The sequence below is a fragment of the Macadamia integrifolia genome, unplaced genomic scaffold (assembly GCF_013358625.1).
Source record: "Macadamia integrifolia cultivar HAES 741 unplaced genomic scaffold, SCU_Mint_v3 scaffold86, whole genome shotgun sequence".
NCBI lineage: Eukaryota > Viridiplantae > Streptophyta > Magnoliopsida > Proteales > Proteaceae > Macadamia > Macadamia integrifolia.
The window spans coordinates 576785-720963 of record NW_024870559.1 but is presented as its reverse complement, the minus strand read 5'-3'; the positions used below and the strand labels follow the sequence as shown (position 1 = coordinate 720963).

At 42.2% G+C, this 144179-nt stretch overlaps 3 protein-coding genes, 1 long non-coding RNA gene and 1 other non-coding gene across 6 annotated transcripts; 1 reads left to right on the top strand and 4 right to left on the bottom strand.

Moving 5' to 3' along the window:
• Nucleotides 1–8158: 8158 nt before the first annotated feature.
• Nucleotides 8159–8265, bottom strand: LOC122070238. The gene has a single exon (XR_006137707.1). It is a non-coding gene; the product is annotated as a small nucleolar RNA R71 (small nucleolar RNA).
• Nucleotides 8266–38919: 30654 nt separating this feature from the next.
• On the bottom strand, nt 38920–97349 carry LOC122070220 (protein FAM136A). 2 transcript variants are annotated; one of them, XM_042634347.1, is made up of 4 exons: nt 97070–97349; nt 96264–96401; nt 67578–67638; nt 39138–39263 (listed from the first exon to the last, which is right to left on the bottom strand). In XM_042634347.1, exons 1-4 carry the CDS (start codon nt 97286–97288, stop codon nt 39220–39222), a joined length of 462 nt encoding a protein of 153 aa, XP_042490281.1. In that variant the 5' UTR covers nt 97289–97349; the 3' UTR covers nt 39138–39219. The 2 variants fall into 2 exon arrangements, with proteins under 2 accessions (XP_042490280.1, XP_042490281.1); XM_042634346.1 differs by lacking the exon at nt 67578–67638 and having other exon boundaries at nt 38920–39263; nt 97070–97338.
• LOC122070221 lies at nt 72714–76178 on the bottom strand. The gene is made up of 4 exons (XM_042634348.1): nt 74422–76178; nt 74203–74333; nt 74048–74123; nt 72714–73970 (listed from the first exon to the last, which is right to left on the bottom strand). Exons 1-4 carry the CDS (start codon nt 74555–74557, stop codon nt 73834–73836), a joined length of 480 nt encoding a protein of 159 aa, XP_042490282.1. The 5' UTR covers nt 74558–76178; the 3' UTR covers nt 72714–73833.
• Nucleotides 97350–102749: 5400 nt separating the features above from the next.
• LOC122070231 lies at nt 102750–103244 on the top strand. The gene has a single exon (XM_042634357.1). The coding sequence runs from the start codon at nt 102750–102752 to the stop codon at nt 103242–103244; it is 495 nt and encodes a 164-aa protein (XP_042490291.1).
• A 2555-nt stretch (nt 103245–105799) lies between these two features.
• Nucleotides 105800–108098, bottom strand: LOC122070224. Its single transcript, XR_006137704.1, has 3 exons — nt 107999–108098; nt 107321–107404; nt 105800–105932 (listed from the first exon to the last, which is right to left on the bottom strand). It is a non-coding gene; the product is annotated as an uncharacterized LOC122070224 (long non-coding RNA).
• Nucleotides 108099–144179: the final 36081 nt, after the last annotated feature.

The following is a 144179-nucleotide window of genomic DNA, read 5'->3' as shown; positions in this document are numbered from 1 at the left end:
TACCACAAAAGTGAGAGAAATTGTTGTGTCAGAAAATTGGTCAGCAGGTATCTCCATCTTGCACAGGTAGAACAAGTCAAGAGTCTCGGAGCTTACTCTGGGGGGACTCCATGATTTGATGGGCTTTCCCTTCCTCTGATAGTTGTCTTGGGTAGTTTGTGTTCATTCCTTCATGCAACATGATGGACATCTAATGGTGTGATGTTTTTAGGTATATCATACGTGTCACACCTCACTTCCAACATCAGGATACCAATGGTTTGAATAAGATGCTTACTCATCTTATGTCTCTACCAGAATCTCTGATAGCAGTACCTTAATTGTCACAATCACACAATACCTAACCAACTAAACAATTGCAGCGGAATCAGAGTATATTATAGCGGAATCATATAATCAAGTTGGGGAAAAATCTAATGTTAATATATTACATAACAAAAGTTTATTCTCATCACATCTGTCAAAACATACATATAATAACCCAAAAAGTATACCATCCAAAAATACGGTATCAGGATGACTACAGATCACTACCCAACTCATGGTGCTGCATATGCACAAGTATCACAAGCATAGTCGGGATCGTGTTCCTCAGCTTCTGGTGTCCACCAGTCACTAGCTCTATTCTCGAGCACAGAGGAAGAAGTGTCACTACCCAGTGGCACTACAACACCTGCATCATCATCTAAAATGCAACAGGCACGTGGTGTGAGCTCCAACTAGCTCAGTGAGGGATGGGATTCACGCAAACATAACACATAGTCCATGATGCAAGAATGATGCAATTCATTTTACATTAAATCACCTAGCATACAACTAATTCGGGTACATGCTGCAACGACGCCTTAGGTTATATCACTGGTCCCATAGCTCGCACATCGATCACCCAACGATACAAACCCTAGTCGTGATTAGGAGTCTGTCGGTCCCGGAATGTGACTATCAATCACCCAGCAAACACCTGATAACCCCTCCTAGCAATCACGACACCAAAATTACCATCGACTATGCAAGAATAGTTTCTTCCTCCGGCAACAATCACATCGTACTGCGGAACTGGTATTCCAGAAGGGTTCATCGAACATACCACGATTGGGTTATCTAACACTTTACCCCCTATTGGCAAGGGGATGTAACATAGGGAATGCAACCAAACCACAATATACTACATGCCTTACATAAAGATATAGTTAGTATGGAATATGATACCAGAATCACCATCGGCCACATTACATCCATGTCCAAGCCTATTTAGCATACAAGCAGTTATGTATGGGATACACGATACTGAAATTACCATTAGCCACAAAGTGCACCCATAACCAAGTATAGCCATGGAGTACACAATACCTGAATTACCATCGACCATAAGTGCATCTACGACTATAGCTAACCCTAACGCTCACCCAATGCATGATGCAATCATCCACACGATGATCACGGTACCAGAACCACCTCAGCCACACCGGATCCCGTTACATAGTTCACAACATAGGTTAAATAAGTCACATATGTTATACAATTCATAAATAATTCAACATGTTATACAATTCATAAAATCATACGAGCAGTTGAAATTATCTAGGCATGATTGCTATGGCATGCACACAGTTTTATTGTCACACCCTACTCCCAGTGCTAGGATACCAGTGGTGTGAGTAAGACGCTTACCCATCTTACACCTCTATCAGGATTTCTAATAGCAATATTATCATGCCCCGTTCGCATAGAACCAAACCAGTGATCGGATTCCCTCCATGTAACCCAAAACGACCAGGATCATCTGATATAGTAACCACAACACAGCATGCCACATATAATCAGAAATATAATTATATAATTCAACGAAAGTCTTTTCATATATAAATACCTGTAGATCCCCATATACTCTTGATATCCAAATTGTTATACATAGTATATTTATATGTGGGCCCGTAGGCATGGTAATTACATAAGAAATAATAATTTAATTATTGAGAGCACAAAAAGGGGATATATATATATATATCGAAAGAATACAAAAAAAGAATTGTGTTTGGTGATAACTACTGTTGCCCCGAGACGCAACACTCGCACGGGCATCCAACTCTGTGATAAAATCCTACTGTCTCCCACTGGAACTTTACCAGTGGACCCCGGCTCCTGTTTCTCTACTGGGAATCCTGTAAAATCATCTAAAAAGTATGTGCACGAGGGGTGAGCTCACTAGCTCAGTAAATGGAAAGAAATACTCACACAAGCGATTGCAATTCAAATGATACTATATGCATGTGATTCATTTTAATCCTATTCACCTAAGCAACATTACTAAGTCATAAGTTGCGTGCTACTCACAACCATAGTGCACGTATGCCCAGGGTTTGAGATGCATTCCCCATCCCACGATATGCCCATAGGGTTGTCGGAGAAGGCCAGCCGTGAGCACTAAAAAAAGTAAATCGTTGTCAAACCACAGTAGAAAATAAAAACAGTATGATTGGCCCTCTGAATATATCACCAAGGTTGCCGACTGTCCTAATGATCAACCGAGGGTACTTCTAACCACCATGGCGGTCCGCGATCGGTACTTCCCCTCAGTGATAACCCAACACCTAAACCCCTGTTGGGAAGGGTCGTAGCATGAGGGAATGTCAAATCCTAACCACATGCTCCTATATGAGATAGTACGACTGCATAGTACTTTTGTGTCCTATTCCATGGTGTACTAATGCATTCGTTTCCAAGCCATCTACGACATCTAGTCTAGAAATCCCATACATTTCTAGCAAATCCTCAACATAATCCATCAATGAATAAATCCATGCTCAAGATTCACAACAAGTAATAAATAATTGGAAATTTGAAGATACAACATGTTCATTTCTAAAAGCATCCAACAGCAATCAAGCATATGCATGAGAATGGCTTTTGTAATGTCAAGATAATGTATGAATGAATAAGATGCCAAACAAAATAAAATCAATGTCCTCTCCCCACTTACCTATTCTTGTAGGAGAATAAGCACACACGGTATGGGTAAGATCCAACGTGCGAAAAGGAATGTCTCGAAACCTAACATAGATAGGGATCTTAGAATATGTCTGTTTCGGAACTATAAAATGATGTAAGATATGTCACGACGTGTTTAATAACGCGAAGAAGGTTGTCGATGAGTTTGAGCTCAAGCGGATCTCATTTGGACTACAAGTGGGTTATACATGTGGGTAGGAAGACCCACTTGTGCAAACTGCCTAGGCAGGTAGCACTCAGACACATACTGGCCGGTTCTACCGGTGGGTTGGTACTTGCCAATCCTACCCACCAGTAGGACCCTGGGGCAAACCCAAAATCGGTGGGTGCTATAGACGGGTCTGAGTACTCGTCGGTCCTACCCACCTATAGGCCCAAAAGTCCAGGCGAGACCGATGGGTTATAGCGGAGGGTCTAGGTACCTGCCAGTCTTACCCGCATGGGGGTCACACTGGTGGGTCTGACTATCTGTCGGTGCTACCCACCAGTGTTCAGTGGGTTTTGCTATACTTCTTACCTTCTTCATTCCTCCCCTTGGGAGTCCAAGGTGGTTATTTCAACCTCATTTCTCACACATTTTAGGCTTCATCCACTTGAACATATCATAGATCTAAGTTCATATCAAGGTTTTGAGGAGCAAAATCATATCTTGGCTCAAGAAACCCCAAAACTTAAGATCCTCTTTCCCAACTCAAAATGTCACCACAATACCTCCAAATCTTGATTTCTTTCTTCAAACCTTCAAAGAAATCACATAAGGCTCCTATTAACCCTTTGATTTGACCACACACAAGAGGGTTTCATCATATTCCAAGGGTTTATGGCGTTACTTACCTCATGACGTAGATCTCAAGGCACCGGTCACTCTTTCGACGATAAGAAGGCAAGATGCGACCTCGAAAATCAAGGGGCAACACTTCTTCCCTCTTCATTCCCTTCTCCTTCCTCTTTTCTCCCTCTTCTTTACTCCTCTCACCAAACTTTTGCTGAAATCATAAATGGGAGAGAGAAAGAGAAATAAATGTTATTTATACCTTGGATTGTAAATATCTACTAAGGCTTGTTTGGTTTTGCCCCCTTATGGATCAAAACACATTAAATCGTGATATCAGCCGAAATAGCGGCATTATCGGGCACACTTAACTTCATTACGATGAGGAACCCGAAATACACCTGCTCACCCAAGTTGGGCTTGCTAGGACCCATGTTTCCCTTATAGGTGGGTCACACTGATGGGTCTCGCACCTACCAATGACCACCCACCAGTTGGTTGAAACAAGGCCAACCTTGCTGCATTTTGATGGGAAATGGGTTCTTACGCATATCTCACTCCCACCACCTATCGTGGACCAAGTTTCATTATCCAATAAGATCTCATACCTTTCCTATTCGTACATGGCTTTGTGATACGTGCAAGGGCACGACTTTGGGGTGCGAATCATATCAGGTATCAGCTTAATCTTGTCCGATCACCTAGCATTTGATGTCACCCTTGCTGTCATGTATCATAGGGCACCCACATCAATCATTTTTGGTTTGGACCCTGCAAGACCAAATCGAACCAATCAGTCAATAAATCGGGTTTAGGGAGCAGGGCTCTACATCTACCCCCTCTTTAAAAATTTTGTCCTCAAAATTGAATTTACCTAGTAGTCCAAATAAATGAGGGTATTTAGCCTGGATTTCATCTTCTTTCTCCCAGGATGCCTCCTCAAGTGAGTGGTTGGCCCATCATACCTGTACAAAAGCAATGGATCAATTGCAAAGGGTCTTTATCTTTCGATCCAAGATTTCAGCAGGTTGTTCTTCATAAGTTATATTAGCCTCCAAGTTCTCTGGTTTCATAGCTAGCACATGCAATGGATCATGGGCATACTGCTTCAACGTTGAAAAGTGGAATACGTTGTGAACGTTGTTGAATGAATGCAGAAGGGCCAGCATATATGCTACAGAGCCAACCCATTGCAAGATCTCAAACTGGCCAACATATCTTGGACTCAACTTGCCTTTCCTGTAGAACCTGTGTAAACCCTTGGTAGGAGAGATTTTAAGAAATACCTTCTCCCCCACTTGGAATTCAATGTCTTTTTTGTGGTTGTCCGCATAGCTCTTTTGACGTGATTGGGCCGCCTTAAGCTTCTCCCGTATGATATCAACCTTATCACACGTCATCTGTATCATTTTTGGCCCAATTATGTGGCATTCCCCTACATCATCCCAATATAAGGGAGTCTTGCACCTTCTGCCATATAATTCCTGATGAGCACATTTATCTGTGAAATCTAAGGAAGTAAAACATGCATTTTACATATTTAGAATGGAGCTACCTTGGGTTTTACTCACTTTTTGCAAGTTTTAAGGCCTTAAGGAATATCGGGCATCGTATCTCTAATTTTACACATAAAGATGTCTTGTTTCTTTTCATGGTTGCGAAGAGGACGAAATTCTGAACAAGATTGATGTATTCAATTAAAATTACACATTCGTTTTGGCACCCGTACACGCAATTATTCTTTTCGGGCCAGAATAAGAATAATGGATCAAAACTAAACCGAGATGCAGAACCAGCCTCTCTGTAGTTGTCCTAGGGGTACAAGGAATATTCCAAATACCAACAAGGATCGATTGCTCACACCCTTAAGTGATTGAAGATTAGTTTTTGGTAACAACTACTTAGCGTAGTTGGTGAGCTGTGGTTTGCAAAAATCCCATGTTAACCAGGAGGTCTCAAGTTTGAACTTCTTGCTGTTTTTTTTTTTTTTTTTGCTCTCCTATTTTCCAACCACTTAAAGACCAAGGGCATGGAGGAGATTTCCCATTAAATTAGAAGAATGATCAAAGCAAAGCAAGAGAAATTTGGCCAGGGGGTTTCTTACGCAAGAAGAGAGAAATAAGGAAATAAAAGAGAAAAATAGGAAACAAAAAGGAAGAAAAATCATTAGAGATTCCCTACTTCCTATTGTCTCTCTTCTCTCTCCTCCACCTCATCAAAAGGGAATCTAAAAATATCCTACTTTTTAGAAACCAAAAACTTGGGGCTCTCACCCATTTTCTCCCTTTTCTCTCTTCTCTCCCATATTTTCTTTCCTTTTTCTATTTATTCTCCTATTTTCCACATCATCATTTTGGATTTAAAAAAAATCTCACCTACCAATTGAGATTCCACCAAACCCTTGGATGTCCTTCTCTCTCCCCTATTCCTTATAAAAAGGAGTCCACTAAACCCTAAAGGGTTGTCACTCTCTTCCTCTGTACTTCTCTTCTTATGGTTTTTTTAGTTGCTCTCTCTCTTCCTTCCCATTTAGTTCTAGTTCTAGTTTTTTTTTTTTTTTTTGCTATTAAACACTTTTGTAATCCTCTTTTATTTAATGAATGCAAGCACTTTTGTCTTTGATTTAGTCTTTTAATTTTATGTTTTATGCAATTGAAGTTGTAATTTTCAAGTTCTAGTTTTAGGTTTATTTCTAGGTGACAAGAACAAGTTGTGAAGCATCTCCTTTCAAGTTCAAGTTTCTCTTTCAGATTTATCTTCTCTAGTACTAGCAATTTCAGATTTGGTTTATTCCAGATATGGTTTTTAGTACTGGTAGTACTTCAAATCTCTTCAAGTATTGAAGTTCAAGTAAGTAGGCTTCTACAGTAGTCTTCTCACCACCTCTCATTCTCTCTTCTTGCTACCCATCATTCTTAATTTAGGATTTAAATTTCAGCTTTTACATTAGTGCTCTCCCTTTCCCCCAAGGTTCATGGCTAAATTATGCATTGGCTTTGTCCCTCTCTAGCCATGGAACCATCCTTTTATTTTGAATATTTATATTGCATCCATTCTCCTGCCAAGTAGAAAAACCCTTGTAAGAGTACTTTCTGGTCAAGTAGGGAAGCTCATATTATTTATGGTGCATCCCTCGGGCTAAGTAGAGATACCTACTTGTGTGGCTCTCTCTCTAGCTTTTCCCCCCTTTTATTTTATTTATTTACTTTCCAGCACTTTTTATTTTAACACTTTTACTTTCAGTTATTTTCTTTTTAATTGCATGGTTTAAGTATATAAATTCCTAGATGACGAATGGTTAAGGTTATTAAATGTGAAGGGTTAGGTCGTTCAATTTTTATTGTAATTTCAATTCCAATTTCCCTAGATGTGTTGGTTAGGACATTTTTAGATGCATGTGTTTTAGGGCGGTAGTTAGAATTAGATCACAATCATTAATCTATGCACTTTCGCATTACTAGAAGAAGCCTAAAATAAATTGGCTGCTCTCCTTATGTTCGACCCGTTAGCTACATTGATCCGTACGCTTGCAGTTACTTTTAAATCTCAAACAAGTTTTTGGCGTCGTTGCTGGGGAGATAGTTCCATGTTATTTTTCGCTTTCTTTTGGTAAATCAGAGTGTTATGTTTGCTTTGTTTTCTTTTTCCTTTTCTTCTATTGAATTCTTGAGAAGAAAAACTTACAATAATAGTTGTATCGGTGGAGGTCACCAAGCCTCATAGTATGATAAAGACAGGTTTCGCCCTATAGCAGTACCTCAGGAATTAAATTGAGTAACCCCGGATCCCTACCGGTAAGCTCACACAAAAAAAATCAATTTTTTTTTTCTTTTGTGTTTGTGGTTTGTCTTATTCTAGTTGTGGGTAGTTTTCGGTTGTATGAGTGCTAGGTGGATACGTAATACTAAGAATCGGTTAGAAAGAAGAGATCCAACAAGTAGTGACCCTATACCTATAATCTCACCAAAACCTTTCATTATGGGAGACCTAGACCAACAACAACAACAAAATCCTCCACCTAAATCTCTGAAAGATAGGTTCTACCCTACTAAAATAGCCCAACCTTACTGTATAGTTCTACCACAAGCCCAATGCAATAATTTTGAGCTCAAATCTAAGTACATCACTATGTTGCCCCACTTTCATGGGCTGACCGTTAAGGATGCATACCTATCTCTAAGGAAATTTGAAGAGGTATGTGTTTTAATTAAGATCCAACAGCTTTCTAATGATGCTATTAAGCTTAAGTTCATCACGTTTGCATTAAAAGACCAAGCTAAGAAGTGATTGTATGGGTTACCCACAAATTCCATAACCTTATGGGAACAGTTCACAGTTGTCTTCCTTAAGAATTTTTTCCCAACTCACAAAACCAATAAGCTTAGAAGTGATATCCTTCAGTTTAGGCAAAAGCCTAGTGAGTCCTTTTCCAAACTTATGGAGAGATTCAAGGATCTACTCCACTAATGCCCTCACCACGGCCTAGACTTATGGCATTTATATCAAATAATTTATGAAGGTATTGATTACCCAACTAAACAAATGATAGAGTCTATGTGCCCCGGGGGATTCACATCCTTTATAGATGAAAGAAAGGCATGGGAATTCGTACTTGACTCATCTGACAAAACCCGTGAGTGGGAGTCAACCCAAGAGAGTGAAAGAATCATAGGAGGAAAAGGATATTTTGTGGATGGATTAGTAGCCAAAGAAGCCCACCTGGATATCCTAATCAAAATGATTGAGGCTATTGTTCCTAGAGAGCCATCATCGGTCAATTTGGTTAAAATGTGCCATTGGTGCCAGTCCCTGGACATGTTATGGAAGAATGCCCCAACACCTCTGGGGCACTTCCAATGAAAGTGTGAATGCCTTATATAAGAATAATCCATAGATAAACACTTACAATCCAAGATGGAAAAATCACCCAAATTTCTCCTGGAACTAGGGCAACCAAGCAAGACCTTCCAATTTCCATAATCAAAGTCAACCTGGACCCCAAAGGCCTCCCTTTGCACAATAACCTTTTACCCCAAAATACTTTTCCTAGGCCAAATGTAGGACCTCAAGCTAGTTTCCCTAGGCCCCCTCTCCTATCATCTTATCAGTAACCTCCTAGGTTAGAGGCAAGTGGAGTAAGTGATTTGGAAAAGAATATGGCCCTCCTTATGACAAACCATCAAAATCTTTCGAGAGAACTCTCCCAAGTTGTCTCAATTCTGCTAAAGAGGGAGAAAGGAACATTGCCCAGTCAACTAGAGCCTAACCCTAGGCATCAACTTGTTAGTTCACAAGCACCCACTAATGCATCATTGAATATAGTACAAGGTCATACCCAACGATGGCCCTCCAACCAATGTACTTTTGTTTATGCCCTTAGAAGTGGTAGAGAGTACCAACAGAGTGTTCCTAAATCTTTCCCATCTATTACTCCTGTTAACTCTCCTTTTATTGAGGACACAAGTGTGCTTCTTGTTCCAAGTTCATCTGATGAACCTAAAGATTCTTCTGAAACTAAAGATGATTTGGTTGAGAAATATAAAAATGATTCTTCTGAAAAAGGGTAAATCCCTAACAGTTCTTATGTTCCCCTTGTCCCCTTTCCTAATCGCTTGGTAAATAAAAAGAAGACTGCTTCTATGGACAAGATTTTAGAAGTCTTTAAGAAAGTAGAAGTGAACATCCCTCTTTTGGATGTCATATCCCAGATTTCCGCCTATGCAAAGGTCCTAAAAGATTTGTGTACTCACAAACGTATCACTTGTGTGCCCAAAAAGGCATTCTTGGCAGGTAACATTAGTTCCATAATTACTCAGCCTATAACTGCCAAGTATAAGGATCTAGGGAGCCCTACCATAGCTTGTGTCATAGGCAATACCTACATTGAGCATGCCTTGCTTGACCTTGGCGCAAATGTGAATCTTTTACCTTACCGTGTGTATAAGTAACTAGGATTGGGAGAATTGAAAGCCACTAGAACCACTCTTCAGTTGGCAGATAGGTCTGTTAAGATTCCTAAAGGGATGGTTGAAGATGTCTTACTTAAGGTGGGGGAATTTATTTTCCCTCTTGATTTCATTGTGTTAGATACCAAGCCCTTCTCAACTAAGGATGAGATCCCAATAATTTTAGGAAGACCATTCTTAGCTACCAGTAATGCATTAATCAATTGCCATAATGGATTCCTAAGGTTATCTTTTGGCAACCAAACTGTTGAGTTTAACATGTTTAGGATAGGCAAGCAACCACATATGGAAGAAGAGATCAATATGCTTGAGGATTTTCTAGATTTTTCTGATGACTTAACTATCAACTTTGATATTGATTTTGAATCAGAATTCCAAGAGTGTATGGATGAGTTGGATGATGATAGTGAAAATTTCTTTTCTGAAGTCTTGAGTATTTACACACCTGTGGAGCCCTTAGGACCCCTTTCCAATTCCATTCCCAAACCTTCCATAGTTGAACCCCCGAAACTAGGTCTTAAGGAGTTGCCATCTAATTTGAGGTATACTTTTCTAGGGCCTGACCAGACTCTTCTAGTAATAATTTCTTCAGATTTGACTTCTAGCTAGGAAGAAGAATTGCTTAAAGTGTTAAAAGACAATAAGGAAGCCCTAGGTCGGACCATAGCTGACATCAAGGGTATAAGTGTCACACCCCGTTCACACAGAACCGGACAGGTGACAGGGTTAACTCCGGTTAACCCGAACCTGCCAGGATCATCTGATACAGTATCCAACCACAGCGTACACACAACTAAGAAAATGTTCAACAGTTTAGCGGAAGACTTAATTTACCTGTAAATATCCCCAATATACTTGATACCCAAATTGTAGTACATAGTTAAGTACATGTGGGCCCGCAGGCATGATATTTACACAAAAAGAATACAATTTATATATCAAGTACACAAAAGAGATCATCAAAAGAATCAAAAATTAATCATGTATGGACTCATTGCTGTGGTCCCACAGCACAACCCTCGCACGTGCAATTCGTGCCGTGCCCATAGTCCTCGGGGACCCACCAATCCTCCTCGGGGAATTCCACTGTGGGGCCCGACCCTTGATCCTCAAGCTGGTGACCTGTAAAATCATCTAAAAGAGGTGTACACATGGGATGAACTCACTAGCTCAGTAAGTGAAAAGGAGGACCACACAACAGTCCACACAACAATCACAACCATATGCACTATATGCTATGCAATTCATTTTTCATCACATCCACCTAAACAACATTACTAAGTCTTTGGTTTAGTGCTACTACAACCACAGTGCACGTATACTCCGAGTACGAGCTGCGAACTCCATCCCGCGATACGCCCATAGGGCTGTCGGAGAAGGCCCACCGTGAGTACTCAAAAAAGTAAAGCATGTCGACCACCGGCTCTCAACATAAAAGTAAATGATAGAAAATAAAGGTGTTGACTTCAGCAATTTAAAAGCAGTACGATCGGCCCTCTTGAATATACCACCGAGGTTGTTGACTCTCCTAATGACCAGCCGGGCGTATGTCTAACCGCCACAGTGATCCAAAAACCGCGACCACTGCTGTCACACCTCGTTCACACTGAACCGGGCCAGTGACCGAGTTAACACCGGTTAACCCAAACCTGCCAGGATCATCAGATACTGTATTCCACCACAGCATACACACAACTAATATAAACTCATCAGATTAGCGGAAGACAAAGTTTTACCTGTGAATAATCCCATAATACTTGATACCCGGATAGTGATACAATAATTATATACATTTGGGCCCAAAGGCATGATATATACACAAAAAGAATAAAATTCAAATATCAAGTACATAAGGAAATCCACCAAAACAATCAGAGTACACAGCTCGGCTCGGTATCAAGGCTAGAGCTCAGCTCGGCATCAAGGAGTGAGCCCAGCTCGGCATCACATAGAAGAGCTCAACTCGGCCTCAGAAGTGGAGCTCAGCACGGCCTCAAAGGTGGAGCTCAGCTCGGCCTCAGAACTGCTGTCCCGCAGCACAGCTCTCGCACGAGCAGTCAGCGCCGTGCTCTAACTCCTCAGGGGTCCACCAGTCCTCTTCAGGAAACTCGACTGTGGGACCCACCCCATGCTCCTCAGATGTATGACCTGTAAAATCATCTAAAAAGGGGTGTACACGTGGGATGAGCTCACTAGCTCAGTAAGTAGAAAGATGGACCACACAGCAGTCCACACATCACAACACATCATATGCACTACATGCCATGCTATACATTTTAAATCACATCCACCTAAGCAACATTACTAAGTCGTTGGTTTTAGTGCTACTACAACCACAGTGCGCGTATACTCCGGGTACGAGCCGCGAACTCCCTCCCGCGATACGCCCATAGGGCTGTCGGAGAAGGCCCACCGTGAGTACTCAGAAAAGTAAAGACAATGCCGTCCACCGGCTCTCAATAGAAATGTAAATGACTGAAAATAAAGGTGCTGACTCCAGCAATTTAAAAGCAGTACGATTGGCCCTCTTGAATGTACCACCGGGGTTACCGGCTATCCTACATGACCCGCCGGGCGTTATGTCTAACCGCCACAGTGACCCGACGACCGCGACCACTGCTTCCCCCCAAATGATAACCCAACACCTTAACCCCTATTGGGAAGGGTCGTAGCACGGGATGGTGAGAATCCTAATACCGCATGCTCCTATATGACAATAGTACGATTGCATAGTGCCTCCGTGTCCCATTCCACGGGCCACCAATGCATTCGTTTCCAAGCCGACTACGGCATCTAGTCTATCAATGTATCATGCACAATGATGTCCACATTCAACATATAAACATCTCATTCAATTGTCATTTAGAAAGTAAACATAGCACATATGCATAACAAGGTGAGAAATGACTAAACTACATAGCATATTCATGATGGCATGACTAGACTAGATATAATTAAATGAATGCCACACAAATGCCTTGAAACAAGGCCAAACATCCTCTCCCCACTTACCTGTAGCGTACGAGGATTCCCGTTCGGTACGGGTGAGATCCGGTGCGAATCGGGTAAGATTTGGTGAACCTAACATAATTGAGCGAGGTTAGTACTTCACCATTTTAGGATCAAAATTAACACGATCCGATGATAAAATCATGTTTAGAACGTTAAAAGAAGGTCACACGTCCGATTTGGGTTCGATCGGACATAAGGATCACCTTCGGGGCCACACGGGTGGGTCAGACAGGTGGGCAGTCTGGCCCACCGGTCCTACCCACCGGTTGGGACCGACGGGTAGGGGCCCGCCGGTATGGCCCGCCGGTTGTACCCGCCGGTTGGGCCAGGGGCCCCTGCTAGGACCGGCGGGTAGGGGCCCGTCGGTAGGGCTCGCCGGTTGGGCCCGAAGGCCCCCTGCCTTCTCAGGAGGGTACCCACAGGCGGGTAGGGGCCCACCGGTTGTACCCACCGGTCTTGGTGGGAAACCCCCTATTTCTTCCCAGCTTTCTCCATTCTTTAGGGATTCAAATGGGGTTTTTCCCCACCCATTCTTCACACCTTAAGGTCCTATAGGATGGTTCTAACCTAGATCTAGGTTAGATTCAAGTGATGGGAAACCATCTTACCTTCTTTGCTCAAGAACAACCTCAAACCCTCCAAATCACTTCAAACCCACAATGCTTCTTCCACCTTGTCAATATCTCTTCAAACCCTTCAAGATCAACACATAAATCATCTATTAAACCTTAGATTCATCATTTCAAAGGGGATTTACAAGATCTCAAGAAACCATACTCGAATCAAGGGTTTAAAGCTTGGGTATGGTGAATGTTCACAAAACCCAACTTTGCTTACCTCTAACTGTAGATCTAGAGTTGAAGATCACTCTCCCGGCGCCGGAATGGGAAGATCAAGCTTTGGCGCCGCTGAAATCCCTCTTTTCTTCCTCTTCCTTCTCTTCCCTTCTTCTTCCCTTTCTTTTCTCTCTCCTCTTTACTATTCTCACCAACGTACGGGTGACATAAATGGAAAGAAAAGAAAACATAAAGCTATATATATAATTCCTAATTAAGTGAATAGTGCACATGGATGGGTCACTCAGGTGGGTGGGTGCACCCACCTGTCCTACCCACCTGAGGGCCAAACTTAGGATTTTGACCGGGTTCGGCCTTGGCGCGAACCCCACCCCCGGCATACGATGTAGCATACGTATATACCTTAAAATACGGCTACAATACCTGCTTTATCCGTACATAGCCTTATGGTAGGTGCATGTACACGGCTTGGGCACTCCCGTCTCTTCTGGCACTGGCTCGAACTTGTTGGGTCAGCCGATGTTTAAGGTCACCCGAGCCATCATAGCCCATAAGGAACCCGCTCTAATTTCCTCTGGCTCAGTTCCTGCATGGTTAAACCGGTTCAACCGCGAAATCAGACCAGGTTTAAGAAGCGGGGTATTACAACTGCTTCCCCCCAAATGATAACCCAACACCTAAACCCCTGTTGTGAAGGGTCGTAGCATGGGAAGATGATAATCCTAAACCGCATGCTCTTATATGACATAGTACGATTGCATAGTGCCACCGCGTTCGATTCCACGGGCCACCAATGCACTCATTTTCAAGTTGACTACGGCATCTAGTCTATTAATGTATTATGCACAATGATGTTATCATTCATCATATAATCACATCATCATTTGACATTGAAAAAATAAACACAATACACATGTCATAATAATATGAGGATGGCTAAGCTACATATAATTTGCATGATGACATGGCTAGACTAAATACAATTTAATGAATGCCAAACAAGCCTTAAAATAAGGCCAAATGTCCTCTCCCCACTTACCTGTAGTGTACAAAGACACTCACGCCCGGTACGGGTGAGATCCGATGTGAGAAGCGTAAGTTTTGGTGAACCTATCATGAGTGAATGGGGTTAGCATTTCACCACTTTGGGGTCAAAACTAACAAGATTTGATGACCAAATCATGTTTAGAAGCCTAAAATAAGGTTGCACGTCCGTTTTGGGTCCATTCGGACGTAAAAATCACATTGGGAGCCTCTCGAGTGGGTCGAACAACCCACCTGTCACAGCCCACCGGTCTTCACAGGTGGGCGGGTCGACCCACCGGTCATGATAGGTGGGCAGGTCGGCCCACTGGTAGGGGCCAGCCGGTCGGCCCTGAGAGCCTGTCCTCTCAGGTGGATGCCCTCAGGCGAGCCATTTGGCCCACCGGTCTTGGCCCACCGGTCTTGGCGAAAAAATGCCATTTTCCCCGAAACCTTCCGCAACCTTTGGGGAATAAAATGGGGTTTTTGTAAATCCATTTTCCACACATTCAAGGTCTCATAAGATGATTCTAACCTAGATCTGGGTTAGATTTAAGGAATGGAAGCCATCTTACCTTCTTTGCTCAAGAACTCGTTCAAAAACCCCAAAATCACTTCAAATCACCAATGCTTCTCTAACCTTGTAACCACTTCTTCAAATCCTTCAAAATCAACACATAGACCATCTATTAAACCTTAGATTCATCATCTCAAGGGGGATTTACAAGACCTCAAGAAACACTACCCAAATCAAGGGTTTTACTTGGGTATGGTGAAAGTTTAGGGAATATAGCCTTCGCTCACCTCTAAACGTAGATCTCGTGTTGGGGATCACTCTTCTGGCATCGAAATGGGAAGATCAAGCCTTGGTGCCGCTTAAATCCATCCCTTCTTCCTCTTCCTCCCCTTTCTTCCTCTTCGTTCTCTTTTCTCCCTCCTTTTCTCTCTCCTTTTTACTCTTTTCACCAAACACCCGAATGTCATAAATGAGAAAATGGAAAACTCATAAATGCTATTTATACTTTCTACAACAACTAAGTAACCACATGGGTGGGTCACTCAGGTGGACGAATGCGCCCACCTAAGGGCCAAAAATTGGCCAACAAGTGGGATTTTGGTGGAATTTGACTCTCAGCATGAATCTCACTCTCGACACAAGATATATTATACGAATGCGCTTTAGGATACGGCTACATACCAGCTTTATCCGTACATAGCTTTATGATATGTGCATGTTCGGGTCCTGCATAGTTAAACCGAGTCAACCATGTAATTAGACCGGGTTTAAAAAGTAGGGTATCACATTTACCCCCCCTTTTTGAAAATTTCATCCTCGAAATTGGCGTATCTGGTTGTTCGAAAAGATGAGGGTACTTGGCTTGGATTTCATCCTCTTTCTCCCAAGAAGCTTCTTCAAGTGAATGATTAGCCCATCGCACCTTTACGAAGGAAATGGAGCGGTTGCGAAGGGTTTTCACCTTTCGGTCCAAGATTTCAGTTGGCTGCTCTGTATAGGTCATATCCGCTTCTAGATATTCTGGTTCCACGGGTAAAACATGAGATGGGTCATGAACGTATCGCTTTAACATGGATATATGAAATACGTTATGAACATTCCCTAGTGAAGGTGGCAGAGCAAGCATGTAGGCTACTGAGCCAACCCGAGCTAAGATCTCAAATGGGCCCATGTATCTCGGGCTCAACTTCCCCTTTCTATGAAATCTTTGCAACCCTTTAGTAGGAGAGATCTTGAGAAACACCTTTTCTCCTGGCTGAAATTCAATGCCTTTCCTGCGGTTGTCCGCATAGCTCTTTTGACGAGACTGAGCTGTTTTAATCCGCTTTCGAATAACATCGACCTTGTCACAAGTCATCTGTATCATTTCAAGTCCTAATATTCGGCGTTCGCCTACCTCATTCCAATACAGAGGAGTTCTACACTTCCTACCATATAATGCCTCATATGGAGCCATCCCAATTGTAGCTTGGTAACTGTTGTTATAAGCAAACTCCATAAGGGGTATATATTCTTCCCAACTACCACACATTTCCATTGCACATGCCCTGAGCATGTATTCTAATATCTGTATGGTTCGCTCCGACTGACCATCAGTCTGTGGGTGGAAGGCGGTACTCAGATTCAATTGTGATCCCAAGGCATGCTGGAAGCTTTTCCAAAATCTGGAAGTGAACCTTGGGTCCCTATCTGATACAATGCTCACTGGCACTCCATGCAAGCGCACTATGTTATCCATATAAAGTTGTGCTAATTTGGCCATAGAGAACTTGGTCTTGATGGGAATGAAATGAGCAGTCTTAGTAAGTCGATCAATGATCACCCATATCGCGTCCATCCCCTTAGGTGTACATGGTAGTCCGGTGACAAAGTCCATTGTAATCCTATCCCATTTCCAGTCTGGTACTGGGAGTGGTTGAAGAGTACCATAAGGTTGATGCCTCTCAGATTTTACTTTCTGGCATGTAAGACAAGTCGCCACATGCAGGGCTATCGTGATTCTCATGCTTGGCCACCAGTAATTTTGTTTAAGGTCTTTATACCTCTTTGTACTTCCTGGGTGGAGTGAGTACTCAGAGCTGTGTGCTTCCCGCATTATCTTGTCTTGTACATCCAAATCATCAGGCACACACAATCTGCCTCGAAACATCAATGCCCCATCACTGGCTAAAACAAAATCAGGGTCGTTCATTGTTTGATCTGGAATCTTAACTCTGATCCGCTGTAATTCAAGATCCAAAGGTTGTTTCATTATCACCTCTTGCCTAATAGACGGATGCACCTGTAGAGCCGCCAGTGATACAGTCAACCATTTAAGGTTTTCTAGTTGATGTTCAAGCTCCAAGGTTGCTCCTTCATATAAGAGGGTTTCATCCATTAGCGTCGCTTCTTGCACGAGTGGTGGGTTGACTGCTAAGTATGAGAGTGACACAGTCTATGCCTTCTGACTCAACGCATCTGCCACTACATTAGCCTTGCCAGGATGATACTGAATGTCACAGTCATAATCCTTCATAAGCTCAAGCCATCTCCTCTGCCTCATGTTCAAACCTTTCTGGGTGAAAAAGTACTTAAGGCTTTTGTGATCACTGTATATCTTGCACTTCTCCCCATACAAATAATGTCGCCAAATCTTTAGGGAAAAAATGACTGCGGCTAGTTCCAAGTCATGAGTGGGGTAGTTCTTCTCATATTCCTTTAGTTGTCGAGATGCATACGCTATCACCCTTCCGCGTTGCATGAGAACACAACCCAACCCCACCTTAGAAGCGTTAGTATAGACTGTCATTCCACCTGTGCCTTCGGGGATGGTCAGCATAGGGGCCGACACCAATCTTTTCTTCAATTCCTGAAAACTCTTCTCACATTCCTCTACCCAGTCAAATTTCACACTCTTTTTGGTTAACTTAGTCATTGGTGCTGAAATCCGAGCAAAATTCTCAATAAAGCGCCGGTATTATCCAGCCAAACCCAAGAAACTTCTAATTTCAGTAACGTTCTTAGGGCTTTCCCACTCTACTACTGCTTTCACCTTATCAGGATCCACCTCGATTCCGGCCTCAGACACTACGTGCCCCAGGAATCCAACTTGCTCAAGCCAAAATTCACATTTACTGTATTTGGTATACAATTGTTGTTCCCTCAACCTCTATAACACCATTCTCAAATGTTGAGTGTGCTCCTCTTCTGTCTTAGAGTAGATCAAGATATCATCAATAAAAATAATTACCCATTTGTCGAGGACATCGTGAAATACTCGATTCATTAAATCCATAAACGCTACCGGTGCGTTGGTTAACCCAAAAGATAACACAAGGAACTCATAGTGACCATACCAAGTCCTGAATGCTGTCTTGGGTATGTCGCTGCTCTTTATCTTGAGCTGATAATAGCCTGATCTAAGGTCTATCTTTGAAAATACCCTTGCACCCTGGAGTTGGTCAAACAAATCATCAATGCGTGGCAATGGGTATAGGTTCTTAATGGTTAGCTTATTCAATTCCCGGTAATCAATGCACATACGCAAGTTGCCATCCTTCTTCTTGACAAACAATACTGGGGCACCCCAAGGTGAAACACTTGGGCTAATAAAACCCCTTATCCAACAATTCTTGCAACTACATCTGCAACTCCTTCAGTTCGGCTAGTGCCATCCTGTATGGGGCTTTAGACACTGGAGCTGCTCTAGGAACCAAGTCTATGGCAAACTCCAACTCTCTATCAGGCGGTAAATGCATCAGATCATCTGGAAAGACGTCGGGAAACTCTTTAACCACCTTTACCTCTTCTAGAGGTGTAACCCTTGCATCAATATCAAGTACCGATGCTAAGTAGCCTTGACCTCCACTCTCCAACAACTTTACCGCTTGAAGGGCAGAGACGAGGACCTTTCTAGCCCGTTTCATTTTATCTGCTCGGTATACCAATTCCTTTCCTTCCTCATCTGTCACCCTGATTAATTTTTCAGCACACATCACATTAGCTCGATGGGTCGACAACCAATCCATGCCTAGTATAACATCAAAATTCTGCATGTTGAATTAATAAGTTGTGCATCCAATTTCTTCCCACTGGTTTCCACTGGGCACGACCCATACACCTCCTTCAACTGTGTAACTTTACCGGTAGGCATACTAACAATCATCCCATGATCTAGTGTCCTAGGTGAGATACCCAGTTTCTCAGTAAATCTCTTAGTTATGAATGAATGTGTAGCTCCTGAATCAAATAAGACATAGGTTGGTATGCCCGATATAGGTAGGACACCTAGTGTAACAATGCATATAAGTACAACAGGTCATCAATATTTAACATAAGGAAATTCTTAAATTTAAAATGTACCTGCTACCACCTCTGTGTTGGCCTCAGCTTCCTTAGCTGATAGGGCATACATTCTTCCCTGCGATTGATTTTCCCGAGTTAAGGGAGGTTGGTATGTAGAGGGCTGACTGGAGGGTAAGGCCGGTTTGACCCGACAATCTTTAGCATAGTGCCCATAGGAATGGCAATTAAAGCAACGGATCTATGATGCCGAAACTGGGGCGGGGCCCCTCTGCACTTGACCAGCTGTAGATGGAGGTCGGGGCAGCCTTAGGCCTGTAGGCACCGTACTAGTGTTCGGGCGAAAAGATGTAGAGCCCGAACCACCAACTGGTCGAGGAGGGTAGCCAGTTGGCCTATAGGGTTGTCTATATGTAGGCCCAGAACTATACGATCCATGATATACCTTGGAGGAGTTGCCCATGTCCGGAAATGGATTTCACCTCTTCCACAATCCAGGTGTGAAGGACTGTTCTCCCTTCTGCTTACCTTCCATGGTCTTGGCCTTCTGCACAATCTGGCCATAGTCTGTCAAGTCTAAGACCTCAAGTACAGACCCAATGGATGCCTTTAGGCCCTTCAGAAATCTTGAAGCCTTTTCTTCAACTGTCCTCATATGCCTAGGGGCAAAATGGAACAAGCTCTCAAACTTCTATTGATACTCAAGGATAGTCTTACTCCCTTAAGTTAAGGCCATAAATTCTGTCTCCTTACGCTCCCTGAAGCTACGTGGGTAATGATTGGCCAAGAACAACTCCTTGAACTGTTCCCAGGTGGGTTCCGGATGTGCGGCCAACAATATGGGCTTAGAGGCTTGCCACCAAGAGTTGGCCTCCTTCTTGAATTACAACCCCGCACAAATAAGTTTATGTGCCTCAGTGTACTCAATCACCTCAAATATCTTCTCCAGCTCTTGGATCCACTAGTCTGGCTCCAGAGGATCACTTCCCACCTTAGAGAATACAGGTGGCAAGTTCCTCTTGAATGACTCCACTACCCTTGACGTATTATTCATCGGCGGGTAATTGGGTGCATACGTCGAATAGTAAGGGTATGGAGGGGGCACCACATATGGAGGAACGTTGAAGGGTGGAATTGGAGGTGTACCTCCCACTTGTGGTTCCGTACCAGACCCTATAGGCTGGTCCTGTGGAGTAAGTATCCGGGGAGGTTGACCTATTTGAGAAAGGTCTAACTGTTGTTGTATAGCAGTCATAAATGCTTGCTGTTGCTGAAGCATTTGTTGCTGGAAAGCCTGTTGTGACTGCTGAATTATGGTAGCAACATCACCTGGAGTGATGACTGGTGGAGGATCCAGAAGTGTAGTCACAGGTGGGTCCCCTTATGCCACACCCTGACCAAAGGCTTCTGGAGGTTGTGGGAGTGGGGTTTGCCCCATAGAGTGGGACCTTCTAGGATTCGGTGGTCGACCGATCGGATGAGGACCACGTGAGGTACCTCGTGCATTGCTTCCAAATCTAGTACGTACCATCGTATCCTTGCACCTGGACCATACCATACACCACATTGGTTAAGCACCTTAGAATTTATATCGGCACATAATCATATGCCAACGCACAGGGTATTATAGTGGATGATGTTTTGCAACTAGCCATAACTTAATCCTGAAAATAGAGTGCTAGTGCTCCAACAAGTAGTACGATGGTCCCACTTGACAATATGGTGCTAGCCACACACACCTTTTTTTTTTCCAGGTATATTATTATTATAATAATAATAATAATAATACCCCACCTTCTTTTTTTTTTCAAGTTTTCTCCCAACCAGTGGGCTGCTACCGGCGGGCAGGTTGGCCAGCCGGTTGGCCCGTCAGTCCGACCCGAGCAGAAATACGAACAGGGCTTTTAAGCCCCTGTTCCTCTTTTTCTCTCATTCCTTCCCCCTTTCTCTCTCTCAGGCGATTTTTGAGGGTTCCTTGATGCTTCCACTCGTGATCTCACTCAACGATCCGACGGGTTTTGGGAAGATTCAACTCCTCTACTCCCAAGTAAGTCTCTTCCCCATTTTTTTTCTTCTTAGAACGTGTACTTTGGAGGTAGAAACCATGTGTAGTCCTCAATCTTGATTTTTTTTTTCCGTATTTCTTTCCATAGAACAATGTTTCCATGAAAATGTGATGTTTTCTTTGTAATTTATTTCTAGTTTTAGGATTTACCTCTCAATTTTTGAGAGAAAACCCAACCGTGCCCTAATTTTCTCTAATTTGGGGCTTTCTTCTATCTCTACCATTTTCTCCCCAACTAATGACTCAAATGAGTTTCCTTATGCTTGGTTTGCACTTAAAATGTTGGAGAGATCATGGAAGGTTGTGTATGCATGAAATCCCATCTCTTTCCATGAAAATTCATCTCTTTTGTGTTGGTTTCTTTGATTCTCCGTCCATCACTTCATATTTGCGGATTCCTTGCACCTCAATGTCATAATTAGAAGATGTCTTTGCACATTCTAGATTGTATAACGATGGCATTTCATTCATAGACATGTAAGCTTCAAGCTTTACTCTATTTTGAGACTTTTCATTTTTCTTAGATTGAACTTGCACATTGAGAATTGGGGTTTTTCTATCATTCCTCACTTGCCATGTTTTATATGCCTTTTGTCACATTTATGTCTTGCCATAATTGTTGTTTTGTCACTTACCATGTATTTCATCCATAGACTTTCTATCATTCCTCGCTTGTCACATTTTGTCACATTTCTATTTTTTTTACGAGAATAGGGTTTTGGGGCTTCCTCCTATTGCTCACCCATCTATTATTTCCTTTGTTATTACTTTTCCTTACTTATCATTCTTTCTCCTCTTTTCTTGCCAGGATGTCTTCTCGCAAAGGCAAGGAACCCGCATCCTCTTCCGCTCAGTGTAAGACCACCCCTTCCAAACTGAAAAGTGCAAGGACTAGTTCCCCAGCCCCTCGCACAAGACGACCCGGACCTGCCCCTATTGACCCTTCCGACTACGATGAGGGACTCTTCTGCTATTCAGAGGCAACAACCAACTGGCAGGCCTTCCTGAAGAGGTCTGTGATGATAGAGAAGACTGTGGTAGTTGGCGACTTCCACAAGGTTCAGCTTCAGGAGAGGTTCACCGCACTGGGTTGGCAGTCTATCCTCCACATAGACCATCCATGCTATAAGCAACTGGTTCGTAGATTCTACTGCAACTTGGAGGTCTCTTTCCAGTATGGAGAGTATGCGATAACCAGCATGGTGAAGGGGGTGGACATTCAGTTGACTGTGGACACCCTGGCTAGCATTTTGGGTATTTCTTCAGTTGGGTAGCATTTCTACAGTCCTCCAAGGAGTAAGCCCATGGGCCCGTCCTTGAGTTTGGAGACACAGGACCTTATCTATGAGACCATCTGTGGCAGCAGGGAGCGTCTGGATTCCGAGATGTCATTTTACCCAGAGGTTCGTGTGTTTGGCCATTTGGTCCAGTTCAATTTGCTCCCCAGAGGAGGTCATCGGAACCACGTAGGCTTCATGGCAGCCTACTTAGCCTTCTGCATTTATAAGGCCTTAGAGGGAGGTGCCGAGCACTTATGCTTGCCTTACGTCATCCTCAAGACTATGGAGCACCATACCTCACACCCCGAGGACAGAGGGTTTCCCTATGGTAGGATCCTCACCAGGATCTTTGAGTTCTTTGGGGTGGATCTGTGTGGTGAGGAGGGGAAGACTCCAGCAGATAAGTTTGATAGGGGAAACCTATTGAGGATGGATCTCCACACACTCATGGATGTACCTCAAAGAGCAGGGGCTCAGAGAGGCAGGGATAGGAGGAATTCCCATAGGGAGGATGTTCCCATGGAGGAGGAGTCTAGTGAGAAGGATGAGGATTATGTTCCTTAGTGCGAGAAGGAGGATTTTATGGATGAGGATATCCTCGAGGAGGAGCCTCTTGACTCGAGAGGTGCTGATCCTGGCTTCACGAGAGCTGCAGGCCCACAGCATAGAGCCCCACCTCCTGAGAGTGGTGCATATGATTTTGAGGGCATGATGTCTGCTATGAGGGTCTTAAAAGACGGGCAAGATCAGCTGCTAAGAAGACTGGATGAGAGTGCTTCGAGAGAGGAAAACATCTTAGAGAGGCAGGCTACCTTAGAGAGTTCCTTCCTCAGATTGGGCGAGGACTTGGATGCAACGGCCAATGCCATTTCAGTGGATTTTTCTCCACTTTGGAGGGATGTACAGCTGGTGAACTCGAGGTTTGACTACTACGACCGTCGACTCAACGTTAGCTCGAGACCTCGGAGGAACAGAGTAATAGTATTGGACGATGACGATCTTTGAGGACTTAGCTCGTCCGTCTACACCAACTTCTCACTTGTTTCCATGTTGCTGATCTTACTATATATTTCTTTCTTTTCTCATTCCTTGTACTTTATCTGTAATTGGACTTATTTGTGGGGTGATAAGTTTTGATGGTGGCTTGTGCGAGTTTTTTGTATGTTTGATAACTTATCGTAGTTTAGTTGTGGTGTCATTGGTTATTTATGCTCAGTGATATAGGTATATGTTGTCTATCAGGTGTTTGTGTGTGAAAATTTTTAGAAATCTTGTTTTGCGCCATTATGCTGCCGAAATTTTGTTAAATACATACCCGATGGGTTATGGAATCAAATAACTAATTTTTCATTTATTCCAAATAATCCTTCTCTAATGCATGCCATGAAATGCGTTAACTAAATGCAACCCTTATTATTACTTTCTTTCTTTGGCTTTTAACTCTTTAAAGCTTTTACATTTACCCAATCCCATTTCCTATTATAGATTCTATGGGGTCTAAATGGTATGATGTGAGTGAATAGAGCATCACGCTCTGATACCACCGTTGTCACACCACGTTCACACAGAATCGGACCGGTGACAGGGTTAACTCCGGTTAATCCGAACCTGCCAGGATCATCTGATACAGTATCCAACCACAGCATACACACACTAAGAAAATGTTCAACAGTTTAGCAGAAGACTTAATTTACCTGTAAATATCCCCAATATACTTGATACCCAAATTATAGTACATAGTTAAGTACATGTGGGTCTGCAGGCATGATATTTACACAAAAAGAATACAATTTACATGTCAAGTACACAAAAGAGATCATCAAAAGAATCAAAAAGTAATCCTGTATGGATTCATTGCTGTGATCCCACAGCACAACCCTTGCACGTGCAATCCGTGTCGTGCTCATAGTCCTCGGGGACCCACCAATCCTCCTCGGGGAATTCTACTGTGGGGTCCGACCCTTAATCCTCAGGCCGGTGACCTGTAAAATCATCTAAAAGAGGTGTACACGTGGGATGAGCTTACTAGCTCAGTAAGTGAAAAGGAGGATCACACAACAGTCCACACAACAATCACAATCATATGTACTATATGCTATGCAATTCATTTTTCATCACATCCACCTAAACAACATTACTAAGTCTTTAGTTTAGTGCTACTACAACCACAGTGCGCGTATACTCCAGGTACGAGCCGCCAACTCCATCCCACGATACGCCCATAGGGCTGTCGGAGAAGGCCCACCGTGAGTACTCGGAAACGTAAAGCATGCCGACCACCGGTTCTCAACATAAAAGTAAATGACAGAAAATAAAGGTGCGGACTCCAACAATTTAAAAGCAGTACGATTGGCCCTCTTGAATATACCACCGAGGTTACCGACTGTCCTAATGACCAGCCGGGCGTATGTCTAACCGCCACAGTGACCCAACAACCGCGACCACTGCTTCCCCTGAAATGGTAACCCAACACCTCAACCCCTGTTGGGAAGGTCGTAGCACAGGAAGATGATAATCCTAAACCGTATGCTCCTATATGACATAGTACAATTGCATAGTGCCACCGCGTCCCATTCCACGGGCCACCAATGCACTCGTTTCCAAGCTAACTACGGCATCTAGTCTATTAATGCATTATGCACAATGATGTCATCATTCATCATATAATCACATCATCATTTGACATTGAGAAAATAAATACAACACACATGTCATAATAATATGAGGATGGTTAAGCTACATATAATTTGTATGATGACATGGCTAGTCTAGATACAATTTAATGAATTCCAAACAAGCCTTAAAATAAGGCCAAATGTCCTCTCCCCACTTACCTGCAGTGTACAAAGACTCACGCCCGGTACGAGTGAGATCCGATGCGAGAAGCGTAAGTTTTGGTGAACCTATCATAAGTGAATGGGGTTAGCATTTCACCACTTTGGGGTCAAAACTAACAAGATTTGATGACAAAATCATGTTTAGAAGCCTAAAAGAAGGTCGCACGTCCGTTTTGGGTCCATTCGGACGTAAAAATCACGTTGGGAGCCTCTTGGGCGGGTCGGACAGCCCACCTGTCACAGCCCACCGATCTTCACAGGTGGGCAGGTCGGCCCATCAGTCCTGACCCACCGGTCATGATCGGCAGGTAGGTCGGCCCACCGGTAAGGGTCCATCGGTGGAGGTCGAGGGCCTGCTAGGACCGGCGGGCAGGTTGGCCCGCCGGTTGGCCCCGAGAGCCTGTCCTCTCAGGTGGGTGCCCCCAGGCGGGCCATTTGGCCCACCGGTCTTGGAGAAAAAATGCCATTTTCCCCAAAACCTTTCCCAACCTTTGGGAAATCAAATGGGCTTTTCCAAACCCATTTTCCATACATTCAAGGTCTCATAAGATGATTCTAACCTAGATCTAGGTTAGATTTAAGGAACGGAAGCCATCTTACCTTCTTTGCTCAAGAACTCGTTCAAAAACCCCAAAATCACTTCAAATCACCAATGCTTCTCTAACCTTGTAACCACTTCTTCAAATCCTTCAAAATCAACACATAGACCATCTATTAAACCTTAGATTCATCATCTCAAGGGGGATTTATAAGACCTCAAGAAACACTACCCAAATCAAGGGTTTTACTTGGGTATGGTGAAAGTTTAGGGAATATAGCCTTCGCTCACCTCTAAACGTAGATCTCGTGTTGGGGATCACTCTTCCGGCATCAGAATGGGAAGATCAAGCCTTGGCGTTGCTTAAATCCATCCCTTCTTCCTCTTCCTCCCCTTTCTTCTTCTCCGTTCTCTTTTCTCCCTCCTTTTCTCTCTCCTCTTTACTCTTTTCACCAAACACCTGAATGTCATAAATGAGAAAATGAAAAACTTATAAATGTTATTTATACTTTCTAAAACAACTAAGTAACCACATTGGTGGGTCACTCAGGTGGGCGGATGCGCCCACCTGAGGGCCAAAAATTGGCCAACAAGTGGGATTTTGGTGGAATTCGACTCTCGGCATGAATCTCACTCTCGGCACAAGATATATTATACGAATGCGCTTTAGGATACGACTACATACTAGCTTTATCCATACATGGCCTTATGATATGTGCATGTACACGGCTTGGGTACACCCGTCTCCTCTGGCACTGACTCGGACTTGTCTGGCCAACCGGTGTTCAAAGTCACCCTTGCCATCATGGTCCATAAGGAACCCACCTTAACCCTCTCCGGTTCGGGTCCTGCATGGTTAAACCGAGTCAACCGTGTAATTAGATCGGTTTAAAAAGTAGGGTATCACAATAAGCCCCTCTATTGTGCAACATCATATATATCTTATGGAGGATTTCAAACCTTCAACAGAACCCTAGAGGAGAACTAACCCAGTGATGAAAGAAGCCATTCAAAAAAAAAATTTAAAGTGGATGGATAATGGGATCATTTATTACATTTTTGATAGGGGCAAGCATTTTTGCAATAGATCATTTGAGGCCCTTATGAAAAAATTTAGGATCACCTATAAGTTGAAGCCCTTCATTGAATTGTCATCTTCTACTCTGGAAGAGGTCATGGATCCCCATGAGCCTCTTTACATAAGTGACTAAATTTTACCCAGGTATGACCCCCTTGCATTGTCTTTCCTTTTAATTCTTTATATGCATTGAAGACATTGCATGACTTAAGTGTGGGGGAGGGAAGCTAGTGTTTCTTTTTGTTTTTGCTTTTTTCCTTTTCTTTTTTTTTTTTGGGTGTTTGTTTTTCTTTTTGTTTTTGAGCTTGCTAAGGATGAAGTCCTACTTTGGCTTTTGGATAATGACCATACCATTCAGTTACTTGATATATGAAAGTAATAACTTTGATTAAAGTACCCATCTTGAACACATAAAAACCATGTTGAGAAAAAAGAAACGAGCCTATGTCTTGAGATAGGACTCTCTTTTAAAAAAATAAGAGACCATTGTTTTACGGTGTTGGACCATATATAAGTCTGTGGGTTCCTTGTACTCTTAATTTGGAGTTGAGACATTCTTTTTAATTTGGCATATATTGACGAATACACAATTTAAAATGAAGTGTGGAAAGTGATATAAATGAAAAGTAAGGGTTGATATCCTTAGAACTAGACAAGGCATTGCGCCTCAGGAAGCGTGGTGTCTTGATCAAAACTCTTAGGAAAGAAATTTCTGAAAGAACTCTAGCATCACTGTCTATGTGGGCATATGCAAAAATCAAAGCTACATAGTAACTTGGATGTCTGGTGTTTGCTCTGTCATGTCATTCAAGCCAACAGTAGTGGAGTAGGATAGAGTTGATTATGGAAAAAAAAGTGAAAAAGAAAACCACACAGCAGAAAAGTATGTGTAAATGTCATCAATGCCTTGGTAACATATTTGTAAAAAATACTCCGATGCCTTAGTCCTTGGTTCCCTATTACTTCACAAGTGGTCTTGCCTTAAGATAAGAATGTTTTGGAAGAGACAATGGGAGTTCCAAATTAAAGAAATATGCTTGTGCTTGAAATCGATATGGGGTAATAAAAATTTAAGTGTGGGGGTCCCTAGATCAAGTGTAAGAGGAATTACCTTTACTCCGGATTGGTATGGCCCTTACCTTTAGCCAAGGTTGGGATTTTGGTTTTTTTTTTTTTCTAAATTTTGGGTGTATATTCACTGCAAACACCCATGAGACACAAGTCATCCACTAGGGGTTTAAAGGCTTGATGCACATGCTAAGTGCAACCGTGATTCCTACGAAATTGAGTTAGGTTTTTTATTTTTATTCTTTTTCTTTTGTTTTGCTCGAGGACTAGCAAAGTCTAAGTGTGGGAGAATTTTGATGAGCACATTTGTGTGTGAAATCTAGGGTAGTAAAACATGGATTTTACATATTTAGAATGGAGCTACCTAGGGTTTTATTCTCTTTTTGCAGGTTTTATATTTTCAAGGCCTTAAGGGCTATCGGGCATTGTATCTTCAATTTTACACATAAAGAGGTCCTGTTTCTTTTCATGGTTGCGAAGAGGACAAAATTCTGAGCAAGATGGAAATGTTCAATTAAAAGTACACATTTGTTTTGGCACTCGTACATGCAATTATTCTTTTCGAGTCAGAAAAAAGAATAATAGATCAAAACTGAACCAAGATGCAAAACGAGCATGTCTGCAATTATCCCAGGGATATAAGGAATATTCTAAATGTCAACAAAGATCGATAGATCACACCCTTAAGTGATTGAAGATTCATTTTTGGTGACAACAACTACTTAGCGTAGTTGGTGAACTGTGGTGTGCAAAAATCCATGTTAACCAAGATTTGTTCTTTTTCCCTTTTCTCTCTTCTCAATCATATTTTCTTTCCTTTTTCTCTTTATTCTCTTATTTTCCACCTCATCACTTTGGATCTAAAAAAATCTCACCTACCAATTGTGATTCCACCCAATTAAGAAACCCTTGGACTTCCACCTCTCTCCCCTATTCCTTATAAAAGGGAGTCCACTAAACCCTAAAGGGTTGTCCCTCTCTTCCTCTCTACTTTTCTTAGGGTTTTTTTTAGTTGCTCTCTCTCTCTCTCTCTCTCTCTCTCTCTCTCTTTCCCTTTAGATCTAGTTTTAGTTTTTTTTTTTGTTACTAAACACTTTTGTAATCCTCTTTTATTTAATGAATGCAAGCACTTTTGTCTTTGATTTAATCTTTTAATTTTATGTTTTATACAATTGAAGTTGTAATTTTCAACTTCTAGTTCTAGGTTTAGTTCTAGGTGACAAGAACAAGCTGTGGAGCATCTCCTTTCAAGTTCAAGTTTCTCTTTCAGATTTGTCTTCTCTAGTACTAGCAATTTCAGATTTGGTTTATTCCAGATATGGTTTTTAGTACTGGTAGTATTTCAAATCTTAATCAAGTTTTCAACTTCAAGTATTGAAGTTCAAGTAAGTAGGCTTCTACAGTAGTCTTCTCACCCCCCCCTCTCATTCCCTCTTCTTGCTACCCATCATTCTTAATTTAGGATTTAAATTTCAGCTTTTACATTAGTGCTCTCCCTTTCCCCCAAGGTTCATGGCTAGATTATGCGTTGGCTTTGCCCCTCTCTAGCCATGGAAATCATTTTATTTTGATTATTTATATTGCATCCCTTCCCCTAAAGTCAAGTAAGCCCTTGTAAGAGTACTCTCTAGTCAACTAGGGAAGCTCATATTATTTATGGTGCATCCCTCAGGCTAAGTAGAGATACCTACTTGTATTCCTATTTCTCTAGTATTTATATGATTCGTCCTGATTGATGCATAAGCATGAAAATACTAAAATACGCCTTCTCGGCTCCTTCCGTAGTATACTAAGTCACCTGGTTCCAAAGGCGGAGAAAGCCGAGATGCTCCACTTCTTTAGCGGGAAGGTCCTTCATCCATGACAAACGAAGCGGAGGATCTGACAAATCTTTCCTGTTGCATGGAAAGAAGTCTCAAGAATCAAGAGGCTCGAGAGACCTCTGATTCGGCTTCATCCGTAAATGATGCTGGAGTAGCGAAACCAACTTTTTGGAAGATGTCTGCTGTGGGCCTTTCTTACCACATCTAATAGTTAGTCAAAGCTTTTAATCTGTGGATGAAAGGCAGTGCTTAGGTTCACCTGTGTTCCCATGGCATACTGGAGGCTCTTCCAGAATTTAGATGTAAACCATGGGTCTTTGTCCGATACAATACTCATTGGTACTCCATGCAAGTGAACTACATTATCCATGTAAAGTTGTGCTAGCTTGTCCATAGAGTAGGTAGTCTTGATTGGAATGAAATGGGTAGTCTTAGTAATCCATTCAACTATCACCCAGATTGCATCCTTTCCCTTGGGTGTATGGGGTAGCCCGATGACGAAATTCATGGTAATCATATCCCACTTCCACTCCGGTACTGGGAGTAGCTGAAGAGTGCCATAAGGTCAATGCCGCTCTGCCTTGACCTTCTGACACGTGAGACACTGTGTCATATATAGAGCTATTGTAATCTTCATCCCTGGGCACCAGTAACTTTGCTTAAGATCTTTGTACATTTTGGTACTTCCGGGGTGAAGCGTGTACTCTGACCTATGTGCTGCGTCACAGGCTATTGTGAAATCAGGATCGTCCATCCTTTGCTCTTGGATTTTAACTCTGATTTCCTACAACTCAGGATCCAAGGATTGCTTTATAATCACCTCATGCCTGATAGATGGCTGCACTTGCAAGGCTGCCAGAGATAAGGTCAGCTGCTTAATACTATCTGGCTGTTGCTCAAGCTCTAAGGCCACTCCTTCATTTAAAATGACTTCATCCATCAACATGGCCTCTCGTTTAAGTTATGGGCTAGTGGCTAAATAAGGAAGTGATATAGTCTGAGCTTTCTAGCTCAATGCATCCGCCACTACATTGGCCTTACCTGGATGGTACTATATATCATAGTCATAATCTTTCATGAGCTCCAGCCATCTTCTCTGTCTCATATCCCTTTGGATGAAGAAGTACTTGAGACTTTTGTGATCATTGAATATTTCGCAGTTCTCCCCATACAAATAATGGCGCCAGATCTTCAAGGCAAAGATAACAGTCGCCAGCTCCAAATTATGAGTAGGGTAGTTCTTCTCATACTATTTCAATTGTTTAGATGCATACGCTACTACCTTGCCATGTTGCATAAGGACGCAACCTAGCCCAATTCTAGAAGCATTAGTGCAGATTGTCATACCACCTATGCCTTCTAGAATTATTAACACTGGGGCCAACTGTTACACCGGTGCCCTGACCTGGTGTAATTTGAACTGTTATGATAGGTCTCAGACAGGAGATCGAAAGTATAGCCGGGTATTGGCTCGTGGCCGCTCATTGCCAAAGGGAGAGAGATGACCCCACATGTTCGTGCATCGCGTGCTAATCTAACTGAAGGAGATTCGTACCTTTCGATCCTATACAGTAAATAACCTGACTCCCCACACATAAGTCCCAGCACGTACTAAAGTTGCCAGAAGACCATGAGCACGACCGAGGGCAACCACCCGTGCAAGGCAAACTGGTGGACAACAAGCAAGCTATCTTGACCACCAGAAATAAGCCACCAAAAAATAGCTTAGGCCTGAATTCGGTGACTATTTTTGGTGAACGAACAGGCTGCTGTCAAGGTTTCGTGCCCGTGGGTCCCGCCACTCGCATTGTAGACAGCCTTGGATGATCCCAAATCATTCTTCACACTTTCCTCGTGACATGAGCATTTCACAGACTCAAGTAGTTGAGTTCTCAAGCTTCGAAAGTCGTATTAACCCGATCGGTCTGAATAGGGTTCAACCAAACAAACCCTAAGGCCCATTATACTTATAAGTTAGAAATGAGGATTCATTCCTCATTTCACTTGTGCTCAAACGTAAGAGAGGAGAGAAAGAGGAGAAGAAGGAGAAGAAGAGGAAGAAGGGGGAAGAAGACTTACCTTGGTGCCAGCTGCTGCCTAGTTGTCGGAATCGCTACTGGAGGTAAGTGCAATCACTCCTACTACCCTCACTCTTCATTTTAACCTAGGTTAAGCTAGGTATGGGTGTAATGTTAGTGCAAAAACCCTCTTGAGCTCAGGGAATGCGTGTTCCACCTCCCCAGTGCTATTGTCGAGGTCAAACCAAGTCCGGTGAACTCCGACAACAAGATTTGCGGAATGACCAACTAGGGTTTTGATCATTCGATCGATATATCTCCCAAATGGCTCGATGGAATCGGGATTTTATTAGCTTAGAATGATGCTAGAAAAATTCCCTACAAACTTCACGGAATAAGTCCCGACGATCGGGCCTGAGCCGAAAAGCCCCAATTTGAGTGGACAGTTCTGTACTGCCACCGAAAACACTAGGCCTACTTCCGGTACGCTGTTTCCGGTGAACCATAGAGCCTCATGAGATCTATGTTAGTTCCACCAGAAACAGGACTGATATTTTTGGTGGGTGTTTTTGGTGACATTACTGTCACTAGGGGACTTTGTATGTACCCTTTTGGGGGTGATCCATGTGGGCCCCTCCTGGTGTTTTCGACACGTATTGACATACGGTTACCTTTGTGTCTAGGACAGTGATGCGCACGAGCCCGGAGGTCAAAATAAAGTTGCTCAATTGGTGGCCTTACTTAAACCCTAACACACAAGCATAAACAAGGTGAGGGATGGTTCGCTTTATTTTTGGAATGTTTATTATTCTAGAATTGTTCACATGCATAGATTTAATATGTTTAATTATATTGCTCACATGATGATGATGATTATCATATGTTACATTCTTATGGATTTGATATGAAATTTTTATTGATATGTATGATCGAGGTGGTACCGGTATCGTGATCGCCGTGTGTTTTGGTTGTATGTATGAGACAGAATCCGACGTGGCCGAGGTGGTACCAGTCTGTGATTTTTGTACGTGTGTTGCATTCATGCATTGATTATGTGCATTAGAGTTAGTTGTAGTCACGGATTACACTTTGTGGCTAATGTGTTACCGGTATCGTGTGGTCCAGGACTACATTTAGAAATGGATACGCTTCGTGGCCGATGATTGGTACCGGTGTTGCGTAGTCCATACTCAACTGTTATATGCTTGTTAGATTAGGTAAACGGTCATGGGTTACACTTTCTGGACGAGGTGTTATTGGTATCGTGTGCCCCATGACTACATTTGGAGATGGATTATACTTTGTGGCCGATGTGTTATCAGTATCGTAAAATTCATACTAATAGTATCATTATGAAGGCATATAGCATTATATGGTTAGATATCACTCCCTATGCTATGAACCCTTACCAAAAGGGGTTAATATGTTGGATAACCCATTGTGATATGTTAGATGTGCCTTTCTGGAATGCCACACCCGTGGTACGATATGCTTGTTGCTGGAGGCGGGAACTTGTTAGGCATAACCAATGATTGATACTGGTGCCATGACAGCCAGGAGGGGGTAATCAGGGGTTTGCTGGGTGACCCATAGACACTTATGAGGATCGACAGACTTCTATTCATGGCTAGGGTTTGTATCCCTGTGTAGTCGATGGTTGTTCTGAGATGAGGGATACAGCCTAATGTGCTATAGTAGCATTTACCAGACTTAGTTGTATTGTTAAGTGGATAATAAAATAAATGAATTGCATCACGAGCATCATGGACTATGTGTTTAATTTCTGCTATCATGCATCATAAATTATTACTGCGATTGTTTTGCTTGGGTGTGCTTGAACCCCACCCCTCACTGAGTGAGTTGGAAAGCTCACCCCACGTATACGCACTTTTTAGATAATGATGCAGGTATGATCGTGCCTATGGCTAGTGACTCTCTTTCCTCCGGACCCGAGTATGGAGTGAGCGACTGGTGGATGCCAGAAGCGGAGGAGCATGGCCAGGACTGTGCTTGTGATTTTTGTGCATACGCGGCACCATGAGGCGCTCAGCATATTTTTGGTGATTTTGATACGAGTTTGTGTATGGTACTTTTTTTAAAACTTATTAGTTATAAGTCATGATTGATTGTAAACATAATAACTTGGTTATGGATATTATTTATCATTAGACATTTTCCCCATTTTATTTATGATTCCACTATATTACTCTAAGTCCGCTGCTTTTGGTTGATTTGTAATGTGAGATTGTGAAATGTTAAGATACTGCTATCAAAGATCCTGGTAGGTTTGTAAGACAGGTACATGTTACTCACACTGTCAGTATTCCTAATGGTAAGTTGGGTCTATTGGAAGTGGGGTGTGCTAGCTATGGTATCAGAGCATGAAGCTCTGCCTTAACTCACAATCTCAACCAAACCATGACTTGGGGAAATTAAGATTTACAAAAAAAAAATCTTTAAAATAACAATAATAGAATTGCACAATTAGGAGACAAGCATAGGTGTTAAAGTCATTTCATTAAATAAAGAACTTGATTACACAGTTTACACTTTTTCATAAAAATAAAATACTAAAAGCTAGAAATCCTAACTAGCCTAAGTCTAGGAATTTAAATAACTGAAGCAAATGACAGAAAATAAAAGTTCAACTAAACCTAGAATATGAAACTCAAATAAAAACATGGAAGGGAAATCCTAAAAACTATAGTGGCAAACATGCCACTACTCTTGCTGATGCTGCTGCTGGTTCTATCCTTGGCCTTGAGCCTGGTTCGAACCATGGGTTCTTGGAGGTGGCACCAGTATGCCAAGATGGAAGACCATCACGTGCATCTGTGCTTCAAGGGAGGCCACTCTATTGTCCATGAGACAATAGGTCCTATCCACGCTCTCGAGGTGGCTGTCCATGCTCCTCAATAGTGATGTGGTAGTGTCCAAGCTTGCCATAACATCGTTGAGACCATAGGGTCTCGCACCCCTAGTGCCCTGGGAAGTGGAGGCAACCCTGGAACCCATAGCATGTGGGTTAGGTGGTGGTAAGCCACCAACCCCAGCAGCCCATCTCCCTACACCACCAACACCACTACCAATGCCTCCACCAACTCCACCAACCTCACTGGCATTGCCACCCTCTACCTCCATAGGTTGCTCATCCTCCTCAGCAGGTGATACCTCACCCATGTCTAAGGTCATCTTCTTCAAGGAGTCTTGGTTAAAATTTGTGACCTCATTGCCCAAGCATCCCTCGCCCTCCAAATCCACCCCAAAACGAAGGAAAATGTCTGTCAGTATCCTCTCATAACATAAGTTCCTGACTCTACGATCCCATCCCTCAGACCGAATTACCATGGTCCACATCAAAAGGTAGGGAAGATGTATCTACACCCCCATGTAAACGTAGTAAGTCACATAGGCATGCAATATGGATGCCTTATCGAAGTGCCCACAGGTGGAGAGGACGTTCAGCTAGACTGCGCGGCAAACAACCTTGGGAGTGGCAAGGTAGTTGGTTGTATGTTCCCATCCACGAGCATGCTTTTTCAACATGTTTATCTCTTGAAGAATGTCGGGGCTCTGAAAATCATAGGCTGGAGTCCGAGGCGGGAAATAAACTAGATCTTCTGTGTTGTCAACCATCAGAAGGTTGGCTAGCTGCCTCATGTCAAAAGAAATCTTGACCCCCTTCACGTAGGAGGCGATCCGCATCTCTTCGGTGCTTCTATTCATGCACTTTCGCTCTGGTTACTAGAATTACTACAATACGAGTAATGATAGCAATGACTTCTATCTATAAGTAATACAACAAATGGATGTGAAAACAATATTTTTAAATGGTGACTTAGAAGAAGAAATATATATCAAACAACCTGAAGGGTATATAGTATCTAGAAAAGAACAAAAAGTTTGTAAACTTGTAAGATCACTAAATGGACTAAAACAAACACCAAAAAAATGGCATGCTAAACTTAATATCAAATGAATTTGTTGTAAATGAATTTGAAAGATGTTTATACTAAAAATTTCATCAAGGTAAAATTATATTTATACTCCTTTGTATGGATGACATGTTAATTATGGAAACAAATTTAGACATAGTTATGCAAACTAAAACCCTCTTGATGTCCAATTCTAATACAAAAGATATGGACGAGGCTGATGTTATTCTTGTATCAAGATCATTAGGAAAGAAAGGGAGATAATTTTCTCTCAAGCACATTATGTGGAAAATATGCTTAAAAAGTATAATTATTATGGCGCAAGAAAAATTAAGACACCTTTAGAGGTGGGATGTCATTTACAAAAGTATTTAGGTGAACCAGTGAATCAAAACAAAAACTCACAAGTCATAAGTTCTATTTCATATTTGATGAATTGTACCACACCTGATATTGCATTAGCAGTTGAAAAGTTGAGTCAACACACTCACAAATCCTATAAGTTATGGTCTTTATTACATTGGTAGCCCTATTGTTTTGGAAGGCTATTATGATGCTAATTGAATATTAAATACAAATAAATCTTTGGAACTAGTGGATACATGTTTATACTAAGTGGTGGAGCAATTTCATGAAAATCGGTAAAACAATCCTGTGGTACAGTATCCACCATCAAAGTGGAACCTATCACTTTAGAAAAGGCTGAAACTGAGGCCAAGTGGCTCAGAAATCTAGTGGCAGATATTTCTTTGTGACAAAAATCGATGCCTTCTATATCATTTCATTGTGATAGTTAGGCAGTTATAGCTAAAGCTAAAAGCAGGGTATGCAATTGAAAAATGAGATATATTCATCTTAGACATAATTTTGTAAAGCAATATATAAGTGAAAGAATAATAGCTATAGATTTTGTGGAATTAGAACGCAATTTAAACGATATGTTCATAAAACCAACACCTAATAAGGTTATACATGATTCAGCTAAAGGAATGAGCTTAAGGCCTGTGTCATAGGTCATGTGATGGACACCAAATCTATGTGAATAGGTAAACTCCTAAATTAGATTCAAAGGGTACAAACTAAGTCACTGGATGACCTACTTAGTACTACTATTTAATTGCTCATTTTGGCTAGATGGTAAAATAGTACCACCACAAAGAAAAGAGGATAAGTTACAAACTCTTAATTAAGTCGAATCTCATGAACTGTGGGGGTGTGTTAATTGTGGTGCACACTATGGGTTGACATAAGTGGATGTAGGAGGTGTGACTGCCTACCGATGAGAATTTTAAAGGTGAATTCTTTAAACATCTATGAGATGAAGATAGGGGACAAGGCTAGTGAAAAATGTCCAATATTATCATGTTAAAGGTTGTCTCAAGCATTGACTGATAAAGTATGGGTGGTAACCTAACTAACTACAAAGATGAGGAAAGTTTCAAGAAGTCTGACTTCATCCATACTCTATAGTGTAGTTCATCAGACCTAGTGTAGGTCCAGGTCTTGAAGACACCTATAATGATGTATCCTACTATATTTATTATATTCAATTATTCTGTTCGATTTTATCGATATTTTGAAACTTGCGGGGGAATTGTTGAAACTTAGGTTTCAAACTATGGTCAAAATGGTTTTTTTGAATGTAGCTTTCACCCTCAAAAGTGTCTTTTTTATTGTCTTTAGTACTTTGTAAAGTTGTAACGAGGTAAGACATCTCACAATGTTTAGTCCCACATTATTTGGGAGAAAAAAAAAAAAAAAAAAAGACATATATATAGGATTGTTTCTTAAGGGGTGCAAGCCTTTTGGAGAGGAACTCTCACTTGTCATGTGTGTGCGGGGATTTCCTAAGGTGCTTTTGAATCGCATGAGCACGTGCCCAATCGAGCTAGGTTAGGCCTGGCAATGGCCGAGGTCGAGGTCGGGTATGGGTGTGGGTTGGTCAAAGAACCTACTTTTTACATGTTGAACTTTTAGCTCCAAAACCAAAAGTTCATAATTCGAATTTTGAATTTGAATTTCAAACTCAAAGTCGTTTAAGGCACACCCTTACACACTTTGCCCTGTTGTATGCCTTTTGTACATATACCTATAAGAACCCAATAAACAATGTACATGCACATGTACGTATCAGTACATGAATACATTAACCCATGCACACAATCACATCTACATACGTATGGGCACCTGTACATGTATACCCATTCGTATATAATGGCCTACAATCTATAAATACAAAACTCTGGTTCTGTTTATGGGTTACAAAAATCCTTTGATATATATGCTATGTAGGAAAAACGTACTTACATACTCTGAGGTTGTTTAAAGTTCAGTGCTTACTACAAGGGTTCTGTTCTCTGTTTTTTATTTTGTCCTTGATTTTATCTGAATTCTTGAGTATTATCTTCAGACATACCTATGGAAATTGCCTATTGGAGAGCACCTTAAGTAATTTGAGAGTTGCTTTATCTTGGAGGTGAAGACATACGATCAACCTGATCACATAAGTATACGAGGCGTTCAAACACCTTAAGGACAATATGTAATTATACGACTCAACTCTACATAAGTTGGAGGATTTCTGCTACTGTTTCAGAGGATCAATTTGAACAAGTCATCTTTCTACTTGTAACTATATGTTGAATTATATAATTGAACTGTCAAAGTTTTATACCTATTGCATTAACTCTATTGCTTACAGAGAACAAGCCCAGAGTAAGTTGTAGCTGTCCTATTTGTCTAGTGGGTCCCAAATTCCTTCCCGTTTGCAATCAAAGACATGGGACCAATGCCTGCCTTTCCAGCCTAACTGGTTGCAAGCTGGGCCTTAATTGCAGTACATCCAATGCTCAATGCTGGGGTTTCCATCATCAGTAAAAGAAATCCTCACAACATAAATCTCAAGTGAACCAAAATTGTATTATAATATCTCACATGGCCCCGTTCAATAGGGCAGACAATTAATACATAATTTAAACAATGCTCTCCTAACAAATTAGGAAAAAGGAGAAATTGGAGAAATAAGATCTTAAAGAAACTTGTCCATGTGATCAGGCTTGGTAGATCAATCAATGGAGAGGGATGTCTTCAATCGATCATTAACATGAGGCAACAACTGAATGCCATCATTAATCGCTTTCTCAACACATGACTCCAAGTCATGGATGGCTCCGGTCTTGTGCTGTTGTAGCTTGGCCATCTCAAACTTGTCTTGGCAAACCATCAAGGACCTTCGCAACATTTCCTGTCCCACGAGAATAAATCCAAATTACTACAGTTATCATAACATGGTTGATCATAGAGCAGCGAACTATTCATTGACTAAATTTTATCCCCAGATGGCAAGTATATCATACAGATAAGGGATGCTAGCTCCACAAGCCAAAGAGCCTTAAAGCACAAAACAATATGGCCTGGGGTGTTTTGGGCCAACAAAAAATTTATATTGCCCCAAAACAACAAAAAGAGAAAAGACGAGGGGGATGGAAGAAGAAAAGCACTTGTACGAGGAAAAACAAACAACTAATTTTCCACATCATTTCTGACTCGAACTCAGAGGTCACATTCCTGTACACATACCATACTGTCACATATACAGAATTCCAAAAATATACAGATTTTATAATCTATATACACCCCAAAAATTGGGATTCATATAAAAACTGTAATAACAGTTTCCAGTGTACAGCACTTGACAAGTCCCCAATCCCCACAACTGAATGCATGCACTGGATAAAAACTATAAGAATCTAGCATTTCACCCACAAAACCCCCCAGGTGTATGTATTTCCATGCCAACTTGTGACAAAAATGAGTGAATAACACGATTAAAAAACTCATGTTTGCAATGGTCTTGATATGCTAATATGCGATGTGCTTGTGGGAATCCAACTACCATTTCCTTCTGTTTGCTCACCCTACTCAATTTTCCATTGTACAGAACTTGCCTTCATTTCCTTAAAGTTCTTTGTCATATCTTGTACACTGATCAAGCTCCTCTAGACTACGTCTCCATGGCAGCAGAACAGAATGATACAATCCCTAAGTATTCATGTTTCAAATGCTCCAACACTTCCTCTTATTTCTAAATTGCACATGTTCCAACCTAGTTTCTCATCTCTTGGACAATTTTTTTCCTTCCCTTTGTTTTCTCTTATTTCTTCTTTCCTTTTTCTGAGTTTTTTTTAATCTTGGGGGAAGGGGAAGGGGAAGGGGAAGGGAAGGAGGGGAAGGGGGGGGGTTCTTGATAATTTTCACCACTTCTGATAAATGACGAATTTGTACCAGCTCCCTTAAGCCCTCTATCTTATCCAATAAACCATGTTTTAGGTATATAAACTGCAGAGGAGACATGAAGCAGTCACTGATCAATCAATGGTCATTCGGCACTACATAAAACAAGCAATAAATGATGTGTTTTTCCAAATACCAAGATTTTAGGGCTTGATTATATTCATCTTTCTAGTTTAACCCTTATGGATATGATAAGCTGCAAAAGGTGCACCATAAAAGCATACAGCCATAAAAAGAGCATCCCAGTGCACCATAAAAAAAAAAAAAAGCATACACCTATACTTCATATTAAAAAATAAAAAGCAAAAATAAGAGACAAAATGGCACCCACAATGGTCAAAACCTGGCCAAGGAAACCAAGCCAATGTGATGCAGATAAAAGGAAGAAAAGGAGGAATTAAGCAGGTTTGCTTGTGTGGTATTGAGTCAGGTTTTATTCAGTTATTTTGCTACTAGTATGGATTCCTATAGTAACTATCGAGTGGGTGATTGTTTCAGGTTAGTCTATGGTTTGATTTTGTTGAGTCCTAGTTGGTGTAGAAATCTCATTAGCTGGGTGACAGGTTTACATAATCAGTCCTAGTTTTGGTTTTGGTTTTGGTTTTGGTTTTGGTTTTGGTTTTCAGTTCAGAATAGGAATTGGTCCTAGTGATTCCAAGTTAGAATTTGAGTCTGTCCAGAATAGTCTACAAATACATGTATTGGCCACAGGCCACAACCCATGATTTCTACGAATAAAAGCCTCAGTTTTCTATACAATACTACAATGAGGATTTTTTGTGCTACTAGGTGGATTCCAAGGGGAGGTTTCAGGTGGATTCCTGGCCTGTTACATTCTTCTATTTTATAATCTTACTTATCTCAGAACAAGAGATAGTTTTACCCTTATTATTATCTGCGGCATCCCTGTTTTTCACCCATATTTCAGAAATTTCTGATTCCATAACTCTCTGAATACTTCTTGGATCTGTCTCAACTTTAATATAAGATTCTGGATATCTGATCTCCTAAAATCTGTGTTGGAACTTGGAACTATGGAGATTACTGATTGACATTTTAGACCTGCCCTTGGTTCTCCTAGTAGTACTGTGAGTCTTTTGTACAGCCCCTATTAAACCTCAGATTACAAATGATGTAGCAGCGCTACGATGGATCGACCCAAACCCGCTCCAACCCAGACTAAAAATCAAATCCAATTTGGGTTCAAAGTTACTGATTTGGGTTCAAGGTTATTAGAATATTCTAGGATTTTAATTTATTTATAATCTTTTATTTTAGGTAGTTTCCAGAAAGATAGTTTCCTATTTGAGTCCTTATTTGTTTCTAATTCTGTTAGTTGAGAATTTATTTTACCAAAAAAAAAAAAGTTGAGAATTTAGGAGATTTGAATTTTAATTTAGTCTTACTTTAATTAGGAAGTTTTAGTCTTAGTTATTATAAATTAGGCATGTAACCCAAGTCAGGGAATTAATTGATTAATGAAGAATGAATTGATTTTGGAGAAACCCTACGTGGCTGTCTTCCTCCCCCCCCCCCTTCTCTCTCTTATTTCCTACAAGTCCAGCGAGACAACCCCACCCCTGTTCTTCTTCCCTGCGATCTCTCTACCTCCCCTCTTCTCCTGTCTTCTTCATTCCCTCTTTATTTCTTCTTATTCTTCTTCTCTGGTTTTCTTCTCGGTTTCCCTGTTGGCCAACTGTAGCCCATCAAGTTTGTTTCAATCTTCTTCATACCCAAATCTGTTGGCCTGAGACTTGAAGGAGCAGTTGCAAACCCTAAGGCGATTCCGATAATTGAATATGAGATCAAAGGCACTTCTGATTTGTGAGTTCCACAGCGTTTCAGAACTGATATTCACCCTACCGTAAGATACCCATTTGGATCCATATCTGAACCTGCAACTACCGCTGGTTCCTGTTTCAGCAGAGCTCTATTGGTCTTAACATTGTTAGAAGTCACTTGGATCCTCATGGTTCAAGCTAAGATGCTGGTCGAAGGTTATTCTCATCTGGGCGATCAGAAACCCTAAGGTTTCAGTTCCTGTGATCAATCCTATTCAGAACTCTAGCTTTGATTCATGGCTGATCCTGCAGCTTCTGCCTCTGCCGCATCCCAGTATATATTCTGAAAATCAAGCTTGCTGGTTGGTGTTCTTGTGGTTTGGGATCAGTGTGATTGAGGGTTGAAGAACTCCTTCCAAAACCCTCGATCGATTGGGGCTTAACTTGAAGGAATCCTTTCAGCCTTCGACCTCCACTGGTTTTCATACTTGGCTGTTGTGAGGTTGAAGACAACCTCATAAAGTGGTGATTTGTTTCAACTTTATTCTAATATCCCTTCCTATTAATGCCCCTCCAATTACCCACTTTATTACAACTTGCCATTGAGTTTATCTTCCATTCCAAGAATACCCCTCCCCTTTTATACGTTACACTATTCTTCTAAAGTGTGAATTTCAAAAGTCTTCTAGGTCTTTGTCCTCTGTGTTAAAAGTCCCTCTTTTGTTTTACTCCTTGTTGTTGCCCCCTGCTTTAACCTCTTATTTACACCCCGCCATCAAGTTGAATGTTGTTCCTAGTTTGTCCCTAGCCAATAAATAGTGTTACAATTCTAGAAATCTGTAACCAAACCAGAGGATGAAGAAGAGAGAGAAGAAGAAAAGAAGAGAGAAGCGAGATCGAGATTCTCCCAAAAGAGGGGAATAACCTGCGATCAGACCAGAATAGTCTAATCACAGGTTATACCCTTAATATATATATATATATATATTTCATAAATAAAAACAGGTACAAAAATACCCCTGAACTCACGCTAGTCAGCCTTATCGCCCCTGTCGCTGATTGAGCCTAAGGCCTCAATCTTAACACTCCCCCTTAAGCTGGAGCATATACATCACCCATGCTCAGCTTGGTACAACCATTATGAAAACTATGAGCAAATAGAGACTTAGTGAACATGTCAAACAACTGATCTGAGGAAGTAACAAAAGGAGTCTCGACTAGCTTCTTCAGAACAACATCACGAACAAAGTGGCAGTCCACTTTGATGTGCTTGCTCCTCTCGTGGAAGACTAAGTTACTAGCAATGTAAACCGCAGCTTGGTTGTCATAGTACATCTTCATAGGCTTAGTTATTGGAAACCCCAACTTTAAAAGTAACGACCGTAACCACATCAACTCAGTAATGGTGTGAGCCATAGCTCTGTATTCTGCTTCAGCACTAGACCAGGCAATAGTAGTCTGCTTCTTACTCCGCCATGTAATCAGATTACCTCCAACAAATGTACAATACCCTGTAGTAGACCTTCAATCCCTAGTAGAGCCAGCCCAATCAGCATCAGAGTAGCCAACAAGTTCCATATGTCGATTAGGATGATAGATCAGCCTTTACCAGGAGCACCCTTCAAATAGCGAAGAACACGAACGCCTGCATCCCAATGGGCTTTCTGAGGAGATTACATGAACTGACTAAGGACCCCAACAGCATAAGAGATGTCAGGTCGTGTGACTGTAAGATATATCAACTTGCCAACTAAACTCCTGTACTGATGCACATCCTAGAGAGGTTCACCATCACAAAAACCAAACTTTTTGTGAGGGTCCATAAGGATATCTACAGGCCTGAATGCAAGCATACTAGTATCAGATAAAAAGGTCCAACACATACTTCCTTTGAGATAAACAGATCCCCTTTTTACATCGAATCACTTCAACCCCGAGGAAATAGTGAAGCTGACCTAAGTATCTGGTTTGAAGGTGCTGTTGTAGGTAGTTCTTCACATCAGAAATTACTATCTCATCATTACCAATGAGAATAATATCATCCACATAAACCACCAAGACAACCAACTTATTACCTCTGTGACGAAAAAAAATAAAGTAATCAGAATAACACTGAGAAAATCCACAAGTTACCATGGTAGTGCTAAACTTGTCAAACCATGTCCAAGGGGACTATTTAAGTCCATAGCTAGCCGTGTGTAAACGACACACACGACCTCTTTGCTCCCCCTGAGCAACATAACTAGGAGGTTGCTCCATGTACACCTCTTCTTGTATATCACCATACAAAAAGGCATTATTGATGTCCAACTGAAACAAAGGCCAATCAAAGTTGACAACAAGAGAAATAAGTAGGCAAACAGAGTTTAACCGAGCAACCAGCGAGAATGTCTCAAAATAATCAACCCCATACGTCTGAGTATACCCCTTGGCAACCAGATGGGCTTTCAACCGCTCAACAAAGCCATCAAAATGATACTTAATAGTGTAAACCCAGCGACACTTCACCAAGTCCTTACCCGGAGGTAAATGTACCAGACTTCAGGTAGCATGATTCAAGAGAGCATCCATTTCTACATCCATAGTAGCTTTCCACCCAGGGATACGCAAGGCGTCAACATGAGATCGGGGAATGGTGTTAGTAAAAAGAGACAAGGCAAGACCATGGATAGTTGATGGGAGATGAGACAAGGAAACAAAGTTATCAATGGGATACACAGCCATAGATTTTTGTGTGCAAGTTCGTGTACCTTTACGTTGAGCAATTGGTAAGTCATTAGTGATAGGAGGGATAGGAGCTTCACCAGAGGGAGCGAATCATCTGGAGTATTGGTGTTGACACTAGGCTGTCCAAGCTTCTTCTTGCACTGATAAACCTGTAAAGGAGGTGTGTCGCTGGCACTAGGAACATCAGGAAAAGGAATTAGAGACGGAATGGGAAGAGTTGGAGAGTTCCACTCCATCCCAAACTGGGACGCCTGAGCAGAAAAAAATGATGTGCCTAAAAAAGGACACATCGGTACTAAAAAAATTTCGTGAGTAACAAGATCATAGCACTTGTACCCTTTCTGAGTACGTGAATAACCTAAAAAAATGCACTTAGTGGGCCGAGGAGATAACTTATCTGATGGTGCATGTAAATTATGAACAAAACACACAACCAAAGACACGAGGAGGAACTGAAAAACTTGGCAGATTAGGGAACACAACAGAAAATAGAGACCGATTGGAAAGAACCAAGGAAGGCATACGATTAATCAAGTGACAGGCAATTAAAACCCCATCACAAAAAAAAATTCAGAACATGCATATGTATCATAATAACTCTTGCTACCTCGAGAAGTTGCTGATTTTTGCGCTCAGCTACCCCTAACTAGTTTAATGTATCACCCCACGGTTAGCACAAAAATCAGAAACCTCATTTTGGGTATACTCTAAAGCATTATCAGACCGAAAAATCTTAATTAAAAAGCCAAACTGAGTTTTTATTTCATTATAAAAATTCTGAAATACAGATAAAAATTTAGATCGATCCTTTAATAGATACAGCCATGTAAGACGAGAATGATCATCCATAAAGATCACAAAATATCGAAATCCAAATATATTGTTGACTCTGCAAGGACCCCAAGCATCAGAATGTACTAAAGAAAATAAAGACGAACTACGAGACAGAGCGAGATGGGAAGGACACATGGTGATGCTTTCCCAACTCACAGGCTTCACACTTTAACTTGGGCACAGACTTAAAACTAGAAAATAAAATTGTCAACCTAGACAAAGACAAGTGTCCTAAACGACAGTGCCATTGGAAAGTAGGTACATCCCCGACAGCAGTAGCAGCAGAAGAAGAAGCGCAAGTGCCACAATGGAGAGAATATAAACCATCTTTTTCATGCCCTCCACCAATCGTCTTCCTCATGTGAAGATCATGAAAAACACAACAGGAAGGAAAGAAAGTTACTGAGCAATTTAATGACCTGGTTAACTGACTTACAGAGAGGAGACTTAATGGAAATTGGGGAACATGTAACACAGAGGACAAATTAAGTGAGGATGTAGGTGAGATAGTACCATGACCTAACACCGGTGTTGAAGCACCGTTTGCAAGAACAACTGATGTAGAGTTGGTACTAGGAGGAAATGACTTACCAGTCATATGAGCAGAGGTACCTGAATCAATTATCCAGGGAGTAGTAGTGGTATGAAGGGCTGAGCTACCTACATGAGCCAAGGTAGCAAGCGGATGTAGACGCACCATTGGATGTATTAGAGGATGCCTCAAGAGTCTGCAAACGTCATAGTAGTTGATTAATGTCATCACATAGACTGGTAGACGAATCTCCTGAGGAAGTTCTCGGTTTAATATCAGTGGGAGATACTGTGTCAGTACCATCATCTGACACTGCATGATTAGCTAACTGGGTTGCCCACTCTGGCTTGCCATGCTTTGCCCAATAAGTCTCTACAGTATGATTGGACTTTCCACAGTAAGCACACTGGTGGAAGACTTATCAGATGGTTATCCATAAGAACCTCGACTAGCAGACACACAACCTCCCCCACGACCACGACCACGACCACGACCACGACCACGACCACGACCATGACCACGTCCACGTCCACGTCCACGTCCACGATTGGCAAGGAAGGCTGAATTGTCTTTAGAGGACTGATCAGATTTGGTGGAAGATGTAATACGCTGAAGTCTTGAATAAGTATCATTCAGTGTAGGGATAGTATCACCAGCAAGTAAATGACCCTTTACTGCCTTCAAGTCATTATTCAAGCTAGCCAGAAATTTAGAGACAAAAAATTCATTACGCTGAGCCTTCTATTTGGCAGTATTTATAGTCAAAGGCTGGAAGACATTGAGTTCTTCAACCATTCCCCTGAAAGCACTGTAATATTTTGAAAGAGACTTGTCAGACTGGCGAAATTGGAACTTCTCATAAATGCGAGTCATATTCTTTTCCTGAGAATATGTTTCCTTCAAATCATTCCATACACCTTTTCCAGTAATGTGGAACATGACATTGGCAGCGACATCTAGTTCCATACTATTCCACAACCATATTAAGATCAAGGCATTTTTCTTCATCCATTCATTATAGCTTTTATCATCAGACAGAGGAGGGCCATAGGTAGTATAATGAAGTTTATCTTTGGCCATAAGATAAACCTTCACAGATTGAGCCCAAAGTAGGTAATTCGAACTTCCTTTGAGCTTGATGGAGTTAATCTGGGCATTCACATTGTCCGAAGAAGATGTAATAGCCGCAGGGGTAGTAGTTTTGGTCTCAGCAATGAGTGACCAAAAAAAGAGAACATATAAGGTCGCAAAGAGAACAAAGAATAACACACCGGAATCACAACGACAATTAGCGACACTACTAAAGTCGAGATGGTAGCTGGGATCCAGGGTCTTCAAACTTCAGTTCAGCAGTAGCATATCATGATCCATAGACAAAAGAAATCACTCCATGTGACTTAATCCATAGTAAATGCAGCAGTAGGCGGCTGCGCACTAGAAGGATTCAGCGGAAGAATGAGATTAACAGAAAGTGAATCTGAAAAACCAAGGCTTAATCACAGAGGCTCTAATACCATGTTACAATCCCAAAAACCGGTAACCAAACCAGAGAAAGTAGAGAAAGGGAAGAAAAGAAGAAAGGAGAAGAGAGAGGCGAGATCGAGATTCTCCCAAAAGAGGGGAATAACCTGCGATCAGACCAGAAGTCTATTCGCAAGTTATACCCTTAATAATATATATATATATATATATAAATATATATTTCAGAAATAAAAAAAAAGGTACGAAAATACCCCTGAACTCACGTTAGTCAGCTCTAACACAGAAACAGAGATCGATGGGACATAATTGCCCCATCGCCCTTGTCGCTGATTAAGCCCCTAACTTCCATTCCAAGAATACCCCTCCCCTTTTATACGTTACACTATTCTTCTAAAGTGCAAATTTCAAAAGTCTTCTAGGTCTTTATCCTATGTGTTAAAAGTCCCTTTTTTGTTTTACTCTCATATTGTTGCCCCCTACTTTAACCTCTTATTTACACCCTGTCATCAAGTTGAATGTTGTTCCTAGTTTGTCCCTAGCCAATAAATAGTAATCCCTCTTCAAATCCTATTGCTTCTTTATTTGCTAATAACCCCTTGAGAATTGTAGAATATTACAAAACTGCTATTATTGATTCTGATATTTGTGCTATTTATTTAAGTGGGCCCACAGCCATCCGGGTTTAGTCCTTGGGGCCCACCGGCCCCACATTATTTGGTATCAGAGCGAATTTCCTATCAACTCCTTTGCTCCAATGGTTGCTTACACCACCCCCTCATCTGAACTGTGGACTTAGTTACTTCCACAGAATGAAGAGATTATGAAAGTTAGTCAAGAAATGCCCAGAGCTACCTATGCAGAGTTGATTGCTAGTAGGACAAAAAGGGAAGCACAAGTTGTTACCCTCCAGGTCATTACCACTAGACTTGGTGCCATAAAGACACATTCTGAACCCAGATGGACAACAAGGTCACATTACTCATGATACTAAGGCAACGCCTCGTGAACCACACTCTCTTCAACGGAATGAAGAAACCTTGAAAGCTCTCCAAACTAATCTACAAGTGCTTAAAGCTGCCCATCTAAAGGCCATTACAACAAGCTTTGCTACCATTGTTACAGATGAACTGGATGATCCGATGAAGATTACATCTGAAGAACTGATCGATGGCCATATTTTAGTTGTGAAGCTCCACCATCCGATTCCAATCAAAGTTACATCATTTGTTGATGACAATCAAGAGATTGTGACGATTGATCGTGTGATGTACTAGATCTTTACTCCATCGAAACCGTTGATCAAGGATGCTAATCGAGTGGTGTTGATTCTCTCCTTCTATAATACTCGTGGACGAGTTTTTCTAAACATTGGGGGAATTGATGTAGCAGCACTACGATGGATCGACCCAATAACGCTCCAGAACCCAGACCAAAAACCAAATCCAATTTGGGTTCAAAGTTACTGATTTAGGTTGAAGGTTATTAGAATATTCTAGGATTTTAATTTATTTATAATCTTTTATTTTAGGTATTTTTCAAAAAGATAGTTTCCTATTTGAGTCCTTATCTATTTCTAATTCTGTTAGTCTAAATTTTAGGAGATTTGAATTTTATTTGTCTTTGACTTTAATTAGGAAGTTTTGATTTTAGTTATTATAAATTAGGCATGTAACCCAACTCACCCAAGTCAGGGAATTCATTGATTAATGAAGAATGAATTGATTTTGGAGAAACCCTAGGTGGTTGTCTTCCTTCCCCCCCCCCCTTCTTCTTTTTTGAGGTCTCTTTTCCCCCTTCTCTCTTATTTCCTACTAGTCCAACAAGACAAATCCCCCCTCTTCTTCTTCCCTGCGATCTCTCTACCTCCCCTCTTCTCCTATCTTCTTCTTTCCCTCTTTATTTCTTTTTATTCTTCTTCTCTGGTTTTCTTCTCGGTTTCCCTGTTGGCCAACTGTAGCAGCCCATCAAGTTTGTTTCAATCTTCTTCATACCCAAATCTGTTGGCCTGAGACTTGGAGGAGCAGTTGCAAACCCTAAGGCGATTCAGATATTTGAATCTGAGATCAAAGGCACTTCTGATTTGTGAGTTCCACAGCGTTCCAGAACTGATATTCACCCTACCGTAAGATCCCCATTTGGATCCATATCTGAACCTGCAACTACCGCTGGTTCCTGTTTCAGCAGAGCTCTATTGGTCTTAAGTTTGTTAGAAGTCACTTGGATCCTCATGGTTCAAGCTAAGATGCTGGTCGAAGGTTATTCTCATTTGGGCGATCAGAAACCCTAAGGTTTCAGTTTCTGTGATCGATCCTATTGAGAACTCTAGCATTGATTCATGGCTGATCCTGCAGCTACTGCCTCTGGCACATCCCAGTATATATTCTGAAAATCAAGCTTGCTGTTGTGAGGTTGAGGACAACCTCATAAAGTGGTGATTTGTTTCAACTTTATTCTAATATCCCTTCCTATTAATGCCCCTCCCATTCCCCACTTTATTACAACTTGCCATTCAGCTTATCTTCCATTCCAAGAATACCCCTCCCCTTTTATACGTTACACTCTTCTTCTAAAGTGTGAATTCAAAAGTCTTCTAGGTCTTTGTCCTTTTTGTTAAAAGTCCCTCTTCTGTTTTACTCCTTTATTGTTGCCCCCTACTTTAACCTCTTATTTACACCCTGCCATCAAGTTGAATGTTGTTCCTAGTCTGTCGCCAGCCAATAAATAGTAATCCCTCTTCAAATCCTATTGCTTCTTTATTTGCTAATAGCCCCTTGAGAATTCTAGAATATTACAAAACTGCCGTTATTGATTCTAATATTTGTGCTATTTATTTAAGTGGGCCCACAGCCATCCGGGTTCGATCTTTGGGGCCCACCGGTCCCGCATTGACAAATTTACAGATTGAATATATAATCTGTGAGCTTGAGGGTGCTCTGAGTCTTCTTACTTCTACAGCTCAAGTTATATAATCTCTCTTATTCTGTGATTCTGGAGATCCTATCCAGTAAATCCCTTCAATTTTAATTTCTAGAATCTAATTAGTTTTCGTTTATGTAAATATTCCTACAAAGGCCTTGGCAACCAAAGCAACACCAAGGAGAAGGCCTAGTAAAACAATACTAGGCGAGTGCAGGCCTTGCCCATTCTTAAGGACCTTGTGATAACCATGGAAATCAATCTGAAAACTTCGAAGGGTCTGAGAGAATCACTTTCCTCTACTTAGAGCACCTCTTCTTGGCACTGATCAGATGAGATCTCCAGCCAAGGTCCAAGGAAGCTCAGTCCTGCTATTCCTGCAGTATCTCCACTGCAATAGCAAGGATGGAAGGTCCATATCTTCAATATGTTGAATGTAAGACTGATGGGTTCCATAGTTTTTAAGGCGCTGCTAAGGCGACTCAAGAGATGATAAGGCAGTGCTCCGCCTTATGTGAAGTGGCGCCTTATGAGTTTTTTTTTTTTTTTTTTTTTTAAACACATTCTAAAATTACTTGATAAAGATTAAATATAGATTTTTTATTGGTAGGTGTATGGTTTTGTTACCACTTAAGATGTATGGGATCAGCTTTACTCCGCCAAAAATAACAAAAACAAGATTCACAAACAGGGTTTGGATTTTGTCAAGGGTTTTGAGAAGGAATCAAGGAATAAGGAAGAACCACCAATCCAGGCGACCATTTTGCTCCGGCAGCGGTGAGCTTCATTCTTCTTTGACAAGAGTAGAAATATAATGGATGACCTTAGGGCTTAGGCACTCATTTTGGCATCATAGAGGTAAGTATAATAAATAATTGTATTTTTTATGCCTTCTTTTCTTTATATTTATAATTTTGTTTCATAATTATGTATTTATATTATATGTTAATATGTTATGATGATTGATGATTGATGATTGATGATTGATGATTGAATATTGATGATTGATGATTGATGATTGATGAAGATAAACTTAGTTTAGTTTATTCATTTTATTGATTTGTTTTCTTGATGAATATCTTACATTGGTATGAATATGAACCTTTAATATTTATTTAACATATGAGTAATAGGATTCAACTAGGATTTAAGCCAAATAGATTGGTTTTATAAAAAAATTACACATGAACGCTTTAGTCGATAAGGCGATGCTTTATGCCCGCCTTATCGCTAAGGTGCTCCAAAAGACCCTCAAACGCCTCCGTCGCCTTACTACCTTAAAAACTATGATGGGTTCAGAGTGTAACTGTTAGTCATGGTTCAGGCAGATGGAAGAGACCCTTAATCAGCTGCTTCTTCATACTGGCTTCATAAAAGCTCTAAGGTGGATGGATTTTCTATTTAACTCAGAGAGATCGTAGGTTACTCACTAGTCCATTCTGATTTACTGGGTTGAGAGAAATGGCCATTCTACTCAGCCTATCATTTTAGGTGTGGCTAAGAAGGAGACATATAATAGTACTCAAAAGAAGAAGAAGAAGAAGAAACATATATATATATAGCGAGAGAGATAGAGAAAGCTCAGGTAGATATTGCGAAGGATGTGAGATGGGGATGAAGGATTGGGTGCTAAGCTTACAAGTGAAACTAAAATGGTTAAAATAAATGGAAATGTCACCCATTTTCGACCATTCTGTAAAATAATTTTGTGACAAATTACATTTCTGGATCTCCTTCACAAACTCAAACACATAAAGTAGGCAAGTAAGGGCAAGTGCTGTCTCGTGCTAGTTATGCAATCTCACACAAGTAAAAACTAGATGCCCCCCTTCTTTTTGTTTTTTTTTTTTTTTTTGTTATTTTATGATTTCAGTTACTTCATGTATCCCATTTATATAAATGTTCATCTACATTAGGTTTTTTTAAGATGTCCACCGGCTTCTTTTGACATATCCACTTACAACAGAATAACTTGTATGCGTCCATACTTTAGATCTTTAAGTATGACAAGTCAAACAGTTCGCTTCAGTGTTAGGTGACCTCCTTATCTTAATGCAACTACCCTATCACATCCATCAAACATCATTGCTTGAGGCTGAAATTAGGTGAAAGGTTATGTTGCACTGATGTTAGATTAGGGTCTTCGACGATATAATATGTAAGAATGATAAGGAAAAGAGAACAAGACTGATGTATCAATAGCTTAAGAAAATTAGGAGAATATAATTAGTGCAGTTCAGATACAATCAGAAGCCCCACTAACACCAGTTGCACTGAAACTTGGGAATACAGGCTCCAAGTTTAGGCTTTGGTGTTGAAGGTTCATGGAGAAGACAGTTTATGAATGGTAACAAGAAAGTACTTTAAAGTCTTTTCATGATATGGTAGGCAGCTTTTGAAGAAAAACAAGATTAGATAATATCGAAATAACAGTTAGAAATAAGGACTAGGGTTAGAGATGAGGGAAGAAGAGAGGAGAGAAGAGAGGAAGGAAGAAGGAGAGAAGATGAGAGCAAAATGTGTGCTAGGATCTTAGCTATAAATTGTAAAGAAGGTTGCAAAGGGAGATGGGTCTGAAGTCAGAAATGGAGGAGGTCCCTTCCTTTTAGGGATCAGACAAAGGAAAGCTTGGTTGATGCCATGGATTTGAAAAGGGTTGAAAAAGCAACTCTTGATGGCTTTAGTAAGATCAGCCCCAATGATATCCCAGTAGGAGGAAGAAACCCAAACTAAAACCATCAGGGCTTGGGGCTTTATTAGACTTATGGGAGTGAATAGCGGCCAGGATCTCACGGTCGGTGGGGATGGCTTGGAGGGAGGGAAGGAGGTGACTGGGGATGGAGGGGTCAGGGAGGTGGGGGACTAGAAAAGGTCAAAGAAGTAGAAACAGCCTCAGCTTTATTAGCATCAAGGCCGAGAAGGAGAGACCCAACTCTGACAATATACCGAGGGATGGAGTTGTTGTTGGAGTTGGAGTTGGAGTTGGAGTTGGTTCTAGATATTAAGGATTTATGGAAGTAAGCAGAGTTTGAGTCCCCAAGCTCTAAACATTTGATAAGGGATTTCTGCTTAAGAAATTTTTCTTTTTGAGCAAGAAAGGAGGAGAGCTCAAGGGAGATTTCCTTCGCCTCACAGGCAAGGGAGGGGTGAGGAGGTTGGACTGGAGATGGATTGGATGGTTTCCAGCTTACTTCTACAAGTGGAGACATGTGAGGAAATGGTGCCAAAGGTGGAGGAGTCCAACCTTTCAAGACATATTTGAAATTCTTGAGCTTCCAGGTGAAGGAAATGAGAGGGGAGGAGAAGGATTGGACAGGCTTATCCCAAGCTGCCTAGACAATTGGAATAAAACCAACGTCAAGAGCACCCACATATCAAAGAATTTTAAGGGCTTAGGGCCGAAGGAGACGTAAGGCTGAATGAAAAGGGAGATGGGACTATGGTTAGAGATGCCCAGGAGATTGAAAGTGGGATGGGAAGCGGGATAGCAGGAAATCCAAGCTTCATTAACCAGAACTCCGTCAAGCTTACAAGCAATGTGGTTGCCACCAATTCTTTTGTTATGAGTCTTGTGACAGTTAAAATTGATACCTACCATCTGAGATCATTTAGGCTGGTGTACTCTAAGCAGGAATTAAAAGCATCAACAGATGTGGGACTGATTGAGGATTTTATTGTTGTTTTATGGTTGTCCTTGTTGGCCACATGGCCACATGGCAGTGATGACGTGGCCAGTTTGGGTGACATGGATAGAAATGATGAAGTGTCAGTGTCTAATGTCACCGATGAGATAACAGAACCGCATGGTATGCATGGAGTGATTTAATTCATCCGTGGTAGGTGGTGCGGATTTTCAGGTCAAAACTGGCAAAATTGACCTATTTACGCTCGGGAGAATTTTCGGCAATGAAAATGACATTTTTGGAAGATCGTTTCTTCATGAAAAAGATAGATTGTAATTTATCTAGTCCAGTGCATCTGATTTTGTCGCATTCCGATACCGTATGAAGAAGTTACGGCATTTATGGCAGTCGAGGGTAGTTTCGGCATTGAAGATGAATTTTTTAAAGGAAGTGTTCTCCATGTAACAATACGACAAAAATCCGATCCCTCCAACGGTTCTAATTTCATTGCGTTCCGATTCCATATGAGAAAGATGCATCATTGGAAAGGTCTAAGTTTATTTTGTCTTTTTACATGGCTGATTCAGATGATTGGGTCTTCTGGAAAGTCGTAGAGCGTCCAGTCACGGTTCCAACGCACTTCGTTTCATCTCGATTGGATATCGTATGAAAAAGTTGTGTTTTCGCGAAGCCGGTTTGAAGATCCAAACCGAAAATTCATCAGTTGCTCTAAGTGTTGGGTGGATTTTTCGGAATTTATTTTTGAAATTTGAAGGGCTTTTGTGTAATTTCAAGATTTTGAAGGTCTGAGTTGCAGGGGGTCTTTAAGCACTGAAATATATGGAGGCAGGGGCTTGATTGTAATAAAAGAGAGTACAGAATTGTACAATAGAGGATTCAGATGAAGCCACGTAGGCCTTATTCTCATCTAACGGCTGCTGAACTTAGGCGCTGATGAGACGGTTTAGATTCCTGCACGAAGGTCCTCATTGGTGAAGTGCATCGGACATTATGGTGTGGAGCCTCACTATATTGAGTCTTGGTTGTGTAGCGCATGTGTATAGAATCTATAAAGAGATTCTCCATATCTTGATCTAAGCCAATCATATCAGATCGGTTCCGATCTAACGGTCAAGATCGATAGAGCTTTATTAAAGTTAGCCGATAGCGTACCATGAAACTCTCTACACCAGCCAATCGGTGATCGACAACGCGTCTGACAATGTCAGCGCATACGTCATGATGACGTCATCTTTGACTTTGTAAGATTCAAATCTAATGGTTTAGATCTATTGTCCGTTGGTTTAATCGGATAACTTAGATTACAAGATCTTTTAGATGAGATCTACGGTCAGATTTCGCCCCTGTTGAGCACGCTGCTGGCGTAGCCTACGCCACTCCTCCGAAGATTCCATTTTGAGTGTTCTGGTTGGTCCAACTTCAAATGGCCACATCACCCTCATCTTAACTCCGATTTGGGTGATTCAAGTTGGAGATTCTTCATCTCTCCGAGCTCTACATGCCTAAGGGAAGAAAACGAAGAGGAGAGTTGCAGAGGTGGCCGAATATTTGTGTTGAAGCTCAAAGAAAGCTTAAGCTTTGAATGCAAAACCTATAATCTCTTGTACTTGATCCATAGCCTCCATAAGAGACTTGGGAAGCTGCTGAAAGCCAAGGTAGCAAGCTTCATTGGTGGTAGCCAAGAAAAGAGAAGAGAAAAGAGGACGAAGAAAAAGAGAAAAGAGAGAAGAAGCCCATTCATGTTTGTGTGAGCCATTGTTGAGCCATTAGAGCTCTAACAAAGGAAGGGAGGAAGTGGAAAGAAAGAAGAAAGAAGAGGAGAAGTGGTGTGCCTTGATGAAGCTAGGGTGAGCTTCCACAAAGGAGGAAAGAAAAAGAAAAGAAAGTAAAGGAAAGGAAAGAAGAGGGAAAGTATCTGTATCACACACTCACTGCCCGAGTGTTTCAGAAACAGACTGATTTGGGTTCTACAGTGCACTTAAAGATTCCAATTTCTTCATCAACTTAGGGGAGATTGAAGATTCTAGTGGACCATCAGAATTCTCGGTCCCATCTTCGAAAACCAGTGATCAGAGACATTACAGAGTTGTAAGTTATTCTATACATTAACCTGCGCTTTTGATTTACTGTATTTCCATTGTATGCTTAGCTAGGTTATATTGCCATAGAGCTATGCTATGTGGGATATCATTGTAGGGCATTGTTATAAGCCCAACCTTATCTATGTAATTGGTGTTCAGTGGGTGTTGGACATAGGGACAATATGTTCCTTGGTAGTTACCACTACCTAAACATATCTGCCATGGGTGTGGCCTCTCAGGTTATTCTGGGAAAATTGGGGTGAAGACCTAGCCTTTGTAAGTCAAGGATGGAAACTGGGAACGTTTTCCCTTGGCTGTGGGTGCAGTTATAATTAGTATTGAATAAATGCTGAGCTCGACAGTGGGTATTACTCCGTGCATGTAGACAACTGGCCGAAACACGTATTTCTTGTGTTGTGATTGTGCATGTTAGTATTGTATTGTAGATTGAAGTGTATGCCTGCAGGATGGGTGTGTACATCTGGTAGACCTGACCACTTGGTGGTGTAGTGTGGATGTACATACGACTATATGTATGTGATAGTGATTGCCGTGTGGGGTTTGTGAGTCAGCTCTCAGCAGCAATACATGTTATGTGAGTAAGCTTCGTGCAGCAGTGAGTTATCAATAGTTCACATAGTAGCTCTGGGCAACATCAGTAGACTGATTGAGAGTGAGCCACATCAGCTAGTGACCTGGTAAAGAACCAGCTGAGGAAAAGTTTTTGGACACACTGATTAACCCCCCTCTCAGCATCAGCTGGGACCCAACAATTGGTATCAGAGCTAGGGCTCTAGAGGCAGCTTAAACAACTTAGAGTGATCCGGTTGGTTGAAGATGGCATCAGGTGTTTGGTTCAGTAAGTCTACTTCTGGAGCTTCTATTTTTCGTGGATCAGAATTTATCTTTTGGAGGAAGTTGATGAAGTCACATATTGGTTCATTAGGGTATGATCTATGGAGTGCAGTGGCTAATGGGAGTGTAGACTCTAGTATTGACTCTAGGGTTAGAGAGATCATTTTGGATAGATTAACAGACAGTGTGAGTGTCAAAGTCAATTCATGCATATCAGCTAAGGTGATGTAGGAGAGATTACACAACCTATATGGAGGTGAGCCAGCTATATCAGAGCCCACATTAGAGGTTGAAAGCAGATGTTCAGATGAGTGCTACACTAGTGGATCTGAGTGTGTTGAGGCACATATTACTACAACTCAGGATGAGATCAGCATTGATTTGAAAACACAAATAAAGGAATGCAACTTCATTATTGCAGCATTAGAAACACAAGTCATCAATAGAGATGAGAGATGTAGAATCCTTAAAGAGGCAGTCACCGTGTTGAGAGCACAATTGTCAAAGCTTGATGCTTCTTGTATCTCACAGATGATGGAGTCCAGAAATGACCCTCAGGTTATAAAATCTCTTGAAGATCAACTGAGAAAGCAAAGTGAGGTGTGTACTAGGCTTGAGTCAGAGAACTTAGCCTTGAGAGAGAAAATAGATGTGCAATCTCGAGTGATTAAAAGAGGTGATGAAATTTCAAATGATTTTAAGAAGTTAAACAAAGAATTAGAAGCAGAGATCATTTCACTACAAACACAGTTGGCTGAGTTGCAGAGGAGACATTCAGCCACTCCACCTGTGATTGCAGAGATGGATAGACATCTTGCTCAGTCTACAGAATGTCAAAGACTAAACATCATCAGCTCTGGTTCTATAACAAAGCAGGGTGAGTCATCAAGGAAAGCTATAGTGAGATCAGACCACAGAGACAGACTATAGGAAAAACACAGAAGAGAGCTCAGAGGAGGCAGAGGAAGAGAGAGGAGACACAATAGTGCGATGAGATCTCCTACACATCAAGCACAATGTGGAGGCAGTCCACAAAATACAAAGAGTAGAGATAAAGGCGAACAAACAGTCCAAACAGGGAACATAATCAGAGTTGGTGGTTATGACAGAGTTTACCAGCAAAGACCAGTTGAGCATAGTAGGTTCAACAAGTTCAGTTATCAGAGCCTATACAGATGATTCCCAGGCAGAGTCAGATGGCTCCCACCAATAGACATAATGCTTCACCCAGCTTGTATAGACAGTTACCAATAATGCAGTCATATTTTTATGGGTATTGCCACAAGTGCAGTGGGTATGGGCATAGAAGAGCAGAGTGTATATCTAGATTAGATTTCAGCTATGGAGGGAGGATTCCCATAGCACCACTGGGTAGACAACTAATAGAATGTCTCAGATGCCACCATTATGTACATTGGGCCAAGCATTGCAAGGCAGTGCTCTCCCCTCAGCTTGTACAAGAGGAGAGAGACTATCAGGTCTCTAGAACCAGAAAGTTAAGTGGTTGTAGAAGGCAAGTCAATGAAAGGCAGTCTAAGAAGCATCAATCACAATGTAATGGTGAGTCTCAGGTGGCTTTGTGTTTGTATGGAAAGTGAAGGATATACAAAAGGCTGAGACAACAGTAAACAGAATCTGGAAAACAAAGGGAGATGTCAGCTCTACAGTTGTGCAGGAAAGATTCAGAAAGGGAAGACCATCAGTTAGGAAGGTAACAGAGAGGTCTACAATTGGGTTGATTGGACAGAGGTAGAGACTAAAGAAGACAGTAAGTGAGCAGAAAGGAAAATAGAATAGTAGGAAAGCTTATGGTGAAAAGCAAATGCATAGGACCAAGGCAAGTGGTCAGTTAGTTTGGAGAGAGAAGCACATAGAGGTGTGTGCAGTCATAGTCACCACCCTCACACCACCTAGACAACGTATAGGAGTGGGCACACCTCCCAAGCACTAGGTGTACTCAAATGCACAAGAATGGGGGAGCTCACTAGATGGATATTAGTGCCCCCAGCAGGACTCAGATTATGACAGTAAAGTTCATGTAATAGTGCTTGGATTTAAGACATCAGTTGAAACTCAGTGTAGTTCTCTTGAGTATTTGCATCTTGATGGAGCAATCACCAGATGAGCAGTTCAATGTCAATCAGAGGGCGGAATAGTTGAGGATGTCAGTGATGGTCAGAGGTATGCAGTTATAAGTATGGCAGACAACAATTAGCTTTTGTATGCATCAGTATGGGTCAGAGATTCAGTTGGTATCAATCTCAGTGGTAGTTGTCAGAGTGCAGTTTTGTGTGATCATGGTGATTGTTTGACTTTGACAGAGTTAAATATTTCAGCACTAGTGACAGAGAGAATGATATGTTGACTGGATGCAGAGATTTATGATAGGAAGCTAGTGAGTTGAGCAGTTGTGAACTGTAATTTGTTGTTGATTATGTATATCCAGTTGAGGCAACACTTATCTGACGAGCAGTGTTGAAGCAGATATAAGGTCAGTTGAGTAATTAAGATTTCAACTCATAGGATAGGGAAGATGCGTATGGGCATTCCTATGTAGTTTGAACTCTCACATCTGTAAAATTGGAAAGATGCGTATGGGCACTCTTATAGATGCTTGCATCCCACACTGGGAGAGATTGCTTTAGAAAGAGATGTTATAGTTCTTTGATACTGAAGTCAAAGAGGGAGAGTTATCAAGTTGATGCATTGTTTTAGAAGAAAATTTTACTCTAGTGGCAAGACTTGATCTATCAGAATGTTCTTAGCTTTGTCAGTGCATAAAGGGTTCAAGGTCTATCAGATGAATGTCAAATCAGTTATTCTGAATAGAAACTTGGAAGAGGAGGTTTACATAGAGCAACCTAATGGATTTCAACTGAGTGAGGACCACTCTTGTTTACAGATTGAAGAAGGCCTTGTATGGTTTGAAACAAGCTCCAAGGGTATGATACTCTAGATTGGAATCTTACTTGTGCAAGTTGGGTTTCAAGAAATGCCTAGTGGACAGTAATCTCTATATCAAAACTGAAGAAAGCAGTCAGCTTGTGGTGGTTGTGTATGTAGATGACATCATCTTTGGGGGTCACAGTGAGATATTGAAGAGATTCACTATGGAGGATTGCAAGAAAATTAGTACACCTATGATGACTGGTGTAAGTTGAGCAAGGAAGATGACTCTCCATTAGTTGACCATACCTTGTATAGGTCAATGATTGGTAGCTTATTATATCTGACAGCTAGTAGGCCTAACATCTTACAACCTGTGTGTATGGTAGCCAGATTCCAAGCAGGACCAAAGGAGACACATGGCAGCAGTGAAGAGAATTTTTAGATAACTGAAGGGGACTAGTGAGTTTGGGTTATGGTATCCGAAGGTCAAGAGCTTCAGTTTGTCAGCTTTTTCAGATGCAGATTGGGTCAGATGTGTGGATCACAGGAAGAGCACCAGTGGTGGCGCATTCTCTTTGGGGAGCAACTTGGTGGCATAGCACAGTAAGAAACAATCACAGTAAGAAACAAGAGTCAGTCTCTCTTTCAACCGTAGAGGTAGATACGCTACAGCTACGTCTTGTTGAACACAAGTGTTGTGGATGAAGCAGATGTTGAAGGATTTGAGTGTGGAGGTTGAGCAGGCAGTGCCAGTGTATTATGACAATACGAGTGCTATCAACATTTCCAAGAATCTAATGATGCATTCTAGAACGAATCACATTGTCATCCGGTATCATTTCTTAAGAGACAAAGTGATGGAAGGTGAAGTAAGGATGGAATTTGTTCCCACAGCAGAGCAGGTGGCTGATATCTTCACTAAACCACTTCCCAAAGATCAGTTTGAGTTCCTCAGATAGAAGTTAGGACTGGTGGTTCTTCCCAAGCACTAGGGGAATTGGGAATTGGGAAAGGGGGAGCAAGTTGCTTGATGTTGCTACCCCCATATTGGACTCAGAGGGAGTCCATTGGTTCCACCCTTTGTACTTATTGTCAAAGGGGGAGTGAGTTACTCATCGGAGCTTTGGAGTGTATTAGTGATGAGGTGATTGCCAACAACTCCAAAGGGGGAGATTGTTGTTTTATGGTTGTCCTTGTTGGCAACCCGGCCACGTGGCAGTGATGACGTGGCCAGTTTGGGTGGCATGGATGGAAATGATGATGTGTTAGTGTCTAATATCACCGATGAGATAACAGAACCGTATGGTATGCATGGAGTGGTTTAATTCATCCATGGTGGGTGGTGCGGGTTTCTGGGTCAAAACTGGTAAAATTTGCCTATTTATGCTCGGGAGAATTTTTGGCAATGAAAATGACATTTTTGGAAGATCTTTTTTCATGAAAAAGATAGATTGTAATCTATCTAGTCCAATGCATCTGATTTTGTAGCATTTTGATACCGTATGAAGAAGTTACGGCATTTATGGCAGTCGAGGGCAGTTTCGGCATTGAAGATGAATTTTTTAAAGGAAGTGTTCTCCATATAACAATACGACAAAAATCCGATCTTTCCAACGGTTCTAATTTCATCGCGTTCCGATTCCGTATGAGAAAGATGCGTCATTGGAAAGGTCTAGGGGCATTTTGGTCTTTTTACATGGCTGATTCAGATGAGTGGGTCTTCTAGAAAGTCGTAGAGCGTCCAATCACGGTTCCAACGCACTTCATTTCATCTCGATCAAATATCGTATGAAAAAGTTATGTGTTTCCGTGAAGCCAGTTCGAAAATCCAAACCAAAAATTAATCAGTTGCTCTCGGTGTCGGGTGGATTTTTTGGAATTTATTTTTGAAATTTGAAGGGCTTTTGTGTAATTTCAAGATTTTGAAGGTCTGAGTTGCAGGGGGTCTTTAAACACTGAAATATATGGAGGCAGGGGCTTGATTGTAATAAAAGAGAGTATACAGTTGTAGAATGGAGGGTTCAGATGAAGCCACGTAGGCCTTATTCTCATCTAACAGCTGCTGAACTTAGGCACTGACGAGACAGTTTAGATTCCTGCGCGAAGGTCGTCATTGGTGAAGTGCATCGGACATCATGGTGTGGCGCCTCACCATATTGAGTCTTGATTGTGTGTAGAGCATGTGCATAGAATCTATAAAGAGATTCTCCATATCTTGATCTAAGCCAATCATATCAGATCGACTCCGTTCTAACAGTCAAGATCGATGGAGCTTTATTAAAGTTAGCCGACAGCGTACCGTGAAACTCGCTACACCAGCCAATCGGTGATCGACAACGAGTCTGACAATGTCAGCACGTACGTCATGATGATGTCATCTTTGACTTTATAAGATTCAAATCTAATGGTCCATTGGTTTAATCGGACTGCTTAGATTATAAGATCTGTTAGATGAGATCTATGATCAGATTTTGCGCCTATTGCGCGTGCCACCGGCGTAGCCTATGCCAATCCTCCGAAGATTCCATTTTGAACGTTCTGGTTGGTCCAACTTCAAATGGCCATATCTCCCTCATCTTAACTCCGATTTAGGTGATTCAAGTTGGCGATTCTTCATCTCTCCGAGCTCTACATGCCTAAGGGAAGAAAACGAAGAGGAGAGTTGCAGAGGTGGCCAAATATTTGTGTTGAAGCTCAAAGAAGGCTTAAGCTTTGAATGCAAAACCTATAATCTCTTGTGCTTGATCCATAGCCTCCATTAGAGACTTGGGAAGCTGCTGGAAGCCAAGGTAGCAAGCTTCATTGGTGGTAGCTAAGAAAAGGGAAGAGAAAAGAGGAGGAAGAAGAAATGGAAAAGAGGGAAGAAGCCCATTCATGCTTGTGTGAGCCCTTTATTGAGCCATTAGAGCTCTAACAAAGGAAGAGAGGAAGTGCAAAGAAAGAAGAAAGAAGAGAAGAAGTGGTGTGCCTTAATGAAGCTAGGGTGAGCTTCCACAAAGGAGGAAAGAAAAAGAAAAGAAAGGAAAGGAAAGGAAAGAAGAGGGAAAGTATCTGTATCACACACTCACTGCCAGAGTGTTTTAGTCATAGACTGATTTGGGTTCTACAGTGCACTTAAAGATTCCAATTTCTTCATCAACTTAGGGGAGATTGAAGATTCTAGTGGACCATCAGAGTTCTTGGTCCCATCTTCAGAAACCAGTGATCAGAGACATTACAGAGTTGTAAGCCATTCTACACTCATTGACCTGCACTTTTGATTTACTGTATTTTCATTGTATGTTTAGCTAGGTTATATTGCCATAGACCTATGCTATATGGGATATCATTGTAGGGCATTGTTATAAGCCCAACCTTATCTATGTAATTGGTGTTTAGTGGATGCTGGACATAAGGACAGTATGTTCCTTGGTAGTTACCACTACCTAAACATATCTGCCATGGGTGTGGCCTCTCAAGTTATTATGGAAAAATTTGGGTGAAGACCTAGCCTTTGTAAGTCAAGGGTAGAAACTAGGAACGTGTTCCCTTGGCTGTAGGTGCAGTCATAATTAATATTGAGCAAATACTGAGCTCGACAGTGGGCATTACTCCGTGCATGTAGGCAACTGGCTGAAACACGTATTTCTTGTGTTGTAATTGTGCATGCTAGTATTGTATTGTGGATTGAAGTGTATGCCTACAGGATCGGTGTGTACATCTGGTTGACCAGACCACTTGGTGGTGCAATGTAGATGAACATACGACTATGTGTATGTGACAGTGATTGCCGTGTGGGGTTTGTGAGTCAGCTCTTAGCAGCAATACATGTTATGTGAGTAAGCTTCGTGCAGCAGTGAGAGTTATCAATAGTTCATCTAGTAGCTCTGGGCAGCATCAATAGACTGTGATTGAGAGTATGCCACATCAGCTAGTGACCTAGTAAAGAACCAGATGAGGGAAAGTTTTTGGACACACTGATTCACCCCCTCTCAGTGTCAGCCAGGACCCAATACTTTTGAGGTTTCTCATGGGCATACCTGACAAAATTAAAGTTTCCTCCTCTTCCCAAAAGGAAGAGGAGCCAACTTGAGAAGCAATAAGCCTAGAGTCGTACCAAAGAGGGATCCCGACCTAGGGCTCTATTAAGACCATGAATAGCAGAAAAGAAAAGGAGGTTGCCTCCACTAGGATCCGAGATGTAGATGTGAATGAATTGAGAAGATGAAGAGATTTCGGATATCCGAACATTAAAACGGTTCCACAAAATTCAAATTCTACTATTAAGACTAAAGGAATAATTTGAGGGAAGGAACCAAGAGGGGGCTGTAGAAGCAATCTGCAAAGCACTGGCTTTAAGAACTCTGGTTTTTAGAAGACAGTAGAGGATGGAGCTGGAAGCTTTGAGATGGGAGCGAATATCAAAACTTGTTTGGCTAGGGACTTTAGCCTATGGACATTCCAAATGGTCCAGCAATTCGGGAGGGGGGCAACAAGGCCTCAGAGGAGTTGAGGTTGGTAAGGCCAAGGCGGGAGGGAGGTTGACTCCAATTACGTCTACGGTATTCCTTGAGGGGGAGCAGCAAAGATAGGCATCAGGAAGGCCAACAGAATTAGCAAATGCATGTGATAAAGGATTGACCTAAGAATGGAGAGTGTCCAATGCTGGAGGGTTACTACAGGTGGAGAGACTAATGGAATAGGCTTCAGAGGCTGGGAGAGCCATAGCAGTACCAGAACCACATAAAGAAGTTGAGGAGGATGAAGTCGAGAGCTGTAGAGGTTGTTGATGAGATGTCGTGGTAGGAGAGCAGGCAGTGCACGCCAGGGGGATGTGTGATGCAGCTGGGAATTGCAGAAGACGACTGGAGGTGAAGGCAGAGGCAGATATGGTAGGGGCAGACGTGGCAAGATCCTGTTTTTGCTTAAGAGCAAAGCAGGGGGAGATGGTGTAGCAGGGACAGGCGTAGAGGCCAAGAGTCGCAGACGACAGCAGCGGCAGGGAACAATGAAGCAGTTTGGTGAAGAGAAGCCGACAGAGATGTGGTAGACGTGGCTGGAGACATTTGCTGATGAAGACGCAACATGACAGAGGTAACATGAATCAAAGGAAGTAGCTCAGCAAGAACCCGATGGTTATGGAGCATTGTTGGAGTCTCAGTAGTCGCAGTTGTAGGAGACGTGGCTGGAGACATTTGCTGACGAAGACGCAGCATGACGGAGGTAACACGAATTGAAGGCGTTGAAGCATGGAAACAGAGGAGCACTGAAGGGGGGTTCAGGTGGGGGAGAAGCACCCGAGTAAGACCGATGGGGTGATGGATTGGGCCGAGGCAGCTGATGGTCCAGATGGTTGGGGATATGCATGTTGTCGTGAGCCATTAGAGAAAGAGTGGGGGGCCGAGTGAGAAAGAGTGGTGGTGGGCTTAGTATGAGGGTGGGCCAAAGATGGGATTGATAAGGGAAGCGACTGGTTTGGGTTAGGATTAGGGATGTGGTTAGTATTCCAAGTGTGGCCCAAACAAGATAGGGCCAGGATGGGAATTTCTGACGGAGAGGGAGGGGTGAGGGTTGAAGAGGAACTTTTCAAATGATAACTTATTAGAAAGGAGAATGGGAAGGAGCAGCCTCCGAGGAAGGAATAGAAGCTGAAAGGGGTAAAGTCAAGAGACTGCAATTAGAGGAGGGGGCAAAGAACGGTAGATACTCCAGAGGCAGGATTGGGCAAGCGCAGAGGAGCAAAAGGGTTTTTCCCAACGGAATCTAGGCTATAGACTGAAGGCCCAAGGGATGAGCCGTCAGACAGGTTCTTTTGGCCAACAAGGGAGCCAAATACCGGAGGGTGGGACTTGCAAGGTGGTTGGTGTCTACTCCATTTCCAACCATGACTCGGGTGACAACTGGGAGCCATGGAGTTGTAAGAAGGGGGATAGAGGGAGTTGTGAGGAAGGGGGATGGAAACTGTATCTTATGGAAGAAGCAACATCAACGGTAGAGTGGAAGGAACTTCCAAACTCCCGATTGTGGAAGGAACTTCCATTCTCTTCTGAGGGAGGCGCTTTGAATTTGGAGCAAGTCATTGTCATTGAGTGGTGGCCGAACACTTTGCATATTTTGTGGTGACTGAGGGGGGATCCAATCATAGGAGAATTCTTGGTGGAAAGAGTGCACTTCATCATCCATGACAAGCATCGATTATAGGGTGGTGGTGTCGGCCGAACTTCCAAGCAGATTCTTGCTTAAGAAAGGCTTTGCATTCTTATGGTTCAAACATCTAAGGAGAGAGGAGTGCCGACCACAGAGCCTATTATGCTTAGCCCTCATTCGCACCAGAAGTGCAGAGGAAGGTTGGGGATGGCTAACTAAAGGGTAGGGATGTAAATGGATAGTCGAAAATCCGTATTCGATTCGGGTTCGTATTCGTTTAGGGGTATCCATATTCGGAAAATGCATATCCAGAAGCTATCCAAACCGGTCCGAAAACTAAGTGGATACGAATATGATAATCCTAGTTTCCGACCGATTATTATCTGATTCGTTTAGCTATCCGATGGTAAAGAATATCCGTATCCATTTGTTCGAATCCGTTTCTTCCATTATAATATTAAGTAAATATTAATTTTTATTACATAATAATAGTGTAGAAATATGTGATACTAATACATGTTAAATAACATTTTTATTTTTAAAAATGATATATACCAATCTAAAGGCCAGATTTAGGGATTTATTGTGAACCATGGGATGAAAGAAACCTAAAAACAGGATTTATTGTGAACCATAGGATGAAAGAAACCTAAAAACCTAAGTATATAATGTTTTAATCCGACATTCCAACTGCCCAAAGACCCTAATAGATCTCTCGACTCTCATTCTCGCCATCAGTCCATCTCCAAGCTCTTCTCGGCGTTCTCGCAGCTCAAAGCAGCAAAGACGCTACGGCTCTGCTGCCTCTCGCCTCTTGCCGTGTCACGGCTCCGACTCTGCTGCCTCACGCCTCTCTTCGTCCCAAGCTAACCTCGCGGTTTGCCTGCCTCATACCTCTCTCCGTCCCAAGCCAACCTCGCGGTTTGCCTGCCTCACTTCCATATAAATGGGTGAGTTCGATGAATGTTGGTGTAACAAATTTTTTTTTCTGTTTTCTTCCCATTTCTTAATGTTGGAGATTATCTAAAACAGAGGGATTTTGAGGGTCGTAGCTAATTTAGGGTTCAGAGATTCAAGAAATGTTAAGATCTAAAGGAAAAAACAGAGATTGTACTCTGAACTGAGTAGGAGGATGGTGCCCTCCTCGTCATTTGGACGCAGGTGGTGAAGTTCTGACCTGCACTGTGCCCCTTTTCAAATCTCTCTCTCTCTCTCTCTCTCTCTCTCTCTCTCTCTCTCCTCTTATTTTCCTTTCAATTCAGATTTCAGACTTCCTTTTAATTCGAGTTGTATCTCAAATGGGTTTTCTCTAAAGTCGGAACGATTATAGGATAGAAGGATTTGAGATCTACTAAGGAGAGAAGTGTTAATGTCAAAGTAGTTAGTTTTGCTTAATACCTGCTTCCCACATCTTGTGTACTTTTATGATGTCCTCCACTGTTCTTGTTATCATATTAGCCTTAAAAATAACATTAAACTTGGATCAGTAACAAGAGAATGGCATTAATTTAAACTTGGATCAGTTTAAAAATAACATTAAACTTGAATCTTGAAAATGAACATTAATTTAAAATTCTTGATGATTTTATGTTTGAAAAAAAAAAGAAAAAAAATTATGCAGAGCAAAAATGTAATTATATAAACGGCTGCTAAACGAATCGAACCGAATAATATTCAATTACCGTTTAAATATACGAATTCGAATTTAATATCATTTTATGTATCCGGTCGGATATACGGATCGAATTCAAATAGTAACTTTATAAACGGATTCGAATTCGGATAGTATCCTATTCGAGCCGAATTCGATCCATTTACATCCCTACCAAAGGGGGATGGAGCAATAATTGATTTTGCGGAGCTATATGTATCGATCCCACCGACAGAGGAAGATCAGTTTGTTTCCGATTTTCTAGGGGCCGCCTTCTAAAGCCTTGAGCATATCTTGTTAATTTAAGAAGTTAAACAGAAAGACACCATTTTCCAAAAGGTGTGTAACCATGGAACCTTCGGATTTCCACTATTTGGTGAGAGAGCTCTTTCACTGAAATAACCTAGAGCCTGTGAATAGGTTATATGGTGAATATGTCATATAAGTGGATTAAAAAAAATTTCGATTAAAACCCCAAAATATATGACTGTAAGTAAAATGTGGAATATAAAAAGTAATCACAATCACACAAGACACAGATTTATAGTAATTCGACTCAATCCGAGTCTAGTCCACTCCTCACAAGATCACCTTGAAAGGTATCCACTAGTTCTTCCTTTTCAGTACAGTAGGTGGGGATGAATCACTTTTACAACTCTTTTAAGGATAAGAGGATCTGCACAATCTCTTTACAAGTAGACAGAGACCTATACAATCTCTTAAGGATGAGAAAGTCCTAAAAACGTAGGCCCCTTGCTTGCCACGACTTCAAATCCTCACCCAGATCACCCTTCTTCTTCACACGTCCTCGGCCAGCTTCCCTCTCCTCTCCTGAGCTTCACTGCTTCACTGCTTCCCCTTAGCGCCTTTGCCTTGATCCGCTAGAGCAGACCTCCACCGCTCCCCGCCCCCTCAATGTTGCCCTCCTGGTCCCCCTACACCCTGTGCCACGAGCCTCCCATGCTACTCCCTCTATTGTCGACAATCGCCAGGCCCCTCTGGCCCCTTGCCTTGGCCTCCCGCCATGCCCCATCACCATGCCTGCTACTTATTTCTCTCCTGGCCCCTTTCCAGGCCTTCCTACCATACCTGTAAACACCTCTGAAGGTGTCATCTCCAATTCGTCTTCCCCTATTCCGCCCCTCTCAGCTGTTGCTGCTACTCCTGCTCCATGGCCATCACTTCCCGCCCCTCTAAGCCTAAGATTGTATCAGTCTTTATCTTAGGCCCCTTTCTTGCCACGACTACAAACGTCTCTGAAGATGTCAACTCCGACTCATCCCTTTGCCCCTTTATTCTCTACAAACCTTGGATTTGGAAGCTGCAATCCTACCTCATCTTGAAGCCCCAACTGTTGATGATTTCTCTTTTACTGACCCTGCCACGAGTGAAACTACCTTCATGGTTGTCTATGCTTTCAAACCTACTGACCTGCTTCCACCCAACTACGCCACTCCCCTAATGTTTGCATCTGGATTTTATGGAACCCCCTTTTTCTCCACATCTCTCCCATTGCTTCCTCTTCCTAAGCCATTCACTTCTCCTCCCCCTGCAGTTCCCCTCTTTCCTTCTCGGCTGTCTATGCTCTCAATCGTTCCTCTGAGAGGCTTACGCTTTGGGATGGCATCCGTTCTTATGTTGACTCTTTTAGTGACTGCATTGATGACATTGGCATGAACGACCTTAGATGGTCTAGAACCGATCTCACTTGGCATAACCGTCGTTGTGGGGCAGACTGTGTACCTTGCAAGCTCGATCGAGACTTGGTCAATAAGTCCTGGCTCAATCTCTTCCCCTCTTCTCATGCCTCCTTTGACCTTCCTGGTATCTCTGATCACTCCCCCACTTCGCTTTTCATTCAGCCTCTTTTTTCCTTCGGCCCCAAGCCTTTCAAATTCTTTGACATGTGGACTCTTCACCAAGATTTTCTCCCCCTTGTAAGAGACTCCTGAGCCATCCCGATCCCCATCTCCTCTTACCCTCTCATTGCCTCTGCTAGGAAGCTCAAGCATGTAAAAGCTGCCCTCAAAATCTAGAATTCCTCCACCTATAGTAATATCTTTGAGAGAGTTCAGACATGTCAAGTTCAGACTATATCAAATGGCTCGAGCCTGGAGACTCCAACTCCGCTTTCTTCCACCGCTCCCTTAAAGCCGCACCAATTTCAACTCCATCCCCAAGCTCATCACTAGTGCGGGCATTGAGCTTACCTCCCCCTATAAGATCAAGTCTGAAGATGTCTCCTATTTTGACAACTTCTTCCATCCAGCCCCCCCAACCCTCCCCCTTCCCCCTAATCTCCTCAACAAATTTGTCCCTAACCATCTTCTCCCTAGCCTCCAAGCCATTCCCTTTGATGAGGAAATCATTGCGGCTGTCCTCTCCCACAAATCCGACAAAGCCCATAGCCCTGACGGCTTCAGCATGGGTTTTTTGTCTTCTTATTGGCACATTATCCAAAATGATCTTATCTTTGCCATCAAAAGTTTCTTCCTGAACCCCGGCCAAATCTCTAGCATCAACTACACTTTCCTTTGCCTCATTCCCAAGAAAGATGGTGCCTAAGCCATGCCAGATTTCAGTCTATCTCCCTTTGCAACCTCCCTTATAAATTCATTGCCAAAATCTAGGCCACCCAGATTCAGGTTGTCATTGACTCCCTCGTCAGCCCCAATCAATTCGCCTATCATTGCTAGAAGAATTGTTGATAACATCCCTCTGTACCATGAGATTGTCAAAGGTTTTGAGCGTAAATCTCATTCTTCTGCGACCCTCCTCAAAATCGACATCTATAAAGCTTTTGACTCCATTCGTTGGGCTTTCATCCCAAAAGTTCTTTTGCAGATGCGTTCCCCCCCCCCCTTGTCCATTGGATTATATCCTACATCTCCTCTCCCCACTCCTCTATCCTCGTTAATGGCAGCCCAACAGGTTACCTCTCCTCTACTGTTGGTGTTAAAAGTAAGTCAATAATTATAGGCGTAGTTTTAATGTAAGCCATATAAGTCAGTGATTGTAGGATTAGATTTCATTATCATTGCTATATTTTCTACAACTACCTCCTACCTCATTAATGTTGTACTATAGTTCTCTAGACTTATATATAGGACCACTCTCTTGTACAAACATATATTGAAATACAACAATGTCTCCTTTATATTATTTCCATCATGGTATCAGAGCCTTCCCGTTACTGAGACTACCGGAGTTCACGGCCCAGTTCTTGTGAATCCATTGTCCCTCCAATCAAATCAACCACATGTTTCCAGATCTGATATTGACTGCTAGTTCTTGTAGTTTTGTTACTCTCCGGATCTGATTTTAAACTCCAACCCATCACCTTGTATCACTATTTTCTTGGGTCTGAACTACAGCCCATCATCACATCACTATTGTGCATCTCACACATCACCGATGATCGTCATGCTCTTTCACATCCGTCCGTCTGGGAACAACCTCAGTTCCACCGTAATCTGTCTCAAGAACTTGCTGCTCCGCTAACAAGAACTTGTTGCTCCAGCTACATGTCAGCTCTTTTAGCACTCACAGCACTCTCGTTCACACTCCGTCAACTCCAGCTCTGCTTCGCCGACTCAGGTATCGGTAGTTTTGCCCCCTGCACTGACACTTGCACTTTCCGTGCTAGCTCGCATCACTGCACTCTGTCTCTGTGCATCTGTTCCTGTTGCACATCAGCCTTGTGCATCACTTTTTTCTGTTACACGTCAGCTCCATACATCACCGCTACCACAACTGAACTTTGTTCATCATCAGGTTTTTTACTCTTTTATATCTGCATCTCCTCTCTCCCAGATTTGAACCCGAGTTACACCATGCAAATCACTACCCTCCTTGTTGTCCTTACTACCACCACTATTGTTGTTGCCGATGTGAATCACATCGTCACTGTCCCTATAGTCATCGGTACCCTGCTGTCGGCTTGCTCCTTGGATCTTTGAAAGTCTTAAGATCCAATTAATTTACTGTTGTCCTACCATTGCCCATTTACCATCACTTTGCTGTCGTCATGCCGCTGCCTAGCCATCCTCTGCTTTTATTTCCAGAAGTTACCGTTGTCCTACCGTCGTCTTGCCATCGTCTTGTCGTCATCTTGCCATTGTTTCGTCATTGCACCTCTGTTCTCAGAAGTTCCAGCTGTCTTACCGTTGTCTTGCCTTAAACTAGGGGTGTCAATTGGTCGGGCCGGGCTGGTCTCGGTAGGGCCTAGCCGGGCCTGGCGGGCCTATGTCCTCGGACCATGACCTACCTATTTAAGGAATGAGTCAGTCCCGGTAGGTGTCATGTCGGGCTCGGATGGGTTATGGGCTTCAACGGGCTTCTCCTAATCGGGCTATAATTGGGCCATAAACGGGGTAATGTACCAATAAAGCCTTAAATGGGCCTTGAACAGTCTTTACTTTTCTTAGATTTAAAATACTTCAATTTATTTTGTTAAATCATCAACAATTTTGAAAAAATATTACATTTGATTTGTTACACCCGTGCCCTAACCCGGTAAAATTTGAACTGTTTTGATAGGTCTCGGGCCGGAAGTGAAAAGTACCAATGGATTTTGGCTCGCGGCAGGCAACCCATTGTCAAAGTGGGGAGAATGATCCTACTTGTCCGTGCCAAGGATTGAAGTATTAGTATCAGTCGCTGTATCGGTCGGTCAAAATTAAGATACGTATTAGAGGGTATCGTATCGTTTCGAAGATACACTAAAGATACGCACATAAATAGATAGGGAACACATTTTTATACACTTTTGCATAAAAACAGTTAAAAAAATCTATATATAACATGTAGAATGCATAAATACTAAAATAGAGGGTATCGTATTAATATACAAGTATATTGAGTTGAAAATGTTCAAAATGATGAGGTTTCTTACAGTTTTTTCTTTTCTCATTGCCATTGCCACTGTGATGAGTGCCATGAAGAGTGTCGTGGTGGTTCAAATCCTTGGCTAGGACCTTCTTCAGTAGGAGCAACTAAGATGATGTTCTGCACTTGTCAAATATAGGCACAATATTTACCCCAGTCGAAATATTTATGGTAGTGGGTCTCTCATTCATTGTAGAATCTTCTGTACTGCTCAACAGTGGTTAATGTTGGTCCTGCATAAGTCCCATATCCATAGTCTGAAGAAGCACCTGAAGATACATGGTGTCCATGTCCAAATGAGGAACCAGCGTGATCTAAACTTCTGTACTACTCTGGATTGGCAAATGATTGTCCTGCATAAGTCCCATATCTATAACCTAAAGATGCATCTGAACATACATGGTGTCCATGTCCGGACGAGGAACTAGTGGGATCTGAACTAATGCTCATTGACTCCATACTACTCATCAACGCATCAGTAGCACTCTGATTGTGGGATCGCCTACCCCTCCGACTATAAGACTTTGGTTGTGTGTGAGCACCATGATGACTATCTTGGGTTGCATGTGTAAATGCAGCCTCCTCTGTGAAATGTACCAATACATAAGTTTGGCCACCACCACTACCACCACCACCACCACCACCACCACCACCATCGTCATCATCATCATCATCATCATCATCATCATCAGCATCATCCTTGTTTTGATCATCATCATCACTATCTGGTTAAGTTACACTATATGTAACACCTGATCTCGTCCTTCTGATATCGCCATCATCGAAGCTATCATCATCCTCTTGCAAAGCTGATGGTGTTTGGGTTTCATCATCATCAATATTTATAAAATCTTCATTTATATCTCTAATGAGGTCCTCTATAATGGGATCAGGTGTGGTTTCTCATCGATCTTCAGATAATTTGTCCATCACCAAAACCTTTTCAGTGTCTTCAATCCATCCCCTAGCTGGATCTTCCTCGTCGAGTATGTGCGTGATGTCAATTGGGTTGACATCAATATCATCCCTTGATTTCTCCAATTCTAAATAGTTCTTCAATTTCATGTTATAGTGCACATACACTAGCTCCTCCAGCTTCTCATAACTCAGATGATTCTAAGGTTTGGTGTGTATCAATCCGAAAGTACTCCAGTTACGTTCACAGCCACTTGAGGATGTCGTGCATGATAATATTTTCATTACTATTGGCCTCAAGTTTGGAGCGCTCCATCCATAATTCAGCCACCAATCAGCTGTACAAAGATAATTGCAACATTAGGAGTTTTAAATAAATTTGAAATACAAGCATAATTGATTAAACCTAAATTACCAGGGCATTGTGTTCCTCTAGCACGGATAGCTAAATGATCAACAAACCCACAAGTGGCCTCCTGGAAGTACTTCACCTATAAAGGTATCAACATATTAATACGCCAGTCAATGTATTAAATATTAATCAATATGTATGATTAGTAGATTACTAACCTCTTCAACCGCATCTTTGGCCAAATCAATATTAGGAGCTAACTTGTTAATAACATCCTTCAAAGATTCTATCAAATCTTTCTTAAACCTTAAATTGTTTGTGTAGTGAAGATCCGGATACAAATAATAGGCTGCACATGGTTACATATTATTTATTGTTAACGATTAAGTATATTAAATTACTAATAAAGTCACTTATAAATTTAATTGAGAAATTACCTGTCCGATGAAGGTCTTTAACCAAATTAGTTTCCCATCGATGATTTATAATCTTCAAAAATGCCTTGAATGACTTTGGGTTTTCCTCTTCTATCTTCTGTTTGACAACTTCCATACAATGCACTATATTTTCCATGGTCTGCGCCTTCTCACCATCAACTACTTAAGTATCACAAATAGTGGTTGCATAATCTTAGTAAGTCGGTATACCATTTCCCAAAACTTTGTTCAGGTGATTAGGTCTTGAACAGCTTTTCCAATTTCAGTGGTTGCATATTTACTAGTGAACCACTTATTAGAGGTGAATGACTTAACCAGTTCTTCCTTCCGTTTTGCCTCACCAAGTCACCTTTTGTGTACTTTCTCATCAATGCCAACACCCGGCTGTGATTGTAGATGAAGTTGGTGATCATCTTGGCATCAGAAACCAATGTGTGCACTTTGTTCATTTCACCAATGTCCTTGAACATCAAATCAACACAATAGGCTGCACAAGGTGTCCAATATTGGGTGGGATACTTCACTATAAGTAAGATACCAGCCTTTTTGAAATTGGCGGCATTATCAGTCACAATCTAAACAACATTATCTAGCCCAACGTCCTGAACAACTTTATCCATTAATTTAAACAAATGCATTGAGTCCTTGATATCTGAGGATGCGTTGAAAGACTTGTGGAATATTGTTTTCCCATCATAATATATGAGAAAATTGATGATGGACATCCTCGTCAATATGGCCCAGCAATTTCATGAGGAGTGGGTGGCTTCACATTTTCTCCACGTCTTAATCTCCTTAACCATAGCCTTGAAGTATGGATCTTTAGCTTTGTGAGGTGGAATTATAGAACTGTGGAACCACCTAGAGATTGCTTTCCCAATTTTTTTACTCAATGTCTTAAGTTACAAAGCCTCTTCAATCCTTTGTTGTCCTTCATTATGATGTTTGTATGGTGCATCTCTCATATCTCTAATTTCTGGGCTCCTTCTCCCCTTGCCTTTACCACTAGAGGCAAATTTGTCAAACATGCCCTTCACAGTGCCTGCAATATATACACTTGGATGACTTCTAGAGCCAGAACTTTGTTCATAAATCATCGGGCCACCACACCTAGGTCCTACAGATTGACTTCTTCTCAGTTGTTCTGCTATCCATCGTTTTTTTTTTTGCTTCCTCCCTTGAAATATGCATCGCTCATGCAAGTTGTTGATCATCCTCTACCTCCATATCGGATCCTTTATAATCCCCATGATCCCTTATATTCAACCAATCTATCCTCATCTTCAACAGTTGTTTTTGCTTTATCTCTACTTCCCCTTAAGTGCTTCCTCATTGCTTTGCTTACTTCATCTGGGCACATGTACACTTGGCAACATTAGAAAATCCTCCTGCCAAATGTTGTTTATGTCTGGTAATTCCACCTCCTAGGTGGATAGCATCACAGTAGTTGCATTTTGTCCATGACATATTGCCTTGTACTTTCGTGGCTGTAGCCCATCCAATATCCCTAGACCGTTCTTTAGGCGCCATCTTCCTACAAAGATAAATAATGAAACTTAATATGCATATTTATTGATTTAGTATTTAGTAAATAATAGCATTTTTTTAGAAACTAAAATGAAATGCATTCAAAGAAAAAAAAAAGGCTTTTTTGTATTTTTCCTAATTTACACAAACTTGAAATACACACTTTTTTGGGAAAAAAGTGTGCATATAATTTCACATCATGGTCATTGGCCAAGTAAATTATAAATTTTTTTTTTAAAACTAAAATGAACAGAATTTTCTAAAAAAATGTATTTTTTTAGTATTATTCTTAATTTTTAATTAATTTTTGAAATAAAAAAAAAAACAAATATTTTAGAAAAATTAAAATTTTTTATAGAAGTTGTAGATTAATGTCTTCAAAGAACATATAAAAAATCCACATACTGTGGACCAATAAATTTGAGTAGATCTAAAAAAAAAAAATTGAAACCCTCACTTTTTGGGGAAAAAGTGTGGGTTTCATTTCAAATCATGTATTTTGTAATTATAAGTTCTAACATTATTTTTAAAAGTTTAATGAACTAAATTTTCTAAAAAAGAAAATAATTTTTTGTATTTTTCTTGCTTTTTAATTAATTTCGAAATTAAAAAAATTACAAAAGCAAATTTTTGAGAAAAATCAAAATTTTCCATAGAAGTTATAGTATACTTGTTTTTACATAACATATAAAAAATCTAAACATTTTTTACCATTGAGCATGAGTAGATCTAAGAAATTTGAAAAAAATTTAAAACCTCATTTTCTTTTGAAAAAAGTGTGTAAATCCTTATAAATCTAGTGATTGCAATGTAATTATGATGCATAAAATGTGATTCTAAGTATAATGAACCTTAGGTTTGTAAAAAAATTGATAATTTTAGCCTAAAGTTGAAAAAACTGTGTAAATGTACAAGAACTTACTATTCAAGAGATGGTTCTTCAAGAACAAGAGCTTTTTTCCTTGCTTGCAAGATGCAAATCCACAACATTTCCTTCAATCCTTCAATTGGAGTCTCCAATGCTTTGAATCAAGGGGAAAAGGAGAGATGGAGAAAAGAGTTGGGAAAAGAGGCTAAAGTGGTTTGTTTCAAACAAGTGTTGAAACAAAACCAAAAAAAGGGCCATTTCTCACTTCAAGAACCAGTATCATACTGTATCGGTACGATACTGTACGATACGGTACCGATACATACCGATACGTACCGATACTGAAAGGAATTTATTTGTTTGTTAAAAAGTTTGTATCAGTAGTATCGTACGTATCGGTACCGATACGATACATCGAAACTATGATACACATCACTTATCCAAAACTTCTTTGTAGCGTATCGGTAAGTATCGTACCAATGACAACTGATACCGATACGTATCGGCCGATACGGTACAATACGTACCAACACTTAAAACCTTGCATGTGACTTTTAAAAGTCACAAGTTTCGACCATATTTCGACATGTTTTGACCGAAACATGGGAAATTTCGACCAAACCAACTGGTTTGACTTGAACCAGGTCCTATATAAGTTAGTTTGAAAAGAAACCCAAGCCTTCTTTAACAGAATTCGACCCTCTTAGTTTTTTCTCTTAGGAGTGGGAAACTTGGGGAAATAGTGGAGATTTCCATTTTTTTTCCTAACAAAGTTGAATCTAAGGGTGGTTCTTGCTTCATCTACATAAGAAAGACACACTAGACCAAAAAGGTAAGTCCCAACTTCTACAAAAATAATTTTTTTTTGCACGTTAATGCTTTTTTTTCTGGTTTTTAAAATGCATTTACCTATAACATATTTCAGTCCAGTCAACGTAATGATTATCAAACCATTGGTTCACCATACAAGTAAGACTTTATGTATTTTTTTATGAAACTAATTATGTGAATGTGTTAAAAATGTTTAAAATAGGATGTACACAAAAAATCAGACAAAAAAAAAACATTGTTTGGGGGTCGAAACCTAACTTTTCACCATACCAGGAAAAGCTCCCTAGTATCCTTGAAATTTCCCAGGTTTCGACCGAAATTTCGTTCTCCCCAAGGGTCGAAACCCCATACCATGAACCTCAACCACCACTACAACACCTTATCTCTATAAAACTTTTTGGTTTTTGTTTTTGCTGACCTGCAGCCTAATCTGCCAGCTCACCACTTAGGACTTGGCAAAATTCTTTTTTTTTTTTTTTTCCTTATAATCCGCTTTATTGAAGTCCCATCTGATTGCCAAACTCTTAAGCTCTCTTTGGCATAGTTTACATTTATGTTTATTACCTATTTATGAATAAACATTTATGAAAATAGATTATGGGCTATAAACAATAATCGTTTGGTTACTACTAGACATCATGGTCGAAAGTATCGATGCATATCGTTCTGTATCAGCCAATACATATTGGTATCAGTAGGCATCGATACGATACCCACTAATGTGGTAAAATCTGACCAGCCGATCTTTCTAGCAAGGCTGAAAACTTTGCGCTAGTCCTGCACCAAAGAGTAGACAAAGGAGAGTCGAGCTGTCCTGATGGGGGACTCTCCGATGCCTAAGTCAGAATTTCTCCACAACAGTTACTTAAAGGAATTTAGGTGTCAGAAGTGATCGATCCCTTTTTTGGGGGCTTACCTTGCTATTTATAGGCCGTGAACCCTAGGGTTCTGCTTACGGAGAGTCCAGCTTTGACCAACAATCCGCCTCATCTAATCCTGAGAATATGCCCAGATTCCAAGGAGGATCCTGCGAGTATCGCTCTTTCGTCAGTGTTTAGGACTCTTGAGTGAGAGTCGTTCCGAGTTTTTAGGGGTGGTTGGACTCCTGGGTGCAATTTTTAGAGTTAGTGGTTCCTTGTTTCCCACATTCAGCTGGTAGTGTTGTAGTGGGCTATGGCTTCTGCTAGTTCGTGGTCCTCCTAGAGATTTGATGAAGGCGTGAGCTCGGCTGTAAGGGACCGAGGAGGGAGCTCAGTGTCAAGGAGACCGAGGTGAGAGCTCGACAGGAGACCGAGGCAACGACTAGGCCTCAAGGAGACTAAGGTGATAGGTCGGCCTCAAGGAGACCGAGGCGATAGGTCGGCCTCAAAGAGACCGAGGCAAGATCTCGACCTGGCATCTTAACCCATTCGTGCTGATGTGATGGTTCGATTTTGGCTCATCATTAGCCCCCGGTCTGGAGGATCGGGTCAGTCCTTCAGACCTTTCTTTGGTACGAAAGGTCATAAATACTCGAAGTTCGTGCGCCGTATTTCGGCGTGAAGCGCACTAGCGTGAATTCGTTCCTCGAGCAGATGAAGTGTCCTTACATCTTGGCCATTACACCCGATGGATTCTAACCGTTCAATTCGCCCACTTTTCCTATAAAAAGGGCTTTTGTCTTCATTTTCCTTGTTCGTTTTTTGAAGGGATTGCACAAGTGCTCGGCGCAGCAAAGACTGGAGTATTAGCTCGGCTCGGTTCGGAATTTTTGGGCGCTCTCCTTTGACTCTCATAAGTTATGGTCACTACTCACTCCTCTTCTGTTCTTCCTCCTAGTCTTTCTTCTGAGGATCCCCTCCGATATTGCGTGGGGGTCTCGGATGCTACTATGTCGGACCAACCCCCTTCTTTAGCCGTGGTTAGGCCTTCGGAGGGCCCGACAGCTCGGCCAGGCCCTGAGGAAACGTCCTCGAGCGATAGCTCTTTTGACGATTCTGGTTCCAGTAGTAGTGCTGGGTCCGAGTCTTCTGAGGCAACCATGGTGTCGGGGGGTGCCCCAGGGGCTGATCCTCGAGCTAGCCCCCCGAGACAACTATGAGGGAAAGCCCTGCTACCACGGTGGCCAGTGATAGCTCTCCCAAGGAAGGGGAGACCGGGGAGTCCGAGGGAGAGGGTTCGGCATCATCCTCTGATGGGAAGAGGAGACCGACCTCGATTCAGAGTACCATGACCGTGAAGGCCTTAAATTCGACACGACGCAAGTGCGGCATCCCTGACTAGATGGTGATGAGAGTCCCTGATGAGGGGGAGTCTGTAGATATTCGCAAGGACGAGGTGGCTCTGTACGCTCCGCCTTCCAGTGTGGCCTCCAGATTCCCGTTCCTGAGCTAGTTCGCTCGGTTCTAAACTATTGGGGGATCACGCCGAGCCAATTGATGCCGAACTCCTGGCAGATTTTGCTCAGCTTTAAAGTCTTTGTATCGAAGATTCAGCGCGATGCTACCCTGAACGTCTTTTGACGTTATTTCATCATGAAGAGGCATCGCTCCGGGTGGTACTACTTTACCCGTAGGAGCAGAGACGGGTCGTATGGGACTTTGTAGATGTTCACCCATATGCCCACGTCCGTGAAGAGCTGGAAGGATCAGTTCTTCTACGCGGCCATGTCTGGGAACCCCTTTAAGGGCGCTTGGTCCAAACCTAACCTTACGAGGCTGAACCAACCTCCTACTCTTAGTAAGAAGGATCTTCAGACCAACCAGATGTGTTTGGATGGGGAGGCGGGTTCGTGACTTGTTTGATGAAGACTTCCTTCGAGAGTGGGAGCTCAGCAAAGTCCCGAAGGAGGGTGAGGTCCCATCCTGTCCTAAGTTCTTTCCTTGTCTTCGGTTATTGTATGTATTTTTTTATGTTAGAACTATGTTGCTTTTGCAGTGGTGAATGTGGTGATTGACCCCTCCAAACTTGCCATGGCATCGGCACAAGCTCGAAAAGCGTTGGCTGCCGATCAGGCAGCAAAGAAATCTGTTGACAAGGGGAAGAGGGTCGCTGGTGGGCCAAGTGGCGAGAGAACTGCAACGGTTGGTGCCACCAAGACTGCCCCTATAGTGATTGAGCCGCAAGTTGAAAAGCTAAAGAGCCCCCCGGCGAAGAGTTTAGCTCAGCGCGGCGTTCCAAGCAAAGGCAAGATGGCTCCTCCCACGATCCCTATCCCAGCTGGGATCAAAGGCAAGAGCTAGGGGAAGACTCCTCCCCCTGAGTCACCTCATCCTCCCAAGGATCAAGGGGAACGCAAGAGGCATCGTGAGGATGAGCCGCTTGGCCGCTCTGACGTGGAGGGCCGAACTGAATCCTCAGTGGTGGTGCCGATGCGGGCACCCCGCGAGGGGCACAGGCCTCTGGAGTGGGATATGCTCGATGAGACAGCCACTATCACCAATGCTAGTGATGCCCAAACCTTTGGCCATCAGGGGCGTCTTCTTGTTGATATGGAGTGTGTGAGAAACATTCCTGACATGCAATTCGCTGAACAACTCTACGCTCACATTGGTGACGTGAGTCATTTTTATTTTTTGCCGAGCTAACCATGTTTTTGTGCAAGGCTATAATTGGTCGATGGAGACGCTTGTCAATTCGAGCGGATGGCACATGCTCGCACGAAGGCCGAGGCAGAGACAGAGGATCCGGGGGGAGTTGCTGAAGGCTACAGGTCAGCTCGAGGTGGCAGGCAAGAAGGCCCACTCCACTTAAGATAAGGCCGTGGCTGCAGAGAAAAGGGAGGAGGAACTGTCGGCTCAGATGGCCAAGCAACTCCAGGTAAATAGCGACTTGGTGAAGGCTAAGGAGGCACTTCAAGTTGAGGTTACTGAGACCCAGGAGGGTTTGAAAAGGGTGGAGGAGCACGCTGCTCAAAAGAGAGCATTGGAGGAAAAACACCGAGCCGATCTGAAGGCTGCATTAGAGAATGCGGTGGAGAGGTACGTGGCCACTCCAAAAGGGGAAGCGTGGCTGATTGGCCTGAACACCACCTCATTCAACCTCAGTTCAAACAGCGCGGTGAACTTTGCTCTGGGCAAGTGTCCCTCCTTCGACTTTTCAGATTATGAGCATTATGTCGCTCCACACCCTGAGTCTTCGGTGCTGCCCATTGGTCCAGATGAGATGGAGAAGAGGTAAATCAGGAATCTGCAGCTGAGGCCGCCGCCCCTAAGAGGAATGCCGAGTGAAGCAAAGTCAAGCTCTCTCCCCCCCATCTCCTTTTTTGTGGGCGTAAAAATGCCATTTGTAAACACTTTTCTTTTTCTTTTGTAGTTGAACCTTTTGTAGTTGAGAATATTTGTACATCTTTTTTTCCTTTCGATGTTAATGAAAAAGTCGATTTGCACACCTCTTTTTCCTTTCTTTAATTCGTTCTCCTGCGGCTTGCGCGGGGCCAAGCCCGCTTATTTAGCAACTGTGCTGAGAGCTAGTTGGGATGAGGGTTAGAACTTGTTCGCGTATGGGGCCGATGTGATAGCTCGGTCTTTTTGGGGCCGAGGTATGAGCTCGGTCTTGTCGGGGCCGAGGTATGAGCTCGGTTTTATCTGGGGCCGAGGTGATAACTAGATCCTGTAGGGACAAGGGTTTACGTCTTCTGTTGCCCGGTCATGCTGTCCTATAGATGGGAGCTTTGACTCCCCTGCCTCAGAGGTAAGGGTTTCTAGTGCCTGCCTTAGAGGTAAGGTCTTTTATTCGTTGCCTTAAGGATAAGGTCTTTGAATTTGCCTTAAGGATAAGGGCTTGTATTTGCCTTAAGGATAAGGGCTTGTAGTCCATTGGGACGAGGAGGCAAAGCCGTCCTTCAGAGCCTTTACGAGTGAATTTAGACCATTACCTACGAAGACATAAATGGAAGCTTTACTATTCTTTGGAGATAGAGAAAGTTCATCTTTAATTGAATGAGTAGATTACAAGAGCTGCTGAGATGAACCAAATGCCAGTATGAGCATCAATTAACCTGGTAAAAAGGCTAACAAGAAATAGACTAGGAAAACATGACTTTCCACTAATTGCTGAAAAAAAGACAGCTATAAAAGAAAACAACTGATAGAAGCTACTGATAAAGCTTCTTGAGATCTTCTACATTCCACGCTCGTTGCATAGCTCGGCCCTCAGGGGTCTGCAAGTGGTACGTCCCTGGACGGACCACTCTGGAAACTATATAAGGGCCTTCCCAATTTGGGCTGAGCTTGCCCACCCCTCGGGGATCAAAAAGCGAAGCCTTCCTCAACACCAAATCTCCCACAGTGAAACATCGAGGTTTTACTCTTCTGTTATGGAACTGTGCCGTCCTTTGCTTGTATGCTTCGTTCCAAAGGAGAGCCTCCTCACGGACTTCATCAATGAAGTCGAGGTTAGCCCTTAGTCCGTCCTCATTATGAGCTTCTTCAAAAGCCGTTGCACCGAAGGATGCCTGGTTAACCTCCACTGGTGTTAGGGCCTCCGTTCCGTATGGTTACCTGAAGGGTGTTTCTCTTTTCGGGGTTCTGGCTGTTGTCCGGTAGGACCATAGGACACTTAGTAACCGATCCGGCCAATTCTCCTTTGCTTGGTCCAGTCTTTTCTTGATCCCCTCAAGTAGGGTCTAATTTGTCTTTTTTACTTGCCCATTTGTCTGTGGGTGTCCCACAAAGGTGTTGCGAAAGTCAACTCCATACCCTTCGCAAAAACGCCTGAATCTCTGATTATCGAACTGCTTCCCATTGTCTGTTATCAGGATTTTGGGGACTTCGAAGCGGTAGATGACATCATCTCTTACAAATTTCTCCATAGCTGGCTCAGTTATTCTTGCCAAGGGGCGTGCCTCTACCCATTTGGTGAAGTAATCGATTGCCACGATCAAGAATTTTACTCCTCTACCACTTTTGAATTGCCCAAGGATGTCAACTCCCCACATGGCGAATGGGATGGGGCAAACAATCGAGCTCAGCTCGGTTGCCGGGACATGAGGCACTGTGGCATGCACCTGGCATTTTAGACATTGTCGTACATAATGTATCGCCTCTTGCTGCATCTTTGGCCAATAGAAACCCTAGCGCAGCACTTTATACACCAGTGCTCATCCTCCCATGTGTCCACCACAGATCCCTTCGTGAACTTCCTCAAGGGCCTCTGCCACTTGGCCCGGTCCTAAGCACCTCAGCAAGGGACCCGAGAGTGATCTTTTATAGAGTAGGCCACCCTGCATTACATAATTCGCAGCTCTTCGCTTCACCGTTCTTGCCTCGGCTCGGTCCTCTGGCAAATGGTCGTCCCTCAGGTAGCCGATCATGGGCTCCATCTAGCCCATTTCTATAGCGGCTGTCTCATTACAGCAAACTTCACTCTTCTGATAGCTGTGATGGCCAAGTGTTTCTAAATACACCATCATTCCCAGCTCGGCTCTTTCAGCCTCCGCCAACCTGGAGAGTGAACCGGCTGACTAGTTATCCTCTCTGGGCACCTGGACCATTGTGAATGTCGTAAAGTTCTTGAAGATATTTGCACATTCTTTCCTCCTTCGCTTCGTACTACCCATTGACTTGGTTCACCACCAACTGTGAGTCACTGTGAGCTATTAGCTCCTCTGCCAATACCGACTTAGCTAGTTTCATTCCCGCTATAAGGGCTTCGTACTCTACTTCGTTGTTAGTTGCTGGGAATGCAAATCTTATTACATACTGGAATGCAAACTCTTCTGGACTTAAGAGGATGATTCCTACCCCGCTTCCAGAGGAATTGCTAGACCCATCTACATGTAGCTTCCATTTTCGGCTCGGCTCAGCATTCTCCTTGTTTTGCTCTTTGTCAGGGTGCATTCCATAATGAAGTCCGCCAGCGTTTGTCCCTTGATTGCATTCCTTGGCCGATATTCAATGTCGTGCTCACTTAGTTCAATAGACCATGCCACGAGGCGGCCTGAAACACTTAGGCTATGGAGGACTTTCTTCAGAGGTTGGTCTGTGAGTACTGCCACGGGATGGGCCTGGAAGTAGGGTCTAAGCTTCCGAGTAGCTTTCACAAGTGCAAACGCCAACTTCTCGATTTTCGTATAGCGCGTTTTTGCGCTCAGGAGGACGTGGCTGACATAATAGATCAGGCTCTGGTGCTTCTTTTCTTCTTTCATGAGTGTTGCGCTTACGGCTATGGGGGATGTTGCCAGATATATTTGTAGTACTTCACCTGGCTCGGGTCGGCTCAGGAGAGGTGGGCTGACTACGTATGCTTTTAGGTTCTCAAATGCTTCATTGCCCTCCTTTGTCCATTCGAATTGTTTGCTGGCTTTTACCCCTTTTAGAGCTTTAAAGAAGGGGTGGCATTTGTCTCCTACTCAAGAGACAAACCAATTAAGGGCGGCAATGCTACCTGTCAACTTCTGAACTTCTCATATGTTTCTTGGTGGCTGCATCTCTTGTATTGCTTTGACCTTGGACGGATTCGCCTCAATTCCCCATTCAGAAACCAAGAAGCCTAGGAACTTCCCCGGGGTCACCCCAAAAGTGCACTTTGTGGGGTTCAACTTCATCCTGTTCTGGCGCAACACTCCAAAGGCCTCATTCAGGTCAACAACATGGTCACTGCCTTTGCCACTCTTGACCAATATGTCGTCAACATACACCTCCATGTTTTGCCCGACCTGCCTTCGGAACATAAAGTTTACCATCCTTTGGTAATTAGCTCCAGCATTTTTTAATCCAAAGGGCATCACTTTGTAACCAAAGTTTCCCTGGGCAATCAAGAACGTGGTTTTTTCTTTGTCATCCTTCTTCATTTGGATCTGATTGTAGCCTGAATACGCGTCCATGAAGGTGAGCATTTCATGGCCCGCCGTGGAGTCTATCAAAGTGTCAATCTTCGGCAGTGGGTAGACATTCCTTATTCAGGTCCGTATAGCCTATACAAATCCGCCACTTGCCATTTGATTTGGGCACCATCACAACATTGGCCAGCCAGGTAAGGTATTTGATCTCCCTAATAAAACTTGAACTTAATAACTTTTCCACCTCATCTATTATTGCCTGTCTGCCTTGGGCGAAATTTCTCCGTCTCTGTTGGAATGGCTTGAAGTTCGCGCCAATGTCGAGGCTGTGCTCGGCCACCTCTCTCGGGATTCCTGACATGTCTGATGGGCTCCATGCGAACACATCCAAATTATCTTAGAGGAAACTGAGAATTTCCTACTGATGTCCTTGACTTAATGAGGCACCAACCCGCACTGTCTTCGTTGGCTCAGCTCGGCTCAATGGGATAGTTATTAGCTCCTCCACTAGCTCGGCTCGGTGCATTTTCTCTTCGTCCCTTACATCAGCAATCTCTACGGGGCATGCCAGGCATACACAGCAACTCCTCTTGGCTTTCACGAAGTTAGCATAGCACTCTCTTAATTCGTATTGGCTTGACCTGCACTCTCCGGTCAAGTTCTGTGTCGGGAACTTGACCTTCATATGCTTTGTGGAAATGACCGCCCCTATGCTGTTGAGCCCTGGGCGACCGAGGATAGCATTGTATGGGGAGGCCACCTTTACCACCATGAAATTTACCATTGTGGTGGTCATTTTTAGATCGTGTCCGATGGTCACTGGCAACTCAATGGTTCCCTCAATTTCTGATGGGGACCCCGAGAACCCATACAACGGGCCGCCTGCAGGTTTCAAGGCATCTGCTCCTAATCCGAGCTTCTGGAATGCCTCGTATGACCTGAGATCAACCGATGCACCAGTGTCCACCAACACTCAGTGGAACGGGCGGTTAGCGATGACAATATAGATGACAATTGCATCTTCATGGGGCCAATTCAACCCTTCTAAATCGGAATCTGAGAAGGTGATGACGGGATCCACCCGAGCTACTTTCACAAGCTATCCGATGATGTAGACAAAACGAGCATGGGCCTTCACCTTTCGTATTGACTCTGCAGTAGGTCCTCCTAGGATTGTCAAGATGGCAGGTCCAGTGGGGCAATTCGCCTGGAGATCGGCCTGTTCGGCACTAAGTTCAGCATTCTAGAGGCTCGGCCGGGCCTCATCTGGGCCTCTCCTCTCTTCTCCGAATTTTTGCTTCAAATACTTGTTCAAATAGCCAGCCTTGATGAGTTCGTCAATTTCCCTCTTCAGAGCTTTGCATTCCTCTGTGTCATGGTTGTGATCCTTGTGGTATCTACAGTATTTGTTCGGATTTCTCTCCTCAGTTTTGGGGACCATGGGTCGAGGCCAACGCAGATATTTTTGGTCCTGGATTTCCATTAGGATATTGGTTCTTGTTCTATCCAACTTGTACCCCTCTGGGACATCTCCTCGGTCTGCTGAACAATCAAGCCTATTTTTCTTGTGTTCCTGATCTTCCTCGCTTGGACGCTGAGTTCTCTTTTTCTTCGGCTCGGGTTTCTCTATCAACCCTTTGGCTGCCAGTACATCATCCATATTAGCATATTGGTTACACCTCCGCAACAACTCCGGCATTGTCCGGTAAGTTGATAGCTAAGGAGCGCACTAGTTCTGGATGTGTAATCCCATTGCACAGCGAGCTATATGCTACACCCTCTGGCATATTTTTCACCTCCAGAGCGGTCTTTGTGAACCGATCTAGAAACCCCCATATGGGCTCACCTATCCTTTGCCTCATATTCATCACATTACTGGGTGTCTGGAGCTGCCTCATGCTTGCCTGAAATCTTGCCAGAAACGCCTTCATCAGTTCATCATAGCTCCGTATGGACTTGGGTCTTAGGCTGGACATCCATAGGAGGGCTGCATCTTTCATTGACGCTGCGAAGGATTGACAGAGCGTGACCTCGGACTTGGCATGTGCAGTCATGGCCGAGCTGTAATACAACAGATGATCTGATGGGTCTATGGTCCCGTCGTACGTCTTGAAGGTAGGTACGACAAAATTCCGAGATAGCTCTGCATCCATTATTTCATCTGACAAGGCATTGTGAGCAGGCGCTACTGTTAAGTTTGGCGTTGGTCTTTGGAGATTCTCTACCTTCTCAGCCAGCTGCTGGAGGCGTCTCTCTAAATCCTGCCTCTCTTGATCTGCAGGGGGCGCTTGCTGCTGGCGTGGCCTAGGTGGACTCCCATGGGGTTCTCTCCTGTGGTCGGCTCAGTCCCTGTTAGAGCCTTGATGCCAAGGGTGTCTGTAGTCCGGCGGCTCAGCACAGTTTTCAGTACGTGGCCGAGTATGAGAAGGCTAAGCACTACTGGCCTCCATAGGAGGGTGTCCAGACCCGTAGGCGAAAGCCCTGGGGAGTCGACCTGGTCCCATAAGAGGGGTCACGGTATTACCATGTGCCCTCCTTGCACGAGGGTGTTCAACAGGCTCGGGTCAGGAATTCTGCAATGGCTCCTGCCAGTTCTCGCGCCTTCGAGGACTAGTTGAGCCAGTGCGACTTCGCCTGGGCGCCGGTGCAGTTCTATGGCTTGTGGGGGGATCTGGCAAGGCTGATCCGAACTACCTGATGAATGTCCTCATGAGCTTGTAGGTCTCGAGCATCTGCCTCTGCAGGTCCTGGAGTTATTCAGCAATTTCTACAGGCGGCTCAGAAACAAAGTAATCCCTTATAGGATCACCCCGAGTAGCCATCACTAGTGGTCTTGCTGTTGGTGCTTGTTCTCCTGTGGCACCCACTGCAGGAGGCTGAGCAGGTCCCTCCATTGTTCCAGGATGCCGCGGTTCTGCCATAGGAGGATCTGTAGCGGTTTATGGACGCCGAGACAACTGTCGGGATCAAGTTTCAGGGGCAGCAGGGGATACCACCCGTTCACTGCGCAGATGTATTGATTTCTAAGGCTTTTTGTTTGGTTTCCCACAAACGGCACCAATCTGATGTGGTAAAATCTGACCAACCGATCTTTCCGGCAAGGCTGAAAACTCTATGCTAGTCCTGCACCAAAGAGTAGACAAAGGAGAGTCAGGCTGACCTGACGGGGGACTCCGATGCCTAAGTCAGAATTTCTCCACACCAGTTACTTAAAGGAATTTAAGTGTCAGAAGTGATCGATCTGTTTTCTGGGGGCTTACCTTGCTATTTATAGGCCGTGAACCCTAGGGTTATGCTTACAGAGAGTCCAGCTTTGACCAACAATCCACCTCGTCTGACCCTGAGAATATGCCCAGATTCCAAGGAGGATCCTACAGGTATCCCTCTTTCGTGAGTGTTTAGGACCCTTGAGTGAGATCCGTTCCGAGTTTATAGGGGTGGTTGGACTCCTGTGTGCAATTTTTACAGTTAGTGGTTCCTTGTTTCCCACTTTCAGCTGGTAGTGTTGTAGTGGGCTATGGCTTCTGCTAGTTCGTGGTCCTCCTAGAGATTTGATGAAGTCGTGAGCTCGGCGGTAAGGGACAAAGGAGGGAGCTCGGCATCAAGGAGACCGAGGCGAGAGCTCGGTAGGAGACCGAGGCAAGGGCTCGGCCCCAACGAGACTGAGGCGATAGGTCGGCCTCAAGGAGACCAAGGCAAGATCTCGGCCTGGCGTCTTAACCCGTTCGTGTTGATGTGATGGTCTGATTTTGGCTCATCACCCACTAATACGTTACAGATACTTTTTAAATTTTTTTAGTATCAAATAGTATCGTACCATAATCGTACGATACTGTCCAATACATACAATACTCATCGATACATATGAAAGGGCCCAAACTTTTGTACTTCCATGTGTATCGGTACGTACCGAGCCATATTGACTGATACGGTTCAATACGGTTCGATACGAACCGATACCCATTGATATGGTTTGATTCTCCACTTAAAACTGGCAGAACCCTCTTTTAACATCGGTCATGAGAGAATAAAACCAGAGGTGAGTTTTTAGGACTTCTTGGGCTTAAAAATGTTGGAACAACCCATCAATTTGCTTCAAGTCACCAGAATTGTGAACAGACGCTGTTTGGAGAGTTTTTGCGCATTTTTCTCTCCAAAATTACCCCCAGTAAACGATTCCCCAAAAATTGCTAGTCTATCCATAATAATCTTTAATAGTGTCATACCATGGTTAAATGACAAATAAAAACACAACCCCATCAATAATGGTCTTCAACAAATATAAAAAAGTTACATGAAAATTAAGAAAACACAATACACTCAATTATTCATCATCAATCTCGGTAAGCTTCTTCAATTTGATTTGCAATTTGTTTTCAATATGCTTCCCATTATTGTTGTTGTGTACCACCTACCACTTTTGCAATATCCACGATCCCGTCATCATCACTATCACTATCACTATCATCATTTTCACGTTCGCCAATCAAACTCTCATTTTTAATATGGGAAAATGCTTCTTCAAGATGCCAAATGATCGCTCAATATCGGTCCTTAAAGATGAGTGTGTAAAATTTACCCAACGAAGAAGTTTTATTTCACAGAACGTGCATGGGAAATTCTGCAAGGACCCAAAGCTTGCCACAACTGATGATTTCTCCTTTACAGGGCTTGGCATACTGGGAACACCTCGAACAGACTTGGGTTGAAAATACAGTTACCTGGACTCAACACACTAGGCATAATGGCATATCCATTGGTTGCATAGACTTTGCACCATATGGTCTCAACCCTCAAATAAGATCTGACCTCGACAATGTTAGGAACGACTAAAATCTCTGAAAACACAAAGAGAGATGAATGCGAGGTTCATTCAACTATTACATTCGCAAGAGATGCCCCGTTGGATTCTCTGCTTGCTTCACAAGTACACTATCAGCTCCGCTTGCTTCTGCTCGATATCCATTTCGTACTGCTTAAATAGAAGGACAAGTAAAACTTCAAACAAGCAGAGCTGCAGATATAACTGAGGACCCATTAAACCAAGATGACAATGATTTGATTTCTGCATAGAAATTGCAGAAATCAATTCGAATAGAAGATTTGAGAGATGGGTTTAGCAAAGGATTTCACTCTCTTCCCTATTTCCCTCCCTTTACTTCACGGTTAGGTGTCTCACAATATGAAGGGTTTCTTTTTTAATTTCTTAAAAGCCAAAACTTTCTTCTCTTTAGAGCGTGAAAGGTATGGCATTGCTTAATTGTCTATGCCTGTGACCTGCACCTTAATGTACAGCCATGATGCCCCTTTGCAATTCTCTGCTTGCTTCACGATGTTCTTAAATATAGTAAGAACATCATCACTGATCTAGTGCGGTTGTAGAGAGAGAGTACCTGCGGTTTCAGGAAAGGTAGGACTCTTTTTTGGTAAACAAGATTCTCTCTATTTTATAAAAATATGCAAAATTACCCCTTTACGTGGGTGTATATGATGCAACACAAAAGTGAGATAGGACTCTTTTATTGATTGTCACTCTCGCACAACGTGGGTGTGATGCAACACAAAAGTGAGGTGTTCAATTGTTTTCAACGCCTCCATAAGCATGGTTCAAGATCTCGGCGAGATATCGTTTTTTTATATTAGCGAGTTGAGATCACAGGCGAGATTGAAAAACGACAAGATCTTGCCGAGATCTCGCCAAATCTCGCTAAATCTCGCCAAAATCTTGCCAAATCTCGCCAAGATCTCGTCTCTCTAGTTTTTTGAAGAAAAACAATAAGGGACAAGAATTTTGGTGCTTTTGCTTGAGGATCTCCATTCCTACACTCATTGAAGATTAAAGAGTAGAGAATATTACTTCCTCATTCACATTGGAGTTACTTTTCTTCTCAAGAACCATTTTAGATAAAAAAATTCTTCTCAAACCCATTTTTTTATCGAAACATCATCAGTAGCCTATCTTATGTCATTTCAAATTTTCAAATGTATGTTAATGTGACTCATCAGTCATCAATGTTAATTATTAATCAATTAAGCAATTATCTATAATGTCTTTTAAATTCTTAAGATTATGGTGTGTTATGTGTTGGTTGTGGAATGAGGATTGTGGAATAGAGCATACTAGCCTAGGGCCCAAAGAGAGACTACTTACATAGGGTTAAAAATCAAAGTACCATTTTAAGTTTGATTTTTTAAAAACTGATGTTCCCATTGTGTTTAGAAGTCCTAAAATGGGGTAAATACCTAGTTTCAGGGACTACAAAGACCATATGACCACCGAGTCGACCGCAAAAAAATACATGATCTCGGCGAGATCTCTCTTTTTTGGATTAGCGAGACGGGGGCGAGAGTGAGATCTTAAACCATGTCCATAAGATGATTCAGACGCAATCCAATGCTACTCTGAAAATTCTTCGCATGATAATGGCAGTGGATATATGGAGGGTCAATTCCAGCAGTACCTTGCTGAAAAAAGGAATTCTTCATCAAACTAGTTGCGTTGGCACTCCCACTCAGAATGGGGTGGCTGAACACAAGAACAAACACTTACTAGACATTTCCCACGCAATGATGTTTGCCAGACAGGTTCCTCTCAATATTGGAGTTATACTGTCCTGACTGCTACCTACTTGATCAACCACATGTCTGGGTTCTTGATTCTCGTACTCCTGTTGCTGCCCTTCAAGGAAATTCTTCATTTCTAGTCCCCCTAAAGACTTTTGGGTGTGCTTGCTACGCTAGAGAACATCACTCACCAAGAAAATTGAAACCTCGCGGCATCAAGTGTATCTTTATGGGCTATTCTCCTACTCCGAAAGGATACAAATGTTACCATCCTCCTACTAGGCACACCATAGTCACTATGGATGTTGTGTTTCACAAATCCTTTGGCTATTATTCCTCACCACCTCTTCAGGGGGAGTCTGGTATTGGTAGTGAAGAGCCGACTTTGAATCTGCTTGCTCCACCAGTGTATATACCATCTTCGACAGGAATGAGGGGACAAAGACTAATGTTCCAACTCGGGAGACTGAGACCATTGTTCATTTGTTCCTGCCTAGGGGGAGATGACTCATGTTCAGCATACTATTGGTGAATTCCAGCGATAGATTGATGATTCAACTCTTCAGGTATATCGTAGGGGCCACACAAGAAATAAGCAACTTCAAACCATCACCACCACTTCAGCACATTCGCACATCCCCTCGCCAGTCCTAGAATCAGAGCCAACTAAGCCTATTGTGTCAGGTATAATTTTTTCTTCTAACCAACCTATTACTCTTAGAAAAGGCACCAGGACTTACACTCAACATCCCATATCCCATGTTGTTTTGTATGATTCCCTTTCTCTCTCCTATCGTGCTTTTATGTCTTCTCTTTCTTCTGTTGTAAGTGTGTGTTTGTGGTTAAGCAGAAGATAGATAGCTCTGTAGACAGGTACAAGGCGAAACTTTTGGCTAAAGGGTTCACGCAAATATATGGAATTGACTACCACGAGACATTTGCACCGGTTGCCAAATTGACCTCTGTGCGAGTGTTGCTCTCATGTACCGTGAACCGAGGATGGGATCTCCAACAACTTGATGTCAATAAAAATTTCCTCCATAGAAAGCTCGATGAGGAAGTGTATATGGATATTCCACCAGGTTTCTTCAGTAAGGGAACTCAAGGCAAGGTCTGTAGGTTGAAGCATGCTCTCTATGGTTTAAAACAGTCACCTAGAGCGTGATTTAGGAGATTTCACAAGGTAATGACATCTATGGGGTATAAGCAGAGTAATGCAGACCACACACTGTCTATAAAGAGGTATGGTGATAAAATTATGATTCTTATCTTTGTGGATGACATTGTGGTGACAGGGAATGACAGTGCTGAGATTGATCGCCTTAAGGACTTTCACGGTCGAGAGTTTGAAATAAAGGATATTGAAAAACTAAGGTATTTTCTTGGGATTGAACTTGTTCAATCTTCAAAAGGCATCTTGCTATCCCAAAGGAAGTACATCCTTGATCTACTATCAGAGACTGGTTTATTTGGTTGTCATCCTTTTGATACACTTATGGAAGCTAGTTCACGACTCAAGGAAAAGGCAGGTGAACCTGTTGACAAAGAGCATTACCAACGGTTAGTAGGCAAATTGATCTATCTCCCCCATACTAGGCCTGATATTGCTGTGGTTGTCAGTTTGGTGAGTCAATTAATGCATGAACCCTATTCCTCCCATATGGAAGTAGTTCTACGTATCTTGAGATACTTGAAGTCTGCTCTAGGAAAAGAGATTCTTTTATCTCCTCGTAATCATCTCAGAGTTGAAGATTATACAGATATTGATTTGACTGGATCACCTGATAGAAAATCCATCTCAAGTTATTGTACTTTCATATAAGGGAATCTTTGCATTTGGCGTAGCAAGAAGCAAAATGTGGTGGCTAGATCTAATGTTGAAGCAGAGTTTCGTGCTATAGTACAAGGGATTTGTGAGTTGTGGTTACGCACACTTTTAGATGATATTGATGTGCATGTTTGTCTTCTTATGATGCTCTACTACGTAACAAGGTTGCTATTATCCATAGTCCAAGACAACATGACCGTAACAAGAATCTGGATGTTGGCTTGATTTATGTTCCCTTCATGAAGTCTTCAGATCAGTTAGCTGATATATTCACTAAGGTATTAGTTGGGAAGATGTTTCATTCTTGTTTAGTCAAGTTCGGCATGTGTGATATCTATGCGCCAACTTGAAGGGGAGTGTTAGATTATGTGTTTAAGTGCCGCAGGGGCACAATGGACATTTTCCCCCTCCACCAACCCTATTTAGTGTGGGGTGGTTAAATGGGGGGCATACTTGTAATTTTTTTTTCTCTTTTTCTTGTTATAAATAAAGGGCTTGTGTGATAAGTTAACCATCCGAAGGTTTTTGTTAACAGCATGAATGGGGAGAATGCTAGTTGAACAAAAATATGCTTATGTGATCAGTTAGATCATTCAAGCATTCTCCCCATTCAGGTTGTTAACAAAAACCTTCAAATTGGAGGTTGAATTTCCAGAACAACCATCGCTTCCTTCAACAACATGCTCTTTGTTATTCCTAAAGAAAAATTGGAAAGCTACAAGGAGAGGGGCAGGGTGAGATGCAAAGGATGAGGGCGGCAGAAGGAAAGGAGGCAGTGGCTATGGGGGGGAAGAGAGAGAGATGTTGAAGCACTGGAATGGGGCTCAAGCTCAACAAGAGGGGGAGAGGGAGCTAGAAGGAAGAGTACGAGGAAAATGCAGAGTTATCCCTACAAGATTCCACTAGGGGTTAATTTACAAATTCTATCCCTTCCACCTCAATTCACCATAATGATTCAAGAGGTGATGCGGATCCGGGTTCCAAAAGTCAGAATTGGATCGCTTAGGGGCCCACAATTAACAACTAAAACAGTTTTCAAAGAAGTAGGGGCATCCTTGTAAATTCAGGAATAACTCAAAGTACTTAAAAGGGAGAAAAATAAATAATAGGGACAAACTGAAATAGAAATTGGAAAGAGAGGGGTGTTTAAGAATTACCCAAGAGAAGTGAGAGTCATAGAATATAACTTTAGAAAACAAGGGCTTACTTGTAATAACCAAAAGTTAAATGCATAAAACAATATAACAAAGACCTTTCTTCTTCCTCCCGATAAAACACCTAACAGTAAACCAGTGTAGACCTTCAAAGGACAGAACTCCCTCACCACAAGGTTGTTGAACCTGCAAGCTTAGGACAATGATCGAAACTTCAAGCCCTATCGGATGCACGTGACAACCAGCAGTGATAGACTCCCCAGCAAGAAATAATTTGTTCTGCAACTCAGTCCTGCGCAGGTACAGAACCAGATCTGAAGTTCTGGTTAGATCTTCCACTAGAAGTCAAGGATTGTCTCGAAGTTGTGCAAGGTGGATCGTTTCTATAAGAGGGATGAGCCCTTAAAACCTCAGACTGGTCAGAAGTGTATCAGGAGAGATCAATGGGAAAAAACTGGGGCTGGAAGTACCGCCCAGAACAGGGTATTCTCAGATCAGAGTATAAACAGCAGGAAATAGGAAGGATTAGGAAGAAAAAGAGGAGATCAGGGACAGAGAGACTATTAGAAAGGGAAAAAGAAAGAAGAAGAAAGTTCAGGGAGGGGAAGGGGGAGATGCAAGCTTCACGGCAACCATGGCATTCATTCCAACTTTCAATTCTTCAAAATTTCAAATCTGTCCACAATGGACTACACAGTTGTTTATAAAGACACCAAAAAGAACCTACCTTCCTAATCTGAAACAAAATTAAACTTGTATCTAAATCTAAAAGAAAATAAAAATCTCACTAAATTAAGAACACTACCAAACTAGTAATAGCCCTAAAAAGGAAAGTAAATAAAAGATATTTCTAAATCCATTGCCCAACTGCATCAAGAGGACAAATAAAAATATAGTGAAGTGAATTACTTCACTCTTCATAGCGACATGTAGACAGACCCAATAATTAAATTGCAAGCATAGTGTTAACAGCTGAAACTATTATAGAGTAATAGCAATGGTAATGAAAAAAGTGGCAGAAAAGAATAAAACACTCATTCTTCAGTCCTGTTGAAATATTTCACTCCCAAGTATGAAATCTTCGAAACAAAAATTTCTTAGAATGTTGCTGGAGATGATCTTGCATCACAATGTAGGAAAATGCCTTGTCACTTGCGTACCACCTGCGTTACACCTAGGCATCGCCTTGCCAATCGCGAGAAAGAATTTGTTGAAATTTTTTGACAATTATACCTACCAAAAGCTTAGACTTCCTAATAGGCTTATACATCCTTCAAAGACTTAAAGAGAAAAAGAAAGAAAGCAACTTACTTGAAACTTAGCCATCTCATTCTGAACCAGATTGTTAGCATTAACAACCGGAACACTACAATTTTCGACACAGTTATTTATCTCCTCTTGCTGCCTTCTCCTATCAAAGCACTCATGCGCACATCTGAAGTACGCTTTCTGTAATCACCATTCAAACAATAACTTAGATTAAAACTGTAATGGTTTTATAAAAAGTGAAAATAATTATAATACAGAATTACAGTCAGATTGATGAAACAAATAAAGGCAAAAAGAGAATAGAAGATACTCAATTGAGAGGAAAATTACTGAGTGGAGGGAAAAAGGGAAAGCCAAGAAGGGTTCTCTACCCCGCAACCAAAATAGGGAGGCGGCATAGTCTATTGGTCCAGCTTCTGATAGTAAACTACAGAATTGAATTTAAATCTATGCAGGAGAAACGAGACATCAAAGCCCAATAATGTAGAAAGGTTTATAAGGGATAGGAAAAAAACAAATAATAAATAAGTAAAAATCCCGGACTCCCCCCGGGGGGGCACCAGTGGGGAATCTTGGACAATGGGCGAAAGCCCGATCCATCAATATCGCGTGAGTGAAGAAGGGCAATGCCGCTTGTAGTTCTAAAGCTCTTTCGTCGAGTTCACGATCATGACAGGACTCGAAGAGTAACACAGAAAACATGTTGGATATTGAGGAAGAAAGCAAGCAATTACCAAACGCATAATACAAAATCCAAGCGACAGGATAGAATTGGCCAAAGAGAGACTGTAAAAATGAATATAGAACAGCTGCATAGGTTGAAAGAAAAATGCAAGAGAGAGAAGAACCTGAAGAGTGAAATTGACATGGTCTTGTATTCCTGATAATTGATTTTGCGCTTCTACATTCACATCGTTCAGCTTTCGTCTCAATCTCTCCGAAACTATACGCTCTTCTGCTGCATCCATCTCTTCTCTTTCTAACGAGAGTATAGGATCGAACGAGAGAGAGCGAGAGGGTTTTCGACAGGGTTTTAGAAACAGGAATCCGTTCCGATTGCGATTCATATCGACTCAGAATCGGTTTAATTCGATCCTAATAACCCTAGAATCGCCTACTTGACTGAACCAATTCCTTTACCAAAAAAAAAAAAAAAAACTGAAAACCAATTCACTCTGGGACCTTTGGAAGGAATATTCCGATTTTTTTATTGGGTACACAGAAGGAATATTCCAATTCAGCAGCAGAATTTAGGATTGGTCCCGACCGATTTCGAGTTGAATTGGCCAATTCCCAATCTGATTCACCAACTTTGAAACCCTCATTTTTGACAATTGTCTCTGTTAATCTTTTTTCTTGGTAATAGTCTCTCCATCTTTAGTAATGTATAGGGTTCAGCTCACCTGTGGGACCCTAGCCATGGGTCATCCAACCATATCACACAAAAGCAAAAGGTGACACATTTTTGCTTGGGGAAGGGTTCCTCATACTACTTTTTTTTTTTGGGTAGAAAAGTTGATTATTTATTGAAGCATGTCCAATGCAAGGTAATGGAATTACAAATATCAAATAGTGGAGAGCGGCCAAGATGTCCCACACACACAAGATAAGGACTTCCTAGCTAAGGAGTCAGTCACGCTATTAATCTCTCCGGAAATATGATGAAAAGAGCACGATCTAAAGAAAGTGGTCAAGTGTTTGAATCATGGATAATGTGGAGCACCTCAATTTGGGGGGGGGGGGGGGGAACACTAGGTGATAGAAGAGCTAATAGCTTCTATATGCTCCTCGTACTTAGGGGTGTAAAAAAATCTTCAACGTCATAGTTCATATTAGTGGCACGATATGGTCACAAGGGTCCAAAATGGTTGTTGTTGCAGTAAGAAATTGTCTTAGGCTCTCTGTGCAATCTGCAAAGAGGAACAAACAAAATAGAGTGATTGTCGGGCTGATCCAGTGGGGGACTCTCCGATCCGTAAGTCAAAAATCTCTACAAATAGTATAGTTCAAGAGTAATAAAAAAGTATCCATCCCTTTGAGGGGGGTTTACCTGAGTATTTATAGTTCTCGCAAGGCAATTGTGGAGTCCCAACTTGATAAGCTTTAAACCGGTAGGAGTCCAGATACCATAAGGTTATATTTGGAGTATGCATAGATAGCGAGCATCTCGATCAGAGAGAGATTCTCCTTCCTTTTACAAAAGGCTTAGAGCCCTTCTAAGTGATATTTTCTGATGATGATAGATATGCTCCTTGCTTGGAGGTTACATATCTAACTAGGAGTGAGTCTCCTCATGACGAATTAGTTTTCTTCCTTATCTGAGATCATTTGAGCTCGGTGGATTGGTTACAGACCTACGGAAGTAGGTTTGGCAGTGACTAGTCCTGAATCCGGTCTTGGTCCATTCCTTCAATCTCTGAACTTGGTTTTATGGTCTAGGTTCAACAGTTTGGTCTAGGCCTGTGTCCTTCGGACCTTGGTTCCACATGTCAAGACGTCACTAGTGTATATATTTTCTCCATAACAGAATTCCCTCCACACCTGCTGAGCAGTGAGGGTCGGTAGAAGTAGGACACTCCGAGCGAATTTACAAGCCGAGTGGCCTAGCTGCTGATGTGGTCCATCTCTATTTTCTCTTAGCGATCAATATAAGGTACCGAGCTACTGGGGATGACTGTAACTCATCAATCAATCCTCCTTCGAGCAAGGACTGCTCTCCCCCTTAGTAGCTGAAGCGGTGCCACGATGGGGGGGGGAAATTAACCGCTATCCATTTGTTTGCTTTTTGGGTTTTGAATCCTCAGTACCTTTGTCATTAACACTCCGCAGACTTCCCGTGGCGTATGCCTAGGTGTCAACAACCTTTTGCTGATTGAAGGATGTGTTATTGACTAGTAGATGAATGGGGAGGCACCACATCATCAATTGTGCCATCGGTTGAGGGACGAGGATTCGAACCATCATACCTGCCTGATTCAAATTCCATATTTCCCCATAAAGGGTGTCAGTCATTGGGCTGGAATTTATCGCCCCCATTCCCGTAGGCGTATATCTTGTCTTCTTCCTCTTCTTCTTCATATTTTCTGAGAGCATCAGCAAGTGCTACCGACCTGTGCAACTCTCTTCATGCCCTAATGCCTGTGTGCCTGAAGCTTTTTCGAGTGTATTCCCATCGTACAATCATCCTCCACTTGCTAGTCCATACCCTACCACCAATAAGTACCTCTTCTCTATTATATTCTTTTTTCACTTGTGTTACATTCTCCTAAGAGTTCTGCCATTTTTAATGGCTTCCTCTAGTGGTGATTGGGCGGTGGAGATTACGACAATCACCGCTGATAATAGAATTCTTTATGTCGAACCTCTCGTTCCCCAAACGAAACCCTCTGTTGTGGGTGTCCTTTCTTCTATTTTTTCCACTGCTCCTATCCTGCCACCGACTACCACAACAAGGCGAAGTTTGACCATCCCTAGGACCACCTAGGGATTTGGTCTGGCCTTTACCGGTCCTTTTGTGGACATAGGTTCTTAGGAGAACAATTACCATAGCACTATTACAGTCATGGACTTGGTTGAAATTAGGAAAATGTACCATATTCCCTATTCATTACCCTTCGACCTCCCAACCTATCCAAGAAGGCCTATGACTCGGTTAGTGATGAGGCATGCCTCTACAAGGATTTTTTGCAGGGGGACTTAGGTTCATGGTTCCTAATCTTCTAAGTGAGATCTTTGCTCACTTTCGTATCTCTCCCCCATAACTTGCTCCCAACTCTTGGCAAAATGTGTTGGGGTTATGTGCCCTCGCGGCTCGTCTTAAGTTGCACACTTCTTTAAACCTTTTCCTTTTTTGTTCACACCTAAGCTCTTTATCCTACACCCGAGGCTAGTACACCCTAAATCAACGCATAAATATCAGGTTTGTTGAGGGCTAGCCCTCTTCCATCAAGGGATGAAAGAACAAGTTCTTTTTTGTGTCTGGTGTTAAAGGGTTGTTGGTCGATAATGTCTGGTATGAACCCAATATTGCCAAAGTGAAGGTGTTGGATTTATAGGCTTAAGTAATTATTCAGGTTGATTAAATGGGTACACCCTGAACCAACGCATAAAGATCAGGTTTGTTGAGGGCTAGCCCTCTTCCATCGAGGGATGAAAGAACAAGTTCTTTTTTGTGTCTAGCATTAAAGGATTATTGGTCGAAATGTATGGTACGAATCCAATATTGCCAAAGTGTTGGTGTTGGATTTATGGGCTTAATTAATTATTCGGGCTGATCAAATGGGTGAGAGTCAAGTTGTATGAACCGGTTTGGTCCACTTTCAGGTCTAGGGATATGTCGGTCTAACCCATTGTGGTTTAGGGTTTTGGGTGAGCAGTATTATAAATACTGGGTTTTGGGTCCTTACAGCCATTATTCACTCTTCCTCACTTTATCACTAAAGTGAGAGAACCAAAGAGGTCTAAGGGGCTATAAAAGATCCATAATCAAGAGAGGAAAACTATGAAGAATAGCATCGATCGTCTCCAACATACTAGGTGAAATGTACAAATCGATCATCCATAACTTTATTAGATTCGTGTTCTTGTTTTTCTATGTGGTTTCCTCAACTAGGGTTTCAGATTTGAACTCATAGGTTGTTCTAACAAGTGGTATCAAAGGAGACCACTTGGGACAGGAATCAATTGAAATTTTTTATTTTACTTTTGAGATTTTGATTGTTGCTTGATGGTCAAATATAAAAGAAAAAAAGAAAAAAAAAAAAAAAAAAAAAAAAAAAAAAAAAAAAAAAAAAAAAAAAACAAGAGGTGGGATTGGAATTGAATCCACAACTTGGATTTGGCTTTTGGTTTTTGTAGATTTTTTTTTTTTGGAAATCCAAGTTAGGTTATGGTTTTGCATTTTTTGTTAAAAAAAAAAATTTTAACCGATTGTTGGTCGTGATTCAGCCTTTTGTGTTGTGGCTTTCGGTTGTGACAAGTTGTCTTAAAAAAAAAGTCCTACAAAGTAGTTTTGTAGGTCGGCGATGACTGTTTTGCGTTGGAGAAGAAAAAGAAAGAGAAGGGTAGGGTAACATGTGTCAAGATGATAGACCCAAGTTCATACTTTAAGTTAAATTTTCTTTTTTAAAGTAAAATAGGTTGAGCCCATGATTGTTTTATAAATTTTTATTTTTATTTCATTAATTTTTTTTTTATTGTTTTAACTTAACTTAATGTTAATGGGCAAAGCCCATGTTTATTTAAGTGTTATGGGTTCAAGCCCTTAGGCATAATTCAAAATAGGATGAATTGAACCAAAGCAACCAGGGTGTGGTAAATCAAACCAACTGGTCGAGTTAAACTCCAACGGTTGAGTCGGGTTGACCCAAAATCTAACCCTTGACCCATATTTTTGACCCATTTGGGTTTTCTAGTGTCATCGGAAAACTTTGTCGGCGGTGACTTTTCCAGTGTTGACTAGAAAACTATTAAAAAAAAAAAAAACTTAAAGCCTTGTTTGGATTATGGTTCTTTTTGGGTTTTTATTTAAACTATTTTAAATGTCATTTTAAGGCCAAATTGAACTCTTTTTTTTTTGCGTTGGATTCACTGTTTTTGGTCACATTTAATTATTTTATTTTTTATGAAATGTTTATATGAAATTTTATATTTAATTTGTATTTAGTCATAGAACTAAGAGGCCATTGATCAATATTTTGAAAAATAACTATGTTATTAGTCACTGTAAGATTGGGAATGCCTTTATAAATGATATATGTTAAAATAAAACTGGGTGTAAGATTTCGCACATTATTAGATGCATAGTAAAAATTTTTGAAAATCATGAAAGGGTAGGGTGAAATCCACCAAAGTGGCACATCTTATTCTTCCATGATTTTCTTCAGAGGTAGCAAAGTTTGTGACATATGTTCAAATGTAATGTCACCTAAGTTAAAGAAAATGACAATAACCTAGAGGTTTTTATGCCCAAAGGTGGGGGGATCTCGAAAGTTATTTCTGTTTTCACAGTAAATGTGGATTTGCAAGAGGACCAGTGCATTCTTAGCCCAAAGGATAGGAATATAGTCACGGTTGTGATTCTTATATGATTTTGTTGTCCTAGTGACACTTTTAAACATATGCTCCTGAACATAAAGATACACATCTCCAATGAGAAATATATAATAGGATTGAGTGGAACCACCAAAGTGGGACGTTTAATTCGATTGTATCTTTCCCAATAGTAAAGGTGACATTTTTCCTAAAGTGATGTCATTAATGTTTGAAGATAAATATTCACATGTTAGGAAGGGACATTGACTTAAGAGTTTTTTTGCCTAAAGGTGATTAAATTTCTGAATGTTAGTATTCTTTTCACAATTAAAATAAGGAAATAAAAGCATCAGTTAATTCCTATCCCAAAGGATAGTGATATCGTTTTAGTTAAAATTCTTATTTACAATATATTGATGGTATTATATGCTTTAATATTATGGTTTATATTTTAAAATTTGGCATATATTGTGTTTTTATTGCTGCCTTAGTAGGATGGCCATTCCCTCAAGTTATGTGTCTTCCATTCCAGTTATTACTGGTAATAACTGTAAAAAATGGGTGGAGGAATTAGAATTGCATTTGGGTCTTCTTGACTTAGAATTGACACTTAGGGAGTTTCAACCTGATCCTCTCACAGACACAAGCACTGCTGTTGAAAGGACCAAGTTTAAGAAATGGACAAATGCAAAGAGAAAATGCATGCTGGTTGTGAAAAAGGCAGTCCCTGAAATTATACGTGGGAATGTAGAAATCAAAGACACTACCAAAGAATTCTTGGATGTTGTTAAAGCTAGATTTGAACTTCATAAGAAAGCCGAGACAATCACATTGATGACCAAGCTAATGAATACAATGTATGATGGAAATGAGAGTGTTAGGGAATACATTTTAGGTGTAGCTAGTGATGCTAGTAAGCTTAAGGATCTTGGAATACATATTGATGAAGAATATGCTATTCACGTTGCACTAAATACCCTCCCTAGTTAGTATAAGGTTATCCAAACTACCCACATTGCACTAAATGACAATTGGAGCTTAAATGAGCATATTTCCATTTACACTCAAGAGGAAAAAACACACACACATACAGGTTTGAGAGTGCAAATGTTACATTCTACAAGGGATATTCTGATGGACCAAGCAAAAGGAACAAGATTTTTTATAAGAAAAGAAACTTCAAGTCATATGACAAGATTAAGGGCTCTCAAGAGTTTGAGACATCTCAGAATGCTCATGATGAAGAGAAAACGAACAACATAGAGTGTTTCTGGTGCCACAAGAAAGGACATGTGAAGAAGGATTGCTTCATTTTTAAGAAATGGTTAGAAAAGAGAAAGAATTATGCGGTTGATAAACAGGAGGACACTAAGAAAGGGTGAGGTGTACTAATCGTTAGCAATTGGGAGTGATTAGAAGTAAATATAATTAAATTAGTTAGGATTTATTTAAATTCAAATATTTTATATTGAGTTGTTTGAAATACTTGGTTAGTGGGAGCTTTGCTTCTTGTTCACTACTTGTTTATGTTTTGAAACTTTAGCCCTTATGTTTTGGGGCACAGTTTGATGGATTATGATTATGTTTTAGTATTTATATTATCCACAATTATTCACTTATTAATTGCTTTATGATTTCATTTGAGCATGTTTTATAGGAAGTAATTACCTCAGTTGTAGGAAAATTTTACCACAGTTTAAAAGGAAATACTTGCCACAGTTCAAAGGCAATATTTGTCACAGTTTATAGGCCGAAAGCCACAATTAGATATTAACCCCAAATCAAAAATGATTTGCCACAGTAAAGGTTAATATCACAGTTAATGACCTATATGGAATGACAATAGTGTTATTTGAGGATATATCACATTTCTATATTAGTATCCCATATAGATTTGTGTTGAGAAATTTACTTATGTTTGTAATGACAGAAAGTTGTGTGCCGTATATTGAGGTGTATCTTCTGCTATTGTTCGATGTGAGTGATTTTTCAACTGAATTATAGTAAAAGTGGTTAATGTAATGAGATTCTATGGCTACACCAATTTAAAAGACATCCTTATAATTAATGCAGCCCAAATGGGAGATTATTGGATTTATGGGTTTAATTAATTATTCGAATTGATTAAATGGGGTGAGAGTTAAGTTGCATGAATAGGTTCAGTCCACTCTCAGGTCTAGGGATATGCTGGCCCAACCCATTGTGGTTTAGGATTTTGGGTGCAGGACGATATTATAGACACTGGGTTTTGGGTCCCTACAACCATTATTCACTCTTTCCTACTTTACCATTAAAGTGAGAGAACCAAGGAGGTCTAATGGGTTATAGAAGATCCATAGCCAAGATAGAAAAACTTTGAAGAACTGCGTCGATCATCTCTAACATACTATGTGAAAGGTACAAATCGATCCTCCATAACTTTATTAGATTCGTGTTCTTGTTTTTCTGTGTGGTTTCCTCAACTAAGGTTTTGGAATCGAACCCATATGTTGTTCTAACAAAAGGCCCAACCCACACTCATGAGTTGGGATAAGGAAGCATTTAACAAGGCGCAAGAGGCAAGCTATCTTGTCGACGTTGTCAAGCTAGGCGACGAAAATTTTCTTACTCACCCGTTACCACCACCAACCTATTAAGGAGGATGGATACTCATTGGAGAGTGTGGACATGAGTTATTGCCTTCTGGAAAATTGAGTGGCCTCCCTTAAGTCAGATGCAGACAATGGTCTTTAACCTTACCATTCCAGTGTCGGGGCCAATAGGACAGGGTCAGAACCAAGCTCAAGGCCAGGAGCAGAATCAACAACAGGACCAACAACAGTAGTGGCTTATGTTGCCATGGTAGTCTTAGGATTTTCCATTTTATGCTTTATGGAACAGCCATCTTTCTTTACAGTTCTGATGTTTCTAGGTTTTAGATTGCATTTTTTTTTTTTCAATTGCTTATATCATTTGAATTCCTAGATTTTTAGGCTAGTTAGAATTTCTTGCATTCTGTCATTTATTTTAAGAAAATTGGTGTAAGCTCTTGTATTCAAGTTCCTTATTCAATGAATGGATTTAACACCTAAACTTGTCTCCTACTTACACAATTCAATTATTTATTGTCTATGAGATTTTTATTCTTAATCCTAATCCCCAAATCAAGGTTCGAGTAAGATTGTGAGTTAAGGCAGAGCATTACGCTCTCATACCAAGCTGTCACACCCTATTTCCAGTAAACCTAATTTACCATTAGGAATACCAGTGGTGTGAGTAAGATGCTTACCCGTCTTACCAACTTACCAAGATTTCTGATAGCAGTAGCTTAACATTCACATTCTCACAACACGAACCGAACCAATAGTAGTGGAATCAGAGTAAAATAGTGGAATCATAATTAAAATGGAGAATCATCTAATGATATCATATATATATATATATATATATGTAAACAAGTTATTCCATTACAATAATTTAAGACTTATAAATAATAAGCCCAAAAGTATACAAATCACCAAGTCGGTATCAGAATAATCAAAAGAGATCCATGCATCTCATGGCATCGCGTATGCACAGTAGTCACAAGCACAGTCCTAATCATGCTCTTCGGCTTCTGGCATCCACCAGTCACCTACTCCATAGTCAGGCCCCGATGAGGTTGAGTCACCACCCAATGGCACTATGTACCTGCATCATCTAAAAAGTAGCATATACTTGGGGTGAGCTTCCAATTTGCTCAGTGAGGGGTGGGGTTCATGCACAACTAAGCACAAGCATTCACATAAATAATATTCCATGATGACATTAACACAGGAATTAAACACATGGTCTATGATGCAAACGATGCAATCTATTTGTTTATTAAACCACCTAAAAATACAACTAAGTATGGTAAATGCTACTACAACACATTAGGTTGTATCCCTGGGCTCGGCACTCGCACATTAGTCACCCAATGATACAAATCTTAGTCAGGAGCCTGTCGGTCCCAAAATATGACCATCGGTTATCCAGCAAACCCCTGATAACCCCCTCCTTGCAGTCACATCACCAAAATTACCATCAGCCACGCCAAACTAGTTCCCGCCTCCGGTAATAATCACATCGTACTGCAGGTTTGGCATTCCTGAAAGGTTCATCGAGCGTACCACCATTGGGTCATCCAACACTTTACTCCCTGTTGGCAAGGGGACTAGCATGGGGAATGTCACCTAACCACAATATCTTACATGCCTTGTATAATGATACAATTAGTATGGATCATGCGACACCAGAATTACCATCGGCCATGAAGCGAGTCCATTTCCAAGTATAGTCCCAGGGTACACGATACCGGAATACCATTGGCCACTAAGTGTAACCCACGACTATATACCTATTCATCCAATACCTTATCCCCTGTTGGCAAGGGGATGTAGCATGGGGAATGTCACCTAACCACAATATCCTACATGCATTGTATAATTATACAGTTAGTATGGATCACATGACACCAGAATTACCATCAGCCCCGAAGCAGGTCCATTTCCAAGCATAGTCCTAGGGAACACGATACCAGAATACCATTGGCCATAAAGTGTAACCCACGACTATATACCTATTCTAGCATAAAAAGCAGTTGAGTATGGACTACGTAACATTGGAATTACCATCGACCACAAAGTATATCCATTTCCAAATGTAGTCCCAGAGTGCACGATACCAGAATTACCATCGGCCACAAAATGTAATCTGTGACTACATCTAATCTAATGCACATAATCAATGCATGAATGCAATAACCATACGGCAATCACGGTACCAGAACCACTTCGGCCACACCGGATCCCGTCTCACAACATAATAAATGCAACATCCATACAACAATCATGGTACCAGAACTACCTCGGCCAAATCGGATTCCGTCTCACAATATACATCTTATATCAATTCCAATTCCAACAACAATATACTATGCAATAATATAACATGTTATGGAACATCATAATAATTTAAGCGATTAAATAATCATGTAAAATCCTAACACATGTGAGCAGTTCTAAAATGATTAAAAAATCCAAAAACAAAGTTCAACCATCCCTCACCTCGGTTGTATTCTGTCAAATTGGGTTCCAAGTGTATCAACCAGTTGTTTAACTCACTACCGGCCTTGAGGTACATGCGCGTCTCTGTCCTAGGCACAAAGGCAACCGAACATCAATACGTATCGGGGACATCGGAAGACAGGGGCTACCCCCAAAGGGTATGAGTACTGTTAAACTTTGACAGTTCAGGGTGTCACCAGATTCACCTCAACAGAAACAGGTGAAAGCTACACTGGTAGAGAGCTCATAAGGGCTGCATGTTCACCGGAAACAACCCACTGGATTCAGGCCTAGGTGTTTTCGGTGGCTGTTTCTGGTGGAAACACAGAAGCTTGCCCACGGATTTGGGGCTTTTTGGCTTAGATCCGATTGTCAAGATTTGTTCCATGGAGTTTATAGAGGGTGTTCCTACCTTCATTTTAAGCTAAAGAAATCCTGATTCCTTCGGGCCATTTGGGAGATACAATGATCGAAAGATAGAAACCCTAGATGGTCATTTGGTTACAAGTGTTGCCGAAGCTCATCCGACTTGGTTTAAGCTCGAAAATCACACCAGGGAGGTGAAATGATCATTCCCCGAGCTCCAGGAGGTGCTTGGGCCATGATTCACCTCTTGCCCAACTATGTTAGGTCAAAATGAAGAGAGAGAGAGAGTATGGTAAGAGGAGTGACACTTACCTCTGGCAACTATTTGGGCAGTCAGAAGCCAAGGTGAGTTCTTCCCCCTTCTTTCTTTTCTTCCTCTTCCTTTCTCTCCTCTTCTTCTCCTCTCCCATGTTTTGTACAAGTGAGAGGTGAGAAATGAACTCACCTCTCCTATTTATACTAAGTCACATACTTAGAACCTATTTGGTTGGCCCATATCCGATCAAATTGGGTTATTCTACGATTCGGGGCACGTGGACCGATCTCCTTAGACTCTTATGGAGTCATGAGGAAGGTGTGGGAGAGTATACGGGGTCTTTTGGGGTTGTTCACTATATGGGTGGTGGGGACCACAGGCATCAAAACCCAACCAATAGCCTGTTAGGCCATCAGATTCAACCCACCGAATCCAGGCCTAGGCTATTTCCAGTGGTCTATTTTTGATGGTCAAGGTAGTGTTGTGCCTTGACTGCCTGTTGTTCTCAAGTGGTTCTTGCATGGGTGGTTGCCCTAGGCTGTGTGCATGGTTCTCCGACAATTTTGGTATGTGTCAGGATTTGGGTGCGGGGGTGTCGGGTCACTTACCGTCTGGGTCGAAAGACTTGAATCCCCTCCAATTGGATTGGAAAGAAATACACGGGCAAGTGAGGTAATCTTTCCCCCTTTTATAATGAGCTGTTGTGAGCCAAAACCCGGTGGTACCTTCCACTTCTAGTCCGAGACCTATCACAACAGTTCAAATTAGACCGCGTTAGGGCACGGTTGTAACATTCCCCCCACCGTACAAGAATTTCATCCTTGAAATTGAATGTACCTGGTAAATCAAATAACCCAGGATACTGCTTCTTCATCTCCTCTTCCCGTTCGTAAGAGGCTTCTTATTCTGGGTGGTTCATCCACTTCACCTTGATGAGTGAAATTGTACAATTGTGGAAGATGTGGTCCTTCCGATCAACAATCTTCTTGATGAGCACATTTATGTGTGAAATCGAAGGTAGTAAAACATGCATTTTACATATTTAGAATAGAGCTACCTTGGCTTTTACTCTCTTTTTGCAGATTTTATAATTTCAATGCCTTAAGGACTATCGGACGCTATATCTCCAATTTTACACGTAAAGAGGTCCTGTTTCTTTTCATGGTTGCGAAGAGGACAAAATTCTAAGTAAGATGGATGTGTTCAATTAAAAGTACGCATTCGTTTGGTCAACTGTACAAGTGATTATTCTTTTCAGGCCAGAAAAAGAATAATGGATTAGAACTGAACTGAGATGCAGAACCAGCCCGTCTGCAGTTGTCCCAGGGTACAAGGAATATTCCAAATGCCAACAAGGATCGATAGACCACACCCTTAAGTGATTGAAGAATTGTTTTTGGTAACAACAACTACCTAACATAGTTGGTGTGTTGTGGTGTGTAAAATCCCTTCCTCATTAGGAGGTCTCAAGTTCAAACCTCTTGGTTGTCATTTTTTTGGAAGATTTTCTCTCTCCTACTCATCACCACCGATTCAAGCAAGGAATAGAGGTCAGCCAAGGGGGTTTCTTGTGCAAGAGGAGAGAAAAAAAAGGGAGGAGAAAAAATAGGAAAGGAAAAACAATAGAAAAAAGGAAATTAAAATCGTGGGATATCTCTCCTTTGATTCTCTCTCTCTCTCTCTTCTCTCTTCTCCACCTCATCACACAAATTCAGTCAAGAGTTATGCACAAAAGAGAAGAAAAAAATATAGGAAAAAAAAGGTAAGAAATAAGAAAAATACCTGATGAGCACATTTATGTGTGAAATCTAGGGTAGTAAAACATGCATTTTACATATTTAGAATGGAGCTACCTTGGGTTTTACTCTTTTTTTTATAGATTTTATATTTTCAAGATCTTAAGGACTATCGGGCACTATATCTCCAATTTTTCACATAAAGAGGTCCTATTTCTTTTTATGGTTGCGAATAGGATGAAATTCTGAGCAATATGGACGTGTTCAATTAAAAGTACACATTTGTTTGGTCAACTGTACAAGTGATTATTCTTTTTGGGCTAGAAAAAGAATAATGGATCAGAACTGAACTGAGATGTAGAACCAGCCCGTCTGCAGTTGTCTCAGGGGTATAAAGAATATTCTAAATGCCAACAAGGATCGATGGACCACACTCTTAAGTGATTGAAGATTCATTTTTGGTAACAACAACTACTTAGCGTAGTTGGTGAGTTATGGTGTGCAAAATCCCTTCCTTATTAGGAGGTCTCAAGTTCGAACCTCTTGGCTACCATTTTTTGATTTTTTTAAAAGATTTTATCTCTCCTACTCATTACTTAAAGCAAGGAGGTCGGCTAAGAGGGTTGTGCGCAAGTTGAAGAGAAAAAATAGGAAAGAAAAAGAAAAAAAAAAAAGGAAAGGAAAAGACAAGGGCATGGATGAAATTTCCCATTAAAATAGAATTTTGTCCAAATCCAAGCAAGAAAAATCGGCCAAGGGGGGTTTCTTGCACAAGAAGAGAGAAAAATAGAAAAAGGGAGACAAAATAGGAAAAAAATGCAAGAAAAATCGTGGGAGATTGTCTCTCCACATGTTTTCTCTCTTTCTCTCTTCTCTCTCATCCACCTCATAAACAAGATAAAAAAAAAATCCTTTTTTTAGAAGCTAAAATCGTTAGTTTCCCTCCCCCATTCTCTATATAATAGAATCAACACAAGGGGAGGAGGCACTTCATTCTTCTTCTTGTTTTCTTTTTTTAGTTGCTCTCTCTCTCTCTCTCTCTCTCTCTCTCTTTAGTTTTAGTTCTTCTTTGTTTTTGCTTTATTGACTTTTGTAATAGCTTTTTTGTTTCAATTAATGCAGGCACTCTTTTATTTTTATTCAGCCTTTTATGTTTATGATTTATGCAATTGAGTTGTAATTTTTAAGTTATAGTTCGAGGCTTAGATCTAGGTGACAAGATCACGAGCCATGGAGTATCTCTTTTTCAAGTTTGGTTTTTTTTTTAAAGATTGTTTTCTCCACGCCTAGAAATTTTAGATTTGGTTCATTCCAATCTGGTTTTTAGGGTTGGCAGTATCTCAAATCACCTAAGTTTTCAAGTTCAAGCATTGATTTAGGTAGGTAGGCTTCTTCAATAGTCTTTCTCTCCCCCCTCTCATTCCCTCTTCTGACTACCCTTTTTTTCTTAATTTAGGATATTAATTTCAGTCATTACATTATTGCTTTCCCTTTCCCCCAAGGTTCATGGCAAGTGTATGTGTTGGCTTTAGCCCTCCTAGCCATAGAACCATCATTTTATTATTTTTATTTTAGTTGTCTCCCTTTCCCTAAAGCCAAGTAGAGTAACCCTTGTAAGAATGACTCTCTGGTCAAGTAGGGAAGCTCATATTATGATGTATCCCTCAGGCTAAGTAGAGAAACCAACTTGTGAGCCTCTCTCTAGTTTTATCCCCTTTCTTTTACTTTATTTTTATTTCAGCATTTTTTCCCTTTATTTCTTTTTAATTGCGTGGGTTGTTTATTTTCAGTTATTTATTTATTTAATTTTAATTGTGTAGCTTGCGTATTTAAATTCTTAGATGACGAATGGTTAGGATGTTATTTTAGATACATATATTTAGGATGGTAGTTAGAATTAGATCATAACCATTAATCAGTTCACTTTCACATTATTAAAAGAAGCTAAAAATAAAGTGGCTGTTCTCCCTGTGTTCGACTCATAGCTACACTTATCCTTACGCTTGCGGTTATATTTTAAATCCTAGCAAGTCTTTGGCGCCGTTGCCGGGGAGATAATTCCATGTTATTTTTCGCTTTCTTTTGGTAAATCGAAGTGTTTTGTTTGTATTGTTTTATTTTTGTTCACCAAACCTCACAGTATGATAAAGACAGGTTTCACCCTCTAGCAGTACCTCAAGAATTGACCTGAGCAACCCCGGATCCCTACCGGTAAGCTCCCAAAAAGCCAAAAAAAAAAAAATCAAATAAAAAAAGAGTTTTTCTTTCCATTCTTTTGTGGTTGTCTTACTCTAGTTCTGGGTAGTTTTCTGTTGCATGAGTGTTAGGTGGTGGGTACATAATACTATGAATCGGTTAGAAAGAAAAAATCCAACAAGTAGTGACCCTATACGTTTGCTCTCTTTAAAACCCTTCAATATGGGAGACTAACAACAAAACCCTCTACCTAAATCTCTAAAAGATAGGTCCTACTACTAGAGCAGCCCAACTTTCCTGCATAGTTCTACCACAAGCCTAGGGCAATAATTTTGAGCTCAAATCTCAGTACATCACTATGTTGCCCCACTTTTATAGGCTGACCTCTGAGGATGCATACCAATTTCTAAGGGAATTTGAAGAGGTATGTGTTCTAATTAAGATCCAACAACTTTCTGATGATGCTGTTAAGCTTAGGGTCATCACGTTTGCATTGAAAGACCAAGCTTAGAAGTGGTTGTATGGGTTACCGACAAATTTCATAACCTCATGCGAACAGTTCACAGTTCACAGTTGTCTTCCTTAAGAATTTTTTCCCAACTCACAAGACCAATAAGCTTAGAAGTGATCATTTAGTTCAGGGAAAAACCTAGTGAGTCATTGTCCAAAATTATGGAGAGATTCAAGGATCTACTCTAAGAATGCCTTCACCATGGTCTAGACTTATGGCATTTATGTCAAATAATTTATGAGGGTATTGATTACCCAACTAAACAAATGATAGAGTCTATGTGCCTTGAGGGATTCACATCCTTTACAGATGAAGGAAAGGCGTGGGAATTCTTACTCGACTTAGCCGACAAAACCCGTGAGTAGGAATCAACCCAAGAGAGTGAAAGAACCATAGGAGGGAAAGGATATTTTGTGGATGGGATAGTAGCCAAGGAAGCCCATTTAGATAGCCTAATCAAGAGAATTGAGGGTATTGTTCCTAGAGAGCCATCATCAGTCAATATGGTTAAGATGTGTGCTTGGTGCCAGTCCCCTGGATATGTCATAGAAGAATGCCCTAACACCTCTAAGGGCACTTCTAATGATAATGTTAAGGCCTTATACCAGAATAATCCATATAGTAAGACCTACAATCTAGGATGGAGAAATCACCCAAATTTCTCCTAGAATCAGGGCAACCAAGCAGAGCCTTCCAATTTTCATAATCAAGGTCAACCTAAACCCCAAAGGCCTCCCTTTGCACAACAATCTTTTTCCCAAAATACTTTTTCTAGGTCAAATGTAGGACCTCAGGCTAGTTTTCCTAGGGCACCTCTCCTATCATCTTATCAGCAACCCCCTAGGTTTACCAACACTGGAGAGGCAACTAGGGTAAGTGATTTGGAAAAGAATATGACCCTCCTCATGATAAGCCATCAAAATCTTATGAGAGAACTCTCCCAAGTTGTTTCAATTTTACGTGAGAGGAGAAGGGAACTTTGCCCAGTCAACCAGAGCCTAACCCTAGGCATCATCAGTAGGTTGGTTCACAAGCACCTCCTAATGCATCATTAAATGTAGTACAAGGTCAGACACAACAAGGGCCCTCCAATCAATGTAATGTTGTTTATGCCCTTAGGAGTGATAGAGAGTACCAATAGAGTGTTTCTAAATCTTCCTCATCTATTATTCCTGTTAACTCTCCTTCTGTTGAGGACGCAAGTGTGCCTCTTATTCCAGGTTCGTCTGATGAACCTAATGATTCTTCTGAAAAGGGTAAATCCCTAACAGTTCGTATGTTCCTCCTGTCCCATTTCCTAATCGCTTGGTAAACAAAAAGAAAACTGCTTCCTTGGATAAAATTTTAGAAGTCTTAAAAAAGGTAGAAGTGAACATTCCTTTTTTGGATGCCATATCCCAGATCCCTGCCTATGCAAAGGTCCTGAAAGATTTGTGTACTCACAAACGTATCACTAGCATGTCCAAAAAGGCATTATTGGCAGATAACATTAGTTCTATAATTACTCAGCCTATAGCAGCCAAGTATAATGATCCAGGGAGTCCTACCATAGCTTGTGTCATAGGAAATACCTACATTAAGCATGCCTTATTTGACCTTGGTGCAAGTGTGAGTCTTTTACCTTACAATGTGTACAAGCAACTAGGATTGAGAGATTTAAAAGCCACTGGGACTACTCTTCAGTTGGCAAATAGGTCTGTTAAGATTCCTAAAGGGATGGTTGAGGATGTCTTACTAAATGTGGGGGAATTTATTTTTCTTGTTGATTTCATTGTGTTAGATACTAAGCCCTTCTCAACCAAGGATGAGATCCTAATAATTCTAGGAAGACCATTCTTGGCTACCAATAATGTATTAATCAATTGCTGGAATGGTTTCCTAAGGTTATCTTTTCGCAACCAAATTGTTGAGTTTAACATGTTTAGGATAGGTAAGCAACTACATATGGAAGAAGAGACTAATATGCTTGAGGATTTTTTGATTTTTTTTGATGATTTAGTTACCAACTTTGATATTAATTTTGATTCAGAATTCTAAGAGTGTATGGATGAGTTGGATGATGATAGTGAAACTTTATTTTCTAAAGTCCTAAGTCTTCACACACCTGTGGAGCCCTTAGGACCCCTTTCCAATTCCATTCCCGAACCTTCCATAGTTGAGCCCCCTAAGCTAGATCTTAAGAAGTTGCTTTCTAATTTAAGGTATGCTTTCCTAGGGCCTGACCAGAATTTTCCTATAATAATTTCTTCAAATTTGACTTCTAGCCAGGAAGAGGAGTTACTTAAAGTGTTAAAAGACAATAAAGAAGCCCTAGGTTGGACCATGGCTGATATCAAGGGTATAAGCCCTTCTATTGTGCAACATCATATACATCTTATGGAGCATTCCAAACCATCTATAGAACCCCAAAGAAGAACTAAACCAACGATGATGAAAGCCATTAAGAAGGGGATCCTAAAGTGCTTGGATCATAGAATAATTTATCCTATTTCTGATAGCCAATAGGTAAGCCCAGTTCATGTAGTGCTCAAGAAGTCTGGTGTTACTGTAGTTCCTAATACCAATAATGAACTGATTTCAACTCGTGTCCAATCAGGGTGGAGAGTGTGCATAGACTATAAGAAACTTGATGTGGCAACCTGGAAGGGCCACTTCCCATTACCATTCATTGACTAGCTGTCAGAGAGGTTAGCGGGACATGAATATTATTGTTTTCTTGATAGATATTCTGGTTATAACCAAATCCCAATTGCTTTAGAGGACCAACATAAGATCACTTTTACATGCTCATATGGAACATTTGCTTACAGGCGTATGCCCTTTGGGCTTTGCAATGCCTCTGCTACGTTCCAACAATGCATGATGAGCATTTATTCTGACATGGTCGAAAAATTCTTAGAAGTATTTATGAATGACTTTTCAATTCATGGGAATTTCTATTCTGAATGTCTTCATCATCTTTCCCTAGTTTTGAAAAGGTGCATATATAAGAATTTAGTTTTGAATTAGGAGAAATGCCATTTTCTGGTTAAATCTGGTATTGTTTTCGACCATGTAATATCCAAGGAGAGAATTAAGGTAGATAACCAAAGTAGATTTAATTGATAATTTACCACCTCCTCAATCTGTTAAATATGTTCAGTCTTTTCTAGGGCATGCGGGCTTCTACAGAATGTTTATTAAGAACTTTAGTCAGTTAGCCCGACCTCTCACTTCATTACTTGCCAAAGATCAAACTTTTGAGTTTTCTAAAGAGTGCCTAGAATCCTTTAAGCAACTTAAGAAGGAGTTGACCAATGCACCCATTGTTCAATCACCTGTTTTGATTGAACCCTAAACTGATGTGTGATGCTTCAGATTTTGCCATAGGAACGGTTTTGGGTCAAAGGATTAATACGTTGCCCACTGTCCTTTACTATGCTAGTAGGACCCTAAATGATGCACAACTCAACTATACAACCACTGAAAAAGAATTTTTAGCTGTTGTGTTTATGCTAGTTCTGGTCTTACTTAGTTCGGTCACATGTGGTGGTGTACACTGATCATTCTGCTTTTAGATACTAAGTTCAGAAGAAGGATACCAAAGCCCATCTCATTATGTGGGTTTTACTTTTGCAAGAGTTTGATTTGAAAATTAGGGATAAGAAAGGCATTGAAAACCTTATTCCAGACCATTTATCTCGGCTTCCCAATTCCTTGACTATTGATTCTCCAGTCAACAAGAACTTTTCAGATGAACAGTTACTTACAGTGTCCAGTGAACCATAGTTTGCTGACATTGTCAACTTCTTAGTTTCGGGTGTGACTCCAGATCACTGGTCCACCCAAGATAGGTATCAATTCCTTTCCCAAGTTAGCATTTCTTTTGGGATGATCCTTATCTTTTTAAAGTTTGTCCTGACAAAATTATCAGACGCCGTGTGCCTGATCATAAGCAACACTCAATTTTATCTTTTTGCCATGATCATGCATGTGGTGGACACTTTGGACCTAAGAAGACTGCCGCAAAGGTTCTCTAATGCGGATTTTATTGGCCCACTCTTTTTAGAGATGCTTTTGATTTTTGCAAGGCTTGTCCCGCCTGCCAGTCTTTTGGCCGTATTAATAAGAGGAACATGATGCCCTCAATCCTATTTTGGTAGTTGAGATCTTTGATGTATGGGGCATCGATTTCATCGGACCATTCCCTAATTCCTTTGGGAATTTGCACATACTTTTGACCATTAATTATGTTTCTAAATGGATAGAGGCCGTACCTTATAAATCTAATGACCACAAAGTAGTGGTCTAATTTCTCAAAGAGAACATTTTTTCCCGCTTTGGTGTGCCACGTGCAATAATTAGTGATAGGGGTACACATTTTTGTAATCGGCCTTTTGAGGCCTTAATAAAAAATATGGGATCACCCATAAGTTATCTACCCCTTATCACCCCCAAACTAGTGGCCAAGTGGAGGTTTCTAAATAGGTAAATCAAACAAATCTTAGAGAAATCTGTTAATCCCAACCGTAAAGATTGGTCCCTTAGGCTCATTAATGCCTTGTAGTCCCATCGGACTGCATCCAAGACTAACCTTGGTAGTCGCCCTACCGTTTGGTGTATGGGAAAGGCTGTCACTTACTAGTTGAATTGGAGCATAAGGCCTTTTGGGCCATCAAGAAGCTTAACTTTGATTCGTCTGATGTGGGGATTCATCGTAGGCTCCAACTATCTAAGTTGGAGGAACTTAAGAATGATGCCTATGAAAGTTCTAGGATTTACAAGGAAAAGGCCAAAGCTTTCCATGATAAGCACATTCTACGTAAATCTTTTACAATTGGTGATAAGGTCTCATTTTACAACTCTCGATTGCATCTTTTCCCTAGTAAGCTTAGATCCCGATAGTATGGCCCGTTTATTGTCCATAATGTATATCCCCATTGGGCTGTGGAGATTTTGAATCTAGGAACAAGGGTAATTTTGAAGGTTAATGGTTAGTGTTCGAAACCGTTCTTTGAGTTTCCTACCACTGGTAGTGAAGAGGTCATGGATCTCCATGAACCTCTTTACACTAATGACTAACTTTTAATCAGGTGTGACCCCCTTGTATTCTCTTCGCTTTTAATTCTTTCCATGCATTGAGGACATTGCATGACTTAAGTGTGGGGGAGGGAAACCAGTTTTTACTTTTTCCACTTTTTTTTGTTTGTTTTTCTTTTGTTTTTGAGCTTGCTAAGGATGAAGTTCTGCTTTGGTTTTTGGCTAATGATCATACCATTTGGTTGCTTGATGTATGAAAATAAAAGTTTTGATTAAAGTACCCATTTTGAACGTATAAAAACCCTATTGCGAAGAAAGAAACAAGCCTGTGTCTTGAGATGAGACTTTCTTTTGAAAAATAAGAGACCCGTGTTTTATGGTGTTGGACCATATGTAAGTCTTTGGTTTCCTTATACTCTTGATTTGGAGTTGAGACCTTATTTTTAATTTGGCATGAGTTAACAATTACACAATTTTAAATGAAGTGTGAAATGTGGTATAAAGAAGAGTAAAAGTTGATTCCCTTGGAACTAGACATGTCACACCCCGTTCATACAGAACCAGACCGGTGACCGGGCTAACTCCGGTTAACCCAAACCTGCCAGGATCATCTGATACAGTACCCAACCACATCATACACACATCTAAGATAAAAGTTCAAAAATTCAGCGGAAGACTTAATTTACCTGTAAATACCCCCAATATACTTGATACCCAAATTGTAGTATATAGATAAATACATGTGGGCCCGCAGGCATGATATCTACACAAAAAGAATAACAATTTATGTATCAAGTACACAAAAAGGGGTCATCAAAAGAATAAAAAAGGCAAAACCCTGCACGGCGTCATTACTGCGGTCCCGCAGCACAACCCTCGCACGTGCAATCAGCATCGTGCCCATACTCCTCGGGGACCCACCAATCCTCATCGGGAAACTCAACTGTGGGACCCGACCCTTGATCTTCAGGTTGGTGACCTGGAAAATCATCTAAAAGAGGTGAGCATGTGGGATGAGCTCACTAGCTCAGTAAGTGAAAAGAAGGACCACACAACAACCCACACAACAATCACATCCATATGCACTATATGCTATGCAATTCATTTTAAATCATATCCACTTAAACAACATTACTAAGTCTTTGGTTTTGTGCTACTACAACCATAGTGCGCGTATGCCCCAGGTACGAGCCGTGAACTCCATCCCGCGATACGCCCATAGGGTTGTGGGAGAAGGCCCACCGTGAGTACTCGAAAAAGTAAAGCTTGCCAACCACCGGCTCTCAACATAAAAGTAAATGACAGAAAGTAAAGGTGCTGACTCCAGCAATTTAAAAGCAGTACGATTGGCCCTCTTAAATATACCATTGAGGTTGCCGACTGTCCTAATGACCAACCGGACGTATGTCTAACCGCCACAGTGACCCGATAATCGCGACCACTGCTTCCCCCCAAGTGATAACCCAACACCTCAACCCCTGTTGGGAACGGTCGTAGCACGGGAAAATGATAATCCTAAACCGCATGCTCCTATATGATATAGTACGATTGCATAGTGCCACCGCGTCCCATTCCACGGGCCACCAATGCACTCGTTTCTAAGCCGACTACAACATCTACTCTAATAATGCATCATGCATAGTGATCCCATCATTCATCACATAAGCACATCAATCATTTAGCATTGAGAATGTAAAACACAACATACATATCATAATCATATGAGGATGACTAAGCTACACATAATTTGCATGATGACATGGCTAGTCTAGATACAATTGAATGATGCAAAACAAGCCTTAAAATAAAGTCAAACATCCTCTCCCCACTTACTTGTTGTGTACAAAGACTCACGCCCGGTACGGGTGAGATCCGGCACGAGAAACGTAAATTTTAGTGAACCTATCATAAGTGAGTGGGTTTAGCATTTCACCATCTTGGGGTCAAAACCAACAAGATTTTATGGTTAAATCATGTTTAAAACCATAAAAGAAGGTTGTCCATCTGTTTTGGGTCCATTCGGACACAAAAATCACATTAGGGGCCCCACGGGTGGGTCGGACAGCCCACCTGTCTTCTCAGGTGGGCGGACTGACCCGCCGGTCTTCTTAGGCGAGCTGGTTGGCCCACAGGTCGTGGCCCACTGGTGGGAACCGAGGGCTTACCCTCTCAGGCGGGTGCCCTCAGGCGGGCTGGTCGGCCCACCGGTCCCCGCCCACCTGAGGGGGCGAAAAATTGCCTTCTTCCTTGAAACTTTCCCCAACCTTTGGGAAACCAAATGGGGCTTTTCCAATCACATTTTTTACACATCCAAGGTCTTATAAGATGATTCTAATCTAGATCTAAGTTACATTTAAGGATTGAAAAACCATCTTACCTTCTTTGCTCAAGAACTCTTTCAAAACCCCAAAATCACTTCTTAGCTTAAGAAGTCACCAATGCTTCTCAAATCTTGTAAACGCTTCTTCAAATCCTTCAAAATCAACACATAGACCATCTATTAAACCTTAGATTCATCATCTCAAGTGGGATTTACAAGATCTCAAGGAACCTAATTCAAGTGGGTTCGGTGAAAGTTTAAGAAGCATAGCCTTTGCTCACCTCCAATCGTAGATCTCGTGTTGGGGATCACTCTTTCGGCGTCGGAATGGGAAGATCAAACCTTGGCGCCGCTTTAATCCATTTCTTCCTCCTCTTTCTTTCCCTTTTTCTTCTTCGTTCTCTTTTCTTCCTTTCTTTTCTCTCTCCTCTTTACTCTTCTCACCAACTCTTTAATGTAATAAAAGAGAAAAGGAAAAACACAATAAAGGCTATTTATACTTTAAAACATCTAGTAACCATATGGGTGGGTCACTCAGGTGGGCGGAGGCACCCGCCTGTGACCACCCACCTGAGGGCCAAAAATTAGCCAACAAGTGGGATTTAGATGGAATTCGACTCTCGGCATGTATCTCACTCTTGGCACAAGGTATATTATACATATGCACTTTAGGATACGGCTATATACCAGCATTACCCATACATGGCCTTATGATACGTGCATATGCACGGCTTGGGTACACCCGTCTCCCCTGGAATTGACTTAGACTTGTCTGGCCAACCTGTGTTCAAAGTCACCCTTGCCATCAAGGTCCATAAGGAACCCGCCTTAACCCTCTCTAGTTCGGGTCCTACATAGTTAAACTGGGTCAACCGTGTAATTAAACCGGGCTTAAAAAGTAGAGTATCACATTTACCCCCCTTTTTGAAAATTTCATCCTCGAAATTGGCGTACCTGGTTGTTCGAAAAGATGAGGGTACTTAGCTTGGATTTGATCCTCTTTCTCCTAAGATGCTTCTTCAAGTGAATGATTAGCCCATCGCACCTTTACGAAGGAAATAGAGCGGTTGCGAAGGATTTTCACTTTTCGGTCCAAGATTTCAGCTGGCTGCTCTGTATAGGTCATATCAGCTTCTAGATATTCTAGTTCCACGGGTAATACATGTGATAGATCGTGAACGTATTGCTTTAGCATGGATACATGGATACGTTATGAACATTCCCGAGAGAAGGTGGCAGAGCAAGCATGTAGGCTATTGAGACAACCCGAGTTAAAATCTCAAATGGGCCAATGTATCTCGGGCTCAACTTACCCTTTCTATGGAATCTTTGCAACCCTTTAGTAGGAGAAATCTTGAGAAACACCTTTTCTCCTGCTTGAAACTCAATGTCTTTCCTGTGGTTGTCTGCATAGCTCTTTTGATGTGACTAAGCTGCCTTAATCCTTTCTCGAATAACATCGACCTTGTCACAAGTCATCTGTATCATTTCAGGTCCTAACATTCGGCGTTCGCCTACCTCACTCCAATACAGAGGAGTTCTACACTTCCTACTATATAATGCCTCATATGGAGCCATCCCAATTGTAGCTTGGTAACTGTTGTTATAGGCAAACTCCATAAGGGGTATATATTCTTCCCAACTGCCACACATTTCCATTGCACATGCCCTGAGCATGTCTTCTAATATCTATATGGTTCGCTCTGATTGACCATCAGTCTGTGGGTGGAAAGCAGTACTCAAATTCAATTGTGATCCCAAAGCATACTGGAAGCTTTTCCAAATTCTAGAAGTGAACCTTGGGTCCCTATCTGACACAATGCTCACTAGCACTCCATGCAAGTGCACTATGTTATCTATATAAAGTTGTGCTAACTTAGCTATAGAGAACTTGGTCTTGATGGGAATGAAATGACCAGTCTTAGTAAGCCGATCAACTATCACCCATATCGCATCCATCCCCTTAGGTGTGCATGGTAGTCCGGTGACAAAATCCATCGTAATCCTATCCCACTTCCAGTCTGGTAGTGGGAGTGGCTGAAGAGTACCATAAGGTCGATGCCTCTCAGCTTTTACTTTTTGGCATGTAAGATAAGTCGCCACATATAGGGCTATTGTGATTCTCATGCTTGGCCACCAGTAGTTTTTATTTAAAGTCCTTATACATCTTTGTACTTCCTGGGTGGAGTGAGTACTCGGAGCTATGTGCCTCCTGCACTATCTTGTCTTGTATCTCCAAATCATCGGGCACACACAACCTACCTCGAAACAATAATGCCCCGTCACTGGCCAAAACGAAATCAGGGTCGTTCAATGTTTGTTCTTGAATCTTAATTCTGATTCGTTGCAACTCAAGATTTAAGGGTTGTTTCATTATCACCTCTTGCCTAATAGACGGATGCACCTGTAGAGCTGCCAGGGATACAGTCAACCATTTAAGGTTTTCCAGTTGATGTTCAAGCTCTAAGGTTGCTCCTTCATATAAGAGGGTTTCATCCATTAGCATCGCCTCTTGTACGAGTGGTGGGCTGACTGCTAAGTATGAAAGTGACACAGTCTGTGCCTTTCGACTCAACGCATCTGCCACTACATTAGCTTTGCCAGGATGATACTGAATGTCACAGTCATAATCCTTCATGAGCTCAAGCCATCTCCTTTGCCTCATGTTCAAATCTCTTTGGGTGAAAAAGTACTTAAGGCTTTTGTGATCACTGTATATCTCGCACTTCTCCCCATGCAAATAATGTTACCAAATCTTTAGGGCAAAAATGATTGCGGCTAGTTCCAAGTCATGAGTGGGGTAGTTCTTCTCATATTCCTTTAGTTGTCGGGATGCATACGCTATCACCTTACCGCATTGCATGAGAACACAACCCAACCCAACCTTAGAAGCATCAGTGTAGACTGTCATTCCACCAGTACCTTCGGGGATGGTCAACACAGGGGCCGACACCAACCTTTTCTTCAATTCCTGAAAACTCTTCTCAAATTCCTCTACCCATTCAAATTTCACACCATTTTTGGTTAACTTAGTCATTGGTGCTGAGATCCGAGTAAAATTCTCAATGAAGCACCGGTAGTATCCAGCCAAACCCAAGAAACTTCTAATTTCAGTAATGTTCTTAGGGCATTCCCACTCTACTACTACTTTCACCTTATCAGGATCCACCTCGATTCCGGCCTTAGACACTACGTGTAATACCCTACTTCTTAAACCCGGTCTGATTACACGGTTGACCCGGTTTAACCATGCAGGACCCGAACCAGAGAGGGTTAACGCGGGTTCCTTATGGACCATGATGGCAAGGGTGACCTTAAGCACCGGCTGGCCCGACAAGTCCGAGCCAGTGCCAGAAGAGACGTGGGTACCCAAGCCGTGTACATGCACCAATCATAAGGCCATGTACGGATAAAACAGGTATGTAGCCGTATATTAAGGCGCATACGTATATTACATCCTATGCCAAGAGTGAGATTCGTGCCGAGGGCCGAATTCTGTCAAAATCTCACTTGTTGGCCAAGTTTTGGCCCTCAGGTGGGCGGACACAGGTGGGCGCATCCACCCACCTAAGTGACCCACCCATGTGAATACTTAGTTATTTTAAGAAGTATATATAGCATTTATGTTCCTTTTTCTTTTCTCATATATGACACTCGGACGTTGGTGAGAGGAGTAAAGAGGAGAGAGAAAAGAAGGGAAAGAAGAGGAGAAGAGAAGGAAGAGGAAGAAGAGATGGATTTCAGCGACGCCGAGGCTTGATCTTCCCATTCCGATGCCAGAAGAGTGATCTCCAACGCTAGATCTACGTCTAGAGGTGAGCAAAGGTTGGGTTCCTTAAGCTTTCACCATACCCAAGTAAAAACCCTTGATTTGGGTAGGGATCCTTGAGGTCTTGTAAATCCCCCTTGAGATGATGAATCTAAGGTTTAATAGATGGGTTTATGTGTAGATTTTGAAGGATTTGAAGAAGGGTTTCCACGGTTGCAGGAGCATTGGTGATTGGAAGTGATTTTGGGGTTTTGAAGGAGTTCTTGAGCAAAGAAGGTAAGATGGCTTTCCATTCCTTAAATCTAACCTAGATCTAGGCTAGAACCATCTTATGAGACCTTGAATGTGTGAAGAATGGGTTTGGAAAAGCCCCATTTGAATCCCTAAAGGTTGGCGGAAGTTTGGGAAGAAACAGCAGTTTCCCGCCAAGATCGGTGGGCCAAACTGGTGGGCCATTTGGCCCGCCTGTGGGCACCCGCCTGAGAGGGCAGGACCCTCGGGCCCAACCGGCGGGCCACCCTGCCCGCCGGTCTTAGCAGGACCCTCTGGCCCAACCGGTGGGTCAGACTGAAGGGCCGACCGGTGGGCCGACCTATCCACCGGTCCAGACCGGTGGGTCTGACTGGTGGGTCAGACAGGTGGGCTATCCGACCCACCCGAGAGGCTCTGAACGTGATTATTACGTTCGATTGGATCCAAAACGGACGTGTAACCTTCTTTTAGGATTCTAAATATGATCTTGTCATTGGATCGTGTTAATCTTGATCCCAAAGTGATGAAATACTAACCCCGTTCACTCATGATAGGTTCATCAATTCTCACGCTTCTCGCATCGGATCTCACCCGTACCGAGCGTGAGTCCTTGTACACTACAGGTAAGTGGAGAGAGGACGTTTGGACTTGTTTCAAGGCATTGTTTGGCATTCATTTAATCATATTTAGTCTAGCCATGTCATCATGAGAATGCTATGTAGATTAGTCATCCTCATATTGTTATGCATGGGTGTTGTGTTTAATTTCTAAATGCCAAGTGATGATATGCTTATGTGATGAATGTTGACATCATTGTGCATGATGCATAAATAGACTAGATGCCGTAGTCGGCTTGGAAACGAGTGCATTGGTGGCTTGTGGTATGGGACGCGGTGGCACTATACAATCGTACTATTGTCATATAGGAGCATGCGGTTTAGGATTATCATCTTCCCGTGCTACGACCCTTCCCAATAGGGGTTAAGATGTTGGGTCACCATTTGGGGGGAAGCAGTGGTTGCGATTGTCGGGTCACTGTGGCAGTTAGACATTATGCCCGGTTGGTCATTAGGACAGTCGGCAACCCCGGTGGTATATTCAAGAGGGCCAATCGTACTGCTTTTAAATTGCTGGAGTCAGCACCTTTAATTTCTGTCATTTATTTTATGTTGAGAGCCAGTGGTCAGCATGTTTTATTTTTTCGAGTACTCATGGTGGGCCTTCTCCGACAGCCCTATGGGCGTATCGCGGGATGGAGTTCGTGGCTCGTACTCGGAGTATACGCGCACTGTGGTTGTAGTAGCACTAAACCAAAGACTTAGTAATGTTGCTTAGGTGGATGTGATTTAAAATGTATTGCATAGCATATAGTGCATATGGTTGTGATTTGTTGTGTGGACTACTGTGTGGTCCATCTTTCCACTTACTGAGCTAGTGAACTCATCCCACGTGTGCACCTCCTTTAGATGATTTTGCAGGTCATCCATCTGAAGAACACGGGTCGGGTCCCACAGTTGAGTTCCCTAAAGAGGATTGGTGGGCCCCTGAGGAGATAGAACATGACATTGATTGCTCGTGCGAGAGTTGTGCTGCGGGACCGCAGTTTTGATGCCGAGCTGAGCTCTACCTCCTGATACCAGGCTGAGCTCTACCTTTTGATACCAAGCTGAGCCCTACTTCTAATACCGAGCTGAGCTGACTCTGATTTTTAATTATTCCTCTTGTGTACTTGATATGTGAATTGTACTCTTATTGTGTAAATATCATGCCTTCGGGCCCACATGTACTTAACTATTATATTATAATTCGGGTATCAAGTATTATGGGAATATTCACAGGTAAACCAAGTCTTCCGCTGAACTGATGAGCACCTTCTTAGTTGTGTGTATGTTTTGGTGGAATACTGTATCAGATGATCCTGGCTGGTTTGGGTTAACCGGTGTTAACTCGGTCACTTGCCCGGTTTTTTGTGAATGGGGTGTGACAACGGTGGTTTCAGAGCGTGATGCTCTACCCCACTCACAGCATACCGTTTAGACCCCGTAGAATCTATAATAGGAAAATGGGATTGGGTTAATGTAAAAACCTTAAAGAGTTAAAAGCCAAAGAAATAAAGGAATAAAAAAATGGTTGCATTTAGATATTGCATTCATGGCATGCGTGAGAGAAAATAAAAGGGTAATTAATTGGTGTCATAACCCATCGAGTACAAGTTTGACGAAATTTCGGTAGCATAACGGCGTAAAATGAGATTTCCAAAAATTTTCACACAGACACCTGATAAACATATCCATATACATAACAATGACCAAAATTTACAAAGACACCACAACTGAACTACACAAGTCATCACACATACAAATTCACCACAAACTCACTGATGATCGTCATCGTCGTCGTCCAATACTACTATGTTCGCCTGAGGTCTAGAGTTGACGTTGAGGCGATGGTCGTAGTAGTCAAACCTCGAGTTCACCAGCTGTACCTCCCTCCGAAGTTAGCCAAAATCTACTGAGATGGCATTGGCTGTGGTATCCAAGTCCTGGCCCAGTCTGAGGAAGGAATTCTCCAAGGTAGCTTGCCTCTCCAGGATGCGTTCCTCCCTGGAAACCCTCTCGTCCAGTCTTCTTAGCAGCTGATCTTGGCCATCCTTCAAAGCCCTCATAGTGGACATCATGCCCTTAAAATCATATGCACCACTCTCAAGTGGTGGGGCTCTATGCTGTGGGCCTGCAGCTCTGGTGACGCCAGGATCAGTACCTCTCGACTCCTGAGGCACCTCCTCAAGGATGCCCTCCTCCACCAAATCATCCTCCTCATCCTGAGGAACATAGTCCTTATCCTCCTTGCTAGACTCCTCCTCCATGGGAACATCTTCCATAGGGGCAGCCCTCCTATCCCTACCTCTCTGAGCTCCTGCTCTCTGAGGTATATCCATAAGGGTGTGGAGACCCATCCTCAAGAGATTTCCCTTGTCGAACTTGTCCGCTGGAGTCTTCGCCTCCTCCCCACTCAGGTCCACTCCGAAGAACTCAAAGATCCTAGTGAGGATCCTGCCATATGGGAATCCTCCATCCTTGGGGTGAGAAGTGTGGTGCTCCATGGTCTTGAGGATGACGTAGGGTAAGCACAAGTGCTTGTCACCTCCCTCTAAAGCCTTATAGATGCAGAAGGCTGAAAAGGCCGCTATGAAGCCCACCTGGTTTCGATGACCTCCTCTGGGGAGCAAGTTGAACTGGACCAATCGGGAAAATACACGAACCTCCGGGAAAAAGGATGTCTCGGACTCCGAACGTGCACTGCTGCCACAGATGGTCTCGTAGATGTAGTCCGGTGTCTCCAAACTCATGAACGGGCCCAGGGGCTTACTCCTAGGAGAACTATACTAACGGTGCCCAGCTGCAGAGATACCCAGAATACTAGCCAGGGTGTCCACGGTCAGCTGAATGCCCACCCCCTTGACCATACTTATTATAGCATACTCCCCGTACTGGTAGGAAACCTCCAGGTTGTAGTAGAATCTACGGACCAACTGCTCGTAGCACGGACGGTCTACATGGAGGATAGACTGCCAGCCCAGTGCTATGAACCTCTCCTGAAGCTGAATCTTGTGGAAGTCGTCAACTACCACAGTCTTCTCCATCATTACCGACCTCTTCAGGAAGGCTGGCCAGTTGGTTGCTGCCTCTGAACAACGGAAGAGCTCCTTATCGTAGTCGGAAGGATCAAACCGGGCAGGTCCGGGTCTCCCTGTGCGGGGGGTTGGAGAACTAGTTCCCACACTCTTCTGCTTGGAAGTGGTGGTATTACGCCGAGTGCCAGAGGATGCGGGCTCCTTGCCTTTGCGAGATGACATCCTGGCAAGAAAAAGAGGAAAGAAGGGTAAGTGACAAAATAGAAATCATGGAAAAATAGAATGTGACAAGTGAGGAATGATAAAAAGTCTATGAATGAAATGCCTGGCCAGTGACAAGACAGAGATTTTGGCAAAACAACAATGTGACAGAAAGGGGCAAGTAAAGCATGGCAAGTAGAGAATGATAGAAAAGAAAAAAACCCTAATTCTCATTGTGCAGGTTCAATCGGAAGAAAACAAAAAAATGGAAAGACTCACAATAGAGTGAAGCATGAAGCTTACATGCTCATGGATGAAATTCCGTCATTCTACAATCAAGAACATGCAAAAACATATGCTAATGTGCTATTGAGGTCCACAAATACGAAAGGGTGTAAAGAAAATCAAAGAAAAAAACCAACACAAAAGATGGATTGTCATGGGAAGATATGGGATTTCAAACATAAGGGACTTTCTATGATCTCTACAGCATGGCAAGTACAAATCAAACAAAATGCATTGCATTTGAGTCATTAATTGGAGAAAAAGAGCAAGAATTGAAAAAATCCCCAAATTTGAGAAAACTAGGGCACGGTTGGGGTTTTCTCTCAAAAATGGAGAAGTAAATCCTAGAACTAGAAATAAACCACAAGAGAAACATCACATTCACATGGAAACATTGTTCTATGAAAGGAAACATGGGAAAAGAACCTAGATTAAAGTCTACACATGAGTTCTACCCCCCAAGTACAAGTTCTGAGAAGAAAAGGAGGAAGAAACTTACTTGTGAATAGAGGAGTTGAATCTTCCCAAAAGCGCCGGATCGTTGAGTGAGATCGCGAGTGGCAGCGTCAAAAAGCTCTCCAAAATTGCCTGGGAGGGAGAGAGAGAGAGAGAGAGAGAGAGAGGAAAATGAACGAAATAAGGAAGAACAGGGCTTAAAAGGCCCTGTTAGAAAATCCCACTCGGGTAGGACCGGCGGGCCCGACCGACGGGGCGACCTGCTCGCCGGTGTCACCCGCCGGTTGAGAGAAAGCTTGAAAAAAATGGGATTTTTATTATTATTATTATTATTAATATAATTATTATGATTATTGTTATTATTCTTATAATTGTATGTTATGGTCGAGTGGGACCATTGACATACTTGTTGGAGCACTAGCCCGGTATTTTGGAATTAAGTTGCGGTTAGTTGCAAACTATCATACACCATAATACCCTATGTGTTGGCATATAATTGTGTGCCGATATCAATTCTATGGTGTTTAACCAATGTGATGTATGATATGTTTCGAGTATAGGGATACGATGGTACATACTAGATCCGGTAGCAATGCACGAGGTACCCCGCGTGGTCCTCGTCCGGTCGATCGACCACCGAATCCCAGGAGGTCTCGCTCTATAGGGCAAACCTCACTTCTACAACCTCCAGAGACCTTTGGTCAGGGTGGGGCACAAGAGGACCCACCTATGACTACACTTCCGGACCCTCCACCGGTTATTACTCCGGGGGACGTTGCTACCATAATTCAGCAGTCACAACAGGCTTTCTAGCAACAAATGCTTCAACAACAACAAGCATTTATGACTGCTATTCAGCAACAGTTGGACCTTTCTCAGTCAGGTCAACCTCCCCGGATACTTACTCCATAGGACTCGCCTGTAGGGTCAGGTACGGGGCCACAAGTGGGAGGTACACCTCCAATTCCACCATTCAGTATTCCTCCGTATGGGGTGCCCCCTCCATACTCTTACTATCCGGCTTATGATCCTAATTACCCTTTGACGAATAATACGTCAGAGGTAGTGGAGTCATTCAAGAGGAACTTGCCACCTGTATTCTCTAAGGTGGGGAGTGATCCTCTGGAGCCGGACCAGTGGATCCAGGAGCTAGAGAAAATATTTGAGGTGATTGAGTGCACAGATGCACAGAAACTCATTTGTGCGGGGTTGCAACTCAAGAAGGAGGCCAACTCTTGGTGGCAAGCCTCTAAGCCCATATTATTGGCCGCCCATCCAGAACCCACCTGGGAACAGTTCAAGGAGTTGTTCTTGGACAATCACTATCCACGCAGCTTCAGAGACCGCAAGGAGACTGAATTTATGGCCTTAACTCAAGGAGGTAAGACTATCCTTGAGTACCAACAGCAGTTTGAGAGCTTGTTCCATTTTGCCCCTAGGCATATGAGGACAGCTAAAGAGAAGGCTGCGAGATTTCTAAAGGGCCTAAAGGCATCCATTGGGTCTGTACTTGAGGTCTTAGATTTGACCAACTATGGCCAGATTGTGCAGAAGGCCAAGACCATGGAGGATAAGCAGAAGGGGGAACAGTCCCTCACCCCTGGACTATGGAAGAGAACAAATCCATTTCCGGATATGGGTAACTCCTGCAAGGCATACCGCGCATCGTACAGTTCTGGGCCTACGTATAGGTAGCCCTATAGGCCATCTGGCTACCCTCCTAGACTAGCTGGTGGTTCAGGCTCCACATCTTTTCGCCCGAACACTAGTGTGGCACCTACAGTTCCAAGGCCGCCCCGACCTCCATCTTCAACGGGTCAAGTGCAGAGGGGCCCCGCCCTAGTTCCGACATCTCAGATCCGTTGCTTTAACTGCCATTCCTATAGGCACTATACAAAAGACAGTCGGGTTAGACCAGTCTTGCCCTCCAGTCAGCCCTCAGCGTACCGACTTCCCTTAACTCGGGGAAGTCAACCACAGGGAAGGATGTATGCCCTATCAGCTGAGGAAGCTGAGGCCAGCACAGAAGTGGTAGCAGGTACATTTTAAATTTAAGAATTTCCTTATGTTAAATATTGATGACCTTCTGAAATTATATGCATTGTTACACTAGGTGTCCTATCCATATCGGGCATATCAGCCTATGTTTTATTCGATTCAGGAGCTACTCATTCATTCACATCTAAGAGATTTGCCGAGAAACTTGGGATGCCACCCAGGATCCTATATCATGGAATGATTGTTAGTATGCCTACTGGTAAAGTTACACAGTTGAAGGAGGTGTATGGGCCGTGCCCAGTGGAAATTAGTGGGAAGAACTTTGATGCACAACTCATTAAGTTCAATATGCAGAATTTTGATGTTATACTGGGTATGGATTGGTTGTCGGCTCATCGAGCTAATGTGATGTGTGCTGAAAAGCTGATTAGGGTGACAGATGACAAAGGGAAAGAATTGGTATACTGAGAAGATAAGATGAAACGGGTGAAAAAGGTCATTGTCTCCGCCCTTCAAGTGGTAAAATTGTTGGAGAGTGGATGTCAGGGCTACTTAGCATCGGTACTTGATGTTGATGCAAGGATTACACCTCTAGAAGAGGTAAAGGTGGTTAAAGAGTTTCCCGACGTCTTCCCAGATGATCTGATGCACTTACCACCAGATAGAGAGTTGGAGTTTGCCATAGATTTGACTCCTGGTGGAGCAGCTCCAGTATCTAAGGCTCCGTACAGGATGACACCAGCCGAGTTGAAGGAGTTGTAGATGCAGTTGTAGGAATTATTGGAAAAGGGGTTTATTCGCCCAAGTGTTTCACCTTGGGGTGCCCCAGTATTGTTTGTCAAGAAGAAAGATGGCAGCTTGCGTATGTGCATTGATTACCAGGAATTGAATAAGCTAACCATTAAGAACCGGTATCCATTGCCACGCATTGATGATTTATTTGACCAACTGCAGGGTGCAAGGGTATTTTCAAAGATAGACCTCAGATCAGGCTATTATCAGCTCAAGATAAAGAGCAGCGACATCCCCAAGACAGCATTCAGGACTCGGTATGGTCACTATGAGTTCCTAGTGTTATCTTTTGGGTTAACCAATGCACCGGCAGCATTCATGGATTTAATGAATCGAGTATTTCACGATGTACTCGATAAATGGGTAATTATTTTTATTGATGACATCTTGATCTACTCTAAGATAGAAGAGGAGCAAACCCAACATTTGAGAATGGTGTTACAGAGGTTGAGAGAACAATGATTGTTTGTCAAATACAGCAAATGTGAATTTTGGCTTGAGCAAGTTGGATTCCTGGGGCACGTAGTGTCTAAGGCCAGAATCGTGGTAGATCCTGATAAGGTGAAAGTAGTAGTAGAATGGGAAAGCCCCAAGAATGTCACTGAAATTAGAAGCTTCTTGGGTTTGGCTGGATACTACCGGCACTTCATTGAGAATTTTGCCCAAATCTCAGCACCAATGACTAAATTAACCAAAAAGGGTGTGAAATTCGACTGGGTAGAGGAATGTGAGAAGAGTTTCCAGGAATTGAAGAAGAGGTTGGTGTCGGCCCCTGTGTTGACCATCCCTGAAGGCACAGGTGGAATGACAGTCTACACTGATGCTTCCAAAGTTGGTTTGGGTTGTGTTCTCATGCAACGCGGTAAGGTAATAGCGTATGTGTAGACACCGAATTTTGTCACCCCCCGGCAATGATGACAATATGAAGGATTACAGGTTGGATATTTTAGACTTGGAGAATTTTCAAACTAAGAATAGGGAATGACCATTTTTTCCCATAAACTTTCAAGAGAAAATGTTTTCAAAATTTGGTGTTGTGGATTATTGATGTCTGTCCACCTCGGCCTCCATCAGGCCGTGCTCCACCTCGGCCTACATCAGGCCGTGCTCCACCTCGGCCTACACCGGGCCGTGCTCCACCTTGGCCTACACCAGGCCGTGCTCCACCTCGGCAGGCCGTGCTCCACCTCGGCCTCCACCAGGCCGGGCTCCACCTCGGCCTACACCAGGCCGCGCTCCACCTCGGCCTACACCAGGCCGCGCTCCACCTCGGCCTACACCAGGCCGCGCTCCACCTCGGCCTACACCAAGCCGTGCTCCACCTCGGCCTCCATCAGGCCGTGCTCCAGCACGGCCTACACCAGGCCGTGCTCCACCTCGGCCTACACCAGGCCGTGCTCCAGCACGGCTTGCACCAGGCCGTGCTCCACCTCGGCCTGCACCAGGCCGTGCTCCACCTCGGCCTGCACCAGGCCGTGCTCCACCTCGGCCTCCACCAGGCCGTGCTCCACCTCGGCCTACACCAGGCCGTGCTCCACCTCGACCTACACCAGGCCGTGCTCCACCTCGGCCTACACCAGGCCGTGCTGCACCTCGGCCTCCAAAAGGCCGAGCTCCACCTTGTCCAAAAGGCCTTGCCTTTTGAACAATCCTATCTAGTTTTAGTCCCACATCGAAATTTTGAGAAAATTGCCCCAAGTCCCATGGTTATAAAAACAACCCTTCCCCTCTTCCAAAAGGGGGGAAAAAGGAGGGAGAATTTGGGAGAGAGGATGACCCCATTAAGGTTTTTGGCTAACTTCTTCCCTCTAAAATCAAACATTCTCCAAGTTTAAAAGTTTAATACATTAATCTTTCATTGAGCCGGGAGATTTCATCCGGTTCGGTTCGATTCGGGGGCTCAAAGCACAAGGGTTATCTCCCCTTGTTCCTCGATTAAAGCCGGTTGAAGGTATTTTTCTTCTCCTAATTGTAGTTTAGAGCTAGCTTATCCAATGTAATAAATTAATTCATGATTTCTTTAGGTTAAGTATGCTTAATTAGTATCAATTTGGTTCAATACGGTTTAATTGGATGTGAATTAATTTATTCCGGTCCAATTAAGGGTATTTAGGTTTAAATTATTTTTTAGCATGTTTACCTTTGATTTGGTTTAGTTTTTTTTAAATTGCTTTTGTTCTTTTAATCTGGAACCTTAGATCAGAATCTTATATGTAACCTAATTCTTCTTCTTCTTCTTTTTTCTCTTTCTCTTCTCCTTCCCTGCTGCTGCAACCGAACTGCAGCCGCACCTTCCTCTTCTTCTTCCCTGCTGCTGCAACCCCTAACCAGCAGAAACCGAGCCGCGCTAACTCTTCCTTCCTCTTCTTCTTCCCTGCTGCTGCAACCCCTAACCAGCAGAAACCGAGCCGCACTAACTCTTCCTTCCTCTTCTTCTTCCCTGCTGCTGCAACCGAACTGCAGCCGCACCTTTCTCTCTCCCTTCTTCTTCCCTGCTGCTGCAGCCGAACTGCAGTTGCACCTTCCTCTTCTTCTTCCCTGCTGCTGCAACCCCTAACCAGCAGAGACCGAGCCACACTAACTCTTCCTTCCTCTTCTTCTTCCCTGCTGCTGCAACCGAACTGCAGCCGCACCTTTCTCTCTCCCTTCTTCTTCCCTGCTACTGCAGCCGAATTGCAGCCGCACCTTCCTCTTCTTCTTCCCTGCTGCTGCAACCCCTAACCAGCAGCAACCGAGCCGCACTTCCTCCTCCTCCATCTCCTTCTTCTTCTCTTCTTCTCTTTTCCTTCCCTGCTGCTGCAACCCCTAACCGGTAGCAACCGAACCGCAGCCGCACCTAATCCTCCTCCTCCTTCTTCTTCTTCTTCTTCTTCATTTTTCTTTTTTCCTTTCCTGTTGCTGTAACGGGCAGCAGCCGAACCCCACTCTTTTCTTCTTCTCTTCTCTTCTTTTTTCTCCTGCAGCAGCAACTGAACCTCCCTCTTTCTTCTTTCTTCTTCCTCTTCTCTTCTCATCTGCCTTCCTCCAAAGCCTGTTGTAACCGAACCTACAACTCACTTTTTCTTCTTCTCCTTCTTATTTTGTTTTCTTGTTTACTTTTCTTCTGTGGTTATTTCTTTAATATGCTATTAGATAGTCCATATTTGTAATGCCTAACTTATCATTTCGTTTCTATGTGGAATCTTTCCCTCCCTTTTTATATTTTATTTTTCTTTCAGCCATTTTGGTTTGATTTTAGGTCTGTAATGTATCTAGTCCTAAAACTTAGGTTTGTGATTCCCCTGATCTTAAAATTAAAAATCAAATGATTTCATTTTATTTCCCTCTAAATAATGTATGGAACGTAGTTTAGGGCGCGTTTAATTTAGGACGGGCGTGGCTGGCCCCTCAAACCGGCTCGTAGCACTAGGTGCGTGTTGGGGATTTGGGTTTTCCTACTATCTATCTTTTGTACTCCAACATTCATTTGCATTAGTGTAGTACTAATTTAGATTGATTAAAGTAAGCTTAGTTAATGTAATTAGCCATTTCAACTGTTGTTTAGTTAATTGTGGTTCGTTAATTTAGTTTTTTTTTAAAAAATCATTGCATTTGATTTCTTCATTCAATTCAATTTATTAAACTTGTGTAGTTACCAACCTTTTTCCCTCTAGTGGTTTGTTTATTTTAATCAATCAACTAATTAGTTATTTAATGTAGGATAATTAACTAGATTAATTAGTTAAAAGATTCTCTTCTCATTAGATTAACTAGGGTTTTGACAAATGTTTAACTCATCTTAGGATTAGCTTAAAGTAGACATAATTAGTCAAATTAGGTTTCATAATTAATTTAATTAAACCTTAGGTTTAGTTTAATCCTCCTATACTAGATTAGGTAGATTAGAAAAAATGCCTTCATTTAATGTAATTAATCCATTTCACTTTCATAAATTAGTTAGGTCTCATTTAATTTATAAACCTTTTTTTAATTAGATTAAGTAGGATTGCAATAATTTATTCCATAAATTACTAGGGATTAGGATTAATCATTTTTATTAATTCAATTTAGGATTTCATAAATTCATTGATCACCCATCTAGGTTAGGTTCAATTAATCGAATTAGTTTAATTTAGGGTTTCACAAATTGCTAAACTAATCCTAGGTTTAGGTTTATTTAATTAGCTTAATCTAAGACTCATAATACATTAATTAAATCATTAAAGCTTGTTTAATTAGTGTAACCATTTCATCATAACCTAGCTAGCATAATTTAGACACTTGGTTTAGGGTTTTCACATGTCATGCTTAGATACCTAGATTATGGGTTTCAGTGACCTAGATTTAGGACTAGTTAGTAGGGTACAAACAAACCTTGGTCAAACAAAAAGAGACCGACCTTAGGGTCGGGCAGACTGGGTGCCTAACACCTTCCCAGTCTGTCACTTGACACTTGTCCAGAATCTTGGCGCAAACCAGCCTTATCCATCAGAGTCATTAGTCTCTCCCCCTTGATTGGGGGAGACATTTACGGGTCCTAGACCCTTTCTAGGTGGCGACTCCTTTTTACCCATAATGTGCATCCCCCCTTGGCTTTTGATGACCAGAGGGGATACCATCTCATCTCATTAGGGTCGAGCCCTAGCGTGTTCCCACGCGCTACGTGCCGTATCGGCGATGATCCGGCAAGGGGCGGAGGTCCGTGGTTCCTACAGTATGCATCCCGACAACTAAAGGAGTATGAAAAGAACTACCCCACTCATGACTTGGAAATAGCCGCAGTCATTTTTGCCCTTAAGATTTGGCGACATTACTTGTATGGGGAGAAGTGTGAGATATACAGTGATCACAAAAGCCTTAAGTACTTTTTCACCCAGAAGGATTTGAACATGAGGTAGAGGAGATGGCTTGAGCTTATGAAGGATTATGACTGCGACATTCAATATCATCCCGGCAAGGCTAATGTAGTGGCAGATGCGTTGAGTCGGAAGGCACAGACTGTGTCACTCTCATGCTTAGTTGTCAGCCCACCACTTGTGTAGGAGGCGACACTAATGGATGAAGCTCTCTTATATGAAGGAGCAACCTTAGAATTGGAACGTCAACCAGAAAACCTTAAATGGTTGACTGTATCCTTGACGGCTCTACAGGTGCATCCGACTATTAGGCAAGAGGTAATAATGAAACAACCTTTGGATCCTAAATTGCAGCGGATCAGAGTTAAGGTTCAAGATCAAACAATGAACGACCCAGATTTTATTTTAGCTAGTGATGGGACATTGATGTTTCGAGGCAGATTGTGTATACCCGATGATTTGGATATACAATACAAGATAGTGCGAGAAGCACATAGCTCTGAGTACTCACTCCACCCAGGAAGTACAAAGATGTACAAAGACCTCAAACAAAATTACTGGTGGCCAAGCATGAAAGTCACAATAGCTCTATATGTAGTGACTTGTCTTACATGCTAGAAAGTAAAAGCTGAGAGGCATCGACCTTATGGTACTCTTCAGCCACTCCCAGTACCAGAATGGAAGTGGGATAGGATTACAATGGACTTCGTCACCGGACTACCATGTACACCTAAGGGGATGGACGCGATATAGGTGATTGTTGATCGGCTTACTAAGACTGCTCATTTCATTCCCATCAAGACCAAGTTCTCTATGGCTAAATTAGCACAACTTTATATGGATAACATAGTGCGCTTACATGGAGTGCCAGTGAGCATTGTATCAGATAGGGACCCAAGGTTCACTTCCAGATTTTGGAAAAGCTTCAGCATGCCTTAGGATCACAATTGAATTTGAGTACTGCTTTTCACCCACAGACTGATGGTCGGTCAGAACGAACCATACAGATATTGGAAGACATGCTCAGGGCATGTACAATGGAAATGTGTGGTAGTTGGGAAGAATATATACCCCTTATGGAGTTTTCCTATAACAACAGTTACCAAGCTACAATTGGGATGGCTCCGTATGAGGCATTATCTGGCAGGAAGTGCAGAACTCCTTTGTATTGGGATGAGGTAGGTGAACGTCGAATGTTAGGACCTGAAATGATACAGATGACTTGTGACAAGGTCGATGTTATTCGAGAACGGATTAAAGCAGCTTAGTCTCGTCAAAAGAGCTATGCAGACACCCGCAGAAAAGACATTGAATTTCAGCCAGGAGAAAAGGTATTTCTCAAGATCTCTCCTACTAAAGGGTTGCAAGGGTTTCACAGAAAGGGGAAGTTGAGCCCAAGATACATTGGACCATTTGAGAACTTAGCCCGGGTTGGCTCAGTAGCCTACATGCTTGCTCTGCCACCTTCACTTGGGGATGTTCGTAACATATTTCATGTATCCATGCTGAAGCGATACTACGTTCATAATCCCTCTCACGTATTACCGGTGGAACCATAATATCTAGCAGCTGACATGACCTATACAGAGCAGCCGGCTGAAATTTTGGACCAAAAGGTGAAGACCCTTCGCAACCGCTCCATTTCCTACATAAAGGTGCGATAGGCTAATCATTCACTTGAAGAAGCATCTTGGGAGAAAGAGGATGAAATCCAAGCCAAGTACCCTCATCTTTTTGAACAACCAGGTACGCCAATTTCGAGGACGAAATTTTCAGAAAGGGGGGGTAAATGTAATACCCTACTTAAACCCGGTCTGATTACACAGTTGACTCGGTTTAACCATGCAGGACCCTAACCAGAGAGGGTTAACGCGGGTTCCTTATGGACCATGATGGCAAGGGTGACCTTAAGCACCGGCTGGCCCGAAAAGTCCGAGCCAGTGCCAGAAGAGATGGGGGTACCCAAGCCATGTACATGCACCTATCATAAGGCCATGTACGGATAAAGCATTGTAGCCGTATATTAAGGCGCATACGTATATTACATCCTATGCCAAGAGTGAGATTCGTGCCGAGGGTCAAATTCTGTCAAAATCCCACTTTTTGGCCATGTTTTGGCCCTTAGGTGGGTGGACACAGGTGGGCGCATCCACCCACCTGAGTGACCCACCCATGTGAATACTTTGTTATTTTAAGAAGTATATATAGCATTTATGTTCCTTTTTCTTTTCTCATTTATGACACTTGGACGTTGGTGAGAGGAGTAAAGAGGAGAGAGAAGAAGGGAAAGAAGAGGAGAAGAGAAGGAAGAGGAAGAAGAGATGGACTTCAGCGGCACCGAGGCTTGATCTTCCCATTCCGACGCCGGAAGAGTGATCTCCAATGCTAGATCTACGTCTAGAGGTGAGCAAAGGCTGGGTTCCTTAAGCTTTCACCATACCCAAGTAAAAACCCTTGATTTGGGTAGGGATCCTTGAGGTCTTGTAAATCGCCCTTGAGATGATGAATCTAAGGTTTAATAGATGGTTTATGTGTTGATTTTGAAGGATTTGAAGAAGGGTTTCCACGGTTGCAAGAGCATTGGTGATTGGAAGTGATTTTGGGGTTTTGAAGGAGTTCTTGAGCAAAGAAGGTAAGATGGCTTTCCATTCCTTAAATCTAACCTAGATCTAGGTTAGAACCATCTTATGAGACCTTGAATGTGTGAAGAATGGGTTTGAAAAAGCCCCATTTGAATCCCCAAAGGTTGAGGGAAGTTTGGGAAGAAACAGCAGTTTCCCGCCAAGACCGGTGGGCCATTTTTCCCGCCTGTGGGCACCTGCCTGAGAGGGCAGGACCCTCGGGCCCAACCGGTGGGCCGACCGGTGGGCCACCCTGCCCACTGGTCTTAGCAAGACCCTCGGGCCCAATTGGTGGGTCAGACTGACAGGCCGACCGGTGGGCAAACCTACCCGTCGGTCAAGACCGGTGGGTCTGACTGGTGGGTCAGATAGGTGGGCTGTCCGACCCACCCGAGAGGCTCCGAACGTGATTTTTATGTCCGATTGGACCCAAAACGGACTTGTGACCTTCTTTTAGGATTCTAAACATGATCTTGTCATTGGATCGTGTTAATCTTAATCCCAAATGGTGAAATACTAACCCCGCTCACTCATGATAGGTTCACCAAATCCTACGCTTCTCGCACCGGATCTCACCCGTACCGAGCGTGAGTCCTTGTACACTATAGGTAAGTGGGGAGAGGACGTTTGGCCTTGTTTCAAGGCATTATTTGGTATTCATTTAATTTTATCTAGATTAGCCATGTCATAATGCAAATGCTATGTAGCTTAGCCATCCTCATATTTTGTGCTATGTGTGTTGTGTTTATTTTTCAATGCCAAATGATGATATGCTTATGTGATGAATGTGGACATCATTGTGCATGATGCATTAATAGACTAGATTCCGTAGTCGGATTGGAAATGAGTACATTGGTGGCCCGTGGTATGGGACGTGGTGGCACTATGCAATCATACTATATCATATAGGAGCATGCGGTTTAGGATTATCACCTTCCCGTGCTACGACCCTTCCAGACAGGGGTTAAGGTGTTGGGTTACCATTTGGGGGGAAGCAGTGGTCGCGGTTGTCGGGTCACTATGGCGGTTAGACATTACGCCCAGCTGGTCATTAGGACAGTCGGCAACCCCGGTGGTATATTCAAGATGGCCAATCGCACTGCTTTTAAATTGCTAGAGTCAGCACCTTTAATTTCTGTCATTTATTTTATGTTGAGAGTCGGTGGTCGGCATGTTTTACTTTTCTGAGTACTCATGGTGGGCCTTCTCCGACAGCCCTATGGGCATATCGCGGGATGGAGTTCGTGGCTCGTACCCGGAGTATACGCGCACTGTGGTTGTAGTAGCACTAAACCAAAGACTTAGTAATGTTGCTTAGGTGGATGTGATTAAAATGTATTGCATAGCATATAGTGCATATGATTGTGAATTGTTGTGTGGACTGCTGTGTGGTCCATCTTTCCACTTATTGAGCTAGTGAGCTCATCCCATGTGTGCTCCTCTTTTAGATGATTTTGCAGGTCATCAACCAGATGAGCACGAGGCGGGTCCCACAGTTGAGTTCCCTGAAGAGGACTGGTGGGTCCCTGAGGAGTTAGAGCACGGCACGGATTGCTTGTGCGAGGGCTGTGCTGCGGGACTGCAGTTCTGATACCGAGCTGAGCTCCACTTTTGATGCCGAGCTGAGCTCTACCTTTTGATGGCGAGCTAGGCTCAACCTTTGATACCGAGCTGAGCTCTAACCTTTGATACCGAGCTGAGTGTACACTCAGATTTTTGATGATTCCTTTTGAGTACTTGATATGTAAATTGAAATATTTTTGTGTAAATATCATGCCTGCGGGCCCACATGTACTTAACTATTGTATTACAATTTGGGTATCAAGTATTATGGGAATATTCACAGGTAAACCAAGTCTTCCGCTGAACTAATGAGCACTTTCTTAGTTATGTGTATGCTGTGGTAGAATACTGTATCAGATGATCCTGGCAGGTTTGGGTTAACGGGTGTTAACCCGGTCACTGGCCCGATTTTGTGTGAACGGGGTGTGATAGTACACACCTTTGGAAAGAACTTGTGCTACGTTGATTTGGGCAACGAAAAGGTTGTGACACTATATGGTTTCTTACCCGGTGCACTTGATCTTAAGGATGGATCCCATCAAATATCTCTTTGAGAAACCAACCTGAACAGGAAGGATGGCCTGTTGGTTGCTTTTACTATCAGAGTTTGACTTCACCTATATTACTCAGAAATCTATCAAGGGGCAGGCCATAGCCGATCATTGGCTGCCCACCCCATAGAAGATAGAAGATCCTTGGATGATGCCTTTCCCAATGAAGGAATCATAGTGATAGAGGAAGAAGACACAATTAATGGATGGCAATTATTCTTTGATGGAGCAGCTAATCAAAAATGGTGTGGTGCAGGAATATTGCTTGTCACTCCTGACGACCTTTATTTACCTTCATCATTCCGTTGTGATTTCCCCTGTACCAATAATATTGTTGAATATGAAGCTTGTGCCTTGGGACTAGAAACGACCCTGACCATTGGGGTTAAAAGGCTCAAGGTGTATGGAGAATTATCCATTATTATTTGTCAGATGTAGGGAAAATGGAAGACCAGAGATGAAAAGTTGAAGCCGTATCAAGAACATCTGGAAGAGGTGATTGAACACTTTGAGAACATCTCATTTGAATACTTCCAGAGAGATAACAACTGGTTTGCTGATGCCCTTTCAACCTTGGCTTCCATGGTAGAATGCAACCCTATGGCTAGGGTTCCACCGTTCTAGGTGGAACAAAGAAGCAGGCCCATTTATCAGAATTCAATGAACTCTCTCACTGTAGATGGTCGGTCTTGGTTTGCCTTACATAGTGGATTTCATCAAAGAAAGGAAGTACCTAGCTTAAGCAACTAACAAAGAAAAGAAGTTTCTAAGAAGATATCCCACCCAGTTTATTCTTTAAGAGGATCTGTTATACAAGAGATCCTATAATGGAATACAGTCGTTTTGTGTAGATGAGGAACAAGCTAAACCATCATGGAGGAAATTCATTAATGTCTTTATGGACCCCACATGAATGCCAAGATGATATCTAAGAAGATCCTCAAGCTGGGATATTACTGGAACACAATGGAAGCAGATTGTGTGGACTTTGTCACGAAATGGCACAAGTGTTAGATATTTGCTAACATCATACATATCTCGCCAATCGAGCTGCATTCGCTTAGGTCACCTTAGTCATTCTCCACTTGGGGCATCTAACGGCCATGAGTTCATCTTGGTAGCCATTGATTATTTCACCAAGTGGGTAGAACCTTAGTCCTATGCGGTCCTCATGTCTGCTAAGGTGGTAAAATTCATTCAATAAAATACCATTTTCCGATATGGAGTACCTCAAGAATTGATATCAGATCAGGGATCCCATTTCTAGGGCAAGACCGATAAAGTCTGCACAAAGTTCGGTATCAGAAGGCATCGCTCTACCACTTACAGGTCACAAACCAATAGGGCAGTGGAAGCAGCCAATAAGAACATCAAAGTCAGCCTATGGAAAATGGCAGAAACACACAAGGATTGGGCTGATAAGTTACCCCTTGCCTTATGGGCACACCGGACTTCTGTACGATCCTTGATGGGGGCCACCCCTTTCTCTTTGGTATATGGGGTTGAGGCAGTTCTACCCATGGAAATCCTGGTACCATCCCTAAGGGTGCTCTTTGATAGTCAACTACCTGAAGGAGAGTGGGTGAAGGCCAGACATGATGAGCTCAATTTTCTCGATGAAAGGTGTATGAAAGCCATGGATAATCTAAAAAAATATCAACTGAGAATGGCCAAGGCCTTTAACAAGAATGTGAAACCCCATTACATAGAGAAGGGTGAGCTCGTTCTTCGAGAACAAAGAGCCCCAATTCATGACCCAAGAGGGAAATTCAGGCCCAACTGGAGCGGTCAGTTCACTGTCAAAGAAATTCTACCAGGCAAAGCTGTGAAACTCATATACCACAATGGCTAAGAAATACCCAGACTGGTCAACATGGATCAAATCAAGAAATATTATGTCTGAAAGGGTGAAGCACCTGAGCTATGTCAGACCTGATTCCTTCCGAGGGATACGTAGGCAATTTGACATGTGCAAGTGTGGTCTCAACCATATAAAGGCAATAAATTGGTTCCTCGATTAATAATCAAAGTATCTTAGATCATCATAGTTTGTGTCCCCCAAGAATCGCCATTTGGCATGAAAGCCATTAAGTATCTATCATCCACCCATTGGTCTGTCACTTATTCTCTAGGATTTTATCCCCCAAGAATCGTCATTTGGCATACAAGGCCATTTGGTATCTGTCATTCGCCTATGTTCCATCAACTCTTATCCAGGATTCTATCCCCTAAAAGAAAATCGCCACCCGGCACTAGTTTATCAAAGCCAGTTTATACCCCAACCTTGATCAGTCAAAAAAGAAGAGCTTAATGCAACAGTGGTAAAGGCTTGTTTGAGTCATTAGCTAATGAGTAATGCTTTGATAAATCATAATATCTCTTTTGTTTGTGATGGTTTGAAAAAAAGTCATGAGCTTGTTGGATGAGACGTTGGGGAAATAGACCTTAGACATAAACATGAGGGCACCAAGATTGCTAGAATCTATGAATATGTCATTTCTCAGCCGAATTTGATGTGTGAAGTTACAACATCAGTTACTCTGGCAGGTTCCTTAGCATTGGGATGCCAAATTGCATATATTTTGGTTTGGACTGGTTGAGATCTGCCAACTCTCAAAGAATTATAGGTTTGTATGTTATCTCCACCCAAATGCAGTTTATTCCAGTCATCTTTGAAGAAAGATTATTTAAAGGAAATTCAGAACTTCATCGGATGGAAAGAAGAGGAAGTGAAGCAATTTTTCAGGTATGGGAAGATCGACATTCTAAAGGTGGCCCAGATCATCCAGTATCTACCAATGGGAGGAATCCATCAAAAGAGATCATAGGATGCTTATTTACTTTACATGATAGTCCGTTATGTTCTCCGTACTCCCGGATGTGGTGCACCGTCCATTCTAATTGAGGTGGTAAAACAGTTGAAGAAAGGAAGTGACATCATCCCTATGGTTCTTGTAGAAACACTCAAGGGATTCGATGATATAAGCTATGGCCACCGATTCAGACTAGATCATTATCAAGGGAGTCCTGCTATTTTTCAGATTTGGCTCCTCGAGGAATTGAAGTTAACCAAAACCATTAAAAGGAGGCCCACTCGGAGCTTTTTACTACAAGGATAAGGCGGAAGTTCCAGAATTCGACCTCATCACTGATTGGGAGAAGTATCTGCAGGAAAGGACTGTGCAAGATATCGCATGGAGGTGCCCAGGGAGGTCACAAGAAGATTTTCTGATGAAGACCCCTGGCTACAATTATGCCAGGTTGATGGGATTGACTCACGCATCCTTTTACCTGCCTACGTACATTTGCCAACAATATAGACTTGAGGTGACAGACCCAGAGGAGTTAGTGAACTTTCACCCACCTTAAGGGTTGTCTTCCCACCATGTTACTCACCTATCCTGTCTATGGTAGGAAAATCGTTCCCCTTTTTCATGTAATTCACTTGGTAATAGAATGAGGAAGTGTTTGGATTCTCGTGTTATCCTGATTATTCTA

Excerpts from the sequence above, each read along its gene's own strand:
- LOC122070221 (XM_042634348.1), bottom strand. The coding sequence starts at position 74,557 with ATGGAAAATATAGTGCATTGTATGGAAGTTGTCAAACAGAAGATAGAA. Across the intron at positions 74,334-74,421 it reads TAAAGACCTTCATCGGACAG|CCTATTATTTGTATCCGGAT; the intron begins GTAATTTCTCAA and ends AACCATGTGCAG. Across the intron at positions 73,971-74,047 it reads TAGAGGAACACAATGCCCTG|CTGATTGGTGGCTGAATTAT; the intron begins GTAATTTAGGTT and ends ATCTTTGTACAG.
- LOC122070231 (XM_042634357.1), top strand. The coding sequence starts at position 102,750 with ATGGCCATTCCCTCAAGTTATGTGTCTTCCATTCCAGTTATTACTGGT.
- LOC122070220 (XM_042634346.1), bottom strand. The coding sequence starts at position 97,288 with ATGAATCGCAATCGGAACGGATTCCTGTTTCTAAAACCCTGTCGAAAA. Across the intron at positions 96,402-97,069 it reads ATGTCAATTTCACTCTTCAG|AAAGCGTACTTCAGATGTGC; the intron begins GTTCTTCTCTCT and ends TGGTGATTACAG. Across the intron at positions 39,264-96,263 it reads ATGAGATGGCTAAGTTTCAA|GAAATGTTGCGAAGGTCCTT; the intron begins GTAAGTTGCTTT and ends CTCGTGGGACAG.